The 144,179-nt window shown below is 43.3% G+C and overlaps 3 protein-coding genes and 1 pseudogene across 4 annotated transcripts in view; 2 read left to right on the forward strand and 2 right to left on the reverse strand.

Moving 5' to 3' along the window:
* The window catches only part of gucy1b1 (guanylate cyclase 1 soluble subunit beta 1), a 44,300-nt gene extending 37,328 nt beyond the window's left edge, over positions 1 to 6,972 (forward strand). Inside the window, exons 10-13 of the mRNA XM_055645675.1 lie at positions 322 to 559; positions 4,389 to 4,529; positions 6,305 to 6,459; positions 6,630 to 6,972. Coding sequence (XP_055501650.1) covers positions 322 to 559; positions 4,389 to 4,529; positions 6,305 to 6,459; positions 6,630 to 6,762 — 667 coding nt within the window. The 3' untranslated portion in view covers positions 6,763 to 6,972. The remainder of the gene's footprint in view (positions 1 to 321; positions 560 to 4,388; positions 4,530 to 6,304; positions 6,460 to 6,629) is intronic.
* A 35,929-nt stretch (positions 6,973 to 42,901) lies between these two features.
* LOC129703319 (tryptophan 2,3-dioxygenase-like) lies at positions 42,902 to 105,343 on the forward strand. Its single transcript, XM_055645685.1, has 12 exons — positions 42,902 to 43,053; positions 60,490 to 60,589; positions 62,872 to 62,962; positions 63,356 to 63,426; positions 68,175 to 68,302; positions 71,842 to 72,028; positions 77,597 to 77,704; positions 78,104 to 78,215; positions 80,329 to 80,386; positions 82,133 to 82,212; positions 83,159 to 83,249; positions 103,593 to 105,343. The coding sequence occupies exons 1-12, from the start codon at positions 43,028 to 43,030 to the stop codon at positions 103,744 to 103,746; spliced, it is 1,206 nt and encodes a 401-aa protein (XP_055501660.1). The 5' UTR covers positions 42,902 to 43,027; the 3' UTR covers positions 103,747 to 105,343.
* A 2,282-nt stretch (positions 105,344 to 107,625) lies between these two features.
* Positions 107,626 to 139,192, reverse strand: LOC129703329 (cathepsin O-like). 2 transcript variants are annotated; one of them, XM_055645697.1, is made up of 8 exons: positions 138,406 to 139,191; positions 130,186 to 130,303; positions 128,686 to 128,822; positions 127,511 to 127,678; positions 124,616 to 124,737; positions 120,160 to 120,323; positions 114,050 to 114,142; positions 107,626 to 112,721 (listed from the first exon to the last, which is right to left on the reverse strand). In XM_055645697.1, the coding sequence occupies exons 1-8, from the start codon at positions 138,631 to 138,633 to the stop codon at positions 112,687 to 112,689; spliced, it is 1,065 nt and encodes a 354-aa protein (XP_055501672.1). In that variant the 5' UTR covers positions 138,634 to 139,191; the 3' UTR covers positions 107,626 to 112,686. The 2 variants fall into 2 exon arrangements, 1 of the variants encoding a protein (XP_055501672.1); XR_008724545.1 differs by lacking the exon at positions 107,626 to 112,721 and adding an exon at positions 117,009 to 117,149 and having other exon boundaries at positions 138,406 to 139,192.
* On the reverse strand, positions 123,213 to 124,616 carry LOC129703340 (U5 small nuclear ribonucleoprotein 40 kDa protein-like; annotated as a pseudogene).
* Positions 139,193 to 144,179: the final 4,987 nt, after the last annotated feature.

Here is a 144,179-nt window from a genome sequence, read left to right on the forward strand (position 1 = left end):
CCTCTGAGGCTCACAACCCATCCTCACTCCATGCAACATACGAACAAGATCTGCACCTGTTTTTCTTCATGTATTCTGCAATAGTGGAGGATAAGTATGGTCTTTGAGACAGTTACTTCTGCATGGAATGTCCTACAGCAAATGCCCTTTAGACCTTTTACAACAGAACTTTATAGCGGTAGACCCTCAAACAACTTGTATGTTGATCTGCTATGCATCTTCAATTTAAAGTGCCTTTTTAGGTGTGTAAAATTGAATTATTTTAAATGTTAGGAGAATATTTAAAACATTGAAAATCTGTATGCATTCATCCTTTTTCAGGTTACTGTATTCGGTTCTTCCCCATTCCGTGGCCAATGAGCTGAGACACAAGCATCCTGTTCCTGCTAAACGTTACGACAATGTAACCATCCTGTTCAGTGGGATTGTTGGATTCAACTCCTTCTGCAGTAAACATGCCTCAACTGAAGGAGCTATGAAAATTGTAAATCTCCTGAATGATCTTTACACAAAGTTTGACATCCTCACTGATTCACGCAAAAACCCTTATGTGTTTAAGGTGAGTTGCCCGGTTCTCATTTGGTTCAATTTAGAAGTAAATATTATCATCTGGAAATTTGCCATTGGTTGCTGCTGAATTCTTGCAGTAGCTGTGCTTCACACTCCGTTTCTAAAATCAATATATTTGGACCAAACCTACATTTTTGTAGTTGATTTCGAAGTGGAACCTTTTATGTTTCATGTATGTAGCAACATTCAACAAGTGGATTTTCATACTTGGATTTCTGCATGCTATTGGGCTATCACCTATCTCTGAAATGTTCAATAGAAAAGGTGCAAATAGAATTGCCTGTAGAAATTGTCAACTGACTTATTCTGTAATCTTTGGTTGTTCAATCACAGATGGAAGGTGACCAGTGAATCTGTTACCTTCACACTTAGAGCAATAATATTCTAGTTCTTATCCACACTTTGCAGAGTAATAATAATACTTCTCCTCAAGTCATTGAGCGACATAGAGAATGATCTGTTTCCTCATGCTTGCCTGTGACAGGTAACACCCATGTCATGGCCATTTGGTAATGGGAACATTTTGTTTAAAAAATTTACAAACCACTACCCAAAAAAATGAAAAAAGGAATAAAATTTACTCTCACAGAACTTGTGTTGGAAAATAAAAAGAAACACCATTATTTTTCAACTGGCATGCCTTGACTCATGCACAGGTGATGTGGCTTTGTGTTATAGAATATCATGATACTGAATTTTTCTAGGAATTCAAATCTGTCCTATCACTTCACTCCCCCACCCACATTATCCTGATTCATTACCTTGCCCTACCTGGCTCTGCCTGCCCATCACCTGGTTATGTCTGCCGATCTCACACACACCTATCCACCTGGCTTTCTTCTCTCCTGGTCAACCTTTCCTATCTCCCCCCCCCCTCCCCCCACACTCCAGTTCTGTCTGCCCATCAGCCCTTCCTTATGTAGTTCTACTTATGGCCTTCCAGCCTCTGTTTTTCCCTACCCACTCATCCCCTAGCCTGACTCCTTCTGCCCAATTATTTCCCTTTTATGTTTCCACCTATCATTCTCCAGTCAATATCTCCAAACAACGTCCACCCCATCATTCACATGTGTCCATCTACCCCTCATCACTATATCACCTGGTTCCACTTATCTATAAGCATCTGTCTCATCCTTACTGTATGTCTTTCCTGTTTATACTGGCTATCTTTCTTCTACACTGTCAGTCCTGTTACAAGGTCTCACCACAAAACAGAATCATCCCTTTCCCCACAGATTCTGATTGACCTAATGAGTTCTTCCAGCACTCTGTCTTTTTTTGTAAACCAGCACCTGCAATTCCTTGTTTCTCTGAGTTTTCCGGAAGTGGCGGCGCTGGTAAATGGCTGCGGCTCGCCTGCAGTCCGTTTGTTTTTACTTTTTTATGTTTTTTTTTTTTTCTCGTTTTGTCTAGTTAGTTTTTGTTTTTAGGTTGTGTTTATGTGGGGGGGGGGGGGGGGGGGGGGGTTGAAACGGGGCTTTGCTGTCTCTCCCTTCGGAGGAATACGACTTTTTTGTCATATCCCCCTTCTCTGCCTCTGTCTGCGCTGAGGCCTAATGGCGGAGCTGGCGACCTCGAGACTCCGGAGGCAGAGCCAGTCAGGACTTGCCCTGGGCTCGCTCCCGTGAGGGCGGTCCGGCTCGGGGCTGGGACTCTCCCGTGAGAGCGGCCCAGCTCGAGGTGGAATGGCGCTCCCGTCGGAGCGGCCCAGCTCGAGGGAGGAACGGCACTCACATGAGGGCGATCCGGCTCGGGGCTGGAACGGTGCTCCGGTGGCTGGGACGGCGTTCTGGCGGCGGTGACCCGAGTCTTGGGTTCAGCCGCAGGCCAGCGGCTGCGTCCGTTGGACTGGAGGGCGGCAGCTTCAACCACCCCGGGCCGCGGTGTTTGAGCCGGCCCGTTTGCGGGGTTCGGTGAGCCGCGGGACTGTTTGTACCATCGCCCGGTGGGGTATCGCCTCAGCGCAGAGGGAGAAGAGGAGGGAAGAGACTGCAGCCCTAAGATTTTTTTGCCTCCACCACAGTGAGGAGGTGCTTGGAGGACTCACTGTGGTGGATGTTAATTTGTGTTTAGTGTTGTTTATTATTGTATGATTGTATGTATGACTGCAGGCACGAAATTTCGTTCAGACCGTAAGGTCTGAATGACAATAAAGGTATTCTATTCTATTCTATTCTATTCTATTCTATTCTATTCTAGTTTGTTTGTTTGTTCTAGACCAAGCATTTGCTCACCTGTCCTAATATTTTCCATGTGACAGATTATATCAGATTACACACTTGTGATTAATTTTGTTACAGACAGATAATTTCAAATTATTGTCCAATTAGTCCGTGGCTATATTTGGCAGCTCTGACCACTCAGCATTCAAATTGGTGCAAGGATTGGACAAAAGTGCAATACAAATGTTTTGCTATGTTCTGTCTTCCATTGAGACCAACAGCAGTTTAGTAACATTCCCCATGCCAAGTGATACCAGGCATGCAATCCAAAACCCAATGTTAACAAAGGTACCAAACCTGCAAATTACACACAAAGAAGAAGTTATTTTTAATTATTTTATTGTTGTCCAATGCAGTTACTCATTTCTAACAGTTTTTATATCTTTCATCAATCTTTCTGATCTAAAAAACCTTCACATTTGTTTGGCTTTTTGAATATTCTTCATTGTAATATTTATTAAATATCCCCGAATGTCAGAGCAAAATCTATCAAGCATAAAGGGGCTGTCCCACTGCGGTGACCTAATTGGCGAGTTTAGAAGTGTTTAAGAGAGTTTGAAAAAATGTCATGTTGAAGACCTCATTCGACTATGTAGAAGACCTCCTTCAACATCCTTCAACTATGTTGAAGACTAGCTTCGACTAGCTTCGGGAAAATTGACACCGAATAGTGGAGAGAGTGACCTCTGACCTCCTTCGATCTCCCTTCGACTATGTTGAAGACTATCTACGACTACCTTCGACTACACTGAATTACCTACGAATAACATGCTGACCAACTACGACCTACTTCGACTAACCCTAGGAGTAAAAAAAGTATCGATTTTTTCCATGGCCACTTTTTTTTACTCGCGGGCACTTTTCAAAGTTGAAAAATACGCCGTGACCTAGCTGAGGCCTCGAGTACGCGGGGACTACTCTCGAGCATGAAGGAGAGTTACAAAGACCTCCTAGGACCTCATGTCGACCATGCAGCGAGTATGAGTCAAGGGCAAACTCGCCAGAACTCGCGGATTAGGTCACCGCAGTGGGACAGCCCCTTTACTTTGACAGAAGAGAAGGTTCTCTTCCTGGTTTTGCCCCACTTTCTGGGGTGTTTTGGGATTGTGGCTTCTGCATTGCGTTACCCCTAGTCTAATCATTGTTCAAATCCTGCCACCTACTTTGTCGGTGTGGACAGCCAGGCCATAGAGGCCAGGGGAGTCCAGGTAAGAAGGGTTCTTTGAGGCCAAGACTTGAAGAAGAATATAGCAAGGCTGATCAAACAGTTTTTAATTAATGTAGCAATTGAAAGTATTGTATGATTTGCTATGTATCTCAAAATTTTAGATTGTTTATTATTTTATTAGCATCTTCCAATGAATGGAACGGAATACTTTATTGTCACATGTGACAAGTCACAGTGAAATTCTTTGCTTGCATATCGAAGGTATACAAATAGTTACCACATAAGGGCGCTTGCAAAGTTACAAAGTATCCTGTGCCAGATCTTCCATTATTCTACCCCCTCCCTCCCCTTGCACCCTACCTCGGCACCCCACTCCTCACTCCTCCCCCACTCCCACGCCAACATAAATGTTGCCCTTCTTTTTGCAGGTGGAGACAGTTGGCGATAAGTACATGACTGTGAGCGGCCTGCCAGAGCCATGTGTCCATCATGCTCGTTCCATATGTCACCTGGCATTAGACATGATGGAAATCGCAGGTCAGGTGCAGATAGATGGAGAACCTGTGCAGGTTAGCCAATAAACTCCGAAATGGTAGCCGTTATGCATGTTCACCTTCTTTGCGATACATCTAAAAAAAATCCTTGTAAATGCTGATGAACAATTCTTCATCAACAAATATTCCATTGCTAAAAAAAAGATTCCATGAAAAACTAACATTTAAGATGGTGGTAAATTGAAAGCATAAATTTGTGAAGAAATAAACTGTGTAGTTGTGGCACAGGGAAGAACAATTGTCCACAGAGTACATGCCGTCTCTGCATTGTGTCCTGATGGTCCTAGTTCCCTGCTCCACACTGCAAGCCCTGCTTGTGTACTTTGAAGAGCCTCTCGTATTTTGAAATTATTGTCACTGCTTCTAGCACTCTTGTAGCCAGTGAATTTCAGTTCATTCATTTTTATTAGGTAGAAAAATATCTTCCACATGGCACTTCTGTATTTCTTCTTGTATCTTTAAATATGTGTCCCTACATCCTTGTACAAACAGCTAATGGGAACACCTTTTTCCTTTGTTTAATCTTATCTAAACCAATTGCAATCTTGTTCAGCCATGATCACAATGAATGGCGGTGTTGGCTTGAATGGCCTCCTTCTGCACCCATTTTCTATGTTTCTATCTTTTTCAAATCAGCACCTCTTATTCCAGGGAATAAATTAAAGGCATCTTCAACCTAACCATGCAGCTAAATCCCCTTATTCCTTGAACCATTCTGACAACCCTCCTCAAAATCCTTCAACTCCTCACCTACATTTCCTGTGTAGAATGTGGTGACTAACATTGGATACAGATCTTTCACATGTTATGGCAAGGTTCTGTAGAAGAGAACTGTTTGTAACCCTTAACAGTTCACCAATTAGATGGGTGGGTGCAGTTCGACCCGGCAAAAGATGTTTGCAGAGGTGGGTTGTCCTATAGGACCTAACCATAACCCTAATCCTAACAAATTTAACCTAAGCCTATCTCGGGCTAATAATATACCTTTAAAATTTGTTACTGCAGACAAGGTTTTAAATGCTATTGACGGTTTTATGAAAGATCCTGCTTGGATATAGAAACATAAAAAATAGGTGCAGGAGTAGGCCATTCGGCCCTTCAAGCCAGCACCGCCATTCAATATGACTATGGCTGATCATACAAATTCAGTATAGCGTCCTGCTTTTCCCCCATATCCTTTGATTCCGTTAGCACTAAGAGCTAAATCTAACTCTCTTGAAAACATCCAGTGAATTGGCCTCACTGCCTTTGTAGCAGAGAATTCCACAGATTCACAACTCTTAGGGTGCATTTTTTTTCCCTGTGTGAAAATGTGTTTCCGCGTCTCCGTTCTAAATGGGCTACCCCTTATTCTTAAACTGTGACCCCTGGTTCTGATATGGCCTGGATGGCATGTTTGTAGATAAGATTTGTAAAGTAAACATCATTGTGTTAACTGGAATATATTCTTCTTGGGTTCAACGTGGCATTATAACAGCCCTGTAATAGCTGGCGAATCCATCCTGCTTGTCTCCTAAAGCACAAAGTGCTGGAGGAATTGAGCAGGTCAGGCAGTATCGGTGGAGGAAAATGGACAGACAACGTTTTTTTTTGGGTTGGGACCATTATCTGAGGATTATTATCTAGCAGCTCAGATGCTGCTAGCATTGGATTCACTAAAATTATATCGATAAACTATATAAGAACATGGACACAAAAATCTGGAGTAACTCTGTGGGTCAGATAAGAAAAGGAATAGGTGACGTTTCAGATTGAGACCCTTCTTCGGACTATATCTTCTTTCACTTCAGATCACTATTGGCATTCACACTGGAGAAGTTGTCACTGGTGTAATAGGCCAGAGGATGCCTCGCTATTGTTTGTTTGGAAATACTGTTAACCTAACAAGCAGGACAGAAACCACTGGAGAAAAAGGGAGGATCAATGTCTCTGATGCCACATGCAGGTGAGTGTCAGTTTAATTCATGGTGAATGGTGTTGTTACAATCATGTGATGGGGGAGGGGAGCACATCACGTTTATATCTTGCACATTTACCATTTCTGAATTAATATTGTTTCAACCTGCACTTAAAATGAGAAAGAATGTCCTAATTAGCATCATCTTTTATAATTAGATGCCTTATGAATGCTGAGAACTCGGACGAACAGTTTCAACTGGAGTACAGAGATCTGGTTAGCATGAAGGGCAAGAAAGATCCGATGAAAGTTTGGTTCCTCTCCAGAAAAAGCAAGGAGACCGAAATATGATTCATCAAAGAACAATTTATTATTTTGAACATAAACAGTGGGAAAAAATCATTAATTTGATAAATAGTGCAGCGTTAACCTCACAACGGAACAAAATGAAACATTTCCTAAATTAATGGCATTTTTCTATGAACATTTGTCAAGTACCAAGAAAGTTGTTTAATCAGAAGATTGTTTCTCATTTTTCTTCATTCAATAAACAGATACCAGCGAGCATATTTGGTTTATCTTACATAAAATATTTGCACATTGTGCCAAGTCCGATAACATTTATGTAAAAGATGGATGCCTTGAGCCAATCCAGCATCCTGGCGGTTTGTGTGGCTTTGGAGGAGAGGGCACAGTTCTTCACTGCTGACATGCTGGAGGCTGCAGAGCCAGCAGAAGATAATTACCGTATTTCCCGGCAATGAAGACGCTATTTCTTACCCAAATATAAGGCACAAAAATTTACCCGCGTCTTGGAGGCCGAAGGTTAGGTTGTTATCCAAGAAAGATAGACTTTGTTATCCCTCAGTACAGCAACATCAAGAACGATGTTGCTATACTGAGGGATAGCCAAGTCTATCCTTCATTGCTGGCAGCTGATGGGAAGCAGCTGTAAAGTGGGAAGAGGCTTTAAAAGGTAGGGGGGGGGAGAGTTCCTTTCACAGCGTGTGGGGAGTCTGGCCCGGGGAGGGAAGTAGCTCGGGTGGCTGCGAGCAGCTACTGAGACCGGACAGCGGAAGCAGCCGCAACCTCAGCGCCTTCTGCCGGCCTGCCCGCGCAACCGGTGGCGCTGTTGTTTGGCAGGTAGCTACTGGGCGGAAGGCTCCCTCTCTCTCTCTCTCTCTCTCTCTCTCTCTCTCTCTCGCTCGCTCTCTCTCGCTCTCTCTCTCTCTCTCTCTCTCTCTCTCTCTCTCTCTCTCTCTCTCTCTCTCTCTCTCTCTCTCTCTCTCTCTCTCTCTCTCTCTCTCTCTCTCTCTCTCTCTCTCGCTCTCTCTCTCTCTCTCTCTCTCTCTCTCTCTCTCTCTCTCTCGCTCTCTCTCGCTCTCTCTCTCTCTCTCTCTCTCTCTCTCTCTCTCTCCCTCTCTCTCTCTCTCTCTCTCGCTCTCTCTCTCTCTCTCTCTCTCTCTCTCTCTCTCTCTCTCTCTCTCGCTCTCTCTCTCTCTCTCTCTCTCTCTCTCTCTCTCTCTCTCTCTCTCTCTCTCTCTCTCTCTCTCTCTCTCGCTCTCTCTCTCTCTCTCTCTCTCTCTCTCTCTCTCTCTCTCTCTCTCTCTCTCTCTCTCTCTCTCTCTCTCGCTCTCTCTCTCTCTCTCGCTCTCTCTCGCTCTCTCTCTCTCTCTCTCTCTCTCTCTCTCTCTCTCTCTCTCTCTCGCTCTCTCTCTCTCTCTCGCTCTCTCTCTCTCTCTCTCTCTCTCTCGCTCTCTCGCTCTCTCTCGCTCTCTCTCCTTAAATCCAGAAAATCTACCTGGTTGTAGATTTGCTAATAATTGACAATAAGATCTTTTTACTGACATATATCAAGCACAACCAACAATATTGGGCTGGAACAGCTTCCAGCAGGAGACGTGGCTAGTTCTGAAAGTTTTAATGTTTCAAGAAGCCTTCAGAGTGGCCTGTGTTGGAATAGAATGGGTTAACGGGATAATTAATTAATCTTCTAATGTTTTGCTACTCATATTCTCTGCTTGAATTGTATGTATGGGATACTTACATGAACTTACAAGGTCTTAATATCTTTGTTCAATAGCCCTGAGATAGAATGGTTAAATTACTCAACGTGAGGAATGGCATATTATATGGTGCTCGTTTGCATCAACTTCACCGATTCCTTCTCTCCAGAGATGCTGCCTGTCCCGCTGAGTTACTCCAGCATTTTGTGTCAATATTTAATCAGGAGGACAGTGGAGCTAGTCAGAGAACTAGTATGGGGTGGGACGGAGAGAGAGGGAAAACAAGGGTTACTTGAAGGTAGAGAAATCAATATTCATTCCACTGGGTAGTAAGCTGCCCAAGTGGAATATGAGGTGCTGTTCCTCCAATTTGTGTTGGGCCTCACTCTTACAGTGGAGCAGGCCCAGGACAGAAAGTTCAGTGTGGGAATGGGAGGGGGAGTTAAAGCGTTTAGCAACTGGCAGATCAGGTAGGTTTCGGCAGACTGAGCAGAGGTGTTGAGCCTGTGCTTGGTCTCGCTGGTATATAGGAGTCCACACCTGGAACAGCAGATACAGTTGATGAGGTTGGAGGAGGTGCAAGTGAACCTGCCTCATCTGAAAAGATTGTTGGGGTCCTTGGGTAGAGTCGAGGGAGGAGGTTCAGAGACAGGTGTTGCATCTCCTGCAGGGGAAAGTACCTGGGGAGGGAGTGGTTTGGGTGGGAAGGGATGAGTTAACCAGGGAGTTGTGGAGGGAATGGTTTGCAGAAAGCAAAAAGGGGTGAAGATGGGAAGATGTGGTTTCAGAACTTGGAGAGAACAGCATAAGTTAATGGGTGTTAATATCTTAGATGACATTAAATGATATCTTAGATATCGTAGAGACATATAACGACTCTACTTAGAAGTTTCAAGAGATTTGTCATGTCACTGAATAATTCTACCGATACACTGTCGAATGTATTCTGACTGGTTGCATCATAGTTTGGTAGAGTTATTTAAACACACGGGAATGCAAGGGGCTGCGTAGAGTGAAGGTCCATCATTGCTACAGCTCTCCCCCATATCAAAAACATCTACATGTGACATTGCCTTAAGAAGGTGGCATCTCTCATCAAGGATCTCCACCATCTGGATAAGTCCCTCTTCAGGCTGCTACCTTTGGGCAGGAGGCACAGAAATCTAAGGACACCACTGAATTCAAGACAAGGTACTTGTTTGCAACTATGGGTTTCTTGAACTGGCCCGCATCACCCTAATCCTACCTCACCAACATGGCACAATAGGAAGAAAATATTGAGAGCATTTCGTTTAAACTTTTTCCAAACACGCAATTTCATTTATTTGAATGAATGCTGCTATATAGGAGTATGGATTTCTGCTTGAAAATAATGTTCTTGATTAAAGTCATGCTAACCTTGCGGACAGCACAACGGTGCAGTGGTAGAGTTGCGGCCTTACAGCGCCAGAGACCCCGGTTCGATCCTGACTATGGGTGCTGTCTGTACGGAGTTTGCACGTTCGCCCCGTGATTTTTCTGCATGGGTTTTCTCCGGGTGCTCCAGTCTCCCCATAGTCCAAAGATGTACAGGTTTGTTGGTTAATTAGCTTCTGTAAATTGTCCTCAGGTTGTTGGATAGAACTAGTGTACGGCTGATCCTTGGTCAGTGGGTCATCGGCGGGCTATCTCTCAGAACACCAGGCTCTTGCTCAGAATGTTGCTGATCTCATCACCCCTGGCGATCGCCCCTCCGCAGCCTTGAAGTTTCCCAGCCCCATACTGCCCGTTTCCATCTCCTTCCCAATGTCCACACACAGGACTTCCTGGCAGACCCACTGATTCTGCCTGCTCCTGCCCCACAGAACTCTATAGTAGACTCCATTTGTACCACACGTTGCCTCGGCAAGGTCAGCAGTATAATCAAGGACGAGTCGCACCCTGGCCACTCCCTCCTCTCCCCTCTCCCACCAGGCAAAATGTATAGAAGTGTGAAAAAGTACACCACCAGATTTGGGGACAGTTCAATTCAATTCAATTTAAAAACTTTATTGGCATGATAAAAAATACATTGTTATATTGCCAAAGTATAAAACATGACATACATGACATACTTGTATTTATACTTATGCATCTTAAATATGTATGTCATAATAATAATTAAATTATTAAATTATTATTATGACATACATATTTAAGATGCATAAGTATAAATACAAGTATACAGTGCATGGATAGATATGTCCCTGTACATAAACTCGCAATAGGCCTATAGCCCTTTATTGATTGCAGCTGTAAGCAGTACAACACAATAGCAAGTTTAGCAATTCAATATTAATTTCTTAGTGTCAGTTAATGTCAATTAGTGTGAGCGTACATACGTGCATGTTGGTCATTCACCGTCTCTCAGGTTGTGGCTTGCTGTTACGTATTGTGCACCAAGATGTACTGTATTTCCTTTGCCAAGGATTATTCTTAGTTTTGATGTATCATCTAGTTCTTTAAAATCAGGGGTTGCCACACTGAGTTTGTCAAAGTATGCTTTCCTTGTTTTGTCAAATGTTTTGCATTTTAGGAGGAAGCACACCTCTGTTTCAACCTCATCTGTCAAACAGTGGCCGCATAATCTGTTTTCTCTTGGTTGCCAGAGTCTCTTCTGTCTTCCTTTTTCAACTGCCAAATAGTGGTCACATAATCTGTATTTGGTGAGGGTCTGTCTCTAACAGTTATGTCTCTAACAGTTGAGATATAGTCTGCCAATTTAACCATATAACAATTACAGCACGGAAACAGGCCATCTCGGCCCTACAAGTTCGTGCCGAACAATTATTTTCCCCTAGTCCCATCTACCTGCATTCAGACCATAACTCTCCATTCCTTTCCCATCCATATACCTATCCAATTTATTTTTAAATGATAAAATTGAACCTGCCTCCACCACTTCCACTGGAAGCTCATTCCACACAGCTACCACTCTCTGAGTAAAGAAGTTCCCCCTCATGTTGCCCCTAAACTTCTGTCCCTTAATTCTGAAGTCATGTCCTCTTGTTTGAATCTTCCCTACTCTCAATGGGAAAAGCTTGTCCACGTCAACTCTGACTATCCCTCTCATCATTTTAAAGACCTCTATCAAGTCCCCCCTTAATCTTCTGTGCTCCAGAGAATAAAGACCTAACTTATTCAACCTTTCTCTGTAACTTAGTTGCTGAAACCCAGGCAACATTCTAGTAAATCACCTCTGTACTCTCTCTATTTTGTTGACATCCTTCCTATAATTGGGCGACCAAAATTGTACACCATACTGCAGAATTGGTCTCACCAATGCCTTGTACAATTTTAACACTACATCCCAACTTCTATACTCAATGCTCTGATTTATAAAGGCTAGCATTCCAAAAGCTTTCTTTACCACCCTATCTACATGAGATTCCACCCTCAGGGAACTATGCATAGTTATTCCTAGATCCCTCTGTTCTACTGCATTCCTCAATTCGCTACCATTTACCATGTACGTCCTATTTTGATTTGTCCTGCCAGGATGTAGCACCTCACACTTATCAGCATTACACTCCATCTGCCATCTTTCAGCCCATCCTTCCAAATGGCCTAAATATCTTTGTAGACTTTGAAGATCTACTTCATTATCCACAACACCACCTATCTTAGTATCATCTGCATACTTACTAATCCAATTTACCACACCATCATCCAGATCATTTATAATCTCTTTTTAGGGCACGGCAACATTCTAATCTGCTTTTTCAAATGTTTCAAATACGTTTCTTTACATTAACAACCATATAACCATATAACAATTACAGCACGGAAACAGGCCATCTCGGCCCTACTAGTCCGTGCCGCACATTGTGTGATAATTTGGTTCACTCTAACTGGTGATTGGGGATCAATATTGATCTGAGGCTGGTCAGGATTTAACTGGATAGGGTTTAACTATATTTACCTTGGTCTAGCATCAGCATCAGGGAAACAGTGAATGCACTAAAAGAGAAAGCTCGAAGAGCTCTGTATGCAATAAAAAGAAGATTCTACAACATCCAAATTCCAATTAAAATCTGGCTTAAAATATTTGACAGTGTAATCCAGCCTATTGCGCTTTATGGTAGCGAAGTATGGGTTCCGCTCAGCCACCATAGTTATAGTAAATGGGAAAAATATACAACGGAGGCCCTGCATGTGGAATTTTGTTGGAACATCCTCCGTATCTAAAGGAAAGCACGAACAAACGCATGTAGGGCGGAATTAGGCAGATACCCACTGATAATAAGTAGCTAGAAAAGAGTATTACATTTTTCGAATCACCTTAAATCTAGCCCCCCAGATACCCTCCAGTTTAAAGCCCTTCAAACACAAGAGGGGAGCCCAGAAAAGAGTTCCCTGTGTCAGTTGGTACTGAGACAGTTTCTTCCCAGCTGTTATCAGACAACTGAATCAACGTACCACCACCAGACAACAGTGCTGAACTACTATGTACCACTTTGATGTTCCTCAGACTATCCTTGATCAGATTTTGCTGGTTTTACCTTGCACAAACGTTATTCCCTTATCATGTATCTATACACGGAATGGATCGATTGTAATCATGTATTGTCTTTCTGCTGACTGGTTAGCACGCAACAAAAGCTTTTCACCGTACACGTGACATTAAACTAAACTAAACTCATCTCCAAATGACTTGACTCATCCTATCCCCTTGTCCAGTCCCTTCCAACCTACATCCAAGACACTTCCTTGCCTTTGACATGCCTGTCAAATTTTCAAACTGGAGGAACAGGACCTCATATTCTGCTTGAGTCTACAAACCAACAATATGATTATTGAAATTCTCCACTTTTATGTAGCTAATCTACTAACACCCCCACCTTTTCCCTTTCCCTCCCTCTTTTCTTTTGCTCCTCTCTTCCCTCGAAGCATTTCCTTTTTCTCCGTTTTCCCTTCCCTATATTGCTTCCTCTGGTTTCACATTTTGTGCATCTTCTGTCCTTATCTCCTTATTTCACACTTTTTGTACTTTAATCTCTGGCCTTAGCCCAACCATCTGCCAATTAACTGTCACCCCCTCACCTGTATCACCAGTATGGTTGCCAAGTTTACTGATGATTCAGAGTTGGGAAGGAAAGAAAGTTGTGATGAAGACACTAAAGAGATATGGATAGGTTAAGTGATGGGCTAAGATGCAACAAATGGAGTAACATGAGGTAAAATGTGACATTGTTTACTTTGGACAGAAAAATAATAATGCAGTGTATCATCTAAAATGGTAAGAAATCACAAACTGTATTATTGAACACTTAGAAGTCTGCAAATGTAAGATTTGCCTCATCAAAACATCCAAGAAAATTGGATACAATTCATCTTTAACAAACACATGTTGGCTTTCTCTAATCAATCCTTACTTTATCATTCAACTGATAAATTTGTCCCTGATTATTGTTTTATGTACTTTCTTTGCCATCAAGATTAAATTCAGTGGTCAGTATCAACTTGGGTTCATACAAGTGTTTTAACGTTTGCTGTTTATCAGTCCTCAAGAACCAATCCTACATCTGTATATGTTTTTTATTTTGCTCCCTTCATATCTTCCTAATTTGATTTAATACCCCCATTTTGATTGAATTGCATCAGTTTCAACCCAATGTATAATTCTAACATATCATGGTCACTCTTCCTATATGCACCATTACAATAAGATTTTCAATTAACCCTCTCTCATTGCACAAAAACAAGACCTAAGATATGCGTTTCCTGAGTTGGTTTCTCAACACATTATTCACCTTCACCATAGGAGCAGCTAGGCTCACATGTATGGCTCACTGATAAAAGACAGAGGGTTGTGGTAGAAGGGGGTTATTCTGGCAGGAGCACAGTGACCAGTGGAGTTTGCAGTGTTCTGGGCCAGGATCTCTGTTGTTTGTGATATATGTAAAGGAATTGAATGTAAATGTAGATGGGTTAGACTGTTAGATAATGACACCAAGGCTTTTTGATAGACCATGGATTGAATACATTTTGCAGGGAATATGCTGTGTGGACAGTTGAGGTTAGTTTATTTTGACATTATTTTCAGCGCAGACATTGTGGAAAAAAGGGCCTGTTCCTATGCTGTACTTTTCTATGTTTTTTCTCTATATTCTATGTGTGATTGGGCATCTGCCAACTGAATGTCTCACACAACTCACTCAGTTTTGAGAACTTGAGCTTGTGTCTGTGCGCAGTGGCCTGCTATACCTCCTGGCCCAAGACTCTTTAGCCCATTGTCTATTCCGCCATTCAATCAAGGCTGATTTCTCTCTCCCTCCTAACCCCATTCTCCTACCTTCTCACCATAACTCCCATAATTTTAATGTACAAATCTATCTCTGCCTTAAAGATATCCACTGACTGGCCTCTATAGCCTTCTGTGGCAAATAATTCCACAGATTCACCAACTTCTGACTAAATATTTGTTTCCTCAATTTCTTCCTAAAATATAGGTCCTTTAATTCTGATGCTATGTCCTCTAGTCCTAGACTCTCCCACTAGTGGAAACATCCTTTCCACCTCCACTCTACATAAGCATTTCACTATTCTGTATGTTTCAATGAGGTCCCCCTCATTCTTCTAAACTCCAGTGAGTGCAGGCCCAGTGCCGACATAGGCTCATCATAGGTTAACCCACTCATTCCTGGAATCATTCTTGTAAACCTCCTCTGGACCCTGTCCAGAGCCAGCACATCCTTCCTCAGATATGGTGCCCAAAATTGCTCACAATATTCCAAATGCGGCCTGACCAGCGCCTTATAGAGCCTCAACATTACATCCCTGTTTTTGTATACAAGCCCTCTTGAAATAAATGGCTAGCATTGAGTATGCTTTATTAACTACCAATTCGACTTGCAGATTAACTTTTTGGGAATAATGCACCAGCACTCCCAAGTCCCTTTGCACCTCCGATTTCTGGATTCTCGCCCCATTCAGAAAATAGTTTACTCCTTTATTCCTACTGCCAAAATGCATGACCACACTTTGCCAAGGTAGCATTCCAAGAAATGCTGTAATTTAATTAAGGAAGATTTATTGTTTCCGAAAGAGGGCTGGTGGTGTGAAGTCCATCCTGAATTCTCAGGAATTCTTTGATGGCCACTAATCTGCAAGTCCCCTGGTAGTTCCGCTAAATAGGACCTTGGAAGAAAATCTGCCTCATTTTCATGAATGTGTTTTAAGTGCAGGCTGTTGCTCAAACCAGCAGGTGGTGTGCTTGGTCTGTATTGGTTTAACTTCTCCATATGACTGATCTGCAGATTGTTTCTTTCAAAAGCATAGCTGGGACCTGATGATACTTGTTTAGGGCCCAAAATGGTGGAATAACTCAATGGGTCAGGAAGCATCTCTGGAGGACGCGGATAGGTGACGCTTCGGGTCGGGCTTCATTTCATGTCTCAAGAAGCGTCTCAATCCAAAAGGTCACCTACCCATGTCCTCCAGAGATGTTGCCTGACCCATTGAATTACTCCAGCACTTTGTGTTACTTGCAAGATTCCAGCATCTGTAGTTCCTTGTGTCATCTGATGACACTAGTTTGAATGGCATTTGAAGGTAGCATTCAGATATTTTTCTTTCAACTCACCGATCTGTTCTCATCTCACTACCCATGGAAACTGGGTTGAAATTAAAATATTAATTTTATTGTGTACTGTGGCATTTCAAAAATCTTTAAATAAACCAATTGAGGGCTTCAAATCAGGTTATTAGAAGTTTTCTTTACATGTAATTTAGTCAAATACATTTGATATATTCAATATTTATTTACCTGGGGAGGAACACATTAGCAACATAAAAATAACTCACTGGAGGATTCTGAATTAATGAGATTAATCTGCAGCTAACGTAAATGAGCACGCCACTGTTGTCACAGACTTCATCAGCAAGTGGGGGAAAGCATACCAAAGAAGGCAATACATGTGTTCCTAACTGGAAACCATGGATGAACCATGAGGTCCACTCGCAGGTGACACCCAAGCCTGCAGCATACAAGTCCAACATTGCAAGCAGTACTACGACCTTCTGAGAACAATTAAGGATGCCAAGAGGGAATTCTGAGTGAAGCTGGAGTCCTGAGGAAATGTCCCAGACACCCGGATTGTGGCAAAGCCTGAACACTATTCTGGGCAGCAAAGCAATATTGTGTAGTACTGCAAGCAACAAAAGGTCCCTCTCCCATGAGCTCAGTGCATTCTGTGCTTACTTAAAAAAATTGTCATTAAAACCTCCTTCTTTCATCTCCGCAACATCGCCAAACTCAGACCCTCTCTCACACCTCTCGCTGCTGAAAGACTCATCCATGCCTTCATCTCCTCCCGACTGGACTACTGCAACTCACTTCTCCTTGGCATCAGCTCCACCTACATCAACCGACTCCAACTAGTCCAGAACGCAGCCGCCCGACTCATCACCCACACCAAATCCTGGCATCACATCACTCCAGTCCTCAAACAACTTCACTGGCTTCCCATCTCCCACCGGATCAACTACAAAATCCTGATCCTCACCTACAAAGCCCTCCACCATCTGCCCCCTCCCCCCATATCTCACTGACCTTCTCTCCCCCTACCAACCCTCACGGTCCCTCAGATCCACATCAGTCGGTCTCCTCTCCATCCACAAGTCCAACCTCCGCAGTTTTGGGGACAGAGCCGTCTCCAGGGCAGCTCCCAGGCTCTGGAACTCCCTCCCCCAACTGATCCGCAATTCCGTGTCCCTCACCATCTTCCAGTCCCGCCTCAAGACCCATCTTTTCACCTCTGCCTATCCTTAGCCCCACGTCCCCCTCACTTTTCATCTGTGCATTAATTGTCTCATATTGTGTTTTGTATTGAATTCTGTCTTTACTTTGTGTACTAGTCATGTCTCTACTATTTCTTTCATTCCCCTTACATGTTTTTCCTCTACCTGCTAAATTTTTGTAAGGTGTCCTTGAGACTCTTGAAAGGTGCCCATAAATAAAATTTATTATTATTATTACTTTGAACAGAACATCACTTCTCCGTCAACCTCAGCCTGCACCTATAGTCGCTATGGCCGTTGTAAGACGTGGAGGCCCCAGCAGCATCCTGAGGACCAGTGTGGATGAGCTGGCAGAGGTATTCACAGATATCTTTAACCTCTCAATGCTCCATTTTGAGGTTCCCACCTGCTTCAAGAAGACGACTACCATCCTGTTGCCAAAGAAAAGTAATGGGCCTGTCCCACTTAGGCGGTTTTTGATGCAACTGGAACGGCGACTGTCAAGTGAAATTCACACGGTGCAAAGCCAATGTGATACAGACACACACCGTGATTAACAGGAAGGTTGGCGCTGTAATTTGACAGTGAAAGCACAGTGTACGGGAAGGGTCACGTACGTCCTTTAAAAGGGGGTGGGGGGGGATGGGGGGGAGAGGGGGGGGAGAGGGGGGAAAAGGAGTGGAGACAACGTTTACGAAGCCAGAGATACACGGCTGTGAAGCTCGGCGGACATTAACATTACCGGTCCGTTACCCTTGGTTCTGAAAATGACTGCTTACCTTTTTTTCCCACAATGAGCCAATGAAATTCACCAGTCAGCATCGGCTATAACCTACGACAACCTTCGACCTCCTGGCAACCAACCTTCGACCTCCTGGCAACCAACTAGGACCTCCTGGCAACCCACTTATGGCACGAGAATTCTCGCTACTCTTCATGGCGGCTTCATTCTAGTCGCCACTAATTATTCAATGTGTTGAAAAATTTGTGGTGACCATAATGAGGCTGCGACTAATTCCCAGAATGCGGGAACTCCTCACGACCATGAAGGCGACTCCCCGGCAACCACCCATGACCATGATGAGATGGAGTACAGGAAGCAGATAGACAATGTGGTTACATCCTCTCGCTCAATGTCCCTTCTGTCCCACGAGCATGCGACTCCATGCGGCAAGCGCGACCTAACGTGGTCGCTTGAGCTGTACGGCCTCGCGGGGCCGGTCCCACTTTGATCGGCGGAGCCGTATGGAGTTGTGCGGAGCTGGTCCCGACATCGCTTGGGGCTCCGAAAAACTGACCTGTTCAAAAATTCCGCGCGGCAATGGCCTGCCGGCCCGCAGCCGACTCGACGCCTTACGCACCGCCTCAACGCAGTACGCAGCGTCTTGATGCCGTACGTCACGCGCGAACTTCCCGTGGACTTCGCTCGAACTTCACGTCACTCACTCGACCTCCGCGCGGCCCCCGTTTCTGGTTTGGTCGCGCTCGCCGCATGCAGGTCGCATGGTGGTGGGACAGGCCCTGTACGGGGATCACTCGACCTCCGCGCGGCCCCCGCTTCCGGTTTGGTCGCGCTTGCCGCATGCAGGTCGCATGCTCGTGGGACAGGCCCTTAAGGGTCTAGATATCGAGTTCCAAAAAAGTGGAGGGAGTACATGCCCCAATCAGCATCAATGGTCTCAAAGTCAAACTTTCCGAGGTGCCGCGCACGGCTTAGGCCTTCCCAAAGTGCTGTGGCTGCGTAACCGGGAACCTGCCGGAGGACCTGACCCGAAGGCCTGGCTGACCACGGAATGGGGAACCTGACTGCGGACCTGAAGGCTCAGCTGACCGTGGAACCAAAGGGAGCGTTGGAGAAATGGGCGTGATGGGCAAGGGCTGGTAGGAGAGTGAACCAGGGTCATGCCTCTGGTGCACTCAAGGCCGGTTGCAGGAGGCATCCCCGGGACACAACGACGGCCGGCCGAGGAGAGGGACGTCGGTTCGCGGGCCGATCCGGTGGAAGGTGACAGAGGGAGGCCCTGCAGGAGCCTGGGGTGTACCTGGATCGGGAACCATTTTAGTAGACTGAGCGTGTGGGCAGACTTTGGACTTTGGAAATGGTGCCAAACATGGCGGTGCCTGCATGTGTAAATATGCAAAGAGAATTCCACTGTGCAGTTGCACATGCCACAAATAAAGCACTGTTGAACCATTGAAAGTGGAAATGATTGAGAGATTCTAGGTGGAAATATAGCCAATATTCTGTTGTGAACCAACCAAATGGGCATAAAAGGACACCGATGCCTGAACTTTCTCAGATGACTTACAAACTTCCACAGATGCAGTGTAGAAAGCATACTGCCGGGTTGCATCACAACTAAACCTGAGGGACCCACATTATCTTTTGCTAATCTTTATCTTTGCCCAAATTCAGAGCAACTTATTCAATTTGTTTTGAAGTTTTCCAGATATTTATATTCAATGCTCCATTTTGCATCTGTGTCTAGGTCCTCCTTTCCCGATTGTGAATCCTGTGTGGGAAGGAAGTGCAGATGCTGGTTTAAATCGAAGGTAGACGCAAAATGCTGGAGTAACTCAACGGGACAGGCAGCATCTTTGGAGAGAAGGAATGGGTGACGTTTCGAGTCGAGACTCTTCTCTCGACCCAAAATGTCACCCATTCCTTCTCTCCAGAGATGCTGCCTGTCCCGCTGAGTTACTCCAGCATTTTGTGACCTCCTTTTGTTATTCATGTTGCCTACTGCTCTGACATTATTATATTCCTTTTTATTTGATCTAATACCACCTTTAACTACTTCTGTTAGACGCAACCTTTTAGGTTTTTGTACCTTAACAGGATGCCTATTTTTTGGTAAAATATGTATTCTTTAAATATTAGGCAATATTCCTTGTTTACAGTAATATTTTTTTACTGTAATATCTTCCATACTCTATATCATATGGTTTGTTTGCAATTAGGACAACAATGTGACACAGTGGTAGAGCTAGTGCCTTTCAGCGCCAGAGACCTGGGTTCGATCCCGACTACGGGTGCTGTCTGTACGGAGTTTGTACATTCTCCCCATGACCGCGTGGGTTTTCTCTGAGATCTTTGGTTTCCTCCCACACTCAAACACATGGAGATTTGGAGGTTAATTGGCTTGGTATAAGTGTAAATTGTCCCCAGTATGTGTAGGATAGTGTTAACGTGCGTGGATCGCTGGTCGGTGCGGACTCGGTGGACCTAAGGGCCTGTTTCCGTGCTGTATCTCTAAACTAAACCGGAGGATCTTTGCTTCACATGGAGCGGAATCACTTTCAATATTGAATTACAATTCTATCATTTTGTGGTAATATTAACCTAAAGCAACCCTTAATTATCAGATCATTAAAAAAAATCTTTCTCATTATGAAAAATCAGATCTATGCTAGTTGGTTCCCTGAACGATTTCTCAGCATTATTGATAAATAAAACCATCCAATGTCATTAAATCCATAAAAACACATCATTATTGCTTCCTCAATATTGCTCTAATTTTGGTTTAGCAATCGATAAGTAAATTAAAGTACCATATGATACAGACACCTCGTTTCCTTATTTATATTATGCCACACTGATTGGGGACGTATAGACAAATCCTGCCAATACATTCAGTTCCTTGCTATTTCTTAGCTCCACCCATAGTGCCCCCACTTCTTGATTTTCTGTGCCTTTAACCCATAATTTATTAGGATTGCCTTCGTTTCACTTTGCCTAGCTCTTCTAAAACTCAAGTATCCTGTAATATTTAATTCTCTACCTTGGTCAATTAGCAACCATATCTTCATTGTGTTTATTGGATTGCACCTATTTTTGAGTTGCTTCATTTGGTTATGAACACTGCACCCACACATAGTTGTAACAACACTAGTGAATAAATATGCAAACCATGATCTTATTATTGATATACCCAGGCAGTCCTTCGCTCCAGTTAGTATGGGATCTCATTTTTATATTCCTCTGGGATGCTTCTTCAAATGCATTTTTTAAGTTGTTATCGTGATAAATTAGGAGATTTCTGCTTCATCATTCTAAAATTTCCATTTGCAACAGTTGGTGGACCTTGAGTATCCCTCCCACTTACACTGAAGGCTGATTGGCCCCTAGGTTGTATTTCGATGTTGACTTTGCAGTTGTGGTGACGTTCTAGCTATCTAAACATGAACTAAGTGACATTGTTTTGTTGTCTTTTCTGTCACTAATCAAGGGTTCAGGACTTGTTGATTTCACATTTCTGAAAAATTGTGTTGTTAATGTATTCATTTATTTTAGATATAAACTTGGTCCTTTCAGTGGGGGTAAATGTAGAATTATTATCATCAATGAGAGTGTGATGATTATCGGTGCTGAAAGTGAAATGCTTTTGTAACTTTGGCACTCAATGTCAAAATAAGGTTATCAGATGTACAGTATCAAAGTTTGGATTAGCTGCAAAGTAAAGGGTAGAAGCCTGGCCATGTAGTTCCAACCAATATCATCCTGTGCCCTATTGCTGTTCTCTTCACTGTCTACTGGTTTTCTGTCATTGCCAAACATATTCTTCACACCTCCTATTTTCACATCCAAATTGTTAAGGTGTGTAACAAACAGGCTTCCAACACTGGTCTCTTTGGTGCACCACTCATCACAGACTCGTAATTACAAAAACCCTCCACAATAATCCTCTGTCTCCCATGTGGGACCTTGCAATTACTCCAGTTATCCTCATCAATATATTATGCTACCTCTTCAAAATATCTGTACTTTGGTCAGATAGGATCTGCTGCAAACTCAAGCATGCTGACTATCTAGTTGCCCCCCTGTTCTGAGACTCTACAGTCAGGGGGAAGTATTTTCCCTGCATGCAGTTTAGTTTTAGTTTAGTTTAGAGATAGGGAACAGGCTCTTTGGCCCATCGAGTCCACACTGACCAGCGATCCCCGCACATTAACACTACACTTGGGGGCAATTTACACTTACATCAAGCCAATTAACCTACAAACCTCTACATCTTTGGAGTTTGGGAGGAAACCGAAGATCTCCACACCGTCACAAGAAGAACATATAAACTCCGTGGTAAGGATTGAACCCGGGACTCTGGCGCTGCAAGTGCTGCAAATGCCCCTGTCCCACTTAGGAAACCTGAACGGAAACCTGAACGGAAACCTCTGGAGACTTTGCGCCCCACCCAAGGTTTTCGTGCGGTTCCCGAAGGTTTCCGGAGGTTTTTGTCAGTCTCCCTACCTGCTTCTACTACCTGCAACCTCCGGCAACCACCTGCAACCTCCGGGAACCGCACGGAAACCTTGGGTGGGGCGCAAAGTCTCCGGAGGTTTCCGTTCAGGTTTCCTAAGTGGGACAGGGGCATTAGGCAGCTACTCTACCGCAGCACCACCATGCCACCCAGTTTGTTAAGCCCTTTAACAAATTCATAAGGTTTGATGAAATCTCCTTCCTTTCTTCTAAACTCTGGAAAATTCATTCTCAGTAATCCTAAAGTTTTGGATAACATAAAACTTGGAATGTATTGAACTGTGAACAGATTAGTAACAGGACAAGGAGATATAGTTGGCCAGATTGAATGAATGGGCATGTTGCAGATGAAATTTGACATGGATTTCATAGGGCTGTATTTTGATAAGAAAAATGATCAATGTAATATACTGCAGAGGACATAATAATAATTATACGGGTACAAAAACTGACATAGGTTACAGTATACATGCAGAGAAGGCATGTTCTTTATCTCGCTACATCATCATCTATATCTCTCGGTTCCCATATCCCTAACCAGTCTGAAGAAGGGTCTTGACCAGAAACGTCACCCACTCCTTCTCTCCAGTGATGCTGCCTGTCCTACTGAATTACTCCAGCTTTTTGTATCTTTCTGAGGCTTTACATATGTGGTGGATAGACCGGAGGAACTGGGGTTGTTTTCCTTGGAACAAGGGAGGTTGTGAAGAGATCTGTAAAAGTTAACTAAAATTAGGAAGGTTAAAGAGCTGAAAGAGAGAAACAGTCCCCATTTGGGGAACGGTAAAGAGACAGAAGAAGACTGAAAAAAATACAAAGTGCTGGAGTTGTGAAGATAGCATCTGACATTTAAAAGTTAACTGGAAAATTAGGCAAAATATTCAAAGACATTCGCGTTTTATTAATGTAGCTTATTTTAAGGGGGGGGGGAGAAACTTTTGAAGTCCCCGACCTTTTTGGGGTCTCAGCGGTCGTTGGGGCCGCAACGAGGAGACCTCCAACAGAAGAGACTGACTCACCTCACCGTCGCGGAAGAATACGGGTGGAGCGGTGGAAGCGTTGCCGTGCTGGAGTAATTCAGTGGATCAGATAGCATCTGATAGGTGACATTTCGGGTCAGGACCACCTTGGAGAATGACCGAAGACTCCTGGAGCGGACTCCCGAAGAATCCGGAGCGCGGACATTGGAATGTTGCGAGCGCACACCGGGGGCATCAAATATTGGGCTTTAATGAGCCGCGGGACAATCGCCATCGCCACATTCATGAGACATGATTTGATAAGGCCTTCCTTCATCACAGCTATGTGATGGATGTTTATGTAAAATGTAATTTGGGTGTCTGTCTATTTGTGTGTAATGTATGCTGCCACGGATTGGCAGGGTCCAAATGGCTTCATACTCTTGATACTCTTGATGAGATGATTTTTGTGTGCATAGTGTTTTGGGTCTGGAATGCAGTGCCAGGATTGCAGAGTAAATGGCTTCAATTATTGAACTTAACGGAATGAATTGACAGGGCTCTGGGGTGGCGAGGAGGAGTGGGGGGATTAGTTGGATTGCTCTTGCATAGAGTCAGTAAGGAAGCAACAGCTAATGTCCACCTCTTCGTATACTGTAACTACCCTGCATTTCTGTTGCTTAATGAAAACTCCTTGGTGATTTGTGCGTCAAAATGGAAAGTAACAAATTCTGGGCTTCATAAATGGAGGAGTTGAGTGCAAACATGAGCAAATTCTGATGAAGCTTTGCAAAACACTACTTTGGCCAATTATGGTTCACTGCACATTAGGAAGGATGGTTGGGCCTTAGAGTTACAGGGAACAATTTTAGAATGGACTGGGGGATAAGGCAAATAAATTAAAGGATAAAGCTGGAGATGATAGGTTAAGGGGCGATGTGACAGAGATGTTCAACTGAACGAGGCGGGTAGACAAAATAGATGGAGAGAAATTATTTGGTTGACAAAACAAAAACAAAGGCAACATGAGGTAAAAAATTTATATATCAAAGGGTTAGCATCTGCAATGCAATGACTAACAGGATTGTAAAGGAGATTCAGTCATACCTTTCAAGGCAATTGAATGAAAGATGATTGCAGTGCCAGGGTAAGGGGTACTGGATGTATTGTTCTTACAGAGGCATGGATTCAAGAGCTCCTTTGTGTCTTCTGTAGTCCCTTTAGTTTTAGTTTTAGTTTTAGAGATACAGCGCGGAAACATGCCATTCGGCCCTCCGGGTCCGCGCCGACCTGTGATACCCGTATATTAACACTATCCCACACACACTAGGGACAATTTTCACATTTACCAAGCCAATTTACCTACATATATGTACGTCTTTGGAGGTACTTGCTCATGATTTCATGATACAGTTTGATAGAGAACAAGTGGGCAATTTTCCAAGAGATGACAGGCCGGTGGCAGAGCTGGTTTGCGTGCATGGTGTGAGATAGAAAGTGGTACATGTCTTGTCACATGCTTAAAACACCCAAAATCAATCCTCAATAAGGGCATCTACAACCCAACAGAAAAATGACCTGCAATTCCCTTCCCCTCCTTCTCCATCTTTTAACATCTAAAATGTCTGAACTCTCTGCAGATTTATCATAACAGCACCGTTCCACATGGCTTGACTCCTATGTTGTGAAGGTTGAATTCAGGTCTGATCAAGGTCCTTAAGTGCAACATGGTTGGAAGTGCTTTGCAAACTAGCACCAGCCAATCCCCATTTGTTCTCTCCAGTGTAGATGAGGAAGCATCGTAAAAGCAAAGCACAGTAGGTTAGAGTGGAAGATATTCATGTCAAAGTCTGTTTGACTTGGAATTACTCTTTGGGATCCTCCTTGGTGGGAAGGGACTAGATAAAAGAGCACCAATTGCATCTCTTATATTACCAGAGAAAATTCCTTGAGAAGGGGAATGAAAAGGAAGAAAGAAAAAATGGGAAATTGCAAAGAGAATGGTCAAGAGTCAAGAATGTATTATTGTCATGTGTCCCGGATAGGACAATGACATTCTTACTTTCTGCAGCACAACAGAATATGCAATCATAGTACATAACGGAGAAGAAAAAAAGTTCAGTGTGTATATATACACATGCACACATACTCAATAAACAAATATAATCAGTGGCGGACTGGGTCTAAAAATATTGGTTGCCAGGAGACAAAGGGGGCCAACCCACAACTACAATGCTATCATTTAACAGGGGCACACTTGCCATCACTTGCTATCACTTCATCGGGGCCCACTTGCCATCGGGCAAGCTGACACCCTGGCCAGTCCGCCACTGAATATAGTGCAATAATAAGAATAGCCTGTTGTAATAATGGTAGCTTTGGAACGCTGAGAGGAAGGAGGGGAAGACAAGCCTGGTGGTAGAACTTCTTTGAAGGAGACAAATATTGTGGAGAATGATCCGATGAATGTGAATGCTGGTGTATCAGGTGAGGGATGGGGGAACCCTAACGTTGCTGTGGCTGGGATGAAACCAGGGTGAAAGAAAAGTTGCAGGTGAGATGTGGACCAAAACTTTGTCTACTCTGGCAGAAGGGAGCCATTGTTCAGGGAAAAGGAAGGCAGTTCAGAGGCAAAGTCTCATTGTGAGAGCAGATGTGATGGAGAAAGAGGAAATAGAACAATAGAATTTAATCCAGATAGGACACCAAGTGGAAGAAAGTATAGTCAGTATACTCATGTTGTAGGCTCATGATGGATTTTGTTTGTTAATTTATCCTCTAAGATGGAGAGAACGAAACCCAGAAAAGGGAATGGGAAGAATTAAAGATGGACTGTGAGAGCAGGATGGAAAATACCCTTCAATGTCCAGCAGCCGACGGCCCATAGACTGTGGTCCTCTACAACAGAGCCTTGCATCTAACTACAGTGCGTCTCTCTGAATATGCTTCTGCAAACACTCAACATTTGCTGAATGGACATCTCACTGTGCTGAGAGAAGTTATAATGATGAAGTTACTGAAAATGGAAAGAAGCTGTTTGGCAGTCGTGTACAAAAATGAGCTTCAGGTAAATCCTGCATGTTAGCAGTTGATCCATTAGTACATGGGTGTTCATATCCAGCTACCTTTTAAAATATTGTTAATTTTTTTCACTAGTTTCCGACCAGGGTGGAAATGTTTTTTTCCTGCTTTCCTCTAAGTCGTATCAATTAACCCACATCTGCTGTCTTTGGATACTATCCTTCTGGTAGTGAAAATGGATCTTAAACTTCTATTCTGCTGAGGGCTTCAAATTTTGCTTCCCACACCTGGAACATCTAGCAGCGAAGTGCCGTCCCTTCTACATCCCAAGGAAATGAATCTCTATCATCATCTCCATGGTCCACATTCAGCAACTGGCTGATGTTCCGTTAGCTCTGCGGGAGTTGCACACAGTGGTCACCAACCACCAGACGGTGAAACCCCAACACTTCTCCATCATAGCCAAGGATTTCAACAGGGCTAATTGAAAGAAGTCACTTCCAAGCCACCAACAGCATGTCCCCTGCAGCACACAAGATCAAATACCTTTGACCATTGTTACTAACCAGCAAAGATGTCTGTTGCATCATCCCTTGCACACACTTTGGAAAATTGGATCACCTGGCTTTGCTCCTTCTTTCTGCATGTAGTCAGCAAGTGAGGAACACAGCTCCAGCAGTGAGGATTGGGCAGAGCTGGTCAGGAGAGACAGGTGTCAGAGAGTGACGGCTTGGCGTCGGTAGACTGGGCGATGTTCAAGGACTCGACAATTGACCTGAACGGATATGCCAGTGTTGTAACCTACTTCATAAAGAAATGTCTGGAGGTGTGTGTTCCCAGCGAGAGTATAGACATATTCTCCAAACGGAAGCCTTGGATGAACTAAGAGGTCCACAGTCTAGTGAGGACTTCTTCTTCTTCTTCTTGCATTTGAGGCAGCAGACGTTATGTAACGCCCTCCACGCGCTGTAGCCAGTTCAATGTGCTGTTGTCGAGGGCCGTGAGATCTACCCCTCCACCAGGGAGGCGGAGGACAGTGCAGTCGGAAATGACGCGCTGCGCTGTTGCTGGTCTGCTCCACACACGCAGGCTGCTGATGAACCCAGCCCCCAGTGATGCATGTTGCTGTTGAAACGGTAGACCCCTGTACGGAGCCGGTTCAGGGTGACCCACTCTTTGCAGGGCAGGTCCGAGCTGGGTGGGGCTGTGGTGTTTGGTGCAGCAGTGAATTGTGGAGGTCACGAAGTCTGTTCCCAGCTGGTTCTCCATGCTCCTAGTGTTTTGAAACCAGAGCCACAGAGGGTCGCTGCATGTCGGTCGAAGGGGTAACGAGGCGACTGCCGTTGAAGTCCCAGTTCCTCTGAGTCCTGGTGCAGAGGATGTTTGGTGTCCGATGGGGCCTTGCACACCAGCCTGTGGGTGAAGTACTCTCGGCGAAGTTTGGCGGTTGCGATACCCACGAGCACTGGCAGAAGATCCGTCGTAGTAGGACGTTGGCAGCCGGTGATGATCCGCATTCCCTCTCATCCTTCTAAATTCCAGAGTGTACAAGCCCAGCCGCTCCATTCTCTCAGCATATGACAGTCTCGCCATTCCGGGAATTACCCTTGTGAACCTATGCGGCACTCCCTCATTAGCACAAATTTGGAGACCAAAACTGCACACAATACTCACTAGGGCCCCGTACAACTGCAGAAGGACCTCTTTGATCCTATACTCAACTCTTCTTCTTATGAAGGCCAACATGCCATTTGCTTTCCTCACTGCCTGGTGTACCTCAAAGGTTCTTTATTAGTCACATACACCAATAGGTGTAGTGAAATGCTTGTTGCCAATGTTTACCTGCATGGTTGCCACCTGCATGTTTACTATCATTGACTGATGAACAAGGATCCCCAGATCCTGTTGTACTTCACCTTTTCCCAACTTTACGCCATTTAGATAATAATATTCCTTTGTGTTTTTGCCACCAAAGTGGATAACCTCACATTTATCCACATTTGCATCTGCCATGCATCTGCCCACTCACACAACCTGTCCAAGTCACCCTGCATTCTCATAGCATCTTCCTCACAGTTCACACTGCCACCCAGCTTTGTGTCATCTGCAAATTTGCTGATGTTACTTGTAATCCCTTCATCCAAATCATTGATGTATATTGTAAATAGCTGCGGTCCCAGCACCGAGGCTTGCAGTACCCCACTAGTCACTGCCTGCCATTCTGAAAGGGACCCGTTAATCCCTACTCTTTGTTTCCTGTCTGCCAATCAATTTTTTATCCATGTCAGCACTCTACCCCCAATATCACGTGCCCTAATTTTGCCCACTAATCTCCAATGTGGGACCTGATCAAATGCTTTCTGAAAGTCCAAGTACACTACATCCACTGGCTCTCCCTTGTCCATTTTCCTTGTTACATCCTCAAAATGTTTTAGAAGATTAGTCAAGCATGATTTCCCCTTCGTAAATCCATGCTGACTCGGACCGATCCTGCTACTGCTATCCAAATGTGCCGCTATTTCATCTTTTATGATTGACTCCAGCATCTTCCCCACCACCGATGTCAGACTAACTGGTCTATAATTCCCTGTTTTCTCTCTCCTGCCTTTCTTAAAAAGTGGGATAACATTAGCTTCCCTCTAATCCAAAGGAACTGATCCTGAATCCATAGAACATTGGAAAATGATCACCAGTGCGTCCACTATTTCTAGAGCCACTTCCTTAAGTACCATGGGATGCAGACCCTCAGGCCCTGGGGATTTATCAGCCTTGTCCCATCAGTCTACCCAACACCATTTCCTGCCTAATGTGGATTTCCTTCAGTTCCTCTGTCACCCCAGATCCTCTGGCTACAACTATATCAGGAAGACTGTTTGTGTCCTCCTTAGTGAAGACGGATCCAAAGTACCTGGTCAACTCATCTGCCATTTCCTTGTTCCCCATAATAAATTTACCTTTTTCAGTCTTCAAGGGTCCACCTTTGGTCTAACTAATTTTCTCCTCTTCACATACCTAAAGAAACTTTTACTATCCTCCTTTTTATTCTTGGCTAGCTTACCTTCGTACCTCATGTCAATAACTCAGTGAGTCAGGCAGCATTTCTGGCGAGAAAGAATGGGTGACGTTTTGGATCGAGACCCTTCTTCAGACTGATGTCAGGGAGATGAAGTTACATAGATAAGAAAGTGTAAGGTGTGAAAACAGGACAAAGGGAATTAAGCTCAAGGAAAATGTAGAATAGATCATTGTCAGATAGACTTCCAACAAAAAATGGATTAATTACATTCTTATTGATTAAAACGATTCACTTTTTAACCTCTGTACTATGCAGAATGCACTAATTTTTATCTGCTCCGTTAATGGCACCTAAGATTATATTTCAACTATGGGCATTATGTCATGTTGGTGTCCTCAGTTTATCACCTTTATTTCCGGACCTTGCACTGAACAATTAGTATCAGCAAAACGCTTTGTTTTCTTTTTCTCACTCTTTCTCTGCCCTCCAAATGCATCTCTCTGCCATCAAAAAGCAAAGTGCTGGAGGAACTCAACAGGCCAGGTAGCAAGTGTGGAGGGAAATGGACAGATGACGTTTTGTGTTTGGGACCCTCCTTCATACTCACCGTCTCTTGCGCCTTCCTTTCTCTGTCTTACTGGTTTGTTTACAGCACCCTAACTTTCCATATCCAGGTATGCCTCATATCCTTCCGACCAGGTTCCCAAACTAGTTTCCAACAGCAATAGCAAGGACCTCTGCCAAGAAAAACCACGAGCGCACAGATCGATTTGTTGATGTATGATATCTTGGCTTTCACCGAGATACATCGTTTACAGATATTACTTCCAAGCCAAAATAGTTGTAATCCCCACATTGAATGCTTTGGTACTTTCAAACTTCTCCAAATAAAATTAATTACATACTAATTTTTCTATTTGCCTGCGATGGTGTTTAAGACTTTAAACACTAAAAAATATTTGTGAGATTGTTCTGTATAATTCAACCTCATAGCCCAGTTATCATTCTTGCAGGCATATAATCCTTTCTCAATGATTATCCTTTCTCATTGTATTATTTTTCCTCAACTAATGCAGGTCCATCTCTTCCTAATTGTTTGGTGCCTTCCTAGTCTGAACACTCGATAGTCAGTGTTCAGTAAGAGCCAAGATATCATATAGCATTGATATCTTGGATATTTATATCATAATCCCATACATTCACCTGTTCCCTCGTGACCTGTATTGTTAAGAGATCTAATATTTAAATTGCTAGTAAAATTAAACTTAAACTGAAAAGCAACAGATGCTGCAAATCTGAAATAAAACAAAAATACTATAAATGCTTAGCTGATCAGGCAGCCTTTGTGAAAACTAATACGGGAATAATTAACATTTCGGGTCAATGACCATTAATTGATCGGAAATGTCAACTGTTTTTCTCTCCACATATATGCACCTGACTTGGTTCACAAGCATTTCCACAATTTTTTGTTTCATGGGACCGTTCTATTTCGTTTTTTTTCCAAACCTTTATTTCACTGCTTTCCACTCTACACTCCACTTCCAATGTTGCCTCTCTCTCCAGAATCTGCTATCGATTTCCCAAGGTTGGTTAAACGTTCCACAGTTGCTTGACTAATCCAGAGCTGCCAACATTGGGTGAGAGTTGAGAGTGAGAAATTGCGAGGGAGCGTAGCGACCGAGGGGGGGGGGGTGTGTTCCCCCTCTCATAGCAGGCTCCGAGGCGGCACTCACCCGGTCCGCTCCGGGCCGGGGTTAAAACTCCATGGGGTGTGGACAGAGCGGTCGACGGACATAGAACTGCCGGAGGTGAGGGTGGGAGGTGTGCGTCGTGCCTCAGGGAGGAAGGGGGAGGGGGGTTGGTGCTGGTAGTTTGATAGCCCTGCTTTGAATTTGATAGCCCTGCTTGAATCACATATCATGGGAAAAAGACTATGCATTCACCTGATATTCCCCTCATGGTTTTTACTCACCTCTAAAACAATTTTTGCTTTATTTTGAACTTTCAGCACCTGCAGATATTTGAGCGTGAAATGTTGCGATCAGCGTGAGAGCATGAGAATTTTGTGAAATGCATGAGAGTTGGCAGTCCTGCTAAAACATTTTATGCAAGTTCCAATTGTTTGGACAACAATCACTTATTACTGTTTTATAACAGTTAAGTTACTTTAAGACCATTTCAGAAATGATGGCACTCAACAAACAATCAACTAACAAATTAAAGCAAACTAAAAAGAAATAACATGTTCCCTTTCCTGACTCAACCTCATAAGTACTTAACGCTGTTAACAGAGCAAAGGGATATTAATCTCAAGAATCAAATGGGGAAAGTGGGGGCAATTTTGCTTAAATGGTCATTCTAAGCACATTCAGATCTTCATAGAGTCAGAGTTATACAACATGTACGTGACTGGCCCAATTTGTCCATAATGATCAAGTTGGCATTCTGTGTGCCCAGGGACTGGCTGCCATTCCCAGATCAGCTCGCGTCCCAGGGACTGGCTGCAGTTCTCAGGTCGGCTCGCCTGCCCCGATCCTGCGAAAACAAATTAAATAAATATGTGGTTTTTCGGGTTACGGGTCGGATTCAGCCCGTGTGCCGTAGGTTGTCGAACCCTGTCCTAGATGTTTGGCCTCATTGTGGTCCTCCCCATGTTTTACAACTGATTCACCTGTCCGTCGACCGCTCTGTCCACACCTCATGGAGTTTTATCTCCGGCTGCTTCATGTTGTCGGCGGCTGCACATCCAACCAAGAAAGAAGAGAAGAGAAGAGATGCGACGTCACTCACAGCCGCCAACTGACGCGCTTCCCCAGACCGCACAGATCGTTGTGATGTGGCGCAAAAAGACAAACTGTGCAGGGACTGATGACAGCGTGAGAATTCTGTCTTCAGCGTGAGAATTGGCTGAAATGCGTGACTCTCACGCTCAAAGCGTGAGAGTTGGCAGCCCTGTCTAAGGCCAGGATGTGACAACAGACGCACAGGGAGACACATACACAAAGGAAGACACACACACACACACACACACACACACACGCACACACACACACACACACACACACACAGGGAGACACAAACACACACACACAGACACACACACAGCGACACACACAGGGACACAGAGACACACACACACACAGAGAGACAGACAGACACACACACACAGGGAGACACACAGCCACACACACACACACACACAGGGGGACACACACACACACACACACACACACACACACACACACACAGGGACACAGACACACACACATAGGGTAGACACATATATACAGGGGACACACACACACACAGGGACACACACACACACACACAGACACACACACACACAGGGAGACACACACACACACACACACAGACACACACACACAGGGAGACACACACACACAGGGAGACACACACACAGGGAGACAGACACGGACACACACACACAGGGAGACACACACAGGGAGGCACACACACACACACAAGGAGACACACACAGGGAAACAGACACACACACACACCTTTCCTTCCCCCCCCCCCTCCCTCCCCCTTTCCTCCCCTTCCTCCCTCCTCTCTCTTTCCTCCCCTTCCTAGCCTCCCCATGCCTCTCTTTCCTCCCCTCCCTCTCTTTCCTCACCCTCCCTCTTTTTCCTCACGCTTCCTCTTTCTCCCCTTTCTCCTTCCCTTCCTTCATCCCTTTACTACATTCCCTCCCCCTGTCTCTCTTTGCCTCCATCCCTCCCTTTTTTTCTCTCTCTCTCTCTCTCTCTTTCTCCCCTCCCTCTCTTTCCCGGGCCGTCTGGCGGGCACGGTGTAGCGTGGATTGGCGGCGCTGGCGCTGCCGTGTAAGTTTAAGGGCAGGAGGGAGGAAGGGAGCGAGGTTGCCGTGGCAGCCGGAAGCGCAGCGCTCGCAGACGGCGCACAAATGCACTGACACCCGCTACCCGGGACCAACGCGTTTCCCCAATCCGTGCAGATCGCTGTCATGTGGCGCAAAGAGACAAACTGTGCAGCAAAGATCCTACAGCTCTGCTATATAGCTCTGCTATAGGATCTTTGCTGTGCAGGGATTGAAGTCAGCGTGAGAATTCTGTCTTCAGCGTGAGGGCGTGAGAATTGGCTGAAATGCGTGAGTGTCACGCTCAAAGCGTGAGAGTTGGCAGCCCTGCTAATCCTTCTTATAAGGATATTGGTCCTCGCCCTGTGGAGATGTCCTTCTTGCCCCATTTCTTCAAAGACATGTTTAGGCTACAGCTTTGTGTGAAGCTTTTCAACAATCTTTGACAATTTGCACTTTTTGCTTACTCCTTGTTTAATTTCTGCCGCAGGCCTTTGCTCATATTTTCTAATCTTTCTCTTCACACTTTGATTTTATTTTCCCCAACACTATCCTGTCCTACAACTTTCTAAGTTATTTTTGATGTATTAAACATTCCATCACTTGAACCTCCCCCCCCCCCCCCCCCCCCCCACTAATTAGTTTTTAGGCCATTTCTATAAACATATTTTTCCATAACACTGTCCCAATGGAATTGCTACCTTCTTCCCGGTACTGGGCTGGTGCCCCATGAAATACAACACATTTCTCCCACACCAACCTATTAGCCACACCTTCATTTCACATTTAATTCTCATCGTCTAAATTGTACTTAGCTCAGCCAACAATTCAGAGATTATCAACCCTATGGTTCTTCTTTTTCAATTTTGCCCTAAACTGCTCATAATCTCTCAACAGGACATCCTCGTCCTGCTTATGCCATCGCTATCTACTCAGGTTGTACCTATGTCGTTCAGTCCTCAACCTCACCCAAACAGGGACCCCAAGCCTTGTTCCTGTTATGCAAGGGTCAGAGATGCCAATCTATTGATCTTTACCATATTTAAAAAAACAAACAGAGAATATATGTTGAATGAATTATATGCGGAAAGTCCTGCTGAAGATTCTAGACCCAAATCACCAACCGTCTCTCTGCCTCCACAGATGACACCTGACCACAGATGACACCTGACCACAGATGACACCTGACCACAGATGACACCTGACCACAGATGACACCTGACCCATTGAGTCGTCCAGCAACACAGCAAGGTCTCCTTCAATGTCAGCATAGCAATGGAGCTGATCATTGACTTTAGCAAATGGAGTGGGATTACATACCCCAGACTACATCGATGATGCTGAAGTGTGGAGCGTTTCATGTTCCTCGGTGTAAATATCACCAACAATTTGACCTGGTCCAACCACTTCAATGCTATGGCTGAGAAAGCTCACATGCCTTTACTTCCTCAGAAGCCTATGGAAATGTTGCTTGTCTCCAATGACTCCCACCAATATTTACAGATGCACCATAGAAAGCATCCTAGCTGGATGCATTTCAGCTTGGAATAGTATCTGCTCTGGCCCTGATTGCAATTGATCGTAGAGATTTGTGGATGCAGCCCAGTCCATCATGCAAACAAGCTCCCCCTCCCCCATTGATTCCATCGACACTTCATGCAGCCAACGTAGTCCAAGACCTTTCCCATCCCACTCAGTCCCTTTTCACTCCCGTCCTATAAAGTAGAAGATACAAATGCTTGAAAGTGCACACCACCAGATTCAAGAACAGCTTCTGCCCTTCTGTTATCACACTCTTGAATGAACCTCTCATACTGTAAACTAAGAACATATTCCTATTCCATCAATCTACCTTGTTCTGGGCCTTGCACATTTTTTACCTGGACTTTATTTGTAGCTGTAACAATATATTCTGCACTCTGTTTCCTTTCTCTTTTTGCACTACCTGTTGCAAAATGCAAACAAATATTTTCACCGTACTTTAGAACAGGTGGCATTGATAATAATAATAATAAATTAATATTAATACCAGTTTGCATTCTGCTCCTGATTACAGCATCTGCTTGTGTCACTATATAAATATATCACAGTGTTTTGATTCATGGTAGTTGAATATCTAACTTTCAAAATCTTGATTGTCAGATTTTGTTTGGATACCTCTTTGTAAAATATTGTATTAGTTGAATAAACAGTGGTTTTCTCCAATGTTCTGTTCAATATTTATCTATTGGTTTATTTATTCACATGACACGTGTATCAGTGCCAACTATAATGTTTGTTGCCCATGTAAAATTGATTTGAGACCAAGATGATGAAATACCTTCCCTAACACACTGTGGTTTGCTACGCCCTTTCAGAGGGCAGTTAGGTAATGGGCCTGTTCCACTTATGCGATTTTTTGGGCGACTACTGGGCTGGTGCCCCATGAAATACAACATATTTTCAATATGCCGCGAAATTTTCAACATGTTGAACGCCATATTTTCGTTGAAAGTGGCGAGAATTTTCGCTGTCGTAAGTTGTCGCCAGGTGTCGTAGGTGAATTCCATTCAAACTAGTCCCTGGCAGACGCCTAAAGAGTCACCTAAGTGGGACAGGCCCATAACCATTGATGGATGTAAAAAGCTGGAGTAACTCAGCGGGACAGGCAGCATCTCTGGAGAGAAGGAATGGGTGACGTGTCCGGTCGAGACCCTTCTTCAGACTGGTTAGGGATAAGGGAAATGTGAGACATACATTGAAGATGATGCGGAGAGATAATGAACAATGAATAAAAGATATGCAAATTATGATGATAGAGGAAACAGGCCATTGATAACTGTTTGTAGGGTGAAAACGAGAAGCTTGTGTGATTTGCGTGGGGGAGGGATAGAGTCAAAGGGAATGCCGGGGCAACCTGAAGTGTGAGAAATCAAAATTCATACCACTGGGTTGTAAGCTGCCTAAACAAAATATGAGATGCTGTTCGTCCAATTTGTGTTTAGCCTCACTCTGTCTTCCGTAAATCTGTATTAATGTCAATAAACACTTTTGGAAATAATTTAAAAAACAAATGCTGGAAATCTGCAATAAAGCAGCATTTTTTTTCACTACTGTTGCCTGACATGCTGAGTATTTCCAAGATTTTCTGTTTTACTTCGGAGTCACGTGAGTGACTACGTGAAGAACCCGCTTCCAACTCATGCGTGTCATATCGCTACACGCATTGCACGAGTCAACAGGAGGGGGAGGACGTCCCCCAGTAACGGGAGAGTACAAAAGGGCCAGCAAAAGGCAGGTAAGGCACTCTACATTTTGATTTAACAGGAAAAATGGATAGAGTTAAGAGGAAGCGGCCCGCTAAAAAGCTGCCCGACAAACGTGTGGAGAACACGGATGAAGGGCAGAGACAGCAGCCGCCAGCTTTCGATACCTCGGCAGAGGAACCCGCTGTGCCAGAAAGCGTTCTGGCACCGACAAAACTTACTTCCCGGACGGGAGGAAAAGTTCAGCAAAAGACTCACCACCTGGAAGAGCCCGACTTGGAGCAGCAGCGGGCGACCAGCCCGTATCAACATCGGAGCAGCCACAAGAAACAGCTGACCGGGAACACAGTCAGGACCGGTATGGCCAGCGGCTGGATGAAGGAAGCCCGCAAACCAGCACCCGTGAGTACCGGGGACGGGAACAGCAGGGATACAGCAGAAAACAGCACACTGCTGAAAGGCTGCAGGATTGGGGGCAGCCAAAAATGGCTAGTGCAGCCCAGCACAAAGATCGCTTAAAGGAGCTGCTCGAGGAGCTCATTCACAGTGGCAGTCCCGAGAATGAGGAGACTAGCCATAGTGGGCAGACAAGCCCCATAGGGGTACCCCGTGAGGGACCCCCTCAAATCTCAGACTCCTCGGAGGAGAGTGGGCAGGACCCTGATGGGCCAGAGCCTGGTAATACAGTGTCCCATGATCCTAAAACAGCACGGACTCTGCTGGACATGGTGGCTGATTACTTTAAGCCAAGTCAAACAGGGGCAGGCTTGGATCCCAGGATGGCAGCTAGTATTAACTATATGTCTGGCCACAAACTCCAACAAGAAATATTTACAGAGACTGGCCAGCCATCTGCCACCTGGCAACTGTGAGGCATTACAGGTGCCCAGTGTAAACCAATGCATTTGGCAGCATATGGGGAGGAACATCAGGAACCAGGATCTCAAGATCCAGAGAACCCTAAAGGGACTGACGGCAGGAATCACAGCATACACCCGCACTCTGGACAAAACAGAGCTAACCAAAGACCATCAGGACGCACTAGCTCTGTTTTGCAATGTGCAATATGAACTAAACAACATGCGGAAGGCTGCCATTTGGCCAGCTCTGGACCCCAAATATGCTCCCATCCGCAAACAAAAAAACACAAATACATCAACCCTTTTGTTTGGACAAGACTTGACCGCACAAGTCAAAAAACTGGATGACGAAGCCAAGACACTGGGGCTCATTAAGGCCAGTGCAAAGGCCTATTTTGGAGCACGATACCAGCCACATACAAGACCTAAAAATGTGGCTTAGACCAGTGGCAGTGCCAGAAATCAAAATTACCAGCAGCAGCCTTTTTTAGGGTATGGCCAGGGACGGCCACCCTGGAAGATGCGGAAGCCTCAACCTCACACACAACCCCGAACAAGAGATATCAAACCAGAACCCCCCTTTTTCAGAAAACCAAAGAAATAATACAACCACCAGTAACCATGGAGGTAGGTGGGTGTGGTTCTTCTGTAAAAAAGGGACCCACTATGGTGGGGGGGGAGGTTGCAATACTACAGTTATGATTGGTGTAAAATCACTACAGACTCGTATATTCTAAGCAGTATTCAGGGTTATCTGATAGAATTTAATTATCCCAATAACCCCCAGTACAACATACACCAGAAAGGCATTTTGTCCTTACAAAAACCGAACAATCTAAGGCCCACATGGAGCTACAAAGATTGTACACAAAAGGTGTGATTGAGCATACTATTCATGAAAAATTAGAATTTGTATCAAACATATTTATTAAAAATAAAAAAGATGGGGGTTGCAGGATTATCATTGACCTTTCAACCCTAAACACATTTGTTCAATATGTTCACTTTAAGATGGATGCTTTTATTACTGCTAAAGAATTAGTGTCAACTGGGTTCTATATGGCAAGCATTGACTTAAAAGATGCATACTATATAGTACCCATCAGAAGGGATCACAGACGGTATTTGAAATTTAACTGGATGGGGGAACTTTGGCAATATAGAGCCTTACCAAATGGGCTAACATCAGCCCCCAGATTATTTACTAAAATTCTGAAACCAGCTTTGGCATTGTTACGTAAACAAAGCCATAGGGTGATGGCATATTTAGATGACATCTTTATTGTTGGCACAACTTATGAATTGGCATATCAAACAGTGCTCGCCACAAAACAATTGTTTGAACAACTAGGTTTTATCATCCATCCAGTTAAGTGTAAATTGATACCAGCAACTAATATGGATTATTTAGGATTCACCATTAACACGGTCAATATGTCAATAACTTTACCAATAGATAAAGCAGCAGCCCTACAGCAGGATTGCAGCAAGCTTCTTAACACCTACAGACCCTCCATTAGATGGGTAGCCCGGATAATTGGGAAAATTGTGGCCACATTCCCGGCCACACAATTTGGGCCATTACATTATCAAAATTTGCAAAGAGCCAAAATTAGAGCTCTCAAATTTAACAAGGGTCATTTTGATAGACCTATGGAGCTGCCTACCGAAGCTATAATTGAACTACAGTGGTGGGTACATAACATTAGGTATTGCTCCAACCCCATCATTATTGACAACCCGTCTATGGTATTACAAACAGATGCCAGCGCCATTGGTTGGGGAGCCACTAATTCTGTTTCCAGTTGTGGAGGGAGATGGAAGGAAGAAGAGGCAGTATTACTTAACACATGTGGCATTAATTACCTAGAGATGTTAGGGGCATTTTATGGCCTTAAGTCATATTGCTCAGCAATTAAGCACCAGCATGTACGATTACAAATTGATAATACCATATGATATTAATCATATGGGTGGAAATATATCGACATCTTGTGATCAATTGGCAAATTTAATTTGGCAATGGTGCATCCAAAGAAACATTTGGATATCGGCAACATACCTACCAGGTAAGCTAAATTTAGTGGCAGACACCAGGTCACGCAAATTTAACGAAAACACGGAATGGATGTTAAATAAAAATATATTTGCTAAAATTACAGCAAAATATGGCAGACCAGATATTGATCTTTTTGCATCCAGGTTAAATCACCAATTACCAAGGTATGTGTCCTGGGAACCAGACCCTGGGGCAGAAGCTACAGATGCTTTCTCTCTGCATTGGGGGAAATGGCCTTTTTATGCATTTCCCCCGTTCTGCCTCATCAATCGGGTACTAAGGAAAATTCAACAAGACTCGGCATCTGGGATTCTCATAGTACCCGATTGGCCTACTCAACCGTGGTATTCAGTCATACAGGGGATGGTGTTAGAACCATGTTCCCTTATTGGACATAGCCCAAATTTATTAATTCATCCAGTGACTGGGGGCAGTCATCCATGCCATAAGACTATGCATTTGTTGATTTGTAGAGTCTGAAAGACCCACTACACGGCATGGGGCTGTCAGACAGGACGATGAATCTCATCTCATCTGCACAAAGACTGTCAACACGGAAGCAGTACCTTGGACACATCAAGAAATGGTGCATATACTGCTTGGACAACAACCTCGACCAAAGGGCCAAGAACATTCCGGCCGTATTGGAATTCTTAACAAGCCTCCATTATGATAATCGATTGGGCTACAGTGCCATCAATAGTGCCAGAAGTGCACTCTCCAATTATCTATCACAAGGAATGGAGCGGCACACGGTGGGAACGCACCCCCTGGTAACAAAACTTATGAGGGGCATATTCAATGCAAATCCCCCTAAAACCAGGTACTCCCAAATCTGGGAGGTGGGTGTCGTTCTAAACATGCTGAGGAGCTGGGCGCCCATTACAGCATTGTCACTTCAGAAACTGACCATGAAGATGGTTATGCTCATGGCACTAGTTACCACTCAACGAGTCCAGTCATTAAGCAAACTGAGACTGGACTCCCTGATCACCTCACCCGAGAAACTGGTGTTTATCATACAGGATCTAATAAAACAAAACAGACCAGGTTCATCGGGTCAAGTGATCGAATTCATGGCATATCCATATGACGAACGACTGTGTATAGTAAGACACATCCAATTATACATAGAAAATACTAAGAGTATTCAAGGTCAGGAAATGGTGTTGTTAATCTCTTACAAGAAACCGCACAAAAGGGTCACGACCTAAACTATATCAAGGTGGCTCAAATATGTCCTAAAGATGGCAGGAATAGATACTGATGTTTTTAAATCTCATTCCACCAGGGCTGCAGCAACATCCGCAGCAAAAAATCTGGATGTGCCCACGGACCAGATCCTCAGAATGGCAGGATGGTCATCCGAGAGGACTTTCCAAAGGTTTTATAATAAACCAGTTTTGGAGCCATCATCATCATTTTCAGAAACCATTTTACGTTCAACAATATAATTTGCCCAAAAGAATACAGGGCTATGATTTCAATTAATAAATTTATTTTTCGTTATACCACACAAGTCTTCGTATAAGTGTGTTTTAAAATTACTAATGATGCTCTCTCCCAATACCCAAGGCAGTTGTGAAGCATGGACTCGATCCACGGCATGAGGTCACAGAGCTTTGAAATCTTCACGTAGTCACTCACGTGACTCCGAAGTAAAATGGTAAGATTAAACGAGAACTTACCAGTTTGAAGTTTGATCTGTATTTTATGAGGAGGAACGTTGAGGGAATACGTGCCCTCCGCTCCCACCCTCCTATGATCATATCAAAAACTGGTATCTCTTTGATAATCTTACTATGTTGGGTCATTATAGTTTTCTGTGACCTCACACCGCTGCTTTGAAGAATGACACGCATGCGTTGGAAGCGGGTTCTTCACGTATTCCCTCAACGTTCCTCCTCATAAAATACAGATCAAACTTCAAACTGGTAAGTTCTCGTTTAATCTTACTATTTTATTGCCTCTTTGGAAATGCATCAACCCTTCTCTGCCGCAGTGCTGTAATAGTATTTGGCCGAGTGCATATGCTGTTCCCCACAAAACTACATTTCAAAAGTACTTTTGGACATGAAAAACACAAAATACACAAAATGTTCTTTTTTTTACTTGATGCTGCTTGCAATGACTTAGTTTTGCGTGTTAGCAATTCAGTGTGGAAAGAGGTCCTTCTGCCCACCAGGTCCACACTGATCAACGATCACCGATTCCAAAAAATCTGAATAAATGTATTCATTGGTTGGGCATATGTTTAATTTTTCAGTAGCAATACATATGGTTAAAAAATATTTGTGAATTTATTATTAATCTACAAGTCTCTAGCAGAGCTGTATGTAAAGTTCCCTTTGTGCCCTCAAAGACGGTTGCGAGAGGCACCCCTCGGGGAATTAGGGTTGACGGGAGCCGTGCAGGGAGAGGAATGGTTCGCGGGATGAGCGGGGTGGAAGCAATGGCTGCAAAGGGCCTTCGTGGCCAGCTGCAAGGATGGGGTTGTAAAATGGCGCCAAAATGGTGCCTCTTGCAGACGACTCAGTCAGTATCTAACTTCAAGCAACCCTTGCCTTCCATCTCTCTCCATCCCTTCCCCTTCTTTGGTCTCCAACCAGTCTGGCTGTCAGCCTGATTACATTTCTACCTCTGTTTCCTTTGTTGTCACCTTTTCCTGGCTAACAATGATCTATTCTACATTTTCCTTTACCTTCGTCACTTCTTCTTGTTTTCACATGACGTTTCCTTTCCTTATCTCTGTGTTTTCCTGTCCCCTGACACACAGTCTGAAGCAGGGTCTCAAACCGAAATGTCACCCATTTCTTCTCCAGAGATTCTGCCGGTCCCTCTGAGTTACTCCAGCAATGTGTGTCTATCTTCGGTGTAAACCAGCATCTGCAGTTCCTTTCTGAATGACTCAGTGAGGTATTCTGTACATTCTGGACTAGTTGGGTATTGTGCTCAGGTATGGTGAGAGTCTTGCTGAGCTGTATACAATGAAAGTATTTCACTGTACCTGGGTACACGTGATAATACAGAAAACATTGAACCATTAAAGTTCAGTTGAAGTCATTGCTCATTTTTAGAATAAAGGATATTTCTCGGACTGTTACAAGACAACCAGCTGGGGGCATTGTTCTACTTATTTGGGATTACTGTACGTGATTTCCTTTCATTTTATGTAATATTTATTTCTGTTATTTTAGCCTGACATCAAATCATCTCATTCTCAATAAAGTACGGTGAACATTATAATCATATAAGAAATATATTTAGAAACCACAATTAAAAACATACATCCACTGGTTATTTGACATTATGGCATGACCAAAGTCAGTAAAGAAATGGTGTGTGCAAAAGGTTCTGTCAATAATTAGACTTACGATCACTGCACGATGACTGAAGTTTGTTTAATTTATTTTTCTTAATATTTGCATAGTAAAATTGATCTCCCAACACAAATCAAAGTTCTACTCTTGATTGATCGGGACAGATAAGGAGACTCCCTTTAAAAGGAAAACAGGTGATTGTTTGCATCAAGTTCGTAGGAAAGACTCAACAAAACCTAAAGGAATCATCGTGTCCACGGAGAAGGCGCAGGATCATGAGTGGCTGTCCCTTCCGAGAAAGGTAAATTCCTTCTAATTTAAGTGAAAAAAACCCAATTGTAATCCAAGAATGTGAAGATCGGCTCGCTGGATTATTAAAAATGTTATGTTTTTTGCGAGTTGTGCATGTTTGGACTCCAATAATGCTATTGTTGAAAATGAAAATAAAATGTAAAACTGGTCTGTTTGACTCGGTCGGTACCCATGTTGTTTTCAAGTTAATGTGGAAGTTTCGGGCAGCTGTAATTGTCAGATAGAAATGTTCAGATTACGTGAATATTTATATAACAATCACTACAGTTTAAAAGTAACTCAAATGGAACAATTTGAGACCGTCGACGTGATAAGGAAATGTATAATTATAAAGACTGATTATTTTATGATTCGGCGATGCCTTGGCTTCATTTTCATCAATACTTTTAATCGTTTAAACGATTAAAGATATAATAACTAGCGTTACCCGAAGTGTTAAGATATAAAAGTTTACTGGAAATGCTTGTTCTTGGCCTTAATTGGAAACCGGATGAACTTTCAATTCAATCTTTAATATCAAGTTCAAATGGAAATACAAAAAAAGAAACATAATGAGCATGGAAAGCTGTTTTGACACTTTTGTCAAGGTTTATGCATTAGAACAAATGTGGAATATGCTACCTGAAAGTGTGATGGATGTAGATTCACTTGAGGGTTTCAAGATGATGAATGTGTGAAGGTTGCAATATGCACAACTTGGAGAAAGATCAGGGCAAAGGATTGAACTTACAAGTGCAGGCATAGACAAATGTTAATTTTGTGTTCTAATGAACGTGATATGATTCTAAGTATAAGATGGGAATAGATAGCTCATTTCCTTGTGACGACTCCATCTGTCCATGAGATCATAACTTAATTGAACCCCAATTGCACTATCCTGCCCCCGCACCATATTCCTTGGGCTGCTACCAAAGATGTTTATTACTTATACATATGTAATTATCAGTGAGACCGCAAGGATAATGGTGACATGAAACATGCCTCGACATGGCTTACCAGTAATATTTATCATTGTACCTGTACTTCACATTACTTGTGCATATGATAATAAACTCGACAACTTGAATTATACACACAAACTCCAATGGAGCATTAGATTTATGCATATTGTAACCTTCAAACATTTATCATCTTGAAAGCCTCAATGAGAATTAGAATCCCAGCAACCTGTTAGGTTTTCAACTCAACCAACTCTCTGAACTTCAGATTTATTGTGTCATAGAGTCATTGAGTGATACAGACCCTTCGGCCCAACTTGCCCACACTGGCCAACATGTCCCAGCTACACTAGTCCCACCTGCCCGCTTTTGGTCCATATCCATCCAAACCAGTCCTATCCATATACCCCCCCACTCCAAAGGCATACAGGTTTGTAGGTTAGTCGTCCTGAACCTACCTGATCTCCCGTTTGCTAAACACTTTCATTCTCCTTCCCATTCCCACATTGCCTTAGTCTCCTCCATTGTCAGAGTGAGGCTAGACAGAAATTGGAGGAACAACATCTCATATTTTGCTTGGGCAGCTTACAGCCCAGTGGTATGAATATTGATTTCTCTAACTTCAAGTAACCCCAGCATCCTGGCCTCGAGATCCTTCCCAGTTTGTTCCTGGTGGAAGTACTGGCCCACCATGTCCAGCAGGTTGTTTTTCTTCCCTTCAATAGGGGAAGGTGGCTCCATCACCTGCTCAGATTCTGACCCAGTCAGACCTTCAATACCCTCCTCAGAGGAGTATGATATTTCATGCAGCCCTTTATGGGAATCTGCTGTGGGACTTATATTTTGCCCACTGTGGCTATCCTCCATATCCCGGAGCCTGCCACTCTGGAGAATTTCCTCCAGCAACCGCTCCAGCCGACTTTCATGCTCTCGGGCACTAGTCGATCGCGGGTGCTTTAAATTATACGACCGCTCCTGCCGACCTTGGTGCTCTCGGGCACTAGTCGCACGTGGTTTCTCCTGCAGCTGGTCCCCATGCCTACAGGCACTGGTCGCTCCCGGCCGCCCGATATAATCATCATGGTCCCGGTACTCACGGGCACCTCTACCCGTTTGGGGTGAAGTTTGGCACTTGCTCCCTTATGGGAGATGCTGGTGCCGACATTCGTTGCTGCCTGCTGCTGTTCAGTAAAGGGCAGCGACGTCTGTAGCTCTGTGCTGACGTCCGTTGCTGGCTACCTGCTGCTGTTCAGTAAACGGCAGCGACGTCTGTAGCTCTGTGCTGACGTCCGTTGCTGGCTTCCTGCTGCTGTTCAGAAATGGCAGCGACGTCTATAAAGAAAAGGTAAGGAAAAATTCTCTTACCTGTGCTGGTTCTCAGCCTGCCGTTTGGGAGGAACGTCCTTCCTCCCGCAGCCCCACGGACCCCGTAGCGTAGGTCCTTGGACTGTTGTCCGAGATGTCGGGCTGACGGCTGCGGGGTACTCCTGTCGGCGTTCTTTCCCCCCCCAGCTACACTAGTCCCACCTGCCCGCTTTTGGTCCATATCCATCCAAACCAGTCCTATCCATATACCCCCCCACTCCAAAGGCATACAGGTTTGTAGGTTAGTCGTCCTGAACCTACCTGATCTCCCGTTTGCTAAACACTTTAATTCTCCTTCCCATTCCCACATTGCCTTAGTCTCCTCCATTGTCGGAGTGAGGCTAGACAGAAATTGGAGGAACAACATCTCATATTTTGCTTGGGCAGCTTACAGCCCAGTGGTATGAATATTGATTTCTCTAACTTCAAGTAACCCCAGCATTCACTCTCTCTCTATTCCTCTCATAGCCAAATCACACCAGCTTCTCCTTTTCACCCAACAGCTAACAATGGCCTGTTTCCTTTATTATTATTACTTTTTTGCATATCTTTTATTCATTGTTCTATATCTCTCTACAAGATTGTCTATATTTCTCATTTCCTTTATCCCTGACTAGTCTGAAGAAGGGTCTCGACCTGAAACATCACCCATTCCTTCTCTCCAGCCTGGCCCGCTGAGTTACTCCAACTCTTTGTGTCTATCTTACGTTTGTAGCTTAATAGGCTTGGTCTAGATATAAAGATTGTCCCTAGTGAGTGTAGCATAGTGTTAATGTGCAGGGATTGCTGGTCGGGGCAGACTTGGTGGGCCGAAGGGCCTGTTTCTGCTCTGTATCTCTAAAGTAAACTAAACTAAACTAAACTAAACTAAACTATCTGTCTAACTGTTTCTTAAATGTTGGGGTAGACCTGCCTCAAGTACCTCCTCTGGCAGCTTGTTCCTTACACCCACTTATGCTTGAGTAAGAAAGTGTCAGTCGTGTCAGAAAGTGTCAGTCACTTGGCCTCATAATATTATTGTCTCAACATTGTCACCTCCACCCCTGCCTGAGCCACCTTGGGCATCACCTCTCTGGCCCGAGTCACCTTAAACTCCTCCTCCAGGGACTTCAGGGGCAGCTGGAGCCTGGTGTTATTTCCGTAAAGGGCGATGCTGCTAAGACTCCTGGGCAGTCAACATAAGGAGCCTCATAACATTATTGTTTCCTGGGAATCAACACAATAAATAAATGTGCGATAATCAATAATACAATAGATTATCAGTAATACCAGGTAACCAGACCTGAATAGTGCAGACTGAAGTATATAGTGGAATCTGAATAAATTGTCTGAATATTTCCATCCAGAAGTTTTGTATTTTTATACAGGATACAAAAGAATGAGTTAGGGTGGCTTCTTGAAAGTGACATTTATCACAATGAGAAATAAATTTAGGGCATGCAGGAAGATCTCAATGAAGTAGTCAGATGGACAGAAAAATGGCTAATGGATTTCACCCTGGAAAGGTATGAGGTAATATAGTGTGGAAGTTTCATAATAGGTAGTAGCTTGTCAGAATGTGTTAGAAATACACAAGACTAATATTGCATACCCATAGACACTAAAGATACCACAGCCGGTAGCTAAGGCTTATTTTACATATTGCAAACTTTTTTTCCTTTATTGGCTGATCGGGAAGATAATTGTGGAACTGTGGTAAAAAAAAAACCTTAATTTGGCTAGAGAGATGGTTACACGTTTCAGAAAGGATGTGATATTACTGAAGTGGCTGCAGAAAATTGTTACAAGGATAATGCTCGGCCTGGAGAAGTTTGACGATTAATTGATTGGATGGGGCAGATTCCTTTTGAAAACAAGAGGCTTTGAAAAAGTTTAATTAAAAGTGCATGAAATTATGTGATGCCTGAATAGTATGAAATACGAAGAGCCTTTATTGATAGGTATTGGTTCATTATTGTCATGCATACCAAGAAACAGTGAAAAACTTTGTTTTGCGTACTATCTGGGCAAAACATACCACATGTGAGTATACCGGGTATTGCACAAGAGAAAATAGAGTGCAGAATAAAGTGTTACAGCTATGGAGAAAATGTAGATTCAAAAAAAAGCAAGGTCCTCAACAAGGTCTCTCTAGAATTTAGGAGATTGAGAGGGGATCTTATAGAAACTTACAAAATTCTTAAGGGGTTGGACAGGCTAGATGCAGGAAGAATGTTCCCGATGTCGGGGAAGTCAAGGACAAGGGGTCACAGCTTAAGGATAAGGGGGAAATCCTTTAGGACCGAGATGAGGAGAACTTTTTTCACACAGAGAGTGGTGAATCTCTGGAACTCTCTGCCACAGAGGGTAGTTGAGGCCAGTTCGTTGGCTATATTTAAGAGGGAGTTAGATGTGGCCCTTGTGGCCAAGGGGATCAGAGGGTATGGAGAGAAGGCAGGTACGGGATACTGAGTTGGATGATCAGCCATGATCATATTGAATGGCGGTGCAGGCTCGAAGGGCCGAATGGCCTACTCCTGCACCTAATTTCTATGTTTCTATGTTTCTAAGGTAGATTGGACAATTAAGAATAGTAAGATTACGACGCATGCGTGTCATCCTTCAAAGCAGCGGTGTGAGGTCACAGATACACTATAATGACCTAAGATAGTAAGATTATTAAAGAGATACCAGTTTAAGATATGACCATACGAGGGTGGGAGCGGAGGGCACGTATTCCCTCAACGTTCCTCCTCATAAAATAAAGGTCAAACTTCAAACTGATAAGTTCTCGTTTAATCTTACTATTTTACTTCGGAGTCACGTGAGTGACTACGTGAAGATTTCAAAGCTCTGTGACCTCATGCCGTGGAACGAGTCCATGCTTCACAACTGCCTTGGTAGTTTGGGAGAAATTGTTAATGATATTCAAAAAACATTCATACCAATTATTTAACGTAAATGATAAATAATATTTTATTAATTCAAATCATAACCCTTGTATTCTTCAGGGATAAATTATCATACAGAACTTAAAATTTTCCCCGAAAACGTTCCTATACTCCTAACTGGTTTGTTATAAAATTTCTGAAACGTTTTCTCCGACGACCATCCTGCAATCCTGAGGGTTTGGTCCATGGATACATCAAGGCATTTTGCTGCGGATGTAGCTGCAGCCCTGGTGGAGTGGGATTTAAATATGTTAGTGTCCACTCCCGCCTTTCTTAACCCATATTTCAGCCACCGCGAAATGGTCTGAGTTGACACTCTACGGTACGGTTTCTTATGGCTGATTAAAAGAGCCATTTCCTTGCCTCTGATAGCCTTTGTCCTTTCAATGTATAACAAAACGTGCTTCACTATACAGAGGTGTTCGTCCTCCGGGTAGGCCATAAATTCTATGACCTGCCCCGCTGATCCTGGTCTATTTTGTTTAATAAGGTCCTGGATCACAAAAACCAAACTTCCTGCCACCATAGTCAAGCCATCCAGTCTTAATATTTGCAATAACTGGACCCTTTGCGCTATGACCAGTGCCATCAGCATTACCATTTTCCTAGTTAGTTTGTCCAGAGTTAATGCTGTAGCCGGCGACCAATTCCTTAGCATGGTCAGGACCACACTACATCCCAGATTTGGTTGTATCTTGTTTTGGGTGGCTTAGTGTTAAAGATGCCTCTTAAAAGTTTAACTACCAGAGGATGTGATCCCACAGACTGTCTTTCTGTTCCTTGCCACAAATAACTTGACAATGCACTTCTGGCACTATTCACAGTGCTGTAACTAAGTCCTTCATAGTGCAGGCGGGTGAGAAAACTCTAGCACCGCCGGAACATCCTTATCTCTGTGGTCCAGATGGTTATTATGGCAGTAATTAGTCCATTTTCTAATATGACCTAAATACTGTTTTTGTGTAGACCTTCTTTGTGCTGCTGTGATCATGTCCACAGTTCTTTTTGATAGCCCCATGTCCCATAGTGGGTCTTTTAGAGTCTACAACCCAAATAAATCAATATTTTTTATGGCATGGGTGGCTATCCTGAGTTACTGGATGCACCAGCAACTTAGGACTATGTCTTAAAGTTATACATGGTTCCAGCACCATGTCCTGTATCACCGAGAACCATGGTTGGGTAAGCCAATCAGGTACTATGAGAATCCCAGATGCCGAATTCTGTTGGATTTTCCTTAGTACCCGATTGATTAGGCAGAAAAGGAGGAAATGCATAAATGAACCATTTCCCCCAGTGCAGTGAGAATGCATCTGTAGCTTCTGCCCCAGGATCTGGTTCCCATGATACATACCTTGGTAACTGGTGATTTAACCTGGATGCAAAAATCAATATCCGGCCTTCCATACTTTACTGTGATTTCAGCAAATACCGTTCTATCCAACATCCATTCGGTATTTTCACTAAATTTTCGTGACCTGGTGTCTGCCAATGAATTAGTATCCCTGGTAGATACGTAGCCGATAAACAAATATTCCTTTGGACACACCATTGCCAACTTGAGTTTGCCAATTCATCACAAGATGTTGATATATTTCCACCCATATGATTTATATATACCACCACCGAGGTATTATCTATCTACAATCTAACATGCTGCTGTTTCATTCCTGAGCAATAAGATTTTAGCCCATAAAACGCACTTAAAATTTCTAAGTAATTTATACCTTTAGCGTTAAGTAGGTTAGCTTCTTGTATATTCCATCTCCCCCACAGCTCGAGATGGTATCAGTTGCACCCCAACTAATTGCACTGGCATCTGTTTGTAATACCACAGACGGGTTGTCAATAACTATTGGGTTGGAGCAATACTTAACATTGTGTTCCCACCATTGTAATTCTTTTATGGCTTCAATTGTTAGCTCCATTGGCCAATCAAAAATGGCCTCTATTAATTTTGAGTGCTCTAATCCTTTTGTAACTCTATGGCTTTCCCTATTGGTAAAGTCATTAACATATTAAATGTGTTAATGGTGTCAATTTTGACTTAATTGGATGGATAATGAATCCCAGCTCTTCAAACAATTGTTTTGTGGCAACCACTGCCTGACATGCCAATTCATAAGTTTTTCCCACAATAAGTATATCATCCAACTATGCCATTACTCTATGTTTTTGTTGTTGCGGCAATGCCAAAGCTGGTTTAAGAATTTAACCTCTGATGGGTATTGTATAGTAAGCATCTTTAAGATCAATACTTGCCATAAAGTAGCCTGCTGAAACTAACTCTTTAGCAGTGCTAAAAGTATCCATTTTAAAATGAACACATTGCACAAAATTGTTAAGCGTTGATAAATCAATAATAATACGGCAACCCCCATCTTTCTTATTTCTAATAAATATGTTTGAGACAAATTCCTGTTGTTCATCTTTGGTTTGTTCAATTACTCCTTTAGTGAATAATCTTTGTCGTTCTATGTGAGCTTTAGCTTGTTCCAATTTAGTAAGCATGTATATTCTGTCCGGTGTATGTTGTACTGGAGGGTTTTGTTTGTGTATAAACTCTATCAGATATCCCTTAATACTTCTAAGAATATATCTGTCCATAGTTATATTACACCATGCTTCCAAATGAAGTTGCAATGTCCCTCCAACTTCCGTGCTCCCTATTAATTCTGGAGCCCCAGATTCACCTACCTCCATGGTTATTGGTGGTAACTGAGTTAATTTCTTGTTTTCATTCGTGGTTGTGGAGGGCCTTGAGGTTGAGGTTGAGGTTGGGGTAGATGCTGAAGTAGAGGCTTTCGCATCTTCCACAGTGGTCGTCCTGGGCCAAACCCTAAAAAAAAGAACGCTGCTGCTGGGTACCTCTGGCCTCTCTCCAATTCCTTGCACTATTAGTATAAAAACTACCTTTCTTAGGAGGCCCATAAGGTTGATATCTTTTCCCCAGATATCCTTTGGATGCTCTAATCAGCCCCAAAGTCTTGGCCTCCTCATCCATTTGGACAGGTCTCCCCCAAATAACAGGGTTTGAGGTCTTATAGCCCTTTGCTTACACAGTATAGCGAACTTAGGATCTAGAGCTGGCTGAATGGCCCCCTTTCTAATATTATTTAGTTCAAACTGCACGTTGCAGAATAGTGCTAAGGCATCCTTGTGGTCACTAGTCACGTTCACCTTTTCTAACGTGCGGCCCAAGGCTGTTATGCCCGCCGTGAGACCTTTCAGGGCATTTTGGATTTAATATCCTGACTCCTAATGGCTTGCCCAACATGTCTCCAAATGCACCGGTTGACACTGGCTACATTAAGAGCACCACAATTGCCCGGGGGTAAATGCCTTGCCAACACTTCAGCAAAAGTATTGGCTTGAAGTTGATGGGTGGACATATATTCAATACTGGCAGCCATCCTGACCTCGAGATCCTTCCCAGTTTGTTCCTGCTGGAAGTACTGGCCCACAATGTCCAGCAGGTTGTTTTTCTCCCCTTCAATAGGGGAAGGTGGCTCCATCACCTGCTCAGATTCTGACCCAGTCAGACCTTCAATACCCTCCTCAGAGGAGTATGATATTTCATGCAGCCCTTTATGGGAATCTGCTGTGGGACTTATATTTTGCCCACTGTGGCTATCCTCCATATCCCGGGGCCTGCCACTCTGGAGAATTTCCTCCAGCAACCGCTCCAGCCGACTTTCATGCTCTCGGGCACTAGTTGATCGCGGGTGCTTTAAATTATACGACCGCTCCTGCCGACCTTGGTGCTCTCGGGCACTAATCGCACATGGTTTCTCCTGCAGCCGGTCCCCATGCCTACAGGCAATGGTCGCTCCCGGCCGCCCGATATAATCATCACGGTCCCGGTACTCACGGGCACCTCTACCTGTTTGGGGTGAAGTTTGGCACTTGCTCCCTTATGGGAGATGTTGGTGCCGACATTCGTTGCTGCCTGCTGCTGTTCAGTAAACGGCAGCGACGTCTGTGGCTCTGTGCTGACGTCCGTTGCTGGCTGCCTGCTGCTGTTCAGAAATGGCAGCGACGTCTATAAAGAAAAGGTAAGGAAACAATTCTCTTACCTGTGCTGGTTCTCAGCCTGCCGTTTGGGAGGAACATCCTTCCTCCCGCAGCCCCACGGACCCCGTAGCGAAGGTCCTTGGACTGTTGTCCGAGATGTCGGGCTGACGGCTGTGGGGTACTCCTGTCGGCGGTCTTTCCCCCCCCCCCCCCCCCCCAGCTGAAGTTGCACCAACTCCCGCTAAGGGACTATCATGCTAGTGGCCGTTTGCTGGCTACCTGCTGCTTGCAGATTCCTCCCTTGCCAGCTTTAAACAGCCTTCCTGTAGGAAAAGGTAAGGAAATAAACGACGTTCCCTTACCTTTCTCTTGCAGGTTCAAAACCCTGCCGTTTGGGAGGAACGTCCTTCCTCCCAACAATGACGAGTTACAATGCATGTAGCGATATGACACGCATGCGTCGTAAGCGGGGTTCTTCACGTAGTCACTCACGTGACTCCGAAGTAAAATTCATCTTTAGCATATGAGAGATCCTTTCAAGATTCTAATCATAGTCATATTTTATTAGCCACATACGAGGGACTTCATTTGCCATACACTCATACCAATATAAAACAACAAAACACACAAACGCATTTTAATATAAACATCCACCACAGTGACTCCTTCGCATTCCTCACTGTGATGGAAGGCGAAAAAAAAAGTAAATATCTTCCCTCCTTTGTCCTCCTGCAGTCGGAGGCCTCGAGCCTTCTGTTAACGGGACGATTTTGGCTCCGTAGCCGGCAGTCGAGCCCTCCACATTCGGGGCGATCAAGCTCCTGCATCGGGGGGGGGGGGGGGGGGGGGGGGGGGGGGGGGGAATCTCAGCTCCCCCATGCCGGGTGATCGGACCCCGGGTCGGGGCTGGTCGAAACTTTCTGCGTCGTTTGGAGCTTCCCGACATTGTTCTCTACCCGAGACTGCGAGCTCCTCGATGGTGACATCCGCAGGCTGCGGTTGGAGCATCAATCCCAGGCAAGGGGTCGGCTCCGATGGTAAGTCCATGCCCCCGCGGTGGGGCTCAAAGTCAGTCCCGAGCAAGGCCTCCAGCTCCATGATGTTAGGCCGCAGAGCGACCGGAGATACGATCCGGAAAACAATCGCATCTCCGGCAAGGTAAAAGATTGAAAAAAGTTTCCCACAACCCCTCCCCCACTCCCCCACATAAAACATTAACACAAACTTTTAAAACACATTAAAAATAACAAAAACAATACGAGAAGACAGACAAACTGTTGGCGAGGCTGCCATCGTGCGACGCCCCCTGGTAATGACACCAGAGTACACGTTGTTATTGAATCTGGCAGTACAGCTTTCAACTTTTTGTATCATCTGCCTGATGGGAGAGGGGAGAAGAGAAAATGAATGGAGAGTGAGTGATCCTTGATTATATTGGCGGATATTCAGCGGCAGCACGCAGCATGATGCAATTGATGGGTAGGAGGCTAGTTTGTGTGATGGACTGGGCTAAATTTCTTACAATTATATCAAGCTGTAATGCATCGAGTTAAAATGCTTTCCATGGTGTATCTGTAGAAATTGAGCAAAACTGAGGATGTCAGTAGCATCAAAATTGTTGGTCCAGAACATATTGTTGATGATTAGAAGAGGTCAACAACTTAGGAATATAGATTTAAGTTAACAAGTACAAATCAGAGGTGAGTTTTCATTTTCACTCACTAAGGTGGAATTCAATATTGGGTGGTCTGGGCGGAAACCTTCATCACACTGGGGGACCACTTGTGGTTGACACTACAATGATACAGACTGATAGTTGGAAGAGGGGTTCAGCCTCATTATCAAACTGCCACCTTTTAGATTCAGATTCAGATTCAATTCAGATTCAATCTTTATTGTCATTGTGCAGTGTACAGTACAGAGACAACAAAATGCAGTTAGCATCTCACCCAGAAGAGCGAACATTGAATAATGAGCAATAAATATATATACGTACATACAGTCGTAGTAGTTCATTTTTTTCTGGGGGAAGGAGTGTCTGGGGGGGGGGGTGACTGGCAATCACCAAGGTGCAGAGTTAAGTAATGTAACAGCTGCAGGGAAGAAGCTGTTCCTGGACCTGCTGGTCCGGCAACGGAGAGACCTGTAGTGCCACCCGGATGGGAGGAGGGTAAACAGACTGTGACTGGGGTGAGAGCAGTCCTTGACGATGCTTTTATTCTATAAGTTCCTGTATTTTTATAAAGTAGAATGCCATATTACGCAACAAATTATCCTATTTTACTTCGGAGTCACGTGAGTGTCTACGTGAAGAACCCCGCCAGGACGCATGCGTGTCATATCGCTACACGCATTGCAAAAGAGTCATGCAGGTGGAACGACGTTCCCCCTCAGTGGCAGAATTTAAAAGCCGGTAACTGCAGGTAAGGAGACTCTGCGTTCTTTTTCCACTCACCGTGTTACAGGTGGAGCCAATGGACAGAACAAAGAAGAATAAGAAGGCTGCGACAAAACTGGCGGGGGAGAACCGCGGAGTTGCAGGCAGCCAGCAGCGGCCAACGGCACACAAATCGCCCGTAATGGGAACAGCTGTGCCCGACTTCGCCCCTGCACCGGCCAGATCTACACCACGGCCGGGCGGTAAGGCAAAGCAAAAGTCTGACAGAGTTGTTGACTCCGATGAGTCCGACTTTGAGGAGCCGCGAGCGGCCAGTGCCCGAGAGCATTGGGGCCGGTTGGAGCGGCTTGAGGAGCAGCCGCGAGCGGCCAGTGACCAAGAGCATTGGAGCCGGTTTGAGCGGCTGATGGAGCAAATGCTCCAACGTGACAGGCTCCGGGAGATGGAGGCTAGTCACTGTGGGCAATTTGTAAGTCCTACAGCAGTACCTCTTGTAGGGCTGCACAGTGCTTCTCCCTCGTCTGAGGGAAGTACTGGGGGTCACTTCTGGGCTGACCCTGAAGAGGGGTTTGCAGAACAATCACCAAGTGTGCGAGGGGTACAAGAAAACGAAAATTTACTGGACATGGTTTCCCAACTCATACAACTAGACCTAACTGGCCAAAACCTGGAACCAAAACTAGCTGCCGGTATTGACTATATGTCATTTAAGCAGCTACAAGGACAGGCATTAAGGACACCACAGCAAGACACTTACCACCAGGGAACTGTACATCACTGAATGTTCCCATTGTAAACCAGTGCATATGGAAACACGTTGAAGTAGCAATTAGAGCCAGGGACTTGAAACTCCAAAAAGTACTGAAGGTCCTAACAGCGGGAATTACAGCTTTCACCCGCACAATAGACGAAAAAGGCATGTCACAGGATCAACAGGATGCTTTTGCTTTATTCTGCAACACTCAATACAGTATTAAGAAGAGTGCCATCCAATCCGCTTTAGACCCTAAATTTGCAGGTCTGTGCAAACCTGGAACCCCTAAACCACCAATTCTACTATTTGGAGGTAATCTAGCCAAACAAGTGAAAGAACTCGATGAGGAGGCAAAAACCCTGGGGCTCATGAAAGCAACATCAGCTAAAACCTACTTCGGCCACAAACAACACCCTTACGCACCCACCAGTCGAACAAAACAAACTGGTGAAAGCTCGAAGGCCGGGCACACTGAACATCGGTCTTTTTTAGGCCATGGCCCAGACCGGCCTTCCTGGAAAATGCGCAAACCCCCAACACCAACCCAACCACAGACCCAGACACCGGCGCCTCAACGTCCACGAAGGATATCGAGAAAGAAGTAAACCTACCACCTACCACCATGGAGGTAGGTGGGTCTGGTTCCTTACGAATTAAAGGAAGCATGGAGGTTGGTGGGAGATTACACTTCTATCTGGATGCATGGAATAAGTTAACTTCCAACACTTATATTTTAAGCAGTATCCAGGGATATACCATAGAATGTATACATAAACATAACCCTCCAGTTCAGCATGTACCGAACCGAAAGTTTATGCTTTCAGGCAAAGAAAAATCAAAAGCATACGCTGAACTGGAGCGGCTTTTTCATAATGGGGTAATTGAAAAAACCCAACACGAATCAATAGAATTCGTGTCCAATATCTTTATCAAAAACAAAAAAAATGGTGGTTGTCGCATCATCATAGATTTGACTAATTTGAATACTTTCGTACAATATATTCATTTCAAGATGGAAACCTTTGTTACTGCTAAGCAATTGATTTCCAAAGGTTACTACATGACAAGCATCGATCTAAAAGACGCTTACTATACCTATACGAGGTGACCACAGATGTTATTTAAAATTCAGCTGGATAGGTCAGATGGCAGTACAGAGCACTACCTAATGGTCTAACATCAACCCCCTAGCTGTTCACAAAAATTTTGAAACCAGCCCTAGCATTTCTGCGGAAACAAAAACACATGGTGATGGCATATCTAGACGACATACTTATTGTAAATATAACAAACGGTAACAGCCACAAAACAATTATTTGAAAAACTGGGTTTTATCATCCATCCCGTTAAATCTAAATTAACGCCTTCTACCACAATGGATTATCTAGGGTTCACCATTAACTCAGTTCACATGTCAGTGGCTTTGCCTAAGGAAAAGGTTACAGCCTTAACAGAGGCTTGCAGTAACCTCATTGACATTAGTAAACCATCCATCAGATTGGTAGCAAGAATAATTGGCAAAATAGTGGCTGCCTTTCCAGCCACACAATTCGGACCTTTACATTATCAAACTTTACAGAGGGCAAAAATACGAGCACTCAAAATTAATGGTGGTCATTTTGACAGACCAATGAAGCTACCAACAGAGGCCATAATGGACCTAAAATGGTGGAAAGATAACATTCGGCATTGTTCCAACCCAATCATTATCAGCAGCCCGTCTATGGTACTACAAACTGATGCCAGTGCACTTGGTTGGGGTGCTACCAATTCCATCTCCAGCTGTGGAGGTAGATGGAATGCACAGGAGGCATCATTATTACTCACACTGGGCATAAATTACCTGGAAATGTTGGGTGCATTCCATGGCCTTAAGTCATATTGTTCTGGGTTAAATCACCAGCATGTTAGACTACAAATTGACAACACCACCGTGGTAGCATATATCAACCACATGGGTGGAAACAAATCGACATCATGTGACAATCTGGCCAACACAATTTGGCAATGGTGTCTCCAGAAAAATATTTGGATATCAGCTACCTACCTACCAGGTAAACTAAATTTAGTGGCAGACACCAGGTCACGCAAATTTAATGAAAACACCGAATGGATGTTGGATAAAAAAGTATTTGCTGATATTGCAGCATGGTATGGAACATCAGATATCGATCTATTCGCATCCAGGCTTAATCACCAGTTATCAAACTATGTTTCATGGGAACCAGACCCTGGAGCAGCGGCGACAGATGCATTTTCGCTGCATTGGGGGAGATTGTTTATTTATGCATTCCCTCCTTTCTGCCTCATCAGTCGGGTATTAAGGAAAATACAGCAAGACTCTGCGTCTGGTATTTTGGTAGTACCCGATTGGCCTACTCAACCATGGTTCCCTGTGATACTCGACATGGTATTAGAACCATGCATCACCATCCGGCATAGACCAAATTTACTGGTTCATCCCGTAACAAGGGAAAGCCACCCATGTCATAACCATATGAACTTATTAATTTGTAGAGTTTAAAAGCCCCTCTACTGCATCTGGGACTGACGGACTGAACAGTGGATATGATTTCAGCGGCCCACAGCCAGTCCACCAAAAAACAGTACCTGGGGTACATCAGGAAATGGGAAATGTATTGTCACAACAACACCATCAACCACAGATCAATGAACATCCCGTCTGTTCTGGAATTCCAGGCAGGCCTCCATTACGATGAGGGGCTCAGTTATAGTGCCATCAACTGCGCCAGAAGTGCTCTGTCAACATACCTATGGCAAGCAACAGAGCAGCATTCTGTTGGGACACACCCCCTGGTAACTAAACTCATGAGGGGAATTTTTAATGTCAATCCCCCGAGAACCAGGTACTCCCAAATATTGGATGTGAGCATTGTACTGACCATGCTAAGGAACTGGTCTCCAGCTACAGCTCAGTCCCTACAGAAACTGACACTGAAAACAGTCATGCTGATGGCCTTGGTCACGGCACAAAGGGTACAGTCGCTACATAAATTAAGACTGGACAACATGACTTCTTCATCTGGAAACTTGACTTTTCACATCAATGAATTAGTCAAGCAGAACAGACAGGGGTCAGCAGGCCTAAAAAATAGAATTTAGGGCCTACCCGACAGATGATCGTCTCTGTATAGTAAGACACTTACTATTATATATGGAGTATACAAAAATCATCAGATGCAAATAAATGGCACTTTTAATCAGCCACAAACAACCACACAAATAAGTGACAGTCCAGACCATCTCGAGATGGCTGAAACAGGTTCTAATAAAGGCTGGAGTGGATACTAACATTTTAAAATCTCACTCCACCAGGGCTGCAGCTACTTCGGCAGCTATGCAGTTGGATGTTCTGATGGACCAAATCCTTAAGACAGCAGGATGGTCAATGGAGAAAACTTTCCAACGATTTTATCAAAAACCAATAATTAAACCTGGAACATTTGCAAAAACAATTTTAAGTTCTGTAATATAATTTTACCCCATGAATAGGGGCTATAATTTGGCGTTAATAAATTTTTTGTTGATTTCAACGTCGAATTCATGTCTAATAATATTAACGCTATTCTTCCCATAATCATCAAGGCAGATGTGATGCATGGACTCATTTCCACGGCATTAAATCACAGAGCTTTAAAATCTTCACGTAGCCACTCATGTGACTCCGAAGTAAAATAGTAAGATTAAACGAGAACTTACCAGTTCGAAGTTTGATCGTTATTTTATGAGGAGTAACGTTGAGGGAATACGTGCCCTCCACTCCCACCCTTGATTATATACTCAACTGGTATCTTCTTCTCTAATCTTACTATGTTTAGTCATTACAGTTATCTGTGATTTCACACCGCTGCTTTGAAGAATGACACGCATGTGTCCTGGCGGGGTTCTTCACGTATTCCCTCAACGTTACTCCTCATAAAATAACGATCAAACTTCGAACTAGTAAGTTCTCGTTTAATCTTACTATTACCCTACAGAACTTCATATAATACAATAACATTATAGGCAGCACGGCGGTGCAGTGGTAAAACTGCTGCCTTAAAGCGCCAGAGGCCAGGGTTCGGTTCTGACTACAGGTACTGTTAGTACGGAGTTTGTACGTTCTCCCCATGACCTGTGTGGGGTTTCTCCAGGTGCTACAGTTTCCTCCCACTTTCTAAAGATGTACAGGTTTGGAGGCTAATTGGCTTGGTTAAAATTGTAAATTATGCCTCGTGTGCGTAGGGATCGCTAGTTGGTATGGACTCGGGGGCTAAAGGACCTGTGCCTCTAAACTGAACTAAACTTAACTAATTACTATTTCATATTAGAATACTCTAGCACATAACACAATGCACTGGAGAATATGCCACTATACTTTAGAAGTGCAACACCTCACCTTTAGAATAGTGAAACACCCTAAGGTACATCAAATGAATAAACATATTGACATTGAATCTTCAGATATTATAGCTTGGGCAACAAAAAGTTACAATTTGAAAGTATCTTAAACCATTCAGTTTTTCCACATTATTTAAGGGAAGAATTTCCACAGCTTGGTGTTTCGGCAGCTGAAGGTGCGACAGAGTGCTGGAACTCATGGGTATGCAAGACTCATAGGGTCACAGATTTGGATGAGGTTACATAAACAGGCAGAGGATGAACTAATGAACAGATATAAAAAACATGGTGATCATTTAAAATGAAGGCATCAGCACAGACCAGGAAGCACCCGAGTAATCTAAACGAGAATTTAGATTGCAGGAGTTTTTTGGATGAGTTCCTGCTTGTAAAATGTGCAGTGAGAGCCTTGGAATAGATGACACCAGAAGTAACATAGCCATGAGAGTTAGCATCTTATGAGCTGAGGCAGAGGTGGCGATGGGCAATATTGCACGTGATGAGGTCAGAAGGTCCAGGATCTTTCTTATCAAAGGTTTAATGAATTACAATCCCTTATATTAGCAGGATGTGAAATAGTGCAGGTAAAACACTACATTAATTAACTTGTGGGATAATTTTTCAGATATGCATTTCCTTCAGAAGCGCAGGAAAGCTATGACGCATCACAAGATGGAACAAACAAAGCAAGTAAAGATGAATTGATATATGGGGACTACCTCCAGGTACATTTAAGGAGTCTAGTAGTGTTATTCCTTATAGAATTTTCTCTTTTTACTTTGTTTGAATATAGCCTACTTATCTAACTTTTTGTATACATTTTTATGAAATCTATTCGATAAAAAAAAAATCTCAATGTTAGAAACTATTCCAGCTTTAATGCAAAAGTGGGTACCTCTTTTTTCTGTTCACAATTCATAAGCACACACACTAGCTTTGCCCAACAAGAACTATTGCTAAAATAAATAGCATTGTACTGTGTATCCTGCACACAATCCATAAACCTGCATAGAAGGTGGTTGTGGCATCTCATGAAATGTTTTTTCAATACATGCTCTTGACTTTATGAACTTGTTTAAACTATGGGCACGGCCTAAGCAGCAGGGAAACCCCACATCCTGTGCAGGAAAGTGAATTTGTGCATCTTGGATAAGAAATAGAAGGAGGAAATGCGGGGTTTACATCAAAGTATAACACACGACCTGGGTTAATTAGAATCATAGAACAGTTACATCTCTGAAGGAACCATTGGGCCCATCATGTATATTTTGCCTTTCTACCAAGAACTCACCCATGGTCGTCTTGCATGTTTTTCTTCACTATCTATTTATCCAAAGTCCCTCTTGCAGACCACTACAGTATCTTCACCACATCTGCAGGTGGTGCATTCCAGATCCCAATCATACAGTTGGGCCACCAAAAAAAGTTTTCCTCTGCTCCCTTCCCCTTTATTTTATTCCAGTTACATCTAGCCTTCTTGGCAATTTTTTTCAGCAATTGCCGACGTCTTTGACTGACGTGTCAGGGCCGCCAAAAGATTTTGAACATTTCAATTGACAGCGGCGACAACAAAAATGTTGCAACACTTGAGGAGACACCGTGCATCAATATGTGATCACGCCGCATCATGCCGCATCACGCCGCATTACGCCGCCTGATACCAGTGATCTGATACGACAGTCGCTGAAAAAACTGCCAAGTGGGACGGGCCCTTAAAACACCACTATCGTATCTGCCTCTGCCACCGTTCCTCGCATTGTGTTCCTGGCACTGTCAGTATAAAAACAGTATATAGTATAGACGATCACAGTTGGGGAAATGGCTTCAACAGTAGGAGTGTGTGTGTGTATCAGGTGTGTGTGTGTGCTGCAGTACAGCAACTGTGTCTATTTCTGACATGGAGTCCAAGTGTCAGAAAGGTAATCTTGTCAAGTCAAGTGAGTTCATCGAATTTCTCCCTGCACTGTTTCAGGTGATCAATTATTTCAATTTTCACATTATTTCAAGTCACCTTGTCATGCCTGGTCTGGCATAACCACCAGATGGAAGAGGGAACGTCCTTTCTCTCAACCTTGTATATTTAAAACCAGGGGCACACTCTCTCATCATTGCCTCTCTTGCTGCTATTTCTATTCAGTCAGCATAAAAAACCACTTCCAAAGAGACACTGTCCTGTACATGAATGGGTTGAAGGTTGTAGGGTACTGAGCTACTAACTGGTGTGATCTTCTCATGTGGAAGCGAAGGAAAGGAGAGGGCACTCCAGATCTTTTTGACTGTGATTCAATGTCATTACTCATCAGCTTGAATAGAGATTGACTAACTGAGCTGAAGATAGGCACAAAATGCTGGAGTAACTCAACGGGACAGGCAGCGTCTGTGGAGAGAAAGAATAGGTAACATTTTGGGAGCAGAAACGTCACCCATTCCTTCTCTCCAGAGATGCTGCCTGTCCCGCTAAGTTACTCCAGCGTTTTGCGTCTATCTTCGGTGTAAACCAGCATCTGCAGTTCCTCTCTACTACTACTAACTAAGCTGCAGTGTTTTAATCATTCACTTTAGTAGTGATCCAAGTTCCAGAATATCTGTTGTCAAGATAACACAAAATTAGATATTGTAAAGACTCTACAGTGTTTGTTTGAAAAATGATAGCGAAGTGAATATCCACAGCAATTGTCAAACTGGCACTAATGCAGAAGATCGATAGACATTCTGGAGGGATTGGTATTTCTGTGTCCATCAGCTTTTCACAGTAGAATTTGTCTATTGTCTAATTTGAGAATTCTCTGACATTTTTGCTCTCTGCAACTTTTACTGTGCTTCGGTTTTTACTGCCTTTTTTGTTACCTTGTTACCGACTATATTTCTTTTTCTTCCTCAGTGTAATGTACTTTCTGGAGATTAGGGAGCAAAAACAAAAGCTACAGAATACAACAGTTGGAATTCTTAGCTATTTTTAAATCTCCAAAACACTTTCAAATTATACTTTTGTTTTTTTTTATTAAAGTTGGATAAAATAATCAACGCACAAGAATTACAGAGCGAAAAGAAAGGAAACAAAATACATGATGAACATCTGTTTATTATAACCCACCAAGGTGAGGTCAATTTGTTATTAAAAATAAGTTGGTATCTGAAAATTGTTTAGTTTCAGGTTGCAGCATGGAAACAGGTCCCTTAGGCCCACTGAGCCCACACTGACCTACCCATACGCTAGTGCTACCCTACACACCAAGGACAATTTACAGAAGCCAACCAACTTACAAACCTGCATGTCTTTGGAATGTGAGAGGAAAGTGGAGCGTCTGGGCAAAACTCACGTAATCATAGGGAGAATGTATAAACTCTGTACAGACAGCACCCGTAATCAGGATTGAACCTAGGTCTCTGGTGCTCTAAGTCTACCACTGTGCCACGATGCAGCCCCATGAATTCATTTAGCATTAATTCTGTAAATTAGTAGTAACTCTATTTGTCTTTTCCAATTGCAGCTTATGAATTGTGGTTCAAGCAGATTCTTTGGGAATTGGATTCAGTGCGTGAAATATTTCAGAATGGTCAGGTGAGTGATAGTACTATTTTAAGCACACTAGAGCAGATGGAGGAAGCAGTTTCTTCCTTTCAATAGTTATGTGGATGTCTGGGCGGACAATAAATGGGTAACATTTACCAAAGGACTTATTGTCACATGCCAATCTGAAGAAGGGTCCTGATCTGAAATGTCTTCTTCCCATTCCCTCCATTAATGCTGCCTGACCTGCTGAATTCCTTCAGCACTTTGCGTTTTGCTCTTGATTCCAGCATCTGCAGTGACTTGAGTCTGGACTAACTACCTTAAAGTTGGCATAGACAAATGTCGTGTCCTTCTGTGCTGATGTTTCCATGATATCCTAACCAATATTTTGAAGTGCATTTTTTACAGGCCATTCTACTTATAAAATTGTGCCTGTCACACAAACCTGGCATAGTAATTATCAATGTCAATGTCAATATAATAATAATAATAATAATAATAAATTTTATTTATGGGTGCCTTTCAAGAGTCTCAAGGACACCTTACAAATATTTAGCAGGTAGAGGACAAACATGTAAGGGGAATGAAATAAATAGTAGAGACATGACTAGTACACAAAGTAAATACAGAATTCAATACAAAACACAGTATGAGGCAATTAATGCACAGATGAAAAGGGAGGGCACGTGGGGCTAAGGATAGGCAGAGGTGAAGAGATGGGTCTTGAGGCGGGACTGGAAGATGGTGAGGGACACGGAATTGAGGGACACGCAATATGACAATACTTAACTTACAAAAAGGAATTAAATAAGTTGAAGATCAATCTTCCTTCGAAAGGCAAAAGCAGATTGCAAATGCCAAAAATATGAATAAAAACATAACTATTCTGGAAATACTTAGCAAGCCAGGCTGCTGACACACTGGTGTTGCTAGCTGACACTGCCAGCCCTTTCCAGCTTACACCTCCATCAGTTATCTGTGGCATTCAATCATTCTCAGTCCCCCCCATTGCATACTGATTCCCTACCTCACATTTTCTGTGCATCGAAATAAGTTTGGTGTCCAACTTTATTTTTTTTTAGGAGATACAGCAAAGAAACAGGTCCTTTGGTCCACCGGGTCCTTGCCGATCAGCAATCCCCGCACATTAACACTATCCTACACACACTAGGGACAAGTTTTAGATTTACTAAGCCAATTTACCTACATACCTGTACATTGTTTGAGTGTGGGAGGAAACCAAAGATCTCGGAGAAAACCCACACAAGTTACGGGGAGAACATCCAAAGTCCGTACAGACAGCACACTTATTCAGGATCGAAACCCGGGTCTCCGGTGCTGAAAGCGCTGTAAGGCAGCAACTCTACTGCTGCGCCACCGTGCCGCTCAACTTTGTTGTTCTGATGAAAGGCCACTGAGCTAGAACATTAACTTTGTTTTCTCTCCAAAGATGCTGTTTGATCCATTAAATACTTCTGTTTTTATTTCATTCTTGCCTCTTGCCAGTCAAGTGATTTTACATCAAGGACTGTAAATACGAATGTTAGGCATTCTTCAGTTTTTCAGTGAAATGCACAGGGATGTTTGTTATCATTCACTAGCCTCTGCCTCCAAACTCTCCTTTTCCTTTTCCTCAGTGGGCTCCATCATCCTCCACCTCACCTGGTTCCACCTGGTACCTACCTGCCTCGGTCTTTATACTAACTATCTTCCTTCCACACTCTCTGTCCTGACCTGATACATTGACCATCCTTTTGCCTGCAAATATGTTGTTCGGTCACTATTACTCCAGCAGTCTGCTTTTAGCTCCAGATTCCAGCATCTGTAATCTCTTGTGTCCCTGTAGCAAGATAGACTACTCATTATACCGAGTCATGAGAATGTTTACTTTTAGATATTCTTAATGCTTAAAGCATTTTGTTCATGAAATAACAGATGGTTTGAAAATGTTCTAATCAGACTGGCATTCAAGACATAAGTCCATGATTCCAGTCCTGTACAGTATGGGAGTGACTTCTAGTACTCTGACTAGATGATTTATTTAATAATAAGAGGATTTGAGTATAGGAGCAAGGAGGTCCTACTACAGTTGTACAGGGCCCTGGTGAGACCGCACCTGGAGTATTGTGTGCATTTTTGGTCTCCTTATTTGAGGAAGAACATTCTTGCTATTGAGGGAGTGCAGCGTAGGTTCACCAGATTAATTCCCGGGATGGCGGGACTGACATATGATGAAAGAATGGATCGACTGGGCTTGTATTCACTGGAATTTAGAAGGATGAGAGGTGATTATATAAAATTCTTAAGGGATTGGACAGGCTAGATGCAGGAAACATTTTCCCGATGTTGGGGGAGGCCAGAACCAGCGGTCACAGTTTAAGAATAAGGGGTAGGCCACTTTGGACTGAAAGATGAGGAAAACCCTTTTTCACACCGAGAGTTGTGAATCTGTGGAATTCTCTGCCACAGAAAGCAGTGGAGGCCAATTCACTGGATGTTTTCAAGAGAGAGTTTGATATAGTTATTACGGCTAATGGAATCAAGGGATATGGGGAGAAAGCAGGAATGGGGTACTGATTTAGGATGATCAACCATGATCGTATTGAAGGGCAGTACTGGCTCGAAGGGCCAAATGGCCTCCTCCTGCACCTATATTCCGGGGTTCCATGTTTCTTTCCCTAAACAACAACAGATTATTTGATAATTGGGCAGGGTTTTGACCATAATCTAATACTTGACCTGAACCAGCATCTTTCGTCTGTGCAATCTGCGTAAACTCACCATGTGTGATTTCTTCAATGACAATGTGCAGGCAAACAGATCCTCAAATGTTTCAATAGCAAAGCCCCGTTTAGCTGCAAAGCCTTCAACAACATAAATAATATGGAGGGGCCAGAATAAGCATCACTCACACAAATTGCTGAAAATGTTTGTAGGGTGGTGCCCAAGCCACAGCTCATAGTTTATAGAGGGTCAAGGCTGTTTCTGATATTGAAAAACATTCCAAAGCTGTTAGAAAGATGTAGCGGTCAATAATTGACAAATAAAGTGTCTAAACACTTTTAAAAAAGGAAATGTTTATGTAATTAATTGAAAGAAAAACAGTACTAACTCCCTATTCCCTTGCTGTCATCATGTATTGAAGTCAATGGAGAATAACTTGCATTGAATAGGTATGTTACAATACTTACCTTCAGCGGCGCTGCAATTCTGCCACTGACCCTCTGTGCGATTTTGCCGCCTTTGAGGGGGGGGGGGGGGGAAAGGGGGGGGGGGGGGGGCAGGGTTTAAAACACGTTTTTTTTTCCCTACCTTGTCCTGAATTATATTTGGTTGGAGTGCAAGCTTTTGCTGAAGATTCTTTCCGACGGGCGTTCTGTGTATTTTTTTTTTACATCGCCCGACTCATTCAGCGCTGGAGTAATTTTAAAATCAGCTTCTAAAGCTGTCAACGCCGACAATGGGAACGGATTTCATATAGGTGACAGGTAAAAGAAAGCGGTTTATTTTTATGTATAAAAGTGGTCCTTAAGATACCTTTAGTTCACATTTTAAGTTGCAAAACGGTGATTTAGCTCCCATAGCAACTGGCAGTGTTTTTCATGCCGATATGGGGATCTAAACCACTGCAAACCGCAACGTTACAAATGGTCGCGTTCCAGAAAAACCCACAGACAAGTTGATTTAAATGGCCATTAATTTACATGTATTAAACATTAAATTCCTTCCATTTGGCCTATAAACCCATGACAATGGGATTTTAAAATTATGTTATATTGTGAATTCTTGTGTGAATGTTATTTGGACACTTAGGCTATTTAAAAATGTTAATCTATTCTTAAGAAATTGATAGATGTTTAGATCTAGTAATTTTTGTAATTAGCTACAATTAGGTAACTAAATAATTATATGCTTTAATTTCAAGTCATCTAAGTAAGATTGTTTCATATTTGTTTCAGAATGCTTCAATCTACAATAACTGAAAATTTCTTTTAGTTCTCTTAATTTTTTAATTCTTAAATTTTTAAGAAAGTTATGGCCATTTGACTGTCCTCGATCACAGCTTTTGTGTTAAGTCAATGGAAAAGCAATAGAGAATAAGATGCTAATTTCAGAGTATGAAAATGGCCATAACTTTATTAATACTGGAAATATGAAAGTGAATTAGGTGACAATTTAAACTTCTTTTTATGATTGGGATAAATTACTGACTTGATTTTTTAAATCTCAAAATTTTGTAACATTGCTACATTGAATCCTACCTCATGCCTATTGTTACAATGAAATCACCACTTTAAGTTGTGGAGAAATACCACAACAAGACGACAAAATGCCTCGCTGTATGCTATTAGCAGACTTGGGATTTCTGTGTTAATGCGGATGTACAGATATCCCAAGCTTGCCAGGATTTGCTCAAGGAGAAGTGTTAGCCGCACGCAGAAATGCGAGTATTTCATTGCAAAGTTGATGCCGTGAATGTCTTTGCGGAATTTCAGTCCTGAAATTTACACTCACAGCATCTGAATGTTAATCAGTGTCATAACCATCGCCACTTGTGAGAAAGTGCTCATCTTTGTTTATTCTTTCTCCAAAGCTGAAAACCGATCAGAACTCATAATTCAATAAGAACAACTCAGAAGTAAAGCTAGAAAGTGTTTCTAACCATTTAGTAACTTTGAGACATTCCTGTATCTTTTTGTACTGGTTTTATTTGTTTTTGCTATGTAGGAGGAGTTTGGCATTTCAGTTTTATCATTCATATTGAATTATAATCTATGGAAAAAACTGTGTTTCAGGTAAGAAATGAGAGAAATATGTTGAAAGTGGTTTCAAGAATTCATCGAATTGCAATGATACTTAAACTCCTGCTGGACCAGTTTTCAGTTATGGAAACAATGACGTCTTTGGATTTCTATGATTTCAGGTAGAAAACTTCTACAATTATTAGTTGGAACAGAACAAAGCAAATGTAATTCACAATACATCTGAACTTTGACACAAAACCCTTTATCATTTGCCACTTCACTGAATAGTTTTCAACAAGTATATTTGCGTACACGTTCCACATACTAGTATCTATTTAATTGAGGTATCCGTGTAAAGATTGAAGATAGAGCCATAGTGAAGTGCACATAATGATGGGTTTTTCTGATTTTTTGCCACATGATTATCCGAATACAATGACCAAATCAATGGCCAGACCAATGACCATTGCTCACTGGGAGCTCTGGGACTATTCCAGGGACATTTTGGCCCATGTCTTCAGCAGCTGCCAATTGGACAAATTCATGTTAGTGCTATTGCACCCATTAATCACGCCCCAAGTTATTTAATGAAAGAGAACGGGTGGCACGGTGGTACAGCGGTAGAGTTGCTGCCTTACAGTGCTTGCAGCGTCGGAGACCCGGGTTCAATCCCGACTACCTATGCTGTACAGAGCTTGTACATTCTCCCCATGACTGCGTGGGTTTTCTCTGAGATCTTCAGTTTCCTCCCACACTCCAAAGGCAATCCAATCCAATACAATCAGTTTTATTCATCACTTGCACATAAAGTGCAAGTGAAATGAATTTGCCAGCAGCGGTACAATGAAAAAGAATACGTAAAAATACACTAAACATTTACCACAAACATCCACCACAGCATTTATCACTGTGGTGGAAGGCACAAAATTTGGCCAGTCCTCCTCCATTTTCCCCTGTGGAAGACGTACAGGTTTGTGGGGTAATTGGCTTGGTAAATGTAAAAATTGGCCCCTGTGTGTGTAGGATAGTGTTAATATTCAGGAATCACTGGTCGGCGTGGACCAGGTGGCTGAAGGGCCTGTTTCCACATTGTATCTCTATAACTAAAAATAAAAAAACAAAAGAAAGGAAGTCCCAATAATTCAGGGTCTGGTGTCCTTGTCTATCCTTGGGCATAGGTTTGAGGAGTTGTGCAAGCTCCTCAAATTTTGGGGAAGTAACATTTTCAACCATGGGGTATGCTAAATGTTTTCATTCACCAGGTATCCAACATACAGAATTTCTCAACAGCAGTGGGCTGAAATTCTGCAGGAGGTTCCACCTGAAATCAGGAATCCATGTTGCAGTACTGGTGGTGTTTCTTTAATCTCACCAGACCTATCCATGGCTCAGCCTTCAAATGAGACATACAATTAAAAGTAATGTAGAAAGGAACTTTTGACGGCACTGGGCCTGTACATATGATGAACGTATGACGGCACTGGGCCTGTACTCGTTGGAGTTTGGAAGGATGAGGGGCAATCTCATTGCAACTTACCGAACAGTGAAAGGCTTGGATAGAATAGATGTGGAGAGGATGTTTCCACTAGTGGGAGAGCCTAGCCTAAGAATTAAACGACGTTCCTTTAAGAAGGAGATGAGGAGGAATTTCTTTAGTCAGAGGGTGGTGAATCTGTGGAATTTGTTGCCACAGAAAGCAGTGGAAGCCAAGTCAATGGATATGTTTAAGACAGAGATAGATAGATTCTTGATTCTTGATTACAGGTATCGGGAGCCATGGGGAGAAGACAGGAGAGTGGGGTTAGGAGGGAGAGATAGATCAGACATGATTGAATGGCAGGCTTGATGGGTCAAATGTCCTAACTCTGCTCTCATCACCCATACCTTTTGAACTGCAGATGCTGGCTTAAACTGAAGATAGACACAAAGAGTAACTCAGTGAGTCAGGCAGCATCTCCAGAGAAAAAGGACGATAACGTTTTGGGTCGGAAACCTTCTTCAGACTTCTTCAGAACCTTTCTTCGGAGTCTGAAGAAGGGTTCCGACACGCAACGTCACCCATCCTTTTTGTCCAAAGGTGTTGCCTGACCCATTGAGTTACTCCAGCACTTTGTGTCTATCATCAATTGAAAGTTGAACCATGCTCAGACGTTAATAGGGTTTTGGGCCTCAAATGTAATACAAAAACACTATATTTGATGAAATTATCTGACACTGAAAACGTGTGGGGATTCTGGTTCTGCTCAACCTGAGCACAGATTAATGCAGATCAGCTGAGAAGCAAATTTAAAAAGATGACAATCTGAGAGGTAATTCAATAATTATGATAAGTTTACTGCTAAATTAATAATCCAAGAGAGCAATTCTTGAGATTGTGTTAGTGCAGAGTGTATGCAATTGCATCTAAATGCAAATGTTGAAGTTAGGCAAATGTGGGAGTTAGATTTAGCTCTTAGGGCTAAGGGAATCAAGGGATATGGGGAAAAGCCAGAACGAGGTACTGATTTTGGATGATCAGTCATTATCATACTGAATGGCGGTGCTGGCTCAGAGGGTCGGATGGCCTACACCTACACCTATTTTCTATTTTTCAGTGTTTCTATGTTTCTAACTGTGCAAAGTGGTGGGAAGAAGTGCTAATTTGATTTTTTTACAAACCAATTTGGGCTAAAGCACTAAAATATTGCAGAGACTGTGGCTGCTTTCCAACTAATGCTTCTACCTTAAAGTGAAAAGGTAAAGAATGTAAACAAAAATAAAAAGATTGGGTATTTGCAGAGTAACAATTGAATAAGCGTTTGGAAACATGAATAAAGATTCCATGGAAGGGCAGCTAAAACGTTTTACTTGTAATTCCTCTAACAGTTGGGAATTTTAGGATTGATTTTTTCTCCTGAGGAACCACGTGTGGAAGACGTGACACAAACTACATACAATCAATGTCAAGATTTCTAGCACAAGGGCAAATGGAGCACATGAGGTTCGGGATAAGATGTTAGGATTGTAAAATCATACAGCATAGAAATGTGTAGGAAGGAACTGCAGATGCTGGTTTAAACTGACAATAGACACAAAAAGCTGGAGTAACTCAACTGGGCAGGCAGACTCTTAGTCTGAAGAAGGGTCTTGACCCAAAATGTAACCCATTCCTTCTCACCAGAGATGCGGCCTGTCCCGCTGAGTTACTCCAGCTTTTTGTGCAATCATACAGCATAGAAATTGATTCTTCAGTTCACCATTTCCATGCTGACTATTGAGCACCCAACTTTATTAATCTCATTTACCTCTCGTGCCTTGACAGTTCAAATGCACGGTTCTTATTTCTTGGATGTTGTTAGGCCTTTGTCTCCCATTATCCCCTCAGCTGGTGGAATTAGGGATGGCTATTGCAGAAAGGCGAGCGATAGCTTATTCATTACCTTTAGATACAAGGGGGGGGCAGTCGAAGAACGGAAAAAAAGCAGATGTAAACCACTTTATATCTCGATATCTATGAAATGTCGGATTGTGGTTACTGGATTGTCTAAAATACGTTTTACTGCTTGCGGTTATGTTATTCTTCATGAAGGTGGCTGATAGATACACTTACCAGTTATCATACCAGTACATTTTCATATAATGCATTAAAAAAAGTAGATTGTAGTTTGCACTGAATATTCATAATTTTTATCACGGTGCCTGTAACACACTAATTACTTGGTGTCATTTGTTTTTTAAGAAAATATTTAGTACCTGCATCTGGATTTCAGAGCCTGCAATTTCGCCTTCTGGAGAATAAGATTGGAGTTCCTGAGAATCTGCGAGTTCCGTACAACAGAAAACACTACAGGGACTTCTTCAAAGGGAAGGAGAATGAGTTACTACTTCGATCTGAGCAGGAACCTACGCTCTTGCTGCTAGTTGAGGTATTTAGAATATTCAGATACTATTCAATGACTTTACAGGACACATTTGATATCAATAATTGCTCTGTGTTGTTGAATGAGGGCTAATATTTGGCCACAAATCCTCACAAAAGTGCCATTGGAATGTACTTACCCCTTCGTGGAGTCTAGGTATCACAAGATGTGGCTGCATTTATTTCCAGAAACTAACAATCCCTAAATGAATGGTAAATTCTTCTTCATTATTGCGGGTCTAGATTCATATATAGGCCAAATTGGATCTGATCTGACAAAGACTGATGAGCTGTTGACTTCTCTCCCATCTTAAGCAGCAAAGATGAAATGCTGAACCGGAATAGCCTTCGAAATAGCTCTCGAAGGAAAAGAGATGGGAGGAAATGAGAAAGAGTATTTATGGGAGAAGGCAATACTAAGTGGCTGGGAGGATTATTCTTGCCTTCCCCTGCCCGATCATAAGATCACCTGACAAGTAAATCTAGTGCCCCTTGGTGTGTTGTATGGTTGTTGTGCACCACACCAAGGATTTGGACAACTGTAAATATACACTGCAGTTTTTCATCCATACACATGTATCATCCGAGATTCAGACTAGGTTCTGGGAGCAAAAGGGATCAGTTCAAGTCTTTTCTTAGATTGGGCCAAAGATCAGGATTTGGATTGGGATATAGAAGGGAGTGTGAGCAAGCTGTGCACGGGGTGGAAGATTGCAACCTTCACGTGGTCCGCCCAGTTTCGACGAATGCAATCAACCTGGTGTGCACAATCGAATAAGATCAAATAGACCAAGTTGTCTTACAACTTTAGGCTGTGCATGCCATACGCAAGAAGAAGAAGAAGAAGCTGTGCACGGGAGATGTAGATTGCGGGTTTCAACAGATGGTTATATCTGGACCTGTGGGAGGGTCAGAGAATCAGGTCCATCGACAATTCGAGGCCAGGTGTGATGGTGGAGATAGGGAGGGTGCTGTTTGGGAACTGGCCAGTCAGAGATAAATAAGACTTCTTTCAGAAACTAGAGCTTGATGAGAACCACCAGGGGCTGCAACTCACTGGATGCAAATGTCATGGTGGACCAGGAGAAGAGATCATTTTTTGTGGTTAGGGGCATGTGTATGTAGAGTCCACATGACTCTTTTATTCCAAAGCTGTTTGTATTTGCTGCCACACTTCATCTGATGCACTCTTCCAAGACTGTCAGCACCAATCCAATTTTCTAGTATGTGAGCATTGGCGGTAGAGCCAAATGTTAATTTTTCTCCTAAACTGCATGAGCTCTTGGCGAGCTTCCTTCTTGAACTGCTGCATTATTTTAGTGATGATACTATTGTGTAGCGACTTCATGGATTTAGTGTCAATAATCATGAAGGTATGCTCATCTATTTCCGATTAAGATGGTGGTGTACCTATGTGCCTACTATATTTCTCCATGTTAGGGAAGCCTAAGTGAATACCTGTAGTGTGTGTTATAGAGTGCACAGGGCAGTCATGATGTCTTGAAGCAGTTGAGATTCTGTTTGGTGGTGACCTGCCAGGTGTTGATGGTGGAGTGCTTGGTAATCATGCTATCACTGTGTGTGGGTGGAAAGGTTGGGCACTGGCATTGCCAGTAGATCGACCTCCTCACAGCTTGAGCGAGTTCAAGGAACGACCTGGGGCTCCAGTCGCGGAGCTGCGGACCTACTCACCATCGTGGAGCTGGCCGGCTTCGCAGCGGGTGGAGCTGTGGTGGAGCTCGGCTGCGACCCGATCCCGGGGATTCGGTGGCTTACCGCAGGTCCGGTGGACAGTGACACCGGGAGCCCGCGGGTCCCTGCTGGGAGACCGCTTTTCGGGGCTTCCGCAACGGCGACTTCACCCGCCCGAGTCGCGGGGTCGAGGAGTGCCTGGAGCGGGGCCTTACATCATCGCCCGGCGCGGCTTCAACGGCTGCGGGACTTTGCTAGCGCCCGCCGGGGGCTCCAACAACAAGACCCGGAGCGCGGCCTTGCATCACCCGGCGCGGCGTTAATGGCCGCGGGACAATTGCCATCGCCCGCCGGGGACTTTGACTCTGACATCGGGAGGGGAATGGGGAGTGCAGCGGAGAGATAAGTTTTTTGCCTTCCATCACAGCGAGGAGGAGATGCGCTGTGATGGATGTCTGTGTAAATTGTGTTGTGTCTTGGGTCTTTTTTTCTTGTGTGTATGACTGCAGAAACAACATTTCATTTAAGCCTCTATGAGATTCGTGACAAATAAATTGTATTGTGTGTATTGTGTATTATGTAAGTTCAAGTTCAAGTGAGTTTATTGTCATGTGTCCCTGAAAGGACAATGAAATTCTTGCTTTGCTTCAGCACAACAGAACATAGTAGGCATTGACTACAAAACAGATCAGTGTATCCATATATAAATATATACACACATTAATAAATAAACTGATAAAGTACAAATAACAGATAATGGGCTATTTTTGTCCGAGTTCAGAGTTTTGTCCGAGCCAATGGCTGTGGGAAAGTAGCTATTCCTGAACCTGGTCGTTGCAGTCTTCAGGCTCCTGTACCTTCTACCTGAAGGTAGCAGGGAGATGAGTGTGTGGCCAGGATGGTGTTGGTCCTTGATGATACTGCCAGCCTTTTTGAGGCAGCGACTGCGATAGATCCCCTCGATGGAATGGAGGTCTGGGGATCTGGGTTCAATGCTGATCTCTGGTGTTATCTGCATTACATTTGTCGATTCTTCCTGTGTCTGTATGGGACTTCCTCTGGGTGAGTCCATTTCCTTCCACATCCCAAAGACAAGGAGGTACGTTAATTGGCTACTTGATTTCCTCCTAGTGGGTGGCAGGAGAATTGGACAAGTTGATTGGTATGTGAGAGAGAATCGGTTGCAACAAAATAAGTGTTGGAATGGGAATGATGGAATGCTCTGAGATGACATGGAATGATAGGCTACATAAGATAAGATTAATGTATAGGCCATTTAGGACTGAGATGAGTAAAAACGTTCTCACCCAGAGAGTTGTGAATCTGTGGAATTCTCTGCCACAGAAGGCAGTGGAGGCCAATTCACTGGATGTTTTCAAGAGAGAGTTAGATATATCTTAGAGCTAGCGGAATCAAGGTGTATGGGGAGAAGGCAGGAACGGGGTACTGATTTTGGATGATCAGCCATGATCATATTGAATGGCAGTGCTGGCTCGAAGGGCTGAATGGCCTAATCCTGCACCTATTTTCTATGTTTCTATGACCTCCTTCAATGTCATGATGAAATATATTATTCTAAATGTGTTAATTGATCACACTCTTTCTGGGGGATGGCATGTAGTGACACAAAGGTTATCTGCCCATGATCTGAATTGTTCAGGTTTTACTGGCCGTAGACTTGGAATCATCAAAAAAATGTACAATATATTCAGCCCATCATTTCTCTGCTGGTTGAAAATAACCAACCCAGGCTAATTCAAATGTCCATGACTAACTCTGTGGCCTCACAAGTTCTGCTTCAATATGACGGGGGGTTTTGGCTTCATCATCTTTTCAGGCAATGAGCTCCAGACCAGTGAGTCAGTGAGTAGAAGTTTTTTTAATCTCATCTCCCTTCTAACTCATCTGCTGATTATTTTCACCCTTAGCCTCCTAATGTTTGACCCGTCTGCTAATGGAAAGTTGATGAGATGATGTTATTGGTATTGGGAGTAGGGTGTTGACATGGATAGAAAATTGGTTGGCAGACCGGAAGCAAAGAGTAGGAGTGAACGGGTCCTTTTCAGAATGGCAGGCAGTGGCGAGTGGAGTGCCGCAGGCTCAGTGTTGGGGCCGCAACTGTTTACCATATATATTAATGATTTGGAAGAGGGAATTAGGAGCAACACTAGCAAGTTTGCGAATGACACAATGCTGGGTGGCAGTGTGAACTGTGAAGAGGATGTTAGGAGGTTGCAGATTGAAAAGACTTGGCTTGTATTGTTTAAGACCCGCTGAGTTTCTCCAGCTTTTTTGTGTAACCTTGGCTTGTATTCACTGGAGTTTAGAAGGATGAGGGGTAATCTTATAGAAACATATAAAATCATAAAAGGACTGGACAAGCTGGATGCAGGAAAAATGTTCCCAATGTTGGGCGAGTCCAGAACCAGGCCACAGTCTTAGAATAAAGGGGGGGTCATTTAAGACTGAGGTGAGAAAAAACTTTTTCACCCAGAGAGTTGTGAATTTATGGAATTCCCTGCCACAGAAGGCAGTGGAGGCCAAATCACTGAATGGATTTAAGAGAGAGCTAGCTAGAGCTCTAGGGACTAGTGGAGTCAAGAGATATGGGGAGAAGGCAGGCACGGGTTATTGATAGGGGACGATCAGCCATGATCACAATAAATTGCTGTGCTGGCTCGAAGGGCCGAATGGCCTCATCCTGTACCTATTTTCTATGTTTCTATGTGTTGAACTGTGGGGTGGAAACTCACTAACCTGCCCTCAAAAACTTTCAGAAACAGCATTCGAATGACAATGATCATCAGTTTCACTGATAGTTATTGAGTATTAGATGTTTGGGCTGGTCACCAGCAATGCATGTGAATGTTGTTCTTCAAAATATTATAATGATCTGTTCACTTGAAAGAAAATGGTCCTCAATGTAAGATTTTATCGGAAAGTGCAAGCTTTCCCAAATTCCTCTTGAGCCGTCAACCTAGATTGTACAAGTTGTTCACAATGTTGGTTATGCTGCACAGAATATTGTTTGCAGTTCTGGTCACCATACTACAGGGAAGATGTGACTAAGCTAGAGAGGGTGAGAAAAAAGATTAATAAGGATATTGCTTGTGTTATGAGGAGAGATTGGATAAAGTGGGTCTGTTTCCCATGGAACAAAGAAAGCTGAGAGGAGACGTGGTAGAGGGATACGGGAGGCAGAGGTGAGATAGAAAACTTGTGTAATTTCCCATAGAAGGAATGTGTAATAAGTTTGAGTTGAGGGGGAGAAGATTTAAAAGGGATCTGAAAGGCAAATCCTTGTAAATAATTGGTATCTGGAATGCGCTGCCAGAGGAGTTGGTGGAGACAGAAATAGTAACATTTGTGGTATTTGGGCAGGTGCTTGAATGAGCAAGGCAAGATTAAAATGTAATTGCGGGACAGTATGCCGCAAGAGATCCTTGCAGGACAGAACACCACAGGAAATCCTTCTTCCCTGTGGCTATCAAGCTTTACAACTTGTCCCCCATCTGTCGTTGGGTAGACTGAGACTGAGACTGACTCCCCCAGCCCCCCCCTCCCACCCCCCACCTCCTCAATCTATGTACATCCCAAGCCTATCCACTCGTCACATTAATTTACTGTTTCATGTATTTTATATTTTATGACTGTTGGCAGATCAATTTCCCTCCTGGGATAAATAAATTTCTATCGTATTGTATTGTATGGAATTAATGCAAGCAAGTGGGATTACTGTGGATATTCATGATGGTTGGTACAATGGGCCGAACCACCTGTTTCTTGACTGTCCCACATGATGACTAGATTTTTGTATTCTGGAATGTGAATTAAATCTTCAACATAAATGTTTTATTTTTTTTAACCAATTTATTTTCTTCAGCAATGGCTAGAGAGAACTCCTGGACTTGAGCCAGATGGGTTTGATTTCTGGGGCAAATTGAAAATCAACATTGACAGAGGACTGAGAGACGAATTTACACATATTCAGGTAACTTTCACCATCAGATTTAATGCAGGGCAGGGTTGCAGAACACGTTCGTGTGCATGCTTTTAAAACAAAATGCATTTGGTTGACCTTCTCTCCAAAAACAAATGCACATTGTTGCATAATTTAAACTGAGAAAATAATTGAACATTCCAATTATGCAAAAGATAATTTATGATGAGATAAATATTGAATAATGTGGAAACCATTTTAATGAACATAAAGATGAAAAATTAATGATATTTTACAGTGCTATGATTATATAGAACATTTCCTACTTTGGAAACTTAGTTGTAAACTTATATTTCTTGGTAACTGAAGAAAAAAAAATGTTTTAAAGCTGAAAGTAATTTTTGATCTTAATATGGTAAGCTATTGGAAAGTTTTGCTGTTTTTCAAAAGTCAAAGCCGGCATTTGAGGAGAAGGAAGATATGCTATTGGAACTTAATAAACGCAAGGAAGTGCTCACATCAATGTTTGATGTAAGACGTCATGAACATTTGTTGAGTAAAGGTATGGAAAAAAATGTAACATAACCCAACTTTTATGCTCAATATCCTGATGATGAGTGCCAATGTGCCAAAAGCCTTCTTGACCATCATATCTGTCTGTGACGCCAATTTCAAGGAACTATGTACCTGAACTGCCAAATCATTCTGCTCAAAACAGTCACCGGAGCCCATCAACTTCACCGTGAAGGTCCTACCTTTGTTTAACTTTCCAAAATCCAAACCCTCATGCAGATATCTACATTAAACTCTATTAGCCATTCTTCAGCCCACTTACCCAGCTGATCAAGATCCTGCTGTAATTTTTGATAACCATCTTAACTATCTACGATACTACCCACATTAGTGTCATCTACAGTTACTAATTATGCCTTGCACATTCTCGTCCAAATCATTGAGCAAACAGCACCAATCCCTGAGGCACACCACCAGTCACAAGCCTCCAGTCCAAAAAGCAACCTTCCACCATCTCCCTTCGCTTCCTTCCATGAAACAAATTTTCTATACATTCAGTAATCTCTCCTTGATCCCATGCGGTCTAACCTTCCAGAGCAGCCTATCATGTGGAACCTTGTCAAATACTTTGCTGAAGTCTGTATAGACAACATCTATATTTGTTGTCATCGGCCAAAAGTTGTGTTGTCATCCATGTCCAAAAATTGTGTTGCTTGCTAAGTTAATTTGCTGCTGTAAATTGTCCCTAGTGAGGTGAGTGGTAAATGGTGTGAGGAGATATAGATTCATAGTTAACTGTATGGAAAGGAAACAGGCCTTTCGGTTCCTTGTCCATGCTGACCAATTGACCCACTGGCATTCCCATTTGCCTGTATATTCCCCGAACCCTGGCTCTAAACCCTTCATTTTTGTATACCTGTTTCTTAAAAGTTGCAGTGTAAAAGTCATAGTTGATGCGAATGGTGAGAAACTAAAATAATAGGATTAATGCATGATTAGTGTAAGTGGATGATTGATGGTCCGATGGGCCGAAGGACCTGCTTCTGCACTGCATCTCTCTGTTACTCCATGAATCATGAAAGAAGGTGCAAACTGATCGGGTTTCTATGTTTGTGGCCAGAGCGGAACTGTGAGTTCCAACTAGACCGACGCGTGGCGCCACGGGCCGGCAGCCTCGCCTGCAGCTGTTCATCCTTTCCACTTTTTGTTGCTTTTATTGCATCTAAAAGTGTGTTTTAGTGTGGGGGTGGGGGCGGGAATTGGGGGAAACTGTGTTTTTAGTCACTTACCTCGGTGGAATGCGACTTTTCTCCTAGTTGCATTTCGCCCTCCCTCGCGGCCTAACAGCTTGGATTGGTGCGGCCTCTCCCGGAGTCGGGTCCAGAGCTTCAGCAGCGGGCGCAGCATGGACTTTCCATTGCGGAGCGGGGGATCCTTTGCCGGGGGTTGGAAGAAGAAATGCTCCGATCGCTGGCCCGTGGACTACGGCATCCTGAAGCTGCGGTCTGCGGAGATTCTAGCCGCGGGCACGGCTTGGACTTTCCATCGCGAAGCGGGTGAGCCCTTGCTGAGGGTCGCCAGAAGAAATGCTCCGATCGCCGGCCTGCGACCTATAACATACCGAAACCACGGTCTGCGGAGCTTCTTGGGCGCAGTATGGACTTTAAGTGCTCCGATCGCAGGCCTGCGACCTATAACATACCGAAACCATGGTCTGCGGAGCTTCGCGGGCGCGGTGTGGACTTTAAAGGCTTTGACCACCGGCTTGCGGCATATAACGTCGTGACGCCCCAGTCTCAGGTAGGAAGCGGCTGATTCGAGACCTCCAAGCCGCGGAGTGTCCATCCACCCCGATGTCGGAGTTTCGAGCATCCCAGCCAGAGGGCCTGTACATCGGGACATCCATAGCGGCGACTGCGGAGGGTTCATGGCCCCGACCACGAATGAACAAAGGAGGAGGATTGACAAAGTTATTGGCTTCCACCACAGTGAAGAAGTTGATTCCACTGTAGTGGATGTTCATTATTTTATAGTGTGTATTGTGCTCCTTTGTTTGTATAGCTGCATGGTAAGTCAAATTCCACTGTACCCTAATTGATGCATGTGGCAATAAATGTGAACTTGAACTTGAACTAGAACAAACGTATAATTTTTCTCTTCAGGTGAACGGAGAATATCTTACAAGGCATTGCAGGGGGCTCTCATGATCTACTTCTACAGGTTAGTAGAATCTAAATAATAAGGGGGGATGCTGAGTAGTGCAGATGGATTAGCAGATCTCAACAACCCCTAATTTAATCAACTCTTGTTTATTGCACAATGTTTGATTCCTTGCTAATGTACCTCCAATAGAGAGTCAAGAATGCATTATTGTCATGTGTCCTGAAACAGAACAATGAAATTCTTACTTGCAGCAGCACAACGATATGTAAACATAATACTCAGTAAACACCATCATAAACACCAAAAATAAGCTAATGGATCAAAAGTTCTCTGCACATTCTTCCTGTAAGCATGGAATTGGTTATTATAGCATCCTAAAGGAATACATGCTGCAACAAGATAGACCATAGTTTAACAATCTTGTTAATCACGATACACAAGCATAGCGTGTCATAATATTTGCTGTATGAATGCTGATATGAAATTTAGAATAAATGAAAAAGCAATAAGGGTTAAACTTTCAGAAGGGTTCTGATAATTAACCATAATTTAAGTGAAAACTCTCTGAAATATCATTATTAGCGTTGTAACTCCAATTTCCAGTAAATTACAAAAGGAAATCTGGATAACCTCTGCATTAGAAACATAGAAACATAGAAACATAGAAATTAGGTGCAGGAGTAGGCCATTCGGCCCTTCGAGCCTGCACCGCCATTCAATATGATCACGGCTGATCATCCAACTCAGTATCCCGTACCTGCCTTCTCTCCATACCCCCTGATCCCCTTAGCCACAAGGGCCACATCTAACTCCCTCTTAAATATAGCCAATGAACTGGCCTCAACTACCCCCTGTGGCAGAGAGTTCCAGAGATTCACCACTCTCTGTGTGAAAATGATTTATGATGAGATGATTCAGAAAAGATGACCACTGCATATGTTCCTATATCCCAACTTGAGAATGATTACGGTGGAGACTATGTTGTCTATAGCTTCCAACCTGGCTAATGCTAAGAAAGTATATTATCAACTCTTGCCTATTATAAAGCCAAATTGATTTTTGAATGAGGTGTAGAATTTGAGCTGATGCATTCGTTTCTTAATCTTGCCAAAGGGGAAAATTGTGGGCCTGTCCCACTAAGGCGAGGTTTTTAGGCGACTGCAGGAGACTATGCGGTCGCCACATGGTTGCCAAATGTTCGCGGGTGGTTTGCCGGGGAGTCGCCTTCATGGGCGTGAGGGGTTCCTGCATTCTGGGAACTAATTGCGGCCTCATTATGGTCGCCGAAAATTACTCAACATGTTGAAAAATTAGCGGCAATTAGAATGAAGTCGCCATGGTGAGTAGCGAGAATTCTCGTGCCGTAGGTGGCTCACCAGGAAGTCCTAGTGGGTTGCCAGGAGGTCGAAGGTTCGCTTAGGCGACTTGACTGTCGCTGGCAGTCGCCTGAAAAATTGTCTAAGTGGGACAGGCCCATTAGCCCAGTGCGTAGTAAAGAAAATGTTGGGTATTTAATGCAGGGAAGGGAGCCAGTCAATGAGGAAGCTGCTTTATGATTTGATTCTTTGGACTGTTCGACCAAAGAAACAAAGAACTGAACTACAAGTAGCCAGCTCAACTTGTCTGGCGTAATTCTCAATCGTTATGCACAAGATTGTCATGCAGGTTCCTGCAGGGAGATCTCCTGCCCATTTTACATATTTTATTATGTGCTGGTGCATGGCTTCAGAAGACACAAGATTGAATTTGAAATGGAAATTAAATAGTGGAAATAACTCAATCATTTCCTTCTAAAATCTCCAGAGAAGAACCACGTTTCCAGGTGCCATTCCAGTTACTGAATTCCCTCATGGACATTGATGCACTTATGACTAAATGGAGATGTAAGTTCGTTACCCTTCCAACTGTATATGTAGTAGTATTTATTTTGGTTCAAACATGTCAAACAAAAAAAGTGAAAAACAAAGCAAAATAACAATAAAATGAAATGAACAATAAACCTATAAACAACTCATTGAATAACTTCTCATAAACACCACAGATTACATGTTCGAAAAGGAGTAGGAGGAAGTATACACTTATTTATTCCTACCCCTTCTCTGCTACTCATCAATTAATTCACAAACTTTATCTCATCTACATATATACTGTATATATGTATATACATACAATTACACCAACATATACATACATACATACGTACATGCATCCATACATAAGCCACATACATACACACATACATATAAACACGCATATGCACGTACGCAAACATGCATACATACAGTTTATAAACAATTAGCCAAATTCTATGTACAATGCAAATATCACATTTTGTCAATAAACTAATACTTAAGGGGCTGCCCCACTGTACGAGCTAATGCAAGAGTTCTCCCGAGTTTCCCCTGATTCGAACTCGGAGAATTACGGTAATAGCCGCTCGTAGGTACTCGGGTCTCGCGTGGACATTTTTCAACATGTTGAAACATATTCACGAGCTTACCGCGTTTCCCGAGTACCTGCCGTCAGTGTTACGAGCCCCTAAGAGACGTCCGACGTACACGCTACGTACATTCTACGTGCTTACCACGAGTTTTTTTGTTTTTTTTAACTCGGGAGAGCTCTTGAATTACCTCGTACAGTGGGACAGCCCCTTAAACCGTTATCATAGCCCTTCCTCATTCTTATACCTCTGGAAAAAATTTTTTTTTTACTCTTCTTCTTAAACTGAGTAATGTGTATATAATCACAGAAGATGCATAACATTACAATGTAATTAAAAATGTATATTTTGTGCCTTTCCTATTGTAACCTCTTCTTGCTTTCTCTAAGATAACCATGTTTGTATGGTGCAAAGGATGATTGGTGGCAAAGCTGGCACAGGTGGATCATCTGGCTATCAATATCTACGTTCTACCATGAGGTAAGTTAGAGGACAACCATTTCCCTTGGCCTCCCAAAGCTGTAGTGGAAAACTGACAGAACTATGATGGAAAGACTATATATAAAAATAAATATTGATTCTAACATAACATCTCCCCCTCTTGATAAAACAATCCCTCATTTTCCAAGAAGAATTAAGTGTAGCCAATTTCTGAACTGTCTCTCAATTCTGGTTATCTCTACTGTGATATTACAGGATATCATCACTAATTGTATAATCCTTCTTCGACGCGAAATGGCACCCATTCCTTCTCTCCAGAGATGTTGCCTGTCCTACTGAGTTACTCCAGCATTTTGTGTCTATCTTTGGTGTAAGCCAGTGTCTGCAGTTCCTTCCCACACCCTCTGTTTATACTCTCTATTTCCAATTAGCTTTCCTTCCCACAGCTGAATAATGCACCATTCATTTCAGCTGATAACCACAAGGTTGCTCAAAATTCACCCAATCATTGCCAGCACTGTTACTGCTGGTTCCATCAATAATTGTAGATACCACCCATTTATTTTCAATGTATTTTATGAGTTTAAGTTGTGACATTATTTATGGGGATAATCAACGTAACCCCAACAAATTGCTTTGTCATGTGATCAGTTTTGACATTGAAATATATTCTATTTATTGCCACACTCTAAACTCACCAACTTGTATTCATCTGCATGATGCCATCCTCAAACAGTTTTTGTATTCTTTTTGCTGATTTGGCAACTTCTCAACATGTTGCCTTCTCCAAACTATAGAAGTTTTTTTAATGTCTGAACTTCAACTTCAAAATCAATAGCGCACACACGAGCATCAGCAAATTCATGCCTGAATGTCTACGGTCCAGTGGCCATGACATCCACCATCATGAAATGTTTTAAGAGGCTAGTTATGCCCCTGTCCCACTTAGGAAACCTGAACAGAAACCTCTGGAGACTTTGCGCCCTACCCAATGTTTCCGTGCGGTTCCCGGAGGTTGCCGGAGGTTCCCGGAGGTTTTTGTTAGTCTCCCTAATGGTCGAAAGTGGTTTCCGCTTCTTTTATGTTCTGGCGATTATTTCAAAAAATTAAAAACCGGCCGCGACTAAAAATAGGTTGCAGTTTTAAAAATCGGTAATTTTCTAGTCTGAGCCGATTGCGATGCTAGTTGAAGGTGGTTGCCGGAGGTTGCAGGTGGTGGAAGGTCTTACATTACCTTGGGTGGGGCGCAAAGTCTCCAGAGGTTTCCGTTCAGGTTTCCTAAGCGGGACAGCGGCATTATGGAACGCATTAAATCCAGTCTGCGGCCTTGACCCACTGCAGTTCGCCTACTGCCACAACAGGTCCATGGACGATGCTATCGCCCTGGCCCCACACTCATTCCTGGAACACCCGGATAAAAGAGTCACCAACTTCAGACTCCTATTCATAGACTATTCATCGCCTTTAACACCATCCAAGCTTATCATCAAACTCGCGGGACTTAAGAGTCAGCACACATCTCTGCAACGGGATCCTTGACTTCCTGACCAACAGACTACAATCAGTGAGGACAGGGGACAAATCATCCTCTGTGATAATCCTCAACACTGGTGCACCTTTAAAGGCCATTCTCACGTTGCGAGTTGACACAAGAGGTAACCCGAGTTAAACCTCGTGGCAATAACGTACGATTAGCGTACGGCATTCGTGGACGCAACGTAGTGCACTGTGGCGCTAACGGCAGGTACTCGTGTAACTTGTCTACTCTTGCCAAAAATCAAATTAGTCCTCACCAACTTCTACAGATGCGTCGTAGAAAGCATTTTATCGGGTTGCATCACAGCTTGGTTTGGGAACAGTTCCATCCAAAGCCGCAAGGAATTGCAGCGAATTGTGGACCCAGCCCAGCTCATCACACAAACCAACCTCCTTTCTATTGACTCAATTTATACCTCACGCTGTCTCAGCAAGGCCAGCGTGATAATCAAGGATGAGTCGCACCCTGGCTACTCCATCTCCTCCCCTCTCCTCCCCTCTCCCTCTCCCATCGGGCAAAAAGTATAGGTGTGAAAATGCACACCACCAGATTCAGCGCCTGTTTATTCCCTGCTTTTATCAGTCATCTGAACCTTCCTACCACAACCAGAGAGTAGTCTAGCTCTCGGTCTTTGTTCCGACTTTACAGGATTTATCTTGCACTAAACATTATTCCCTTATCATGTATCTGTACACTGTGAATGGCTCGATTGTAATCATGTGTTGTTTTTCTGCTGGCTGGTTAGCATGCAACAAAAGCTTTTCACTGTACCTTGGTACACATGACAATAAACTAAACTAAATTAAACTAAACTAAACTAAACAAAACATCAACCTATAATTTTGGTGTGAACATTGAGATCAAATGAGATCAATTCATAAGGTTTGCTACTTTTTGTCCATATAAAAATTCAGGTAGCCTGGTTCAAAATCAAGCTCTAGATCATAACATTTTGTTCAGTTTCACTGTAATACAGATTTATATTTTGAAGCACTGGCAGGCATTTTTTGTGTAATTTCTTTGAACCTCCTGCACAACCTTGCAGAAGACTGGCTGATACTTTGAAGGTTTAGTTTAGTTTAGAGATACAGCGCGGAAACTGGTGCTTTGGCCCACAGAGTCCGCGTTGACCAGCGATTCCCGCACATTAACACTGTACCTGCACACACACATTAGGGACAATTTTTTACACATACCAAGCCAATTAACCTACAAACCTGTACGTCTTTGGAGTGTGGGAGGAAACCGAAGATCTCGGAGAAAACGGGGAGAAGTGCAAACTCCGAACAGACAGCACCCGTAGTTGGGATTGAACCCAGATCTTTGGCACTGCAAGCGCTGTAGGGCAGCAACACTACTGCTACCCCACCATGCCGCCTGCATGGAAGAACTGCATGAGCGATATTTTGCTGGGCCTGCTCCAATGTTACCCGTATATTTTGTGAAAATGTCATTATAAATCCTGGTGAAATCTTTTACCCATTACTTGCAGAGATCTTTCCTCACAGCACCAGAAGTTCTTTTTTTTGACAAAAATCAGGGAAAATGTGGATCATGTGGGAAAGTGGACGAGGTGCATGATCAGCTATGGCCTTGTAGAACCGAAGCCAGCTGGAGTGGTCACCTTGTCCATCACAGCTTGTATATCAATGCTATTAGATTCATTTTCCTCTCCCTCTATCACTGCTACCCAAACCAACTATTTTATCTAGACAGTAAAATCACCATTCACAAGTTGAATATTTCTGCTGTATTTAGTTTCTTTTTAGAAAGGCAATTTTTTCACCACACTGTGAAACCTACTGCTTTTCTCGTCCATTCTACCCTCATAATTGTATTCTTTCATTCTTTGAACAAATACAGGAGAGTTTAATAGAAAAGAAAATTAGGTGGGGTAAAAATGGGGCTGATTTTCTAAAGTCAAAATCTAAAACTTGTGCCTGACTAAATCTACCCCCACTGTTTTAATAATTAATTCAATATTGTGTTCAGGGTCTTACTTCCATTGCTATCATGTTCTTTATTTATTTTAGATTGTTCTTGGTTTATGATAACACGATTACTGAAAAAACATAGTGTCTTTTAAAGTTAAATAATATTGTGGGTTTTGGCATTTTTGTAACATTGATAAGAATTCACAATGCACAACTCACAATGAGAAAACACTTAATGTCATTTTTTTTCTTATATCATGTGTGTTTGCAGTTGAGGAAACAAGATGGTGCATTGGTGGAGAGGAGTAAAAAAAAGGGAATAATGGCTAGTGGGATAATGACAAAATCCAGGATGCATTTAAAAATTACATAGATGCTATGTTTTTACACTATATAAAAGGAACTTTGGGAAGTGCAGTTCAGTGATCAGATGATGATGAGTTTCTTGATAGTACAGACAATAGCTGAGAGATGCAAAATTAACGTGCTATGGTGACAAAACTAAGTTTATTTCAAGAAGCAGAGTTTACATAGTCAATGATTCAGGTTGGCTTGTAACAGGAGTTGATTCCTATTGTTCCATGTCATAGAGTCATAGAGTCATACAGTGTGGAAACGGCCCTTCGGCCCAACTTGCCAACACCGGCCAACGTGTTCCAGCTACGCTTGTCGCACCTGCCCGCATTTGGCCCATATCCCTCCAAACCTGTCCCATCCATGTTCTAGTCTAACTGTTTCTTAATTGTTGGGATAGTCTCTGCCTCAACTACCTCCCCTGGCAAGTTTCCTGGCATAGTAGCAGACTCAGGGTAAAACAATGAAACTTTCTCATGTGTAGGGACTGAATGTTTGTGTCTTACACATGAATAGTTCTTTGAAATTTCTGAAAGGAGGCTATGCTGATGACACAGTTTGATTCATAAGCTGTGAAAGATATATGGAACACAAAATCTATTGAGAGATGATTCATATATTTTGTATAAAGTTATAAAAATGATATACACATTCAGGTAATAAAATCACATTTCTGTTGTCTTTGTCAAGGATGCTTTAGTAAATGTAAAAGTATAATCTCTGCTGAGGAACAGGAATGGTGTCTGTTGTTTAAAGCTGCTACCAGCCTCACTGGTGCCTGGTTTTCTTTTTAAAGGCATTGATCCTCGGAGATATATAAATGTAAGCACTAAAGCATTCAACTTCCTTCAAAATGTTGACATTACGCAAGAACTAACAAATGTACTTTCAAATTATATCTAATAACTTCTATTCATTTAAAACATTTTAGCAGTGACTGCAATCCAAAAGTTATTTATTGGGAATGATGTTGCATTTGGAAATTGTTTCGTACATTCATTTTTGGGAGGTGAGGCCAGCATTTATTGCCTAAACTTAATTGCGTTTTAAAAGTTGGTGATGTACCTTCTGCTTTAACACTGCAGTCCTTCTGGTGAAGGTACTTCCATGGGTGCTGTTACATAGAGATATTCAAGATGATGAAGGAAGCCGATACCTCTAAGCCAGGATGGAATACAACTTGGACTTTGTACAAATCAGATAGCCCTCTCCTTCCTTGGTGATTCAGATCACAGACTTGAGACGTGACTAGGCTAGCAACTACCACTTTGCTCATTGTTGGGATGGTAGATGCTGTAGCAATCAAGCAAAATGTTTTGCTCAATCTCCTTGCATGTTGTTGAAGCTGCATTCACAGAGGCAAGTGTAGTTATTGATGTTCCAAGTGGAAAGGCTTTGCAATACCAGGCGAGTCACTTTTGCAGATTACCTAGCGGCTGAAGGCAATATTTTGATTTATTGATTGATTGATTGATTGATTGAAAGATACAGCATGGGGACAGGTGCTTCAACCCATTGAGTTCACAACCAGCATTGAAATCCCATTCATCTTCTTCTATGTTATACCACTTTTGGATCCACTCCCTGTGCCAAAGGGACAATTTACAGAGGGCTAATTAACCTGCGAGCCTGCACAACATTGGGATGTGAAAGGAAGCCAAAGCAGTATTTATGTGGGTGGTCTGGAATTTTTTGAAGATGTAACTAGGAAAATAGACAAGGGAGAGCCAGTGGAGGTAGTGCACTTGGATTTTCAGAAAGCATTTGATAAGGTCCCACATAGGAGATTAGTAGGCAAAATTAGGGCACATGGTATTGGGGGTAGAGTGCTGACATGGATAGAGAAGTGGTTGGCAGACAGGAAACAAAGAGTAGCGATTAACGGGTCCCTTTCAGAATGGCAGACAGTGACTAGCAAGGCTCGGTGCTGGGACCGCAGCTATTTACAATATACATCAATGATTTGGATGAAGGGATTCAAAGTAACATTAGCAAATTTGCAGATGACACAAAGCTGGGTGGCAGTGTGAACTGTGAGGAGGATCCTATGAGAATGCAGGGTGACTTGGACAGGTTGGGGAGTGGGCAGATGCATGGCAGATGAAGTTTAATGTGGATAAATGTGAGGTTATCCACTTTGGGAGCAAAAACAGGAAGGCAGTTTACTATCTAAATGGCGTCAAGTTGGGAACAGGGGAAGTACAACGGGATCTGGGGTCTTTATACATCAGTCTATGAAAGTAAGCATGCAGGTACAGCAGGCAGTGAAGAAAGTGAATGGCATGTTGGCGTTTATAACAAGAGGAATCGAACATAGGAGCAAAGAGGTCCTTCTGCAGTTGTACAGAGCACTAGTGAGACCACACCTGGAATATTATGTGCAGTTTTGGTCCCCTAATTTGAGGAATGACATTCTTGCTATTGAAGGAATACAGCGTAGGTTTACAAGGTTAATTCCCAGGATGGCGGGACTGTCATATGCTGAGAGAATGGAGCAGTTGGGCTTGTACACTCTGGAGTTTAGAAGGATGAGAGGGTTTCTCATTGAAACATATAAGATTGTTAAGGGCTTGGACACGCTAGAGGCAGGAAACATGTTCCCGACGTTGGGGGAGTCCAGAACCAGGGGCCACAGTTTAAGAATAAGGGGTAAGCCATTTAGAATGGAGACGAGGAAACTTTTTCTTATAGAGAGTGGTGAGTCTGTGGAATTCTCTGCCTGCGGTGGAGGCAGGTTCTCTGGATACTTTTAAGAGAGAGCTAGATAGGGCTCTTAAAAAATAGCGGAGTCATGGGGAGAAGGCAGGAACAGGGTACTGATTGGGGATGATCAGCCATGATCACATTGAATAGCTTTGTGTCATTGAATTGTAGTTTAACTAGACTTACTGTTTCAATAAAATAATCTTGGAGGCTTTTTAGAGCTATCTCTGCTACTTTGCTTGAGCCAGCCCCATTATCTCTACTGACGCTGCCAGAGAGAATGTTTAGTCTCGTAGCTCCCTTAGTGATGAAAGTGTCTCTAGGAAATGACATTCCATAATGTGCTGTTACCATGCAAGGTCAAGTGTGGAATCTGCCTGTCCCTTTCCTTGTCAGACAGTAAAGGGCCTGTTGCACTTGGCCATCATTCACGTGTTACACAGGTGGCGTGCGAGGGTTTTGAGAATCCCAAAATCCTGGGGTGCCGCGCGCTACCGTGCGTCACTGCCTACGCCACCGCGCCTCACCAAGCGCCACGCGCACGCAATGCACGTCATGCGTGCATCAGACGCGTAAATTATCTCACGTAAATGACGCGCGAATGACGCCCAAGTGGGACAGGCCCTTAAGTCTGTGGCCTGGCTCGTTGTATGATCAATTCAACTATTAAATAAACCCACACACCTCCCTCGGCTTTTAGTAATGAAATAAAAACAGCTCCCAGTGATGGAATGGATACTGCTACAATTTCTTTGTGTGCACGGGTTCATTCTTTTGTTAATTCTTCTCTTGTCCTATTATCCAGTAAAGTCTTAATTCTCACTTCAGCCTACAAGGTGTGATTTTGAAAGTAGGAGTGTTTCAGGCTTTTATTTCACTGTGGAATATATCTTTGAATTTGGGCACCAGCTCCTGTTCTATGTATATAGATCTTTGCAGGGTCCTTTGAGCAGGGTACACATTTCCCAGGTGAGAATTCAAGGCTGAGACTAAGGCCAGGTGATCTGGCTGATTTTTATTTTTCCACCTTTAATGCTAGGATGCAAGATATGACTTGATTGGTAGTTTTAGATGGAAATTTGGATATGTTCACATTGCTGAGGCTCTGGATTTACATATCAACCAAGACTGGGTAAGGAGAGATACATGGAAAGGTCATAAGGGATAAGCCAATTGGCCCATCAAGTCTACTCCACTATTCAATCATGGCTGATCTATCTCTCCCTCCTAACCCCATTCTCCTGCCTTCTCCCCATAACCCCTGACACCTGTACGTTGATTTTCCTCACCGAGTAAGGAAAGTTTTAGGATATAGGCCAAATGTGGGCAAATGGAGCTCGTTTAGATAGAGCAACTTGGTTGCATTGGACGAGTTGGGCTGAAGGAGCTGTTTTCTGTGCTATATAAATCCATGAGTCGATGACAGTTTTTAAATAGAGCTTTATCATGAAAATTGAAAAGAATATGCATATTTGGTGGACAGATAAGCCTACGATCTGCACAATGAATGGTGGAAGCCTTAGAGGTACTGAGGGACAGATGGACCTGGGAATATGTGTCCATGAGCAGACTGAAACAATGTTTCTGCTAGCAGAGTCCAATCTGTGGACTTTGGGTAGGAGATAGATGTGGCAATACTGGGATGGGACACTGCCAGGCTGGAGGCTGTTGAGAGAAGATCTACTGATAAGACAAAATCTACGACAGCCTGGGAGACTGGGGCATGATGCTGGTTGACAAACTCGTGGTCCAGAGGGAGATATGACGTGTGCTTTCTGCAAGAGGACAAGGTCAGAAAGCTCACCTGTGAAGACTGACTGCTGTCCCCCCCGAACTCCCAATAGATACTCTCAATAGATACTCCCTATAGATACTCCCTATAGATACTCCCAATAGATAATAGATACTTTCCAATAGATACTTCCAATAGATACTACCAATAGATACTTCCAATAGATACTACTAATAGATACTTCCAATAGATACTACCAATAGATACTCCCAATAGATACTCCCAATAAATACTCCCAATAGATACTCCCTATAGATACTCCCAATAGATACTCCCAATAGATACTCCCAATAGATACTCCCAATAGATATTCCCAATAGATACTCCCAATAGATACTTTCCAATAGATACTTCCAATAGATACTACCAATAGATACTTCCAATAGATACTACTAATAGATACTACCAATAGATACTTCCAATAGATACTTCCAATAGATACTCCCAATAGATACACAGTCACTTGCCCAGAGTATGTGAATCAAGGACCAGAGGACACAGGTTTAAGGTAAAGGGAAAAAGATTTACTAGGAATCTGAGGGCTAACCTTTTCACACAAAGGATGGTGGGTGTATGGAACAAGCTGCCAGAGGATGTAGTTGATTTAACATTTAAGAAACAGTTAGACAGGTACATGGATAGGACAGGTTTGGAGGGATATAGACCAAATGCGGGCAGGTGGGACTAGTGTATCTGGGACATGTTGGGCGGGGTGGGCAAGTTGGGCCGAAGGGCCTGTTTCCATGCTGTACCACTCTATGACTTTAACACCCCTTTGGCCACCGGAAATTAATTTTTATTCACAATGGGACCTTTGAAGAGTGTTTGCCTTTATAACTTATATTCGTAAGGAAAACATGAAGTGCCACAAAAATACAGCCCATCAATCCTGAATCTCTGGGAAGTCTAAGCTCCTTGTAAATGCACACGCACATCTTGATGTCTGATCCTTTTGCATACGTAAGTAGAGACCATCACTGGTTCCTCCACACCTGTGGTGTCCAAAAAACTGTGAAATGTGAACCAAAGAGAAGGAAAGAAGGGGGACACAGTGGTAGAGTTGCTGCCTGACAGCACCACAGACTCAGGTTCGATATTGACTATGGGTGCTGTCTGTATACAATTTGTATGTTCTCCCTGTGACCACGTTGGTTTTCTTTGGGTGCTCTGGTTTCCCACCGCACTCCAAAGACATGCGGGTTTGTGGGTTAATTGGCTTGAGTAAAAATTGTAAATTGTCCTCAGTGTGTAGGACAGTGCTAGTGTACGGGGTGATCACTGGTCGGCACAGACTCGGTGGGGTCAAAGGTCCTGTTTCCATGCTGTATCTCTAAAGTCTAAAGTGACTTTGATCTCTGCAGGCAGAGCACAAGGCATGTGGCTGGACCTCTGCCTTGAGAAGGTTAGAAATCTCAGTCATCACTTACTTTGAGAAGCTCAGTGTCCAGGTGTTTTGTTTCTCGGACATCTAGGTCGCTTTTGACATGTGGGGGATGGAGTGTAGACATGGCCACTTCTTCCCCACCTCCAACAAGGCTTACGCCCCCAATGTCTGGCTAGCGACCTGGATTGAAACTTCATCTCATGCAGCACAGCCATCATAAGTACAACAGAAAGAACCTTGGTCAATGTGGCCGTGAACCTCATCCAATGTCACAACTGCTTCTTGTCATCCATAACAACCTCCAAAGTTAATTGCAGAACTGAATATTCAGCGGCTGCATGCAGAATATGGAATGATGTGCAAAATAAGTTCTCCGATTGTTCCGTGGTGTTTTCAAAACAGAGCACGATAACACAGCCTCAGTTGCAAAAAAACTGCAGACAAGTCTTGTACAGTTCCACTCACACTCTGTGATCATGATGTCTCAAGCAGACTAAACTGAAGCAGGAAGTGCAAGTTTGGCATTTGCAAACTGCACGCTTGGCAGAGAACGACAGCGTTTCCACAGATTACCCGGACTAACCTTCACATTAATATGCATTGTATAAGGTCCCTTTTTTCTTAGAAGACGCCATGGGATTGTAGTCTAAACTGTTGCAGAGAGAAATGCCTAGGAAACCTAGCGTTGCATGGTTCATTTATTTTTACCGATCAGAATTGATGGGATTGTTGAGGAGGGTCTCATCTGAGACTCTCAATTTTGAAATGAGTTGATATGGAGAATTGATAAAATAAGACTGCCAGAAAATTGAGGTCACAAGTGGTCTGGTTAACTCTTCAGTTTGAAATTCTGAAGAAATCTAATATGACGTTTGGGATTAGTTGTTATGCCGATGAAATTTTATTGAAACCTAAAGAGGGTGGCATGGTGGTGCAGTGGTATAATTGCAGCCTTACATTGCCAGAGACCCGGATTTGATCCTGACTATGGGTGCTGTCCGTATGGTTTGTTCGTTCTCCCCGTGACCGCGTGGGTTTTACCCGAGTGCTCTGGTTTCCTCCCAGATTCCAAAGATGTGCAAGTTTATAGGTTAACTGGCTTTGTTAAAGATTGTAAATTGTCCCTAATGTGGAGGATAGTGTTAACCAAAGATCCTATAGCGAGCAAGATGGTCCACTCCACTAAAAAGCCGTAGTATGTGATGGGTAATCTTCAGCGCCATTTGCGTAACCGGCTTCCATCGTGGCGTCAAGCTAATTCAGGGAGATTCTGCTGTATCAGCCGGGGAGATTAAGGGATAGACACAAAATGCAGCGGGTCGGGCGGCATTTCTGGACAAAAGGAATAGGTGACATTTCGGGTCGAGACCAGTCTTCACTCAAACCATCCACCCCTCACCTCCTTCCCTCCGACACGAACATGGAGCGATCGCCGCCCCCACCCCCCCCTTTTTTTTGTTAAACATCTATTTCCTTCGGGTTTTTTTTTTAATTTCCCCCTTACCATTTCCGTGCTTTTTTTGATAGCTACCATGACCCATTTGATGTCATCCTTCGCCCTGCTCCTGCTCCGGGCCCGCACCAATCTGCCGGACATGCTGTGTGTGTGTGTGTGTGGGTGTGTGTGTGTGTGTGTGTTTGGTGGAGTCTGAGGGGAAAAGCGCCAGCACCAAGAACAAGTGAACGCGCGGACAGCCGGATTAAAGCAACGATCATAGATCGGAATAGGTGACCAAAGATCATTGTAGGTGACATTTCGGGTCGAGACCCTTCTTCAGACTGAGTCTGGGGAAAGAGGAGCAAGGGATATAGACGGTACTAAGGACAAATGATTGGAAGATATGCCTATATCTCCCGTCTCCCTTTCCCTTGACTGTCGGTCTGAGGAAGGGTCTCGACCCGAAATGTCCACCTATTCCGTTCTATGATCGTTGCTTTCGTCCGTCTGTCTGCGCACTCGCTCGCTCTTGGTGCCGGCGCGTCTTCCCTCAGACTCCGCCAAACACACACACACGCAGCATGTCCAGCAGATCAGTGCGGGCTGAGATCAGGAGCAGTGCGAAGGATGATATCAAACGGGTCATGGCAGCTATCGAAAAAGTCGACCCGAAATATCACCTAGCCCTCTCCAGAGATGCTGCCTGATCCGCTGATTTACCCCAGCCTTTTGTGTCTGTCTACGGCTTAAACCAGCATCTGCAGTTCCTCCCTGTACAAGGTATGTGCCGTTTCAAAAGAAAATGAAAAAAGACATTTAAAACATTTAAAAACACATAAACTGTTCCCCCGCAATGCTCATTACACTGAGCGTTGGGTCGGGTTTACTGAAATGACGGAAGTTATGCTCCGGTACGTACTACACGTCAGTCCATTGTATTTCGCAGGAGTGGTCCTATCTTGCTCGCTAAAGGATCTTTGGTGTTAATGTGCGGGGATCGCTGGTCCGCTTGGACTCGGTGGACTGAAGGGCCTGTTTGCGCGCTGTATCTCTAAACAAAACTAAATGTTTACTTTCTCTTATACATCACTTGACGTACTTGTGTATGGCATGATCTACCCGAACAGTGCGCAGAACTAAGTATTTCACTGTATGTCGGCATACATGACAATAATAAATCTAAACCTCTATAAATACCACACTATCTACTCAACTCCAATATTGCTGCTCCCACAGGTGTGAGTGTGATCTTGCTATTTCTGATTCATTGGCATATTAGTTTAGCGATAGAGCCCGGAAACAGGCCCTTCGGCCCACTGAGTCTGTGCCGACCAGCGATCCATACACACTTACACTATCCTACACACACTAGGGGAAATTTACATTTATACCAAGCTGTGGAAGAAATTAACTTAGAGGGAAATTAAAGGAAAAGTGGAAAATTTGTGTTTTGCTTCAAGAGACTTTTTTGCCTGATATCATTCAGATTCAGATTCAGATTCAACTTTAATTGTCATGGTCAGTGTACAGTACAGAGACAACGAAAAGCATTATCAGGGGGAGATGGCGGCAGAAAACTGCTCACCAGTTCTCGGACTTCACAGCAGAAATAGCCGACAATTTTACTGTGCAGTAAACAACTTTTATTTTCTGTTAGATCCATCTATACGAAAATATACTTTGTCCTTGACTATATGTTTTCCTCTAACTACAATCTACAACATGGGTATTAATTATTTCATTAGTCATAACTTACTTTTTTGTTTATGTTAATCTTATTCAACAACAGATGGTTAATACAAGTCAAACATAATACAAGGGCATCAACATTATTCTCTCTCCTCTTTCAATCAGACTACGCCTCTCGGAGCCAATCCTAACCCCCCATTTACTGCAACATTTCTATGCTACTTGTGGTGGGGGCTCCCACACTCCAAAGACTTGCATGTTTTTAGGTTAATTGGCTTGGTATAAATGTAAATAGTCCTTAGTATGTATAGGATAATGGTAATGTTCGGGGATCGCTGGCCGGTGTGGACTCGGTGGGCCGAAGGGCATGTTTCCATGCTGTATTTCTAAATAAAACTAAACTAAACTAAATGATGTCAGATAGATTTTCAGCACCCTCGCTGATTGCAGATTCTGGATCTTAACCATTATCTTACTAATAAATGTTTCTCCTTACATGCCTTATATTTTTTAACATCAATTTATTTCTATGATCCTTAGTCCTTTACCTATCCACTAAAAATGGGCAGCTTCTCTCTATTTATTTTACACAAACCTTGTTGTTAGTTTTATGCAGAATGTTGTTATAGGTGTGTAATGTGCCTTTTATACCATTCTTGCTTCCACCACACCCCTTGCTGCTGATGTTAATTCCACCCGTTTGATGACTGGTGTTTTTAATAATCATTCACAATACATTCCTGTGTAATTTAAAAAAAAATGCTTATATTCTTTGGTTGAAGTTGGTCAAAATGATTGAATTAGCTGTTCATTTGGAATTTGCCCCATTTCTCTTAAGAAATTACAACGGGATTATGAGGGAACTGTTCATTTAACTTCATTCATCCATGGAATAGTTCATTACTCATCTTGAAGCTCTTATATTTCAAAATGATCTCCCAGAATAAATAACTTACTTTTACTGACATTATGCATGAAGCTGATTAATGAATCGATATTATGTAATCAATCAATTAATATTAGTTTAGTTTGGTTTAGAGATACAGCACGGAAACAGTACAACGCCGGCCAGCGATCCCAGCAAACTAACACGATTCTACACACAAGGGCCAATTTACAATTTTACTGAGCCAATAAGCCCCCCAACCTGTATGTCTTTTGAGTGTGGGGGGAAACCAGAGCAATAAGAGAAAACCCACACAGGTCAACGGTAGAATGTACAATGCATACAGTCAGCACCCGTAGTCACGATCAAACCCAGGTCTCTTGTGCAGAATTGCACAATTCCCTTTATAGCCACACCAGTTACTTTATCCTGGAACAAAGATATCCTCTGCCATCCCCGCTGCCTTTGCGGGATGAACGGATGGAAATATTGGCTAGCAGGAGTTTCTGCTAAGAAGATGTTAGTCTTCTATGTGGTTTCAATTTAGATTCAGAATATGAAAGGGTCAGATTGAAACTGTACAGAACGTAAAAATATCACAAAACTTAAGAATAAGGGGCAGGCCTTTTAGAACGGAGATGAGGAAAAAATTTTCACCCGGACAGTTGTGCATCTGTGGAATTCTCTGCTGCAGAAGGCAGTGGAGGTCAATTATCTGGATGCTTTCAACAGAGATAGACCTCTTAAAGATAGCGGAGTCAAGGGATGTGGGGAGAAGGCAGGAATGGGGTACTGATTGTGGATGATCAGCCATGATCACTGTGAATGGCGGTGCTGGCTCAAAGGGCTGCATGGCCTCCACCTGCAGCTATTGTCTATTGTCATAGATTTGAACTCAACTTTGCGAAGAGTTCACTGTTCCCATCAATTCAGATACTTTGACCTGCAATGATTAAATGACTTTTCATGCTCCCCCTTTTTGTGTTGTGGGGATGCAGGTAGGAATGTTGTTAAAAGTGTCAGTAAGTCCTTCTGTTACTGTAAATCAATCCCTTAGGTTCGCATGGCATTAGTGATGTATTTCCAAGCCAGGATGGTATGTGATGTGTAGGGGAACCTGCATGAGAAGTGGATCCCATACAATGGTGTCCTTGGCTTCCTTGGAGATAAAAATCATGAGTTAGATACCAGTAACTGGCGGTGGATGGAATGCATGTTTAGGATTATTGATAAACTACAAATGAATTGGGCTACTTTGTTGTGGATGAGATTAAGAATTTTTTGAGCTGTTCTGCTGAATTATGCTTTGTAGACGATGGAAAGGATGTGCGATGATTGAAGATGAATGCAGGACAGGCCATTCAGCCCACTAAGTCCACACTGACCACCAACCACCCAATTACTCCAGTGTATAATTGTGTTTTCCCCACGTTCCCTACGACTGCCTCTATATTCCACCACCCACATACATTAGTGAAACTTAGAGTGGACAATTAATCCTGCAAACGTAGAACTCATTTCGATTACTTAATGTCATTGTGCATAATGGTGTCAACCTTGCCCTCTACATTTACTGATTTATTGCTTGTTCTCCATTTGTCTACATCGAGAATTTTTACAAATTGACCAAAAAAAAAATCCATATTCTGTGGTGATATACCCATGTCTGCAGTTACATAGTGCTGCAGATAATGCAGCTGTCTTCAGTAATCGGGAATTCATTGCTAATTCCAGTGTTGCCTGTGTTGAGTTGGTCAAGTCAAGTCAATTTTATTTCTATCGCACATTTAAAAACAACTCTCGATGACCAAAGTGCTTTACATCAGTGCAGGTGCTAACATGCTACAAACAGTGGTACATAGATCAACAATACAAACATAGATACATACATACAACACCTCCTCAGAGGACCTCAAGAAAGGCTTGAGAGTAGAAATCGGTTTTAAGTCTAGACTTAAAAGAGTTGATGGAGGGGCCAGTTCTGATGGGAAGAGGGATGCTGTTCCATAGTCTAGGAGCTGCAACCACAAAAGTGCGGTCGCCCCTGAGCTTATGCCTAGACCGCGGGATGGTCAGTAACCCCATGTCGGCCGATCTGAGGGACCTGGAGGTGGTGTGGTGTGTAAGCAGATTTTTGATGTAGGTGGGGGCGAGCCCGTTAAGGACTTTGTATACATAAAGAAGGAGCTTGAAATTGATTCGGAACCGCACAGGGAGCCAGTGGAGAGAGGCCAGAATCGGGGTGATGTAGTCCCTTTTTTGGGTGCCCGTCAGGAGTCTCACTGCGGCGTTTTGGACCAATTGTAGGCTGGATAGGGATGATTGGCTGATGCCAGTGTAAAGGGAGTTGCAGTAATCAAGGCAGAGAGGAGATAAATGAGTGGATGATCTTTTCGAGTTGGTAAGTTCTACCTGTGATCGGATGGGTTATGTAGCAGAGAAAGGAGAGCAACAGGAGAAATTCAACGGACAAGCAGCATATGTGGAGGAAAATGGACCATTGACATCTCAGGTCGAGCCCCCTCGTCTAGTTGAGGGGCCTTGAAATTTTGTCTGTCCATTTCTCTCCAAGATGCCAAACTGAGTTGTTCCAGCTGCTATCCTTTTCTTTTGCTGCAGATTCCAACATCTGTAATCTCGTGTATCTCCATCACTGGGGTTATCCCTGCGTCAACATAGAACAGGACAGCACAGGAACAGGAACTTCGGCTTAGAGTCTGTGCGTACATGATACCAAGATAGATTAATTTCATCTGCCTGCACATGATCCCTATCCCTCCATTTGCTGTTCCCATTTTTTCCCTCATTCCAAAAACATGTGGGTTGTTTGGTTTAAGAAGGAACTGCAGATGCTGGAAAATCGAAGGTAGACAAAGGTGTTGGAGAAACTCAGCGGGTGCAGCAGCATCTAAGGAGCGAAGGAAAGAGGCAAAGTTTCGGGCCAAAACCCTTCTTCAGATTGATATAGGGTGGGGGGCGGGGGGGGGGGGGGGGGAGAAGAAAGGAAAAAGCAAAAAGGAAGAGGAGGAGCCCGAAGGCTGAGGGAGAGCTGAGAAGGGGAGGAAACAGCAAGGGCTCCCGGAAATTGGTGAATTCAATGTTTATGCCACTAGGGTGCAGACTGCTGTTCCTCCAATTTCCGGTGGTGCTCACTCTGGCCCTGGAGGAGGCCCAGGACAGAGAGGACGGATTCGGAATGGGAGGGGGAGTTGAAGTGCTGAGCCGCCGGGAGGTCAGGTTGGTTTGTGCGGACCGAGCGGAGGTGTTCGGCGAAACAATCGCCAAGCCTACACTTGGTCTCACTGATGTAGATCAGCTGACATCTAGAGCAGGGGATGCAATAGATGAGGTTGGAGGAGGTGCAGGTGAACCTCTGTCCCACCTGGAATGACTGCTTGGGTCCTTGAATGGAGTCGAGGGGGGGAGGTAAAGTGACAGGTGTAGCACCTCTTGCGGTTGCAAGGGAAAGTGCCCGGGAAGGGGGTGGTGCGGGAAGGAAGGGAAGAATTGTTGTTTGGTTAATTGGCCTCTGTAAATTGCTTCTAATGTATGTGGCTGTTGGAAGAAACAGTGTGTCAGTGTGTGTGTGCGTGTGTGAGGGTGTGGGGGTGGGGAGGAGGGGGGAAGATTTCATGGGATATAAGGGAGAATACATTACAGGGAAATGAATGAGGTTCTCGTTGGTTGTAGCCAGTGCTGACAGGTGAATTTCATTGGCTTAATAGGAGAAAAAAAACGTAAGCAGTAGTTTTCAGAGTCAAGGATAACCGACCGGTAAGGTTACTATCCACCGAGCTTCACAGCCGTGTATCTCTGGCTTCTTAAAAGTTGTCTCCACTCCTTCTCCCTCCTTCTACCCCCTCTCCCTCCCTCTTTTAAAGGACTTACCGTACCCTGTGCTTTAGCCGTCTTAATTACAGCGCCAACCTTCCTGTTCATCGCTGTTTGTGTGTCTGTATCACCTTGGCTTTGCACCATGTGAATTTCACTCAGACAGCGCTCCCCCCACTTGCCCTGTCCCACTGCCTGCATAACGGGTTGGTGAAGGAAGCGAAGTGTGTGTGTATTCTACTCTGGCAGTTGCCGGCAGTCGCCTGAAAAATCGCCTAAGCGCGACAGGCCAATAGGTTACCCTTCCCTGATCTCTACCCCTCCTGCTATGAGCTACACCCTATACATTATCATGACTGTCCCGAAACAATCCCCCAACCGACCAAATGGTTTGTGACTGCCTGCAAATCCTTTCCTGATGACAGCCCTGTCTCAATGCTGACACCTGCTGGTGTGGAACCAGTTTACTCTTCTTGGCTGGAATAACTTGGTAGCTGAGAAATTTGTCACGGAAAGTTTTACTGCTCTAAACAATAAAAAGTGCACCCTCTGCATAGACTCAACATCAAGTTTTGCATTCATCCCCCCCTCTAAACATTTGAACTATTTGAACAAATGTTATTTTCCTGTCTAATTATTGTGTCCGCTCTTTGATACAAATTTAATATAGTCATAATTTTTCAATTACTTTCCAATTCATTGAACATAGTTACATTGAATTAATTAAATGATGTTTCAGCAGTGAAGGTGGTTAGGCATTCACAGTGGGTTACATTTTGGTGGAGACTTAAAACCTTAAACTTCCCAGGCCCTGTTTTCTGTTGTTGCACCAAGCCATCACGATGTCATGTACAAACAGGCAATTAATGTATATTAGCTAACAGCTAAGAAGTCAGCAAACATGGAAATAAAGGCATTTGGTCCTCTTAGCCAAATTGTTCATATAGATTGTGACTAGCTGTGACAAATGCTAAAGCCTCGATTACCCCATAGCCTTACCTGCAAATTATTCCTTTATTCCCACACTTTGCTACCAATTCTGAGTCCATATCAGTATATCTACCAGGTGCTAGAACCTTGCTGATCAACCTTGATGACCAGAGGTCATAGCCTCAATTAAAGGGCGCTCTTTTAGAAAGGAGGTGAGTTGGAACTTCTTTAGTCAAAGGGTAGTTAATCTGTGGAACATTGCCACAGAGAGTTCTGGAGGCCAAGTCTGTGGATATTTTTACAGCAGAGATAAACAAATTCTTGATTAGAATGGATGCAAGGGTTGTGGGGAGAAGGCATGAAATTGGGATTAGGAGGCAGACATCAGCCATGATTGAATGACAGAGTAGACTCGATGGGCCAAATGGCCTAATTCTACTCCTATAACATGAACTTCCTGTGCAGTCCCATGTTGAATGCCTTCTGAAAATCTAAATTAATTTTCATATTATTTTCGGCACGTTCGGCACGGACTAGAAGGGTCAAGATGGCCTGTTTCCGTGCTGTAATTGTTATATGGTTATATATTGTATAGAATATTAAATGATGAAATATATATATACAGGTGCACAACCTTTTATCCGGTGTTCCAGAAACCGAAAAGCTCCGAAAACCGGCCATTTTTTCCAGATGTCGTCTGCGCACCAAAGCTCGCGTTTGGCGCCAAACTTGACCCAAAACGACCCACGGTCAACCAAGGTTTCTGTACTACTGTAGCAGTGCCTCCTCTTGTGGAAAACCGGGAGACGCAATAAACATCTTTAAATCATTTTAAATTTCTTTTTCAATCTGGAGGGCAGTGACCGGTGAAGGGGGGGTGAAGGGGGTAATCTCGCAAATTCTTAGTCCCAAGACATTGGATTCCAGAGGCGGGGATCGTCAATCCACACCGGGTCGCTGTGCACACTCCGCAGCGTGTTGTGGCCGATAGGGCTGCCGGCAGCAGTGAAGAATCTGATTAAAGGCAAATCTAGCCAATGTTTGCGAGGGCTCCAAATTCAGAAAGTAAAGCGGCCAATGTTTAGCTCCTTTTATTGTCCTTGGAGTCGGCAAAATCGCAAAACTTGGAAATCATAACAGAGAAAAGCCTTTTGGGGGTAGACACAAAGGCAAGCTCCGTAACTCAGTGGGAGCCGGCACATCCATGGAGAGAAGGTCGCTGGATTTGGAGCCGCGCAGCCAGGGGTTGAGTTGCCGGGGTCGGAGCTGCGATGATAGTGAAATGCGACATGATAACAAAGTGAGAGTCATTTTATGGCTTCATGGATTTGGAGCTTCTCGTGTAGGGGTAGAGTTGATCAATGTGCTCTGTTCAACCGGCTAGCTCAATGCCGGAATAGATGAAGCTCCGCTTTCTTGAAACGTTTCACCGAATATTCATATAACCATATTAAATTTCCCCCTTCACCCCGAATCCACCAAACTACATAAAATCCCTCCTTAATTGATGCGATCTTACATTTATGCAATGAGTCTCCCGGTCAAAATGTATTCTAAAAGATGATATTTCTTTTGAAGCCGCCCGATAAACCTACGCTAAAAATCTTCCATTCTGTATCCGATAAAGGTGTTATCAATCCGACAATTTTTTGGTAAAATATTAATTTCGGTATTCGGTGTGTTCACCTTGTATATATAGTATATATAAATATAAGTCATATCCTATATATAGTTCATCATGTAACTAATGTATACTATGTTTAGGGAAATTTTTATAGGCAAGGGTAATTATGCAAGGTTTGTTACAAACTATTTCAGTAACTTGATCTTGTTTTAAAAGTGATTTTAGCCAATAAAAGAGACATTTCAAACTTTGTACATTTCTTTTTCAATCTCTATTTCAGTGACCGGTACAAGGTATTTGTTGACCTGTTTAATCTCGCAACCTTCTTGGTCCCAAGACATTGGATTCCAAAGCTGACATCGTCCATCCACAAATTCCTGTACACTGCCGAGTGTTGTGATAGCTCCTACTTCAGCAGTGAAGAATCTGATTAAAGTCAAAATCAGCTCAATGTTTTACATGGAATATAATTCAGAAAGTAAAGTACACAATGTTTAGAAGCTTTTATTGTCTCCTTGATCTAAAACCAAAATCGCAAAAACTTGGCTATCATAACAGAGAAAGATTTTGGGGGTAGACACAAAGTGCTGGAGTAACTCAGTGGGAGAGGCAACATCCCTGGAGAGAAGGAATGGGTGATGTTTCGGGTCAAGATCCTTCTTCAGACAAAGACTTTGGGGGTATATATTGGATCGCATGATAGTGAAATGCAAGTGATAACAAAGTGAGAGTCCATTTTATGTCTTCATTGATTATTACTTCTGTGTATTATAGAATGTGATCAATGTGCTCTGTTCAATTATCTAGCTCAATGCCAATAGATGAAACTGCTTTCTTGAAACGTTTCACGAATATTCATATAACCATATTTATATTATACATTGTGTTGAATATATAAATATTTTAATTCCTTAATTGATGCGCATTCTTAATTTAAGATATTATATTTCAAAAAATGTATTCTAAAAGATGATATTTCTTTTGAAAATTAATGGATAAACCTTTTTACAAATGTTCTTGTAAATATATCCGATATAGGTTTTATCAAAATGTTTTCTTTTTGATTAAAATATTAATTTAGTATTCGGTGTATTCGTATTAGGTAATCTAGTACGACTAAAGTATTAAGTCATTCCTATCCTCTACATAAACTGAAATAAAAGTACCCTAAGGTTTAATAATAATTATTAAGTTGGGCAACATAAAGAAAAAATAATTTAATATTTTAAAATGTATTGAATTTACTTTTCAGGTGTTGCTGAAATTCTGGTTTAATATTGATTATCCAATGTCTTGTCTGTTATTCTGCCTCCGTATCACGCAAACCACAATTCACCATGTTCTCATGTCAGTGAAACTTCTCATCTAGTTTTGTACAGCTCCTCTGGCTCCCCATTTCTCATCACATCGATTCTACAATCACCTGTCCTTGCTCGCTCCACCAGAACTTAGTTTAGAGATAGAGTGGAAACAGGCCCTTCGAGTCCATGCCGACCAGCAATCATCCCGTACACGAGCACTATGCTGCACACAATTTACAGTTATGCCAAGCCAATTAACCTACAAACCAGAGCACCCGTAGGTCATGGGGAGAACGAACAAACTCCGTACAGGCAGCACCCCGTAGCCAGGATCGAACCCGGGTCTCTGCCACTGTAAGCACTGTAAGGCAGCAACTCTACCGCTGTGCCACCGTGCTGCCCTTCATTCTGACACAAAGCCTACCGCAATATCCACCTTCTTCATGACGCCTAACCCATCCCAGATAGCTACTTTTAGCTGCCTTGTGGAACTCACTCTTTAGTAATCTACGAAAAGACAATGCTTTCTTGCAAATTAAATCATTTAAATTCCCTATTCCAATTTTCCTATCCATGTGCTCTTCTGAACATCAGTAGGAATGCAAATTGCATTATTGTAAACAAAACTGAAATGTGTTCAAACTAATGTGATATTTTGTTGAACCAATTGAAATATTTAAGTTGGTATTATAAATGAACTCAAACGTATAAATATGTTATTTTAAATCAATTGGATTGTTTAATTGTGTTACTTTCAATAGCTTTTTTGCAGTAATAATTAATTCCATAAGTAGAATTTTTACTAATTTACTAATATGATAGTTATTCTACAAACATGTCTACTTTTACAAATCAATCTTAGAGTCATAGTCATGGAGTGATACAGCGGGGAAACAGGCCCTTTGGCTTAACTTGGCCACACCAGCCAACATGTCGCAGCTACACTAGTCCCACCTGCCTGTGTTTGGCCCATATCCCTCCAAACATGTCCTATCCATGTGTCTGGCCAACTGTTTCTTAACTGTGAGATAGTCCCTGCCTCAACTTGCCCAGGTTTCTCATAATTCTGAAATATGCTTTATGCTGAAGGCATGTTTTGTTTTATAATGTTGTGATATGGTGCCAAGCTAATCTTTTCTGCCTGCTTTTGATTCATGCCGCTCCATTCCTTTATATCCTTGCACCCCAATCCAAAACTCTTAAATGCCACTGTCATATCGGTCTTCACCACCACCCCGGCAGCACGTTCCAGGCTGTGTAAAAAAAACTTATCCTGCACAACTTTAACCATTGCCCCTCTCACCTTAAAGCTATGCCCTCTAGTTTTTGACATTTCCACACTGGGTAAAAGCTTCTGACAATCTATCCTATCTATGCCTCTCAAAATTTTATATACTCCAGTCAGGTTTTCCCTCAGCCTTCGATGCTCCAGAAAAAACAATTTAAGTTTGTCCAACCTAATATCTTCTCACCCAGAGAGCATTCTGATAAATCTTTGCTGAATCCTCTCCAGACGCCATATCATTCCTTTAATGGAATGATCAGAACTGCACACAATAGCGTCATGTCATCCAGCAAATACTTGGAAAGCAATTTCAGATAATGAAAGGTCTCAAGAAAGTTATCAATAATCTGAAACAATTATGTTTCTCACTCCATGGATGCTACCTGACCTGCTGAGTATCTCAATAATTTTCTCTTGCTATTTTGCATGATTGGCGAGATCACACTGATCCATAGATGTACTCAGTCACTGGATATGTGAAGCTCTCCAACTACTGCCAGGATCAGCAATGCAACCTTTCCAAAAGATACAGAAGTGAAGATAAGACACAAAATTCTAGAGTAACTCAGCAGGACCGCAAGGCTCAGTGCCGGGACCCCAGCTATTTACAATATATATTAATGATCTGGATGAGGGAATTGAAGGCAACATCTCCAAGTTTGCGGATGACACTAAGCTGGGGGGCAGTGTTAGCTGTGAGGAGGATGCTAGGAGACTGCAAGGTGACATGGGTAGGCTGGGTGAGTGGGCAAATGTTTGGCAGATGCAGTATAATGTGGATAAATGTGAGGTTATCCACTTTGGTGGCAAAAAACAGGAAAGCAGACTATTATCTAAATGGTGACCAATTATGAAAAGGGGAGATGCAGCGAGACCTGAAAGTCATGGTACACCAGTCATTGAAAGTAGGCGTGCAGGTGCAGCAGGCAGTGAAGAAAGCGAATGGTATGTTAGCTTTCATAGCACAAGGATTTGAGTATAGGAGCAGGGAGTTGTACAGTTGTACAGGGTCTTGGTGAGACCACACCTGGAGTATTGCGTACAGTTTTGGTCTCCAAATCTGAGGAAGGACATTATTGCCATAGAGGGAGTGCAGAGAATGTTCACAAGACTGATTCCTGGGATGTCAGGACTTTCATATGAAGAAAGACAGGATAGACTTGGCTTATACTCGCTAGAATTTAGGATATTAAGGGGGGATCTTATAGAAACTTACCAAATTCTTAAGGGGTTGGACAGGCTAGATGCAGGAAGATTGTTCCCGATGTTGGGGAAGTCCAGGACAAGGGGTCACAGCTTAAGGATAAGGGGGAAATCCTTTAAGACCGAGATGAGAAAATCATTTTTCACACAGAGAGTGGTGAATCTCTGGAACTCTCTGCCACAGAGGGTAGTTGAGGCCTGTTCATTGGCTATATTTAAGAGGGAGCTAGATGTGGCCCTTGTGGCTAAAGGGATCAGGGGGTTTGGAGAGAAGGCAGGTACGGGATACTGAGTTGAATGATCAGCTATGATCATATTGAATGGCGGTGCAGGCTTGAAGGGCCAAATGGCCTACTCCTGCACCTATTTTCTATGTTTCTATAGGACCGGCAGCATCTCTGGAGAGAAGGAAAGGGTGATGTTTTAGGTCGAGACCCTTCGACAGACACGACCCGAAACGTCACTCATTCCTCTCGAGAGATGCTGCGTGTCCAGCTGAATTACTCCAGCATTTTGTATCTATCTTCAGTTTAAACCAGAATCTGCAGTTCCTTCCTGCACTGGTCCACCAGTGACATGACTTTAGGCAGCTGAAATATTGCTCACCATACCTGAAAGCCACCTGAAAACTCCAAAGAAAGTAGTTATTTAAAAACACTCGCATAAAATTAATGAAACAATTAAAAGTTCAAACACAAGTTTATTTAAAAGAACATGAAATGTTATTAGGTAATAGAAAACATGATACTTTGAAATAAAGAAAAATAAAATATTTTCTAAACGAACACAAATCAGTGACCCGATTCATATGTATGCCATTTATGGTTGGTGTGAAGATGAGGGGCTAGATATACAGGATGACTTCAACAATATGGTTGGACCCATTTTAAAATACTGAAAAAAGAACAATGTGGCAGACATGTTCAGTAGCCCGTGAAGAGATGGGGGAGCACTCTGCATGTTAACACCATGCTGGGTGCTTTCAATGTAAGCATGAAATTGATGCTTCTTGCCTTTTTACATGATTGCTTTATACAAACAATTCAATGGGACTTTATTATCATATGGTCATAGTGATACAGTGTGGAAACAGACCCTTCGGCCGAACTTGCCCACACCGACCAACATGTCCATCCACACTAGTCCCACCTGCCTGCGTTTGGCCCACATATCGCTCCAAACATGTCCTATCCCTGTACCTGTCTAATTGCTTCTTAAATGGTGTGGTGGTCCCTGCCTCAACTATCTCCTCCAGCAGATCATTCCATATACTCAACACCCTTTGCGTTACTCCTCAGATTCCTATAAAATCTTTTCCCCTTCACCTCAAACGTATGGTCTCTGGTTCTAGATTTCACAACTCTGGGCAAGAGACTCTGTGTGTCCACCTGATCTATTCCTTTCATGATTTTATGCACCTCGATAAGATCACTGCTCATCCTTATGTGCTCCAGGAAATAGAGTCCCAGTCTACTCAACCTCTCCCTACAGCTCAGGCCCTTGACCTGGCAACACCCTGGGTGGCATGGTGGCATAGCAGTAGCCTTACATTGCCAGAGATCCGGGTTCGATACTGACTATGGGTGCTGCCTGCATGGAGCTTACACGTTCTCCCCGTGACCTGCGTGGGTTTTCTGAGATCTTCGGATTCCACCCATACTCCAAAGATGTACATGTGTGTCGGTGAATTGGCCTGATTGTCCCTAGTGTGTGCAGGATCGTGTTAATGTGCGGGAATCGTTGGTCAGTGCGGACTCAGTGATCTTTCCACGCTGTATCTCTAAAATCTTCTCTGCACCCGTTCTAAATTACAACATGTACCCAAGCACAGTAAAATTATTTTCTTTATACAGGTTAGTGATAATCCTGCTATACGTTAGGCACAATCATACTGAGTTACGATGTCAAATCTCAACGAGCTCAGAGACAGCAAAAAAAACAGCAAAAATAGAGGCTTAAAATTAAAGAAAATGAGCTCACAAGATTTCCATGTCCTCCCAATAAAAAAACAGCGACTAGCTGCCTATTTTGCAAGGAAGTATTGTTTTTTCCGGCACTGTTGGCTCCGGAGCTTTTGTGGATTATCTATTTTGCCGGGCTAACAGAGGTCACGACCTCCGAGAGGAGTCGAACGGTATTGGAACGATCCACCTTGGCCATCGGGGGGGGGGGGGGGGGGAGGGCAAAGATACTGGCCTGCAAAGTTGGCCTCGGAAGTTGGCTATGGGAACGGATCTGCCGGCTCTAGCCGGGCTGGAGTTCCAGAACCCCCGGTTTCAAGGGGAAAATTCGATCCGCTGATCGGCCGCAGATGTCCCGATGAGGTCGAGATCGGCTGTGTCACTCTGCCTAGGCGCCACATTCTCAGCGGGGGGGGCATCCGGGGTGGGGGGATTTGAAACGCGCTCTCATATTTTTGTCCGGATTAAAGGAGATGTCAGACCACCAGTTGCCAGAAAATCGGCATCCCGGAAATCCCACAGGGTGCCCGTGGACAGGGCGTATTCCCTCTCGAGTACCACGCGAGCGCGGGCATAAATTTCAACGAGGGCAGGTAGCCGGCTCAGGCAGAGCCCTCTTCCACTTAGCGCTATGACTCGTGGATGGCCAGCTTGGCCAGGTCCAGGAGCAACCCAACCAGGACATCTTCGGCCCTACCCTCTCCCCTACGCACAGGGTGTCCGAAGATGGAGATGGTGGGTGTGAAGTGCAGCCAGAAGGCAAGTAGCAGCCCTTTTAGGTATTGGCACAGGGGGTGCAACCTCACACACTCCACATGTACGTGGAACACCGGCCCATCCAATCCGCAAAAGTGGTGAGCCTGTGAACCGGCGCAGAAACAGGTTGCATGGGATTCCTCAGTGTAATACCATTCACCCCAGTTTCCCGTTGTAAAGTGGGATAAACCCAGTGTAGAGGGACCTCCACTGGGGGGTTTGCTCGTGACTAGATGGCACCACTTTGTGTGCGGACTGTGGACCAGGGCAAGGATGTGCAGGGTGTGGAGGAGAAGTCCGTACAGGAGACGCCTCGCTGCCTCTCGGAGGGAGTGAAGGGTGCCGAGGAACCGGGTGTGGGATCGGCTCCCGAAAAGGATTCCGGGGCCTGGGTCCAACAAGTATTCCACATGTTCGAGCCTCTCTGACACCCGGCGGGGCGGGACAAGGGCTGGCCGATCTTACGACCAGGTTCATCGCCCTCCGCCAGTGGATGGGGCCCCCGGTCGATGGCAACCAATTTCGTCTCTCAGCAGGTCCCAGTAGAACCTGGGCATCCTCTGCAGGACAGCATGGCTGATGTCCACCACCGGTATCCGTGAGCCTCCTTGAAGGCAGCGGCCCCGTTGGAAAAAATGCGTCGCCAGCACGTGCCAACTGGGGGCACGCTCGGCGTACAGGTATCTCTGCAGGGTCCTGAGGCGGAGAGCCGCCACCTGGGTGCGAATACACACCAGCGACTGACCGCCCTCCTTGATTGGGAGACTCAGGACCGCTGCAGAGACCCAGTGCTTTCCTTTGCCGCAGAAGAATTCCTCCTGATCATCCCAGCAAAGGTAGCCAGTGGGACCAAACTGATCAACCAAAGCATGGAGGCCACCAGTTGGTTAATGACCAACACCCTGCCCTAGTAGGAAAGCACCCTGAGGAGACCCGACCAGCACCCCAGCCGTGAAACAACTTTCGTTTCTAGCTCCTGCCAGTTTGCCAGCCAGGTCTCCACAGCGAAACTCAGGTAGACTCCCAAGTAGAGGAGGTGTGTGGTGCAAAAGGCCCCATCTCCTCTGGGAGGGAGTCCACCTGCCAAGGACCCAGCAAGAGTCTGAACCATTTCCCCCAGTTGATCCTGGCAGAGGAGGTAGCAGAGAAGACCCATTGGCACTTGCACATCCTCAGCAGGTCGACGGGGTCGATGAACATTAGGAGCACGTCGTAGGCGTAGGCCGAGAGGACCACCTCCATGTCCGGCTAACGTAGAACCGCCAACCTCCCTCCGAAATAGCCTCAGGAAAGGCTCGACGTAGATGGTGTACAGTTGGGTAGACATGGGGCAGCCTTGATGTGCTCCTCTCTGGAAAGGAATGGGAGCCATCAAGGACCCATTTACTTTGATGAGACATTCCGTGGCAGCGTATAAAAGCTGGATCCGGGCCACAAAGTGCGTTTTGCCCGTTATAGTCTTTTCATTTTTACACTGCCAAATCATGCACCAAGTTACCAATTGTCCCTTAGCAACAGCAGTGCTCCAAACAAAAATGTCCAACCAGCCTATTAAAATATTCTCTAGTCAGAACCATGGCAACAGTGACATTCTTAATGAAAGATATACAAATTCCCAGCAACCTCCATGAGGAAACAGCAGCACATTATATAAACATCATTATTATAGCACCATTTGGTTATGTCATGGTGATGCAACAAATGTGATACCACTGGTGGATTATTTTCTAAGAAATCAACAGACAGTATTGTATGAAGACAGGAGAATGGGGAGAAAGCAGGAGAATGGGGTTAGGAGGGAGAGATAGATCAGCCATGATTGAATGGTGGGGTAGACTTGATGGGCCGAATGACCTAATTCTACTCCTATTCCTTATGGCCTTATGAAGGCTACACAACAAAGAGTTTATCGGTGGCTGTGCTGAATTATAAACTAGCAAATAACGTCAGAGATGCAACAAAGTTCGCCAAGGAAGGAGCTGCAGAGAAACATCTGCCAATTGTCCACTGATTGCCAGTTGAACTCATTCCATGTCCGATTCCAAATGTGACGGGTCTTTTGCCAGCAAAACATGACATATGGAGGTCACTGTGTGTGTGTGTGGAGTTTCCACGTTCTCTCTGTGACCACCTTGGTTTCCTCCCGGTGCTCCACTTTCCTTCCACATCCCAAAGTTGTGCAGGTTTGTAGTTTAGTTGGCCTTTGCAAATCACCCCTAGTGTGTAGGGAGTAGATGAGAAAGTGGGAGAACATAGAGCTAGTATAAACAGGTGATCGATCGATGGTGGGCCAAAAGGAGGGTTTATATGCTGTATTTCTAAACTAACCTAAACTATTTGGGGACGGTCATTAAACGATAGCTTTTCTCCTGAAGACAAAGACCCGCATATAAAGCGGAAACGTTAATAGCTGACTAATTCAATATAAAGACACCTTGATGTCAATTTCCTGGGACTATTGTGAGGTACCTTGCCCAATTGCAGTATCGAACAAAAACTAGTGCCGAGAGCTGATGTGTTTTTGGTGTAGCAGGAAAAACTCTGACGGAGAGTTCCAAAAATTTGAGGTGAAACTCTCTTGGGACAAAGGCATGCAACGGCCTCAGTGGCTACTGGGAATTCTGCCCACAGCAGCTCCATGGAACGGCCTCAGTGGCTACTGGGAATTCTGCCCGAGGCAGCTCCGCCTGAACCTTCTCCACAAAATCTCCTCCACTCAAAGAAAGTAGGACGGGTTCCTTTGGAGGGATGTACTTTGACCAGCGTGATTCTCCACTGTTAAACCCAGACTCATTGTCATCAATATCCTTCGTCTTTGATGGAGGTAAGAGGCCATCGGATAGAGATAGGCATCAAAGGAGCTTCTTCTCACACAAATCCCACTGCAATTGAATCAGCAACACCTAGAAAAGCAAAGAGTAAGACAGAAAGTTTCCTTTCATAATAATTTCCAATATTGTTATTTCTCTACTTTGATGTTGTGCCCCCACTGAAATAAAATGATGAAGGGCCTGCTTGGATGACTTTCTGAACACCCCTCACCCCAACCAGCGAAAGGAAACAATGACAATTCACGCTCACAACAGCAAGAATGGTCTACAGCGCTACGTATCAGGAAACCTTTAAGGACAGGAATTTACCAAGGAGGAATGAAGGGTGAGGGTTGGAACTGAATGATGAAGTACATTGAACGCTGGTGCACCACCTCAGATACTGGGTTACTATATTACTAATGTGAATGGAACAAAAGTATCTTCCCTGTGCAGGGAGCAATTGTAGATGCTGGTTTATACCAAATAAAGACACAAAGTGCTGGAGTAACTCAGCGGGTCATCCCCAGAGACAAAGGATAGGTAATGTTCGGATCGGAAACATTCTTCAGAAAAGTACTTTCCTAACAGCTATCAGGATGCCAAATGAATTAAATTAGGGCCAGCCGCTCACAGAACGAGCTCCAAGAACATACATATACTTAATGTTTGCATTAACTGTCTAATTCAGAGGTCAGAAGTGCAAGGATATTTGAAATAGCTAACCGGGAATAGTTCCTGTATGGAAACTGGAGCTTTAATCCACGAAAGCCCCGATTCTGTAATGTTCAGATTTTAGACCTGGTATGGTATGGACAGCCCTGTCTCTCAGCCAAGGTTGTGTGGGTTTATGACTACTGGGTAGGAAAGAACTGCAGATGCTGGTTTAAATCAAAGATAGACACAAAAAGTTGGGAGTAACTCAGCGGGACAGGCAGCACCTCTGGAGAGAAGGAATGGGTGACGTTTCGGGTCGAGACCCTTCTTCAGTTACTAAATAACTGGAATCTCCTTTGCTAGATCAAAAATCTACATTAAATGAAAGAGATTTTAATTCATGACAACATAAAGAAGCACCAGCCTCAGTAATGAAAGGGGAGATTAGGTTTTGTCTCTTTCTCTCTCTCTAATGTCACAGTCAGTCCCCCGCATTGTCTGGATTGCTTTATTTTGAAAAGCAATCCAAACGAGGGAGTCAACACCAATTAAATGTTATTATGTATGTTTAATGTCGTGGAAGGGGGGAAATTGGTCTTGTTCTCAGCAGGTGCTCAACTGAACAAGCAGGAATACCCAAAACTGAATATCGGAACTAGGAAGATATTGTGTAACAGCATAACCACTCTCGAGCATAAAAATTCATCAATGCATATTCCCAGAATGAATGATAACTTTTAAAATGAACGGTATTGAGAACCTACCACAAACATTTCTTCCCATTTTGATGTATACATAGCCATTAATTCCCCATTCGACTCCCCATGAGTTTCGCACTATCCAGTATGGGATATCACCTGAATTCAAAAAAGGAAATATATGAATTTTATATCATATTAGCCCATTTTGTTTCACAGAACATTAATACGTTGGTATCAATCTTTCCATGACTGATCAAACACAGAACCATCAGACTTAGCTTGTGTATGAATTTAATGCTTATCCTGTCTTTAACTTCAGAATGGAACTATTCAAGTTGTCAAAGATAGAAAATTAATTTGATTTATATCTTTATGCTCCTGGTTTGTGCTCAGTTAATATTAGGCCCTTTTGAGTCCTTTCCCTGAAAATTTGATACTAATGGGATATCAAATTGTAATGTAGGTTAGAAGGAAATAATGTTATTTTATGTAACAACATTGCACAAGTAAATATACTGGTTGAAAATAGTGTAGCAAAATGCATATTCATTTGTAGGAATATGTATTTGGGACACAATGCAGTGTAAAATGGAAATTAAAGAAATGATGGACAATAAGTTATCATAGAAACATAGAAAATAGTGCAAGAGTAGGCCATTCAGCCCTTCGAGCCTGCACCACCATTCAATATGATCATGGCTGATCATCCAACTCAGTATCCTGTACCTGCCTTCTCTCCATACCCCCTGATTCCTTTAGCCACAAGGGCCACATCTAACTCCCTCTTAAATATAGCCAATGAACTGGTCTCAACTACCTTCTGTGGCAGAGAATTCCAGAGATTCACCACTCACTGTGTGAAAAAAGTTTTTCCCATCTCAGTCCTAAAAGACTTCCCCCTTATCCTTAAACTGTGACCCCTTGTTCTGGACTCCCCCAACATCGGGAACAATCTTCCTGCATTTAGCCTGTCCAACCCCTTAAGAATTTTGTACGTTTCTATAACATCCCCCCTCAATCTTCTAAATTCTAGCGAGTACAAGCCGAGTCCATCCAGTCTTTCTTCATATGAAAGTCCTGACATCCCAGGAATCAGTCTGGTGAACATTCTCTGCACTCCCTCTATGGCAAGAATGTATTTCCTCAGATTAGGAGACCAAAACTGTACGCAATACTCCAGGTGTAGTCTCACCAAGCCAAGTACAACTGCAGTAGAACCTCCCTGCTCCTATACTCAAATCCCCTTGCTATGAATGCCAACGTACCATTTGCTTTCTTCACTGCCTGCTGCACCTGCATGCCCACTTTCAATGACTGGTGTGCCATGACACCCAGGTCTCGTTGCATCTCCCCTTTTCCTAATCTGCCACCATTCAGGTAATAGTCTTATTCCTGTTTTTGCCACCAAAGTGGATAACCTCACATTTATCCACATTATACTGCATCTGCCATGCATTTGCCCACTCACCCAACCTATCCAAGTCACCTTGCAGTCTCCTAGCATCCTCCTCACACCTAACACTGCTCCCCAGCTTCGTGTCATCCGCAAACTTGGAGATGTTGCATTCAATTCCCTCGTCCAGATCATTAATATATATTGTAAATAGCTGGGGTCCCAGCACTGAGCCTTGCGGTGCCCCACTAGTCACTGCCTGCCATTCTGACAAGGACCCGTTTACTCCTACTCTTTGCTTCCTGTCTGCCAGCCAGTTCTCTATCCACATAAATACTGAACCCCCAATACCGTGTACTTTAAGTTTGCATACTAATCTCTTATGTGGGACCTTGTCGAAAGCCTTCTGGAAGTCCAGATATAGCACATCCACTGGTTCTCCCTTATCCACTCTACTAGTTACATCCTCGAAAAATTCTATAAGATTTGTCAGACATGATTTACCTTTCATAAATCCATGCTGACTTTGTCCAATGATTTCACCACTTTCCAAATGTGCTGCTATCCCATTTTTAATAACTGAGTCTAGCATTTTCCCCACTACCGATGTTAAACTAATTGGTCTGTAATTCCCCGTTTTCTCTCTCCCTCCCTTTTTAAAAAGTGGGGTCACATTAGCTTCCCTCCAATCCTCAGGAACTACTCCAAAATCTAAAGAGTTTTGAAAAATTATCACTAATGCACCCACTATTTCTGGGGCTACTTCCTTAAGTACTCTGGGATGCAACTTATCTGGCCCTGGGGATTTATCGGCCTTTAATCCATTCAATTTACCTAACACCACTTCCCGGCTAACCTGGGTTTCACTCAGTTCCTCCATCTCATTTGACCCCCAGTCCCCTGCTATTTCCGGCAGATTATTTATGTCTTCCTTAGTGAAGACAGAACCAAAGTAGTTATTCAATTGGTCTGCCGTGTCCTTGTTCCCCATGATCAATTCACCTGTTTCTGACTGCAAGGGATCTACATTTGTTTTAACTAATCTTTTTCTCCTCACATATCTATAAAAACCTTTGCAGTCAGTTTTTATGTTCCCTGCCAGTTTTCTTTCATAATCTATTTTCCCTTTCCTAATTAATCCCTTTGTCCTCCTCCGTTGGACTCTGAATTTCTCCCAGTCCTCTGGTAGGCTGCATATTCAGGCTAATTTGTATGCTTCTTCTTTTGTTTTGATACTATCCCTGATTTCCCTTGTTATCCATGGATGCACTACCTTCCCTGATTTATTCTTTTGCTAAACTGGGATGAACAATTGTTGTAGTTCATGCTTGCAGTCTTTAATTTTTTTAAATACAGATGTGGAAATTCAGATATTTAATTTATTAACAAGTGATCTATAAACATTTGGAATGTTTTTGAAGACTGAGAAAGGTTGCTGTTGCTCAGAATAGACCTAAATCCCTTGATCTCTGCAAAATAAATGTGCAATATTATTATTATTATTATGCATTATTAATATTATTCTGCATATAAAAATATATAGCAGAAAGAGGAAATATATCCATCAGAAACCAAATAGTAAAGAATTTGTAAGAGACAGGAACTTGATCCAAATATGGAACATGGTACCTCAATAGAAATCCTAAAGGATCATAAATGGAGTCTGGAAGAAACTTAAGAACGATATGGAGACAACGATATGTAGGCTGCAGATACTGGGATCTTGAACAAAACCCAAAGTGCAGGGTAAGTCAGCGTGTCAGGCAGCATCTGCGGAGGGAATGGATAGCTCTTAGAAAACATCCATGGCCCATTAAGAACGGCAATTTTGTAAAATGGAGAAGTGCTATAGAGTTAAATTAAGAAGAAAATAACCAGACCAACTTAACCAGCCATGACTATTTATAGTTTAGGAATAGTTCTTACAGGCAGCAAATTAATAATAATCGTAGCTATAAATGGGAGAGAAGTTTTCTTGGATTGTGGATAAGCAGCTGAGACTTGGAACTTTTGCACCATGGAGAAACTACATAATGCTCAATCCACATAACGCTTCCTCCGTCTGAAGCAGAGTTCCGAACTGAAACATCATCTATTCTTTTTCTCCAGAGATGTTGCCTGCCCCCCGAGATCCATAGCATTTTGTGTCTATCTTTGGTATAAACAAGCATCTACAGTTCCTTCCTTTACATGATGCTCCACGTGTCCTAGGCTGCTAAGTTTGTACAGACCAAGTTGGTTTTACTTTAAAATATCTGGGGCCAATATCTTCGCCAGCAACTTATCTAATACTGAGGGGAAGCTAGACTATTTTGGCAAGGACACAGGCACTGGGATATTACACTGAAATAGAATAAAATTGGTGCCTCAAGAATTGGATGGATAGCACGAAAGTAAGAAAAAGTAGTTTTAGGCAGGATGAGACAAAATAGTCTTACAACAGTTATATGGTAGGTTTACTAAGCATGAAGATAATCGCATTGTGTTTTTGACAAGCTGGGAGCCATGTACAGTTATGCCAATAACATTGGCTAAGAAAGGGCAGGATTGGATATTACATACTCCTGGATGCTAATCGACCAGAATCCAGAAAATGCTGGAGATACATAGCAATTGATGCACATGTACCGAAACAAAAAACCACGTGGAACAATTAGCTTTCCTGCAAAGTTTTCTAAGAGTTACATGGTTAGCACATTGTTAGAGATGGTCACTCTACAGCTTAAGAAAATGCAGAGAAGGAATTGGTGGAGAAGGTAGGTGTGGGGCAGAGACATAATCAGGGAAGCCTCTAGAACTGTTTTCCAGGTTGGAGAATAGTGGTGGTGAATATTCCTCCAGGGAGTGCAGTCAAAGGAAAGATCATTATCCTGTGGATGGATGAGCTAGACGAGGACTTCGCCCCATAACCTTTTACACCCTTAAGGGCCTGTCCCACTTAGGTGACTATTTAAGCGAGTGCAGGAGACTCTGCGCTCGCCTCATGATCACCACATGGTCGCTACATGTTCGCTGGTGGTCTCTGGTGAGTCTCCTTCATGGTCACGAGGAGTTCCCGCATTCTGGGATCTAGTCGCGGCCTCAGTATGATCGCAGCAAATTTTTCAACATGTTGAAAATTTTTCTGCGACCAAAAATTGGTCGCCATGGAGAAAATCAACGATCCTGTAGTCGTAGGTGCTGTTGTAGTGGGGTCGCCATGTAGTTGTAGGTAGTCGAGGTAGTCTTAGGTAGTTTTAGCCTTTGCTGACTGAGCATTTTCATTTGCTCTTTGGGGAAAAAAAACGTAAGTACGAGTTTTCAGAACCAAGGATAACTGGCCGGTAATGTTAAATGCCCGCCAAACTTCACAGCTGTGTATCTCTGGCTTGTTTAAAGTTGTCTGGCTTCTTAAAAGTGTCTCCACTCCCTCTCCCCCCTTCTCCCAGCCCCACCTGTTCTTTTAAAGGACTTACCATACACTGTGCCAGCAGTCTTAACCTTCCTGTTCATCGCGTTGTGTGTCTGTATCACCTTGGCTTTGCACCGTGTGAATTTCAGACAGCGCTCCCCCACTTTCCCTGGCCCCCGCCCTTCCGATGTGTTTGTGTGTTTTCCATTCTGACAGTCGCCGTTCCAGTTCCCGGTTTTTCAGGCGACTGCCGCGAACTTGGCAGTCGCCCGCATTCCGCCTGTGGGACAGGCCCTTTACTAATTAAGAATCGGTCAATCTCCGCTTTAAAAACACAATGACGGCCTCCACAGCAGTCACTGGCAACAAATTCCACATTCATCATCTCTAACTACAGAAATTCCTCTGCATCTCCTTTCCAAACGTACTGCCTTCACTGAAGAAGTCTGAAGAAGGGTCTAGACCCTAATATTTACCATTTCCTTCTCTCCAGCCTGCCCCGCTGAGTCATTCCAGCATTTTGTGTCTATCTACAACTTTTTCTTGTTTTAGAAAGATTATTTTTGATGAAATCATTCATTTACAAACCCATTCCACTGGCCAGTGGCAGATGTTAGAGCTTCTATAAGGAGCAGGGGAGATGGAGGTTGTTGGCAAGATGGGAAGGATCTGTGGCACAACTAGGGTAGTAATGAGGAAGGCAACTGGGAGGCAGTGAACCCACTGATATAGCTTTGATTAAATAACCAAAATTCATTTCAATTTTGTAAAGCTATATGTACTATTAATGTTAAAGTCATGATAAAATCTAACTTTTAACTAACACTAAACATTGCGACTAAAAACATCCATACAGTTTGGCATAGTGAAAATAACATGTGCATGACGCCTGGAATGATCGTGGATGGTCAGATGTGCACCACTATTCTAAGTTATTTATTTGATTCTCTGCATTTAGAATACAGTTTACATTCCAAGTAGCAGAAACTTGTGAAGGGAACAAGTTGGGTGTTTCAATCGGTGACATATTAAATTAATGACAGGGCAGCACAGTGGGGCAGTGGTTGAGTTGCTACCTTACAATGCCAGAGCACCGGGCTCGATCCTGGCTACAGGGTGTTTTCTGCACGGAGTTTGTACATCCCTATCTGTCTGCAAGGGTTTAATCCGAGATCTTCGGTTTCCTCTCTCACACCAAAGACGCACAGGTTAGTAGATTAATTAGCTTGGTATAAGTTTAAATTTTCCATAGTGTCTGTAGGGCAGTGTTAATGTGCGGGGATCGCTGGTCGACATGGACCCGGTGGCCTGAAGGGTCCGTATCCGTGCTGTATCTCTAAACTAAACTAAACTGAATGAAGTTTGGTTATGTAATTGCATCCCACGTACCTGTTTTGTCATAACCAGTGATGACGACTGCATGATTGGGTTCTTGATGAGAGCAATGGTGCTGTATAATGCCACCCAGGTAGTCCTGCCAACTGATGGCATCAACCAAGGCCACCAAGGGTCCCCATTCCAGTAGTTTCTGCATCAATGCTTCTTCGTTGTATCTGCGTGGCAGTAATTTTCACAATAATGGCTCGTCAAAGAACTATTCTTTGGAGTTTTGATTAATGAAATTTTTCAGGGTGAACATTAGTCTGGTCTTCTGTGCATACAGAGGCTTCTCAATGAGCAACACTGATTTTAATTTCATCCAAAAGACGGCTCAGCCAACTGCACCCCACTTGGATGCCAGCCTCAATTTTGTGCTAGAATGTTTTAGTGAGACGGCAGAGGGTCATGATCTATATTTTTATGTTTGGAAGCATAATGACTAACAGTGGACCACAGGAATTGCTACTGGGGTACTTACTGCTTGTTAAATACATGCATGTAAATGTGGGAGGTCTGGTTAATAACTCCTGAAATGGAGCAGTTAAGTTAAGCTGTGGGGAGAGGTTGAATAGACTGGGTTTGTTTCCTTTCAAGCAAAAATGGCTGGAAAATGCTTGAATTTGACAAGCAGATGATGAAAAGGATTGACGAGGATGAACAGCCAACATCAATTTGTCTGTTTGTGGCCTGCCTGACCTGTTGAGTATCAGCAGTTTTTTCTTAAAATTCTATGTTCTACATACAAAGCATATTTTCTTGAAAAAATATTCAATGTTTTTCTCAAATCAAAATAATAAAATAATAAAGTCTCCAATACTAAGCAAACAATTTAAGTGTAAGAAAACATAACAATGAGAAAGCACACAAGGGGAAATAACCATGGACTGAAATAATCGAAATGCAGCATGAAATGTTGCACTTGATCAGACAGCACATGGATCTGCAAAGGTTGGGAAAACCTGATGAACATGGCTGATTTTCTTGAAATAAAAGTAGCAGAGAGGGGAATGCCTGTGGATATTATTCATATAGAGTTTGAGAAGGCATATGCTAAAGTTTGTCCTGAGAGCTAAAGATGAAACTAAAGGAATTGAAGTCAAATGATTTGTCAGGTTAGCAGAAATAGGATAATGCCCAGGTACTTCAAGTGGCAGAATGCCATCAGTGAGCTGGATTGTCCTGTAGGGTTCCTCACTGGAGTACTAAATGTCCTAAAATATTTGGGCAACTGCCATGAAAGTCTCATTTCTAACAAATGCTGTTGAAATTGGAGAGGTATCAGCATAAACAGTGTAGTTAGAAACACAATCAAATAGATATTAATAGAGGCATAGAGTCATACATTGTGAAACAATACTTGTCTTGGTATGTGCGGGGTCCGGTTTACAGTAGCAACACATCTCTCTCTCTATCTCTGCCTCCGTCTGTGGCGCTGATCGCCACTCAGTTTGTCAGTGAACCCCTCAGGTACATGAACTAACTTATGGCTTACCGGCGCCTGCCTTTATACAGGTAAGAAATCAGCTGTTGAAATAACCGCCAGTAAATCCTGGCCAATAGTGCTGCTCCCAAATTCAAACTATAACCAATGGCAGGGGACTGCTACCGAGCGTGCCACCCCCCTTGGGAACAGAGTGCAATCAGCTGCAGACTGGCGCTTAAAGCAATACGCCCAGCGCTGCCGGTTTGGCGCGCAAAGGTTTAAACAGAGCGTTGTCATCTTAGTGCGTGGGAATTTAAACAAAGAGCTGCCAGCTGCAGCGCTATGGGTTCTAAATATAGTGCTACAGGCCGCAGCGCATTGGGGTTTAAATTTAGCGCTGCCGGTTACAGTGCTATTGGCTTTAAACGTAGCGCTATTGCCACAGCGATATGGGTCACAGACTGTTTGTGCAAAAAATTCTCGTATAACATTCCACCCCTCGAACAGTCAGGTTACCGTTACATCTGGCCCACAGGTGTCACCTTGTTACAACTGGCCCATAGGTGTTACCTCATTACATCTGACCCACAGACGTCACCTCATTACAACCGGCCCACAGGCGTTACCTCGTTACAACCGGCCCGCAAGTGTTACCTCGTTACATCTGGCCTACAGGTGTTATCTCGTTACATCCGGCCCACAGGCTGTAGTAAAGTCCACACGGTCGTGATGCCAATCAGCATATACAATGTCATAATATTATGAATGAATGAATGAGTTTATTGGCCAAGTATTCACATACAAGGAATTTGCCTTGGTGCTCCGCCCGCAAGTGACAACGACATAGTGACAGTTAGGAATGACACATAAAACATTAATAATAAAACATTATGGATGTGAACAACATGTGAATTAAATAAAATACCAGAGCAAAAGCTACGGACCAACAAGGTTGGCCCAATGGTCAGTCCCCAGTACACCACTGTTGTCCGCCAGCCTCAAAACATCCCGAAAGGCCACCATCCTCCCGAGGGATTATAGTCATGGTACTGTTCTCCGACCCTTCAAATCTTCTCTACGGTTTCCTGGATGTGGTCAGCGACGTTGGTGATGTACTCTTTTACCCCACTCAGGGTCAAACCAGTCATCGAGTCTGTGTGACCACGCATGATACAAATAAATGGGCCTGTCCCACTTAGGCGACTTTTTAGGCGAGTGCAGGAGACTCTCCTAATGATCGCCACATGTTCGCTGGTGGTCCCTGATGAGGCTCCTTCATGGTCGCGAGGAGTTCCCGCATTCTGGGAACTAGTCGCGGCGTCAGTCTGGTTGCGGCAAAAAATCGATAATCCTGTAGTCGTAGGTGCAGTTGTAGTGGTGTCGGCATGTAGTTATAGGTAGTCGAGGTAGTTTTAATTAATCATCTTTGCTGATCGGTCATTTTCATTGGCTCATTGGGGGAAAAAAAACATAAGCAGGAGTTTTCAGAACCAAGGATAACTGACCCGCAATGTTAAATGCCTGCCGAACTTCACAGCCGTGTATCTCTGGCTTATTAAAAGTTGTCTGGCTTCTTAAAAATGTCTCCACTCTTCCCCCTTCTCCCCACCCCACCCCACCTCCCTTTTTAAAAGACTTATCGTACACTGTGCTAGCCGTCTTAACCTTCCTGTTCATCGCGGTGTGTGTCTGTATCACCTTGGCTTTGCACCGTGTGAATTTCAGGCAGCACTCCCCCCGCTTGCCCTGGCCCCCGCCTTTGTGATGTGTTTGTGTGTGTGTGTGTGTTCCGTTATGACAATTGCCGTTCCAGTTCCCCGTTTTTCAGGCAGTCCGCTGAAAAATCGCCTATAGGGGACAGGCCCACAACTTGCTTTGTCGGAGGTCCCAAACTTTAATGCCGTCATCAATACCACCAGAGATAATCTGATCGTTTGTGTCATTCAATTTTGCTGCCAGTACTTGGCACGTGTTTCGAAATGTATGGATTGCAGTCATCTTCCGAATATCCCATAGCTTCAATGTTTTGTCTTCGCTTCCTGTACAGACCAACTGTGGTCCCCGTCGGGCTGGTTAGCATGAATTTGCAAAGGACGTGTAACCTTTGTCTCTTGATTCTTTCATCCGTTCACTGTTCCACACTGCTAGTTTTGTCTGATGCGGCTGGAAAAAGCTACTTGCTGCCATCTGTGTTATAATGCAATTCCATCACTGATCCACTGTGACCTTTCAATGTGGCATAATTATCGCAGTCGCCATATATATTCCAAAACAAGATCAAATCCTGCAGATGCCAGTGTTGATCCATTCGAGTGAAATTTACCACGATAAATTTCTCCCTCATGACCCGTTAAAAGCATTAGAGGAGCTTGAAGACCCAAGGTTCTTGATCCCACCTGCAGCACGGCGTGTTGCGGGCTCCCCTGCACTGAGGGCAGAAGCTCGTTGCGGTGGTGCTTGGCCTGCACCAGCGCCATCTTGTTCGCCATTTCTTTTAACCAAACATTTTCTATTCTAGTCATCAGATCCTGCCGACTACACCAAATGTTATATGAGAACAGGTTCAAGGATCTGAATAGTAGAACAGATAAAGGCTCACTCATCTGGTTAGTTACAAATCAGTTTTATTGGCAAGAGAGAACAAAACACCTCTTTCTCTCTCTGCCTCCACTCAGCCCGTCGGTGAACCCCTCTTGTCTGTTTGGGCGAGGCAAATTGACAGGGATGGTGGGAAATAGTAGAAGAGTGGTCCACATGACGGGATGGTGGCAGTGAAAGAGAGTGGAGGTGCGGGTTTATCTTCAAACTTGAGAATTGTCAAAAAAATTGTCAATCATAGGAGAAAGTTGACCAAATCCTTGTTGACCTTATTGATGGCATTGTTCAAGCTGCATGCAAAAGCAATGGATCTGTTTGGTGATATCAAACTCATTACTTTCATGGCAAAATTTGCAATATTAGGTTGACAACAAATTGGTTATGGTATTTCATTCCAGTCATTTCAACCTGCAAGACCTAATGAACTATAGAAACTACGATTACCTGAAGCTGTATGCCTTATAGCTTCTGATTGAAACACCAAATGTGGACTTTGGAAAATAATGGCACATTCCAGTTTTTGCATTGAAGGGATAAGATGACTCTTCCACCAACTTTGCTTTACTCTGTAAAAGAAAATGTGCATATAAAAGCAATGAATCGAAACAGCAGGCTCAAGACCACAAAATTGTTGGAACTAAAGTTACTTTGAATAGGGCAACATTATGCATGCTCAGCAGATAAATGTTATCTCAGACCTGATCCTGTGTGCACATCAAATGTTTGAACTTGGTCGTCTGAAGAACAAGAAGGAAAAGGTCCAAGGTGAAAGAGGAAAGATTTAATAAGAAGCTAAGGTGTCTTTTGTTTACACACAGAGGGTACATGGGAGGAGCTGTCATAGGAAATAGTTGAAGCTGGTGCAATAACAACCGTGAAAAGACCATTTCACAGGTACGTGGATGGTAAAGTTTGAAAGGGATTTGGGTCAAAAGTGGTCAAATGGGACTATCATAGATGGGGCATCATGGTTGGCATGGATGGGTTGGGCCAAAGGACCTATTCCATGCTATATGACTCTATAAATTCCTCTAAGTATTTTCTCAATGTTTACCCTTGGGGCTCCAATTCATGAATCTAACAGATTATCTATCTCCAGTGGAGGATCAGAACCCAATTTTGCATTTGGTCGCATCAATGACTGCTTCCACTGCACATATACCCGACCACAACATCCGAGTTCAACTCCAAATCTCCCACCTCCCCTCTGGCTCCTCCCAATCTGATGGGATTCACACCCTCCACTGCACCTTTGCTGCTTTTACATCCAATATCCATACCCCTGATATTACTCTAAGTCTAGGTCCATACATCCTGCTTACATTCCCTGACCGTTCTCTGAAAGCAAGTTCTCCTTTAAATACTTCCAAATTCTCACTGCAAGAGGGCCCCGTGGCAGTGGCCCTGTGGGGTTGTGCCAGGGACACTATTTATCAGGTATTGTGCAAAATGGAACAAATGGAACAGAGAAATGCTGAGATACCAAGAACCATTAGCAGCTAAAAAATGTACATTTCATAACCATATATCATAGAACATAGACAATAGGTGCAGGAGTAGGCGATTTGGCCCTTCGAGCCTGCACCGCCATTCAATATGATCATGGCTGATCATCACATTGATTATCCTGTACCTGCCTTATCTCCATACCCCCGATACCTTTAGCCACAAGGGCCACACCTAACTCCCTCTTAAATATAGCCAATGAACTGGCCTCAACTACATTCTGTGGCAGAGAATTCCAGAGATTCGCCACTCTGTGTGAAAAATGTTTTTCTCATCTCGGTCCTAAAAGATTTCCCCCTAATCCTTAAACTGTGACCCCTTGTTCTGGACTTCCCGAACATCGGGAACAATCTTCGTGCATCTAACCCCTTAAGAATTTTGTAAGTTTCTATAAGATCCCCCCTCAATCTTCTAAATTCTAGCGAGCACAAGTCGAGTCTATCCAGTCTTTCTTCATATGAAAGTCCTGACATCCCAGGAATCAGTCTGGTGAACCTTCTCTGTACTCCCCCTATGGCAAGAATGTCTTTCCTCAGATTAGGAGACCAAAACTGTACGCAATACTCCAGGTGTGGACCCTGTACAACTGCAGTAGAACCTCCCTGCTCCTATATTCAAATCCTTCACTCTTCCAAAATAATTTGGCGAGAGAATCAATCTTCTTCAGTCAATGCAGAGAAATTGGATGCGATAAACATATTAAAAAAGAGGAAGTATTATTGAATTGGATAAACTAATAGATCCAGATTAAATGTGTCTCAAAACTGCCAAAACAATCAAGGAAGGGCAGCATGGTAGCACTACGGTTAGTGCTGCTATCTCAAACAGCTCAATAGATCAGAGTTTGATCCTGACATTGGGTGCCCCCTGTGCGGAGTTTGCATATTTTCACTGTGACCAGGTGGGTTTGCTCTAGTTAAATTCCACCTCACGAAGGATAATTGATAGCTTTCCTGTAAATAATTTTAACTATACAGAATGGTATCAGAGTGCATATTCAGCACATTTCAATTTAACTTCTTAAAGTTTTGTGATACAGCAAGGAAACAGGCCCTTCAGCCCACCGAGTCCACAACAATCATGGATCCCTGCACATTAACACTGTCCGACACTCACTAGGGACAATTTACGCTTATACCAAGCCAATTTACCTACCTATCTACCTGTAGGTCTTTGGAGTATGAGAGGAAACCAAAGATCTCGGAGCAAACACACGCGGTCAAGGGGAGAACGTGCAAACTCCATACAGACAGCCGTAGTCGGGATTGAACCCGGGTCTCCAGTGCTGCAAGCGCTGTAAAGGGCCTGTCCCAAATTGGGCGTTATTTGCGCGTAATTTACACAACGTCAATTACACGCCACGACACACAACGTGCGCATTGTGCATGGTGACGTAGGCAGTGACGCCCGGTTGCGTGCGGCGCCCCAGGATTTTGGGATGTACAAAATCTTCGCACCTGATCTACCATCCAAGAACCTGGACTGCTGGAGGAGATCACTGCAAAAATTCACTTGATTCAGGCACAGAGACGGTGGAGAAAAAGCAGTGGAAATAGATTTTCCTATTAATCTAGGAAATTAGATATATTTGGATATGATTCTGTAGCCAGTAAGAATTGTTACAACATGCTCCCATGACTTTCAGTCTGAAGGGTCTCAACCCGAAACGTCACCCATTCCTTCTCTCCAGAGACGCTGCCTGTCCCACTGAGTTACTCCAGCATGTTGTGTCTGCCTTATGCTTAATAGATTAGCTGACTTCTGCCTTTGTGAGTCATTTTCATCAATTTATTACAAGTCGTCTTAAATTTCTTCAAAAATGTATTTACCAACCTGATTTAGCCACCTCAGGGCACTGATTGGTGAGCCTCCACGACAACCAGCATCCCCGTAAGAACAATCAATAACTTCTTGAGCACTCAGCATTTCCAGTTGTCCACTTTTAATTGCGAGAGAAGATTCAATACTCTCCACCACACTGAAGGCCCAGCATCCTCCACACTATTGCACAAAACAATCAGAAATGAGACCAAATTTCTCCAACATCAAAGTCCATACAAAGTCAGAATTTTCTGACACCTGGAATATTCATTTTAAAAATAAGTTATCCTGGAAATTTCTTCACAGTTCTCAATAATGATCAGTCTACCAGAACAAAACCATCAGATGATCATTAATCCCCTTTATGGAAGAACATCTATCACCTCAGTCTAGATTCAGAGGCTAGAGACACAGGAGCCATGTTCAGTTCTTCTCAATCTGAATATAGGCCCAAGTCTATAGTGTGGATTTAAACCACATTGCATTATATTACTACTTGGTGGGTACTATATGTATATTCTAGGTATGTTACAAAACCTAGAGCTCTCACTGCATTAAACTGTGGTGCAGCAATGACAGGCATAGATTTGACATGATCAACATTAAAATAGCTTTATGAACTGAAAAATAATGCATTGGGATTTCGCCAAATTTATTTCTGGTTTCTCCAAAAAACGTCCCAATGCATCTAAGAACGATATTATTGAAATGGTTCTTCATTAATGAAAATAATAGTACTCATCTAATGATGGCATCAGCAACATTAACGGTAAAAGGGCTCCCCCGGGGTACTGCAGTCTATGGAGAGGCAGGCATGGTGCGGGGTCGTATCCCGGTGGTCGGGGGTCGGAGTCCAAGCGACGGAGCTGGGCCGAGGTGGGAGAGTCCGAGCCTCGAGATCGGACATTCGGGCCAAGGTGGGAGAGTCGAACAAGGTTGGAGCATTGAGGTCGGAGCGAGTCAGGCCGAGGTCGGAGTCGGGCCGAGGTGGATGGGCCGCTCCACCAAGAGCAAAGGGGGACGCGGCGTGGGGGGGGAAAGAAGGTTAAGTACTTTTTGTGACTTTGTTGCCGCTTTTGTAGCGATTCTTTTGTCTCCTTTGCGTGCAAAAAGAAAGAATTTCTCTGCACACAGATGCACATGAGTACCGTCATCATCATCATCATCATCATCAAAAAGAAACTTACCGTTTTCTGATTTCGTACAGGTGTAACGACCCCCTTGACCCTCCAGTCAAATTTTGCTGGCAATGCTGGTGTCTCGTTGTCTTCCGGAAATGACATGAAGTTCTGAAGCTGCGCAGGCCTTGAACCCAAATATGTCGCTGCAGATTTAATTGACAAAAAATGTGTTTCCTTCCCCCTTCATATTAGTTTTTATTGACATGTAATTTAAAAATCACACCACTTTAGTCCACATTTATTTCTAAAGAAATTCTCACCCAGAGAGTTGTGAATCTGTAGAGTTCTCTGTAACAGAAGGCAGTGGAGGCCAATTCACTGGATGTTTTCAAGAGAGATTTAGATATAGCTTTTAGGGCAAACGGAATCAGGTGATATGGGGAGAAGTCAAAAGCGTGGTACTGATTTTGGATGATCAGCCACCATGTTGAATGGAGATGCTGGCTCAAAGGGCCGAATGGCCTACTCCTGCACCTAATTTCTATGTTTCTAAACATAAGTAGTTCCAGTGACCAAACTTGCACAGATAATCATTATAGATATGTGGTTATGCATTCCTGTATTTTTATACACACACTGACATATTTAAATATTAAACACCTCAACATCTGTTATCAGACACTGCATAAGCATATTCACCATTTTTGTCAATATCACTTTTTAACTCATATATTGTGTACAGGTAGCCTATATTTTAATCACAATGTATTACTGACTAATAGACTGAATGCACACAAGAAATGATAGAATTAACATTTGGTTTTCTCTGTGAAACAAAGTAGAAACTAAAAATGGATGTGTTCTCAGTGGTCCAATGACAGAACAAATCAGTGCCATGATGTGTTCACCATTAAGGTGATGTGCTGTTTTTTAACATCAAGTTTCAGTCAGGGATGGTAAAGGGGCTGTCCCACTGTACGAACTAATTCAAGAGCAAATCAAACTCGTGGTAAGCATGTAGAATGTGCGTAGCGGGTACGTCGGAGCTCGGGACGTCTCTTAGCTGTTCGAAATAGCCGCTCGTAGGTAATCGGGGCTCTCGTGGACATTTTTCAACATGTTGAAAAAACTTCACGAGCTTACCGCGTCTCCCGAGTACCTGCCGTTAGCGTTACGAGCCGCTAAAAGACGTCCCGAGCTCCGACGTACCCACTATATACTTACCACGAGTTTGATTTTTTTTTTAAAACTCGGGAGAGCTCTTGGGTAAACTCGTATAGTGGGACAGGCCCTTTAGGGTGAACTTTCGTTATGGTCTTTAGACTGTTTACCCAGCAAGCTACTGGAACAATGAAACTTTAATACTATAATTAAGGCTGATTTGGATTATTTTGACCATGCTAATCCAAATACAACACATGTCCTGCCAATTTTCTATTTTTTTTAAACTTAACATGTCAATGTCAATTTAACTTTAATTATTTTAAACATAGCAAGAGTGGTACAAGCCTTATTAATAAGCATAATCACATTAAACAATTATTGAATATTAAAAAGCACTTTCACCTCTGAATACTGCAGGAGATACATCTGAAAACTGGTTAATTCCATAAACAGCAAAGTCACTTTCATTTGACAAGTTTGAAGAAATAAGATTCATGGTGTAATGTCTCTGCATGCTTTCCTGAAAAAGATTATTAAAGTGTCATCAATTAAACAATTTTAACATATAATTACTGCATATTAAAAATAGTCACATCTGCATTTATAAACAAATTATATTTGATATTTCATGTCATTGACCCTGTACAAGTGGCTGAACAAGAGCCATTTGCAATGTGTTCTTTAGTCTTTAACTGATCAAAGCATTATGTGGCAACATCAAGGAAGCTGTAACGTTGTAATGCAGAACCTATTTACAGGTCAGCTCTCTGTCAGACTTACCTCCCCCTCCATTTCTCCACAGAATCCCTCAGTCTGTGCAGTCCCATAGCATGATATTCTGCAAATCTCCAAGCTCTAAGGCTTGGAAATCTCCCGTAAGTGACCCCATTGAAAACGACTAAAAATTTGCTATTACAAGAATAATAAGTAGGGCCTTCTATTACATTCACTACACATAGTTTAAATACATTTAGAACAAGGATAGGCACAACGTGCTAGAGTAACTCAGCGGGACAGGCAGCATCTCTGGAGAGAAGGAATGGGCGACGTTTCGGGTCGAGGCCCTTCTTAATACATTTGTTTGTTTTTAAGGCTGTGCCAGTATCTTTGGTCTGAAGAAGGATCTCAACCCGTGTCTATCTTCAGTGTAAACCAGCATCTGCAGTTCCTTCCTACACCAGTATCTTTGTTTTTTAATAACTCATTTTAAACAAAGATTGTTTTAATAATCATTTTATTTTTAAAAGATCTCAGGAGTTTCTGAATATTTGTGGATTAGAAAGGAGGAACAGATCTTCAACAGCCTTCCGGCCTGGAGTTGAGCGCAGGCAGCCCCTTACAATGGGAGAGATGCTGTACTTCACCACACTCCATAGATCTAGACAATGCGCTGAGGGTTGGTCTCCAGCTAAAGACCACATTGGAAGGAACAGCACGGCTCAAGCTGGGCAAGTAATGACCTCAGAGTAGCGGAAGATCTGTCCCAAAATAAATCGCCTTTATGTTTTAGAAAGGATATGGATTAAAATATTTTGTGTCGGAAGGATCTGCAGATGCTGGTTTTACACTGAAGATAGATACAAAATGCTGGAGTAACTCAGGGGGTCAAGCAGCATCTCTGGAGAGAAGGAACGGGTCACATTTCAGGTCGAGACCCTTCTTCATCCTTCATTGACTTGATGGTAGGAAGCAGTGATGATAGAAGGTCATCATGGACTAGAGGCCTGTGACATGTGGTGTGCCATAGGGGTTGGGGTAGGGTCCACTGCTGTTTGTCATAGAGTCATTGATACAGTGTGGAAACAGGCCCTTTCCCGCCAACTTGCCCACACCGGCCAACATGTCCCAGCTACACTAGTCCCTCCTGCCTGTGTTTGGAAATATCCCTCAAAACTTGCCCTATCCATGTACCTGTCTAACTGTTTCTTAAACATTGGGATAGTCCTAGCCTCCACTCCTCCTCTGGCAGCCTGTTGCATACACCCACCACCCTTTGTATGAAAAAGTTACCTCTCAGATTCCTATTAAATCTTTTCCCCTTCACCTTGAACAAATGTCCTCTGGACCTCGACTCCCCTACTCTGGGCAAGAGATTCAGTGCATCTACCTGATCTATTCCTCTCATGATTTTATACACCTGCAACAATGATCAATAAACAATGAACAATAAAGATGATTATGATCGTCCACAACAATGACTTGGATGAGAATGTACAAGACAACATGGGGAGAAGGAATGGCTGAAGTTTTGAGTCAAAACCCTTCTTTTGCTTCAATACCAGCATGATTCTGTTTTAATTCTAATGGGTAAGTCTTTTTTAACTCATTTATAGAATTAATCACTTACACGTAATATATTTTATAAAATTTGCGAATTCCAAAGATATGCCCTTTTCCTGTTTGCACTCTCTGTATACAGTATGACTAAGCACAGCTACAATGCCATCTGTACATTTACTGATTATACCACTGTTGGCTGAATCATGAGTGGTGATGAGTCATCATGCAGATGAGAGATTGAGTGGTTCCGCAACAATAACCTCTCGTGCAGCGCTAACAAGGCCAAGGAACTGATCATAAACTTCAGATAGGGGAAGTTGGGAAACTAATTGGGGTGGCACGGTGGCGCAGCAGTAAAGCTACTGTCTTACAGCACCAGAGACCCGGGTTCGATCCTGACTACGGGTGCTTGTCTGTTTGAAGTTTGTACGTTCCACCGTGACTTACGTGGTTTTTCTCCGAGATCTTCGGTTTCCTCCCACACTCCAAAGACTTACAGGTTTGTTGGTAAATTGTCATGGTACAAATGTATAAAATGTAAAATAATCCCTAGTGTTAATGTGCGGAGTCAGTGGGCCGAAGGACCCGTTTCCGTGCCTTATCTCTAAACTAAACTACATGGATCGGTGGTGGAGAGTTAACAGCTTTAAATTCCTGGTCATCAACATCTCAGACTTAAACTAGAATGTTTTATTCTTAATGTTTTATGTTTTATTCTTAATGGTTTACTGTATGTCGTGTTGTTACTTGCGAGCAGAGCACCAAGGCAAATTCCTTGTATGTGAACATACTCCCGCCAATAAACTTGTTCATTCATTCATGATCTGTCTGGGGCCCAGCATATAAATACAGACACAAAGCCAGTGTCTCTACTTTCTTAGAAGTTTAAAGAGATTCAGTTTATAGAGATTTCTAAATACTCTACAAGCTTTTACAGATGTACTGCAGAAAGTATCCTGCCTGGTTGCATCATTGCCTGAAATGACAATTTCAACACACAGGAATATATGAGGCTGTAGAGAGTGATGGACCCAGCGCAGTCATCATGGACATCACCTTGCTATCCATCTAAAGCATGTACATGAGGCGCTGCCTTCAGGTGGCGGCATCTATCATCAAAGATCCCCACATTGCCCTTTTCTCACTTCTATCATCGGGCTGGATGGACAAACCACCAGGTTCACGAACAGCAACTTTGCTATAAATCTCAGAAGTTGAACACAAACCAGTTTATAGAGAGATTTCTAATATCTACAACTTTTTACAGATGTACTGCAGAAGTATTCCTGCCTGCATTTTGCATCATTGCCTGAAATACTCTACAATTTCAACTTTCACAGGAATACATGAGGCTGCAGAGAGTGATGGACCCAGCGCAGTCATCATGGACATCACCTTGCTATCCATCTAAAGCATGTACATGAGGCGCTGCCTTCAGGTGGCGGCATCTATCATCAAAGATCCCCACATTGCCCTTTTCTCACTTCTATCATCGGGCTGGACGGACAAACCACCAGGTTCACGAACAGCAATTTTGCTATGAATATCAGAATCTTGAACACAATCCTAACCCTACCTCCATAATGAACACCGCAGTCCATCTCTGGCACTACATTGGAATTTTTGTTTTTAATTATGTGTTTGCACTGTAAGGCAGCAACTTTACTGCCATGCCAACTTGCCCTCCAGTTTATGTGTCATTACAAATGATGTGTGATTTGTTTTTGTAAAATCCAAGTAATACCATACATCGTTTCAAAGAAGACAATGAGAAAAAGCTAGAACATATACTCAAGGTTGTTTGCACTGAAAGGGATCTAAGAGACCGTACTATTGAAAATATCCAATGCCCTGTACCAGCCAACCTTCAATTTCTGTTTTAATTCGGATCATGGTAATGTCCATGTACTTATAGTACTTGGACAACTGGTGTTGTCTGAGTCTATGCACATGTGATGCTGTTGTAAGCAAGATTCTTCATTGTACCAGTACTTCACCGCACTCAAGCATATGACAACAAACTTGAACATGTCAGACTTGATCATTGTATGCTGCTGTTTATCTGCACTCATGTTAAGCTCACATACAAGGAACAGAATGAACTCAAAATTCCATTTAAAACATTAGATATTAAAATTTTGTTGAAAATGTTACATGTTTTGTTATGAACGAGTTACAGGAATTAAGCAGCAAATTATCCAGTTGGTTAAATTTGATTAGGTACATTTGTGAGCTTTCAGCTAGCTGAAAATAGGTTTCATCATAAGCTTCACTACGCAATACACCTTCGGATCTGATATTGAAATTCCCGAAATGTGCAGAAAAGGAGGCAGAAATAAAAGGTAAAGTAGGTTATTTTAAAGCAAAATTGAAACAGATAAGAGCTTACCTAGTAGGTAATAGGAAAGGAAAAACATGAAAAGGTATCAAGTTTTAATAGTATTTTATTGAAAATTGAAATTTCAGTCAATGATTTCAGAATGATACAGAAAATATACAATAGGTGCAGGAGTACGCCATTCAGCCCATCGAGCCAGCACCGCCATTCAATGTGATCATGGCTGATCATAAAAGTCCTGACATTTCTTACAGTCTGCAAAGAAAGTCTGCAATTCCCCAGAATATTTCACTGAATACAGCAGTAACACTTAAATAATTACTCCAGACATTGGTTTCAAAAGTAAGTAACAATTAAAAATTGTAATTACATTCCATATTTCAAAATAATATTCAACAGATCATATTTGCAATAAACTTCTGTTATAAGTGCTACATAAATTTGTGTTATGTAAAGATAAGGCCATTGTAATCTTAATACATTTATCCAAGCACTATGACAACTTAGCTGTCATCAGAATGACTTAGAAAGACCATTCAATTGACAGAGATTACACAGTTTGAACTAATATATACAGCAGGACTATTACATTTTTAGGCTTGGGCTTTTAGGCTTCAGCAATAACGATGAGTCGGCCTATAGGGAGGAGGTCCAGCTCCTAGCAGCATGGTGCACTGACAACAACCTGGCCCTTAACTCCAAGAAGACCAAGGAGCTCATTGTAGTCTTCAGAAGGTCTGGGGGTGGCACACACACCCCCATCCACATCAACGGGATGGAGGTGGAACGTGTTTCCAGCTTCAGGTTCCTGGGGGTCAACATCTCTGATGACCTCTCTTGGACCCACAATACCTCAACTTTGGTCAAGAAGGCTCACCAGCGTCTCTTGTACCTGAGGGGACTAAAGAAGGTCCATCTGTCTCCTCAGATCCTGGTGAACTTCTACCGCTACACCATCGAGAGCATCCTTACCAACTGTATCACAGTATGGTATGGCAACTGCTCTGTCTCCGACCGGAAAGCACTGCAGAGGGTGGTGAAAACTGCCCAACGCATCACCGGTTCCTCGCTCCCCTCCATTGAGTCTGTCCAAAGCAAGCGATTTCTGTGAAGGGCGCGCAGTATCGCCAAGGACTGCTCTCACCCCAGCCACAGTCTGTTTACCCTCCTACCATCCGGGAGGCGCTACAGGTCTCTCCGTTGCCGGCCCAGCAGGTCCAGGAACAACTTCTTCCCTGCGACTGTTACATTACTTAACTCTGCACCTCGGTGACTGCCAGTCACCCCCCCCCCCCCCCCAGGACACTCCTTCCACCAGAAAAATTGCACTTTTACGACTGTATGTACGTAAATATATTTATTGCACATATTCTATGTTCGCTCTTCTGGGGAGATGCTAACTGCATTTTGTTGTCTCTGTACTGTACACTGCACAATGACAATAAAGTTTGAATCTGAATCTGAATCTGAATTTGTTTGCACAAAATGTTTGCATGAGAAATATCATTATGAGAATTTGATGGCACCAAAGTAGAGATGGTCAAAAGCTTCAAGTACCTACTAATAAATATCACCAGCAATTTATCCTGGACCAATCACATCAAAACTATGGCCAAGAAAGCACACCAATACCTCTACTACCTTAGAAGGCTTAGGAGGTTCGGCATGTCCCCAACAACCCTCACCATATTCCACAGATACGCCCTAGAAAGCATCTTATTGGGATGAATCTCAGCCTAGTTTGATAACAGCTCCATCCAAGACTGCAAGAAATTGCAGAGAGTTGTGGGTGCAGCCCAGACCATCACAAACTAATCTCCCTTCCACTGACTCCACCTATGCCACACTGACTCAGTACGGCCACCAGCATAATCAAGGACCAGTCTCACTCCTTCTTCTCCCTTCTCCCATTAGGCAGGAGATACAGAAAAAAAACACATAATTCCAGATTCGGAATGTTTCTTCCCAGCTGTTATAAGACATCTAAACAGTCCTCTCCTCAGTTAGATTGCCATCCTGACTTTGCATCTACCTTGTTGGAGATCTTTGAACTATCTTTATCGGACTTCAGTGTTACATCTTATGGGCCTGTCCCACTTAGCCGATTTTTTCGGCCACAGTCACAGTCGTAGCAGGTCCCCGAATAAACGGTGACTGGACCCCCCCCATGACAATGTCTACGACAATGCCTACAACAACCTACCACCTAGTCGACGTCAAGCTACGGCAAGCTACTGACAACCTGCGACCCATTAGGACATCCACCTACAACCACACCTACGGCAACCCGTGACAAGCTACGACAGGGTACGACCGTCGGCGACAACTGAAGACAATTCAGTCGCCGGTTGACGTAGGTAGTTGCCAATGGAATTCACCAAAGTCAGCACTAGCGACAACCTACGTCATCGTGGCTACAATCTACAACAGCACCTACGTCAGGAGAAGTCAAGCTACGCTAATTGTTGTCAAGCCAACTGTCGCCGACTGGCGGTGAAAAGTTTTGAACATTTCAAAAACATTTCAAAATCCAGCGGCGACCAGAAAAACCATACGATTCTTTGGGCAACTGAGGAGGCTGTAGTGTGGATGTAAGAGCAGATTACGTGCTCTGGCTATCCTGTATCATGTGACTCAATTTCTGCCACCTTAAAGTCTTTGCACCATCTGCCAAGAATGAGTCAGGACTGTGGCGGAATAATTTTCACTTGCCTAGATGGGTGCAGCTTTAAAAACAGTTAAGAGCTAAGAATTATCCTGGGCAAAGCAGGCACTCGACCCATCAAATCCGCACCGAACATTGATCACCCATTCACACTAGTTCTATGTTATCCCACTTTCGCATCCACTCCCTCCTACACACTTGAGGCAATTTACAGAAGCCAACTAACCTACATGTCTCTGGGATGTGGAAGGAAACTGGAGCACCCGGAGAAAATCCGTGTGGTCACAGGGAGAATGTGCAAACTCTACGCAAACAGCACCCAAAGTCAGGATCGAACCTGGGTTTCTTGCACTGTGAGTGAGGCAGCAGCTCCACCATTGTGCCCCCATTTATTTTCTTCACAACAGGCACCAACGTTGCCACCTGTAAATAGCACTGCAGTTTCTAGCCTATGCAACACTGTGGAATGAATCTGTGGAATTCATTGCCACAGACGACTGTGGAGGCCAAGTTAATAGATATTTTTGAAGTTGGAGATTGACAGGTTCTTGATTAGTACAGATGTCAGGGGTTATGGGAGAAGGCAGGAGAATGGGGCTGAGAGGGAAAGATAGATCAGTCATGATTGAATGGCGGTGTTGACTTTGAGGGCCAAATGGCCTAATTCTGCTCCAAAGCCTATGGACATAAACTTCTGTAGGGCCACCAGAATCTAAAACCTCTACCACCAAAAGGAACAGGACAATAGGAAACTAGAGGCATGAAAAGGTCCCAAACAAAGTTGAGATGGTTCCGATGGCTAAAGAACCCACAATGGTTCATTGTGGAGTTGCGAATTGTCAAGTCAAGTCAAGTCAAGTTTATTTGTCACATGCACATACGAGATGTGCAGTGAAATGAAAGTGGCAATGCTCGCGGACTGTGAAGCCAGAGAAAGGAATATAGGCGGAAGGGGAAGGGAGAAATAGATGCAAATCCAGGTGGGGGAGGAGGAGTGGGTAGTTTAGAGATACAGCAGTGAAACAGGCCCTTCGGCCCACCAAGTCCATGCCAACCATCGATCACCCATTCACACTAGTTATGTTATCCCACTTATATTCAACAAATGTTGTCAGATCCGTAATATCTCAATCAGACTTGTTCATTAGCTGCCAGAGGCGACTTCTTGCAACCTCCTCCCCTCCAGTGTAACAACTCCCCAATTTGCATTGTAATATTCCTGGAATGAAAAGCAAATATAACAGACTGAAGAATAAGCAGCACATTCCTATTTCCTGGCACTGATCTTGGGCGACGGACACTTGTGCGCTCCCAGAAAGATGCAAGAACCCGATTGTACCTGGAACACTCGGTACTTCTCGACGAACTGGGGACCGTCTGCCGCGTAGCCCCGGTTGTATTTTGCAACGAACTGTTGGAAGAGCTTTTCGTGAGCGGAGACGGCTTTTTGGTGCTCGTTTCCCAGCTGTTGGGGCTGCCCCCGGGCACCGCAGCGTCCGTGGTGAAGGAGTTGGTCAGCGGAGAGGCACAGGAGCAGGAACACCCTGAATATGAACACCCTGGACATTTCTGCTGGACCCAGGGAGGCCTCTTGTGTGGCCGCGCCGGCACCCTGTTGGCGATTGCTTCCGCCCCGAACACTAGCTGCAAACCAAAGATCCTATGCAAACCTCCCCAACATCCGCTCCTTTCACTTTCATTTCACCAGACTTCCCCTTGAGGAGCCCAAGGCACTCACCCAGTGTTTAAAACGGATCTAACATTTCTCCCAATTTGCATTGCTTTTGGGTAATGCCTGAACCTTCAGACAACAAATTTAGTACTAATCTTGAGACAACGACCAATAAAAGACTGTGACACAGTTCCGGCTGCTGTGCAGAATAGAATCATGTATGTTCATAACTAGATTACATCTTGAGATGTAAGATCCTGGGGCTCAAGGTCCATAGGAGACTGCTAATGCTGGAATCTGCATAAACACGCATCAGGAACAAGGTGCTGGTGCAGCAGACAGACAGACACAAAGTGGGTCAGAGGGTCAGGCAGCAGCTCTGGAGAAGAGGTGACATTTCTGGTCAGAACCCTTCTTCAGACTGAAAGATAGATAAGGCCAGAACAAAAACAGGGCCAGCGACAGATGACCCCAGGAAGGGTGGAATCCATAATGGCCCATTGTTACCTCAGGAAAGGTGGAAAGAAACATAGACCATGCCTTTGCGTGTTGAATTGCAACGTGACATGCTGAGTTCTCACAGCAGTTTATTTTTGCAAGGTGAATACAAAAGTATGAATATTATGCTGGACTTGTTTAGGCCACATATGGAGTAGCATCTAATTCTGCACTGCACTTCCCCAGCCGAGTATAAGTACTTTGACTCTGACATCGGGAGGGGAATGGGAAGTGCAGGGGAGAGATAAGTCTTTGCCTTCCATCACAGCGAGGAGGAGATGCGCTGTGATGGATGTTTGTGTAAATTGTGTTGTGTCTTGGTTCTTTCTTGTGTGTATGACTGCAGAAACAACATGTCATTTGAATCTCAATGGGGTTCAAATGATAAATGTATTGTATTGTATTGAATATAAAAGTCTGAAAATGACATAGAAAAGATAGATTTTTAGGGTTGCTGTCAGGTATATGGGATTTAAAACCCTGGTTTAAACTGTTGAATCAAAGGTTGCACTGCTTTGAGTAATACAGGTTAGAAAGAGATTTGCCTGAGGTGAACAAATCAGGACTGGTTTAAATACATAGAGGTCAACTTTCCATTAACAGATGGTTCACATGCCCACAGACCCAATGTTTTGGAGAAAGGATACAAAGAAAGTAATGCCCCTGTCCTACTTAGGAAACCTGAACGGAAACCTCTGGAGACTTTGCGCCCCACCCAAGGTTTCCTTGTTCCCGGAGGTTCCCGGAGATTTTTGTCAGTCTCCCCAATGGTCGAAAGGGGATTCCGCTTCTTCTACGTTCCGGCGATTATTTTAAAAAATAATCCGGAGGTTGCAGGTGGCTGCCGGAGGTTGCAGGTACCTGCAACCTCCAGCAACCACCTTTAACTAGCATTGCAACCGGCTTTGACTAAAAAATTACCGATTTTTAAAACGGCAACCTATTTTTAGTCGCGGCCGGTTTTGAATTTTTTGAAATAATCGCCGGAACATAGAAGAAGCGAAAACCACCTTTGACCATTAGGGAGACTGACGTCAACCTCCGGGAACCGCACGGAAACCTTGGGTGGGGCGCAAAGTCTCCAGAGGTTTCCGTTCAGGTTTCCTTAGTGGGACAGGGGCATAAGGATGGGAGAATATTTTTCCATGAAGTGTAATTGTGGTCTGCCAATTAAATGTTTATGCATGATTGCTATCTGTGAATGTCAGGACTAGCAGGTGCATGATGACTTTGATTTAAGTTATGTCTGTATCTTGTAAATGTGTTTCCACTAGAAGTCCTTTCAAAGACGAGAATCCATGTTGGGGCAGGGCAGAAAGCAGACATGGTCTGCAGATACATCTCTGGATGCCATAACAGAGCAGGTAGGAGGAGACGGGTCACCAATCACCAGCATGCCACCTAGATCCATCACGAAGCACAATACACACAGATAATATATAATAATCAAAAAAATCCACAAATTAATAACCTCATGCAAGCAAAGACTTGTCGATAGAAGTTCATAGTTGAGGTTGGTGTTGTGTAGTCACAAAATGCTGGAGTAACTCAGCGGGACAGGCAGCATCCCTGGAGAGAAGGAATGGGTAACGATTTGGGTTGAGACCCTTCTTCAGACTGATAGTGTAGTGTAGTGTTCAAGAGCCTGATGGTTGTTGGGAAGAAGCTACTGTCTGAAGAAGCCCATTAACCTGAAACGTTAACTTTTGTTTTCTTGTTTACAGATGCTGCCTGACCTATTGAGTATTTCCAGCAATTTTTGTTTTTGATTCAGAAGCCACATGATATGCTGCATTGACATCTCAGATCTCTGCAGTGCCAATATAGACAGCTGCTGTCTCAAGGGAGCTATGACAGTGTGAGGGTAGATACTGGAATGAGTGAGGAACAGTACTAGGCAGTAGTACATTGTGCTAATGTATTGTATTGTGTGTATTGTATTAATTGAAACATACAGATTAGTGAAAGGCTTGGGTGGAGTGGATGTGGAGAGGATGTTTCCACTAGTGGGAGAGTCTAAAACTAGAGGTCATAGCCTCATAATTAAAGGACATTCTTTTAGGAAGGAGATGAGCAGACATTTCTTTAGTCAGAGTGTGGTGAATCTGTGGAATTTTATTACCACAGAAGGCTGCGGAGGCCAACTCAGTGGATAGTCTTAAGGCATAGATAAAAAGATTCTTGATTAGTACAGGTGTCAGAGGTTAAGGGGAGAAGGTAGGAGAATTGGGGTTAGGATGGAGAGATAGATCAGCAATTATTGAAAGGCGGAGTAGACTTGATGGCCTAATTCTACTCCTATTGCTTATGACCTTATGACCTATAGTAATTGGAGCACAAACAACCCCACCACTGTGACTGTTGGTGAGACTACAGTTAAAAGCTGGACCAACTAGGACAAGTGTTGCTTGAGGTCTTCCTTTAGGGATATTTTGAGTTATTTCCATTAGCTTGGGTGCTATTCTTTGTTGAAAAAATAAAGGAAGATGTAATTCAAGTGAATAACTTATACAATATCTAGCACCTCATATTTTCCTTGGGCAGAGTACAACCTACAAATATTGATTTCTCTCATTTCAAGTAACCCTTGCATTCCATCTCTCTCTGTTCCTCCCCCACCCTAGTCCTGCAGGTTTCATTGTCCCTTCATTAAAACCTACTTCACAGCCAACAATGGACCATTGTGGGTTCCTTGGCCATCGGTGCCAGCTCTGATTTGTTCTGTACCTTTTCTACCTATCTATCTTCTATCTGTATTTAAAACTGTGTGTGTGTGTGTGTGTGTGTGTGTGTGTTTCTGCCTTTGTGGGTGCCAGCCTTTGATTCGTTGCTACGCCAACACCAGACGCAGAAACGCCGAGATTTTTTCCATTTCGGTAGAGATTTCACTTTTCATTCCAAGTATCCACTCCTGATTAAATTTTGTCGTGTTTATGTACACATTTTTAATAAAACCCTTCTCCCCCCCCCCTCACTCATTTTGTCGCCTCTTGTGGCCAGCGACCATAACGGCTGCTGGCGCCCGCCTCTCGCCTCAATGACACCATTTAAAAACAGCCGCACTGCTGAGTGCTGGAATCTTACGTTCTGGAACGGCTTGAGCTGGAGGACCACGTCTCCTGAGGGGGCTACGGGTAGGGAACGTGTGCATTGCAGGAGCAGACCCAACGGGTCTGCACTTGGTCTAGTACCTCTTATTTCCCTCTCCCTTGACTCTTAGTCAATATGGGCCTTGACCCAAAATGCCACCTATTCCTTTTCTCTAGAGACGCTGCCTAACCCGCTGATTAAATCCAGTCATTTGTATCTTTCCGAGTCTAATGAGCTGAGAGAGGAGATTCCAGATGAAATTTAGTGTACTATCCACACGAGGCATTGTGTCAAAAGGTGGCCAGCTCTGAATCACCAGCCACATTCTGAATGGAAACAAAGGCAAGGCCAGTGTGAATGACCTAATCCAATGAAGGAAAGCCAGCAAAAGCATGAAGGTAAATAGTGGTGATTAACCTGATTGAATTTTTATGATTTGACAATAATCTGTCCTTTTCACCAGGCAGAGTGATGGTCAATGGGACTTTTAGTTTTAGGAATATAGCATGGAAACAGGCCCTTCGGCACAATGAGTCCTCGCTGACCATTCGTTTTGAGAGGTAGGAGGAAACCAGAGTGCTCGGAAGAAACCTACGCATTCACAGAGAGAACGTGCAAACACCACGCAGACAGCACCCGAGGTCAAGTTTGAACACAGGTCCTAGGTGCTGAGAGGCAGCAGCTCCACCAACAGTACCAATGCTTAGCCTGCACCTCTGAGCTTCCAGATCATTCCACACGGGATGGCAGATCTATCTTAATTTGCTCCCAGTGCATCATTTATTTCTCTCCTAATGCAGACACTATCATTCCAAACCAGCTTGTGAATTGTGGCAGGAATGAATGGGAGTTCACACTTAGAACCTAATAGCGAAGACAGGCACAAAATGCTGGAGTAACTCAGTGGGACAGGTCGCATCTCTGGAGAGAGGAATGGGTGATGTTTTGGGTCGAGATACTTCTTCAGATTTCTTTAATAGCATTGTTTCACATTCAAAATCAGCATTATTACTTTCACGCTGATTGTAAACAGATACTATATTATGAGTAGGCATAGATCAACTCCACAGTGCAAGTTTCACACCCTTGTTGTGGGATGGTTCAATGTTTAGATAACTCTCTTTTCTTAAACTCTTTTTAAAGAATGAAGACTTCCATATCCAATTGCAACTAGATTAAAGATTAAGACTGGTGCATTTTTATAGTTGAACATCAGAAAATTGTCCATTGCAGACTGAAATAACTGAAAAGTCCCATTTAAATAATGAACACCGAACATCTTACAGGAAAATGCCAGTTTAAGTTTAACCAGCAGTGTGTAAAGAACAAACATTCGGTCAAGTCAAATAGATATAACCATTAATAAGCTTCCTGGCATTTCAAACGTGCAGTTCAATTCAATCCCATTACTTTTTCGAACAAAGCAAAGACCTAGAGCCAATCCCTGTGTAATATGACCACCCGCAGCTCCTGAAATGGACTCTGAAATTTGACAAGCAAGAATAGAGAAAGAAAACAAAAACCCTGGAAGTAAGTACAATTTCTTTAATAGCATCATTTTCCAAAACAGTGCAGTAAAGCACCAATCTATGTTTCTGCCAATAATCACTGTTTTCTATTGAGCATTTAGTGGGACATTGTTAGTCACCAACCTTACAGATTTAATTTGATTTGATTCTGGTTCAGTTTCTCTTTTAGGTAGAATTATCTTTAAATTTCCATGCTTAATGGACTAATTTCCAATGCATTTCGTTGTCTCTATACTGTACACTGACAATGACAATTAAATTGAATCTGAATCTTAAATGAGATTAAAAAAATTATTGAACTGTCTCCCTATAGATTGTTTTCCA

The sequence above is a fragment of the Leucoraja erinacea genome, chromosome 1 (assembly GCF_028641065.1).
Source record: "Leucoraja erinacea ecotype New England chromosome 1, Leri_hhj_1, whole genome shotgun sequence".
Lineage (NCBI taxonomy): Eukaryota > Metazoa > Chordata > Chondrichthyes > Rajiformes > Rajidae > Leucoraja > Leucoraja erinaceus.

Excerpts from the sequence above, each read along its gene's own strand:
- LOC129703319 (XM_055645685.1), top strand. The coding sequence starts at position 43,028 with ATGAGTGGCTGTCCCTTCCGAGAAAG. Across the intron at positions 43,054-60,489 it reads GGCTGTCCCTTCCGAGAAAG|ATATGCATTTCCTTCAGAAG; the intron begins GTAAATTCCTTC and ends ATAATTTTTCAG. Across the intron at positions 83,250-103,592 it reads TATCTACGTTCTACCATGAG|TGACCGGTACAAGGTATTTG; the intron begins GTAAGTTAGAGG and ends TCTCTATTTCAG.
- LOC129703329 (XM_055645697.1), bottom strand. The coding sequence starts at position 138,633 with ATGTCCAGGGTGTTCATATTCAGGGTGTTCCTGCTCCTGTGCCTCTCC. Across the intron at positions 124,738-127,510 it reads CCCTGAGGTGGCTAAATCAG|AGTAAAGCAAAGTTGGTGGA; the intron begins GTTGGTAAATAC and ends TTTCTTTTACAG. Across the intron at positions 112,722-114,049 it reads AATGGGAAGAAATGTTTGTG|GTGTTGCTGATTCAATTGCA; the intron begins GTAGGTTCTCAA and ends TTGCTTTTCTAG.